Source organism: Crassostrea angulata, chromosome 2 (genome assembly GCF_025612915.1).
Source record: "Crassostrea angulata isolate pt1a10 chromosome 2, ASM2561291v2, whole genome shotgun sequence".
Classification (NCBI taxonomy): Eukaryota; Metazoa; Mollusca; class Bivalvia; order Ostreida; family Ostreidae; genus Magallana; species Magallana angulata.
Genome location: NC_069112.1, coordinates 16,030,532 through 16,174,710, shown reverse-complemented (window position 1 = coordinate 16,174,710; position 144,179 = coordinate 16,030,532). Strand labels below are relative to the sequence as shown.

Sequence of the window (144,179 nt, the reverse complement as noted above, 5' to 3'; positions counted from 1 at the left end):
GGGTATTTTACTATATTTTTATATAGCGGTATTCTTCTAAAGGAGATCAATTTCGTCTAAAAATGGCCACGGCCATCGAACCTACTTCACGATAGACCTATCAATCTTATACCCACCTTTATAAATGATGATCGCATGTGCACTACACAAGACATAATGAGGGTTAGTTTTCCCATTTGATCACTCTTTACTTTAACTAAAACATTGAAATTAAAACTATATATATATCAGAAGAGTAGTCGGAAACCATTTTCATGTAAATGTATAGCATGATACATTGCGTATTAGACAGTATAATGATATATAATTTTAGCCATGTTTGGAAAGAAATTATGGTAAGTGTATGATGAAAAAACTTTTTATGTACGCTTATTACGCACGTTGAAATTTGATAAATATATTAATATAAACTCAAATGAACTTGAACTTATTGATACTTATTCAAAGAAAGACAACAAAAGTGAATAAAAGCATCACCACATGCACACGTATTATGTTGATTGGAGATGCGTTCAGTACACAGCCATTTTCCACTTAAAATAAATATTCACAGGATCCAATATTTCGAGGGAATTTCACCGTATAACACTATGCTGTGCCATCATGGTTTTTTTTCACTGGACCCGATATAAGAAACACATCTAGATAAATGCATGTTTAATGATGTTGTGAAGCAGATGTCAAATAATTTCGCAGAAACTCAATCGAAAATAAATAAGGATATTTTGTTTATCCATAACCAATTTGGAAAATAGAACATAAAATTCATTGGTTTCACTTCTGTTTGTTCTAAATCTATAGAATTCTTTTTTTTTTTTGGAAGAATGTCAATAGACGTCATCAGCACCCTGTGTATACACTCTTTCAAGACGTTTGGTGTTTATCGATCATTACAAGGCACAGTCTATGAATAATCTTGTGACGTTTCAACGGTGAAAAAAAATAGATCGACGGGATGAAAACAACAGCATGCAATCAATCATCACGACGATTGAGCAAAAAAAGTCTTATGTATAACACCTGCAATTAACTGTTCCATAATTCATTTCATGTTTCTTCAAATGGACTGTTTTTTTCGTAGTCTATTTTTTTTTTGTAATAACCCACATAATTCTTTGCAATAATAACACAGATAATTTTTTTCAATAAAAATTCACCCTATAGCATACTATTAAACCGAAGCATATGATTTTTGAATTACATGGAATACCCCACCCCTTCTTTTAATTTCAATTATTTTCAACCAACATTTTTTTTTTGTTCTTTTTTTTAACCATTCTCTTTTATGAAAAATTGCGTTTGAAATCTTACATGGTATGTTTGCCTTTATTTATCTATTTCTGCATAAATTCAATCTTGACATTACCTGCCAATTGGAAAAATCGTTCAATTCATCAGTGCATGTACCACAAATCAGTTTATTTTAATGTATGCACTTACTACCCGAAAGAGTCACATCACCCCTCGAACCTATGTAGGATTGCATGTCTTGGGCAAAAAGCAGAAATTAAAATTTAACATTTTTTTTAACGAATACTTTATATTTAATCATTTAAAAAAATAAGAACGAGGTTTATTAATAAAAATAAAATAAAAAGCAAATTATATCTCACTTATCCCAAATGCACGATGATACATATCATATGAGGCGCTTTTCAAGCCCATGAAAACCATGACCGTGTATACAGCAGGGGGTTTGAATCGACTTTACATGAAATCCTACATGCGTTGATTCAGAATTTTTTTTCTTGCGGGGGGGGGGGGGTGGGGGTGGTGGGTGGGTGGTTGTGGGGGGTGGTCCGAGGGATAATTATGCTCGCTGTGAAGGGTGGTGTCTAAATTAATTAATTCACATTTTCAAATGTTCAAGGGCGGAGGGGTTAGGGAATGGGTGGATCCCTTCCTCTGCCTTGTATGTTGTCGTTGAGCAAATGTTTGATTAAGAGAGAGAGAGAGAGAGAGAGAGAGAGAGAGAGAGTTTAATTTGTTTAGAGTTATCTTTCCTTAGTCGCAGTCATGACTGAATGATATAGGTAGAACAGAGAGAGAGGATTGAATTAGCCGGCAGGGATTTATCAGTATATGTACCTTCTCATGCGTCGAAATGCGGCCCCATTCCAAATCGAAAATAGGTTCAATATTTCCCAATTTAGCAACATTTTCCCCAAAAGGTTAACAGTTCTTATATGTTGATTTCTACCTTAAAATAATTTGAAAAACAACTAAAATGTCCTTCAGTTTTCTCTTAACTCAAACTGTAGTCGTTCTAGATATATTTCATTGGTCAAAATTGACAAAACGACGAAATTCGTTAAATTTCAGCCCCGGTTCATCCTTTTAAAAACAAATATTTTTATGAAGCATCTAAACAAGAATTTATATTCTGAATTTCATAAACCTGTAGGCTTCTCTCATATACTATATATTGACCTTAAGCCAACCAATGCTTCTTCTGTAATGTGATGCCACAATTTTTTATTCATCGTTGATCTTACAAATTAATTAACAGTAATACAGAAATTTTATTCATTTATCGATTGAGCACGAGTCCCATCTGGAATTTATTCAGACCAAATAAAAACCGTATTAGGTAAGTTAACCATGTAATAAATGTATCTTACGAATTGCATTTGTATAAACAATAAATAAATAAAATCCTAAACAGTTTATGTTTTATGATTATGTTTCATGTTTCAGAGTGTATGAACTATACATATACATTGTCTCCGCGCTACTGCTGTTAACCAATAATACCCTTACATATCAGCAGTGGGTTTCAATTATTTCAGACAATGTGTCATAGTTATAAGCTGCATGTTCTTTATTTAACCTGAATCAGGACATTATTGTAGTAGGTGTTATAGTCCATCATATAGTACAGATGGCACATAAACTCAACTGAAATTAAAACACAGTAAATGTTTTACAAATATATTAATATATTTTTTTATAGATTTATATTTTTTTATTGCCATAAATAATTCAGTGTATCAGACAGATAGCAATATTTCAGTTTACAATCTTCACTGAAAGAAATACAACATATACAAACACATACATATAGTCTGTATAATACCAGTAAGTACAGTATACTTCTTGTGTAGTTAGCTAATATCTGAGCCCGGCCAAATATGTAATCTTGTTATGTATACTCCTTTCGCAATGACAGTAACTCCTACAATTATCTGTTAATGACACAATCTGAGATAAAAATATATATTAGAAACTAAATACGTCATTTCAAAATCAAGCATTGATTATACAACTCTGATTTAAACATCTTTTTTTTATTTCAATGCTTGATTTTGAAATGACGTATTTAGTTTCTAATATATATTTTTATCTCAGATTGTGTCATTAACAGATAATTGTAGGAGTTACTGTCATTGCGAAAGGAGTATACATAACTTGTGAAATTCATGACCCCTTTGTCAGGTGTTCAGGCTCTAGGGTGGGGCCAATATTGCCATATAGTAAAAATGTTTTAAATCTTTAAAAAAAAATATTTCTCTACAACACATGTTGGCAAAAAGTTGAATACAAGGTTATGATATCCACAATCTCCGTTACCTAAATTGTGAAAGAGCCAGGTACGTTAGTTATAGCGAACCGGCCCTATTAAATGCTTCAAAAGGGGCATTCAAAATTGTCTTCCGTGATCTGCGCATTGTTTCGGTTTTGTTGAAAACAATTAAAAATAAGTTGGAAGTTTTTACATTTTAAAATTCGTCATGAGAGCATCAACTGTTTCCTTTTGAATGCTAGAATATGCAAGAATTGTAAACATAATACATATTTCAAACATATAGGCCTAAATATTTTTTTAAAAGGTGAAATAAATGAATCTCTAGCTGACACTGACTAAACCTATTAAAAACACTTAATTAATTGTTTCCTAGATATAAATAAATAATGTATGTGAGTTTATTAAGTAAAAGATGACAAATTAAAAATATAATAATTATATATCATGATGTTTAATATTTTTGAAAAAAAATAGACTGGTGTTTTTTTTATTTGTTTGTTTCTTTCAAATGCATGTATAAAGAGAAGCTATCACAGTAGGTTAAAACTAATTGTACTGTAGACATTTATATATAATCCACTATATTTTATTAAGATTAAATAAAAACTAGGTTGTTTATATATCTAATAAAAAAAAATCGGTAATCTTTTAAAACTGTATTGAATTAAATTATTTATAATTAACTTTAACATATTCACACAATCACAAAAAAATACAGCATAATATATTATATATGTGATCACCTCTTTCATCTCATTGTTCATTTCTTTATTTAAATGAGGATATGTTATGACTATGATGAATTCATTAAGAGGTAATTAAATTAAAATCTATAAATTAATTGCACATCAATAAAATTATAATTTTAATACGTGTATTTCAAATGATGTAAATAATATGCTAATTTTAAAACCAAATAAAATATGATTATTTATGATGATCAAGACTGTCAATACAAACACAAGAGAGAGAGAGAGAGAGAGAGAGAGAGAGAGAGAGAGAGAGAGAGAGAGAGAGAGAGAGAGAGAGAGAGAGAGTGGTTATTCAAATCAGATACCAATGATTTTTTGATTTTAAATAAATGCATAATTTTGTTTTCTTTAAAGATATGCCTGGTAGTGGTCCTAAGAATTATCCTTGTACACTCTGCAAGAAGCGGACAAAGCCAGATGAAAGGAGACCAGTGAATAAAGACACCAGGAAAATTCTACGAAAATGTTTTATGATAGACTGTGCAGATGGTGTTTTATGCAGAAAATGTCGACACAAGTGTGGTAATTTAAAACCAACATCATCTCGTACAGAGAAGTCGTGTGTCCCACCCTGTGCAACTCCCATAAAGAGTCCTGTGGGAAAAAGTACTGTTGTGAGCATGAAGAGTCCACCCTGTTACTTTGCCTTTACAAAGCACAGCAAATACACATGCCTACTGTGTATTGTGTAGAAGACCTGGTCCCAAACTTGTTGTGGTTCCTGCACAGACCAGGTTCACCTTTTTCCTAGAGCAGAACATGTTGATATCTTCAGGTACCAATTATTTTTTTCCTTTAAGCTTATAAAATTAAAAAGAGAATTAGCTTTTAAATATCTGTACATATATATACTAGTACATTCATGCTTGTCATGGTACATTTATATACATGTATAAGTTTATAATAAATCAATGTAACAAATGCAAGTTAAATGAGCATTTTGACTCATATTGTAAACTTAATTTTAAACTCTTCATTTTAACAGGTGCTCGTTGTTGTCCAGTCCACATTGTAAATGACACCATCAACACAGAGTCAATAGAAAATCTGGTTCCACCCAAAGATACACGTTTTGTCAACAGGACTACTATCATGGAACTTGTAGAACAACTTAAAGAAGAGGCCCTACAAAGAGGATCCAAGAGAATAGATTTTGATGACCCTTCATCATTGTCAGACAGGGACTATCTCACTTTGACTGGGCTTAGGAAGTTCGACTTTGATGACTTGCTATTGCATGTTCAATCGGCAGACGTAAGACCATCAAAGACAAGAACTGTGAGAACTTGCTTAGCAATTTTTCTGACCAAAATGAAGACAGCAATGGACAATAACATGCTAGGAGTTTTGTTCAACATGTCAAAACCTCAGGTTGGTGAAAAGCTTATTACCCGGTACAATTAAACAGGCAATTGATTATTATATTTGAATGAAGAGAATCAGAAGTGATTCATATGTCAGGTTATATTGGTATGCAAGTTTGTTGGGAGTATATCATGTATTTTTACTAGGTGGAATTCAGGAAATATATACCTCAATATTCATTTTTCTTCACTCAGATAAGGCGAGCTGTATCTTCTAAGAGACAAGTTCTGTCCAACAAGTTTGTCCCAAACCACTTGGGTTTTAAACACATCACCAGAGATGCTGTGATAAGTGAGCACACAAGACCTCTTGCCAAGGAACTTTTTTCTCCCACCTTCAACCAAGCCATATTGGTCCTTGATGGAACATACATATATGTTCAAAAAAGTTCAGTTTTCCTTTCAAAGGCGGTCATACAGTATGCACAAACAAAGGTAAAAAAACTTAAGATAGAATAAGTATTGACTAGTATTGTATCAATTTTGTTTTTAACATATATTAATTAAGTTAGATCAGGGAGAAAACATTTGTGTAATCTCAGCACAAAAATGTTTATACATGTATTACGTGCTACACATTTACTGTTAAACAAATATTACATGTACCAGTTATAAATGATGAGAAGAATATTGGATTTTTTGAATCATGTAATACAATATAATCCTAATTAAGTCATTATCACAAATATTTAGAAGTAGGTATTACTCATGACTTGAAATATTTATTAAACAGACATCTGTTGAAACCAATGATGATTGTCACCACCATGGGGGTACATTGTTTCTGCCATAGGACCATATTTGATGCCAAAATCCTCAACCATATCATTGGTACAGACACTGAAGAAATCAAAACGTGGCTCCAAGAGGATGACATTTTGATAGTGGACAGGGGCTTCAGAGACTCAGCAGGTGTATTAGCTGATCTCGGTATTCAGATGGAGATGCCGTCATTTTTACAAAAAGGGCATAAGCAACACAAAACTGAAGATGCCAATAGTTCTCGGTTGATTACAAAGGTACATTTATATACATGCACATATTAATTGTGTTTGGTCATTGAAAATTATACATTATATACATGCATATATATCTTATGTACATTGTAATGTATTGGTAAATGTATGGAACGATAAAGTTTTTCTTAACCATGATGATTACAGATAAGATGGGTAGTGGAATCCGTAAATGCCAGAATCAAGACATGGCGCTACTTGGCAAGACAGCTCCCGAATTCTCAAATTCCATATGTTGTGGAATATGTACGAATCATTAGTGCTCTCTGCAACAAATACAGGTGCTCATTAAGCATATTTGTAATCTATCTATTTAGTTACAAAACCAACAATATCCTGAACATATAATCTCTAGGTACTACAAAAAATCTTATTGAATTGGAATTTTATTGTAGGCCACCTCTTAGCAGTGGAGATGAAGAGAATGGCTTGCAGACAGCTGCAAAGATGCGTCACCTCTCTACACAGACTAATCTACTGCAGATTGAGGTAGAATCAAATAATTTGCAAAAGAAACGATATGTCTGGAGAAAGATCGATGACGAGAACATTGATATCCCTGACTTTCCCCAATATACAGAAGAGGAAATCCGGGAACTAACTCTTGGAGTTTACCAAGTTAAGTTGGCAAAACATTACACCCAGGAACACATGAGCCAAGAAGGGTATGAACTTTGGGTCGATCATAACCAACCAGGTCTCCTTGCTGTTAAGATCCAAAGCAGGCATACATCAAGCAAATCCTACCTATGCTGGATTAGATTTGAAGAGGGAGCAGTGACTTCGTGGTATTGCTGTTGCAAATCAGGCGCAAGAGTGGTTGGAGCGTGTGCACACATTGCCAGTGTTATATGGTATTTGTCTTTTGCCAGACACTCCCGCGTAAATCTTGAACTAAGCAAGAACTGGTTGGACTCAGTATGTGATGCAGCCATTATTCCTGAGGTTGCTGAGGTTGTTGATGAAAGCGACAGTGAGTCTGAAGCCATGGAGGAATGACATTAAATGTATCTAGTTATATACTGGGGTATTTTTGCAATTCAAGTGTGTTTATTATTTGTTTATTCATGTCCAGATTTGTTCACTTGGTGCTTTTTTAAAACCCTGAAACTTGATGCCACCTTGTTTAAGATGCAAGTATATGTCCTAAAATTCATTTTTACATAATTATGTGAATGAATATACATGTGTATTATGCTCTCATCTGTTATTCACTTTTTGAAACATTTATAAATTATAATTGTGTTAAATTGATGTACATGTATAGAATACATTACTGCTACTCTAAATAGATTCAAACATTTAACTTTAAGTTAACTTAATTTTGTCAGATTAAGGATTAAAAAGCTTGCATCGTAAATACATGTACATGTAGGGCATGTATAAGTTATAATATCTTAATGACGTAGTTTTTTATTATTTCTTTTTTTTAATACAGTTTATTTTGAGGGCTTCACAATATGTCATTTATATCATTGACTTTCACCTGGCATTTATCAAGCAATCCTTCATAACTTGTTATTAATGGCCATATTAGGGTAAATGTGCTTGCATATAGATCTGTTGTTGAATTTCTAGTGCAAAAATGTCAAATCTAATGTAGAGATGGATTATGTGTTTGTTCTTATTATCTTTAATTGTGAATACACCTCTTTACAAACACATATATGTACTATTATTACATGTGGTACTGAATTTTTTGAAAAATCAATGCAGAAAAATGTGCCATGTTAATGAATCCATTGTAAAAACGATGACAGGGTATGTACATAGATATCGCCACTTTGGAGTGCCGTATTTTCAATAGTAGTGATAGCTATATATTAATTTAAATATTTTTAGAACTAGCTTTTCATAGACATTATTTTTGTCAGTTCTTATGATATTTGAAGAAAGGGCCAATTTTCAGTACTAACCTACCTGGCTCTTTATGGCCCCTGGGTCATGGGTTCAGGACATGGGGGGGGGGGCAATATGGCAATATAGTGTTAATGCATATTATGTTTAAATATTTCCTTCTCTATTCTCACACATCTGTATAAAAACAAGACTAATAATTATGTTTACCAGGAAGTCCTCTGTTGAACTTTCGCGGGGGTGTTAAGGAAGCATATGGACAATTTAGCGTCTTATTTTGACTGTTATATTCAAAATCGTGAAATTAAATAAATATTTTGAATAAGATCAAAAACTTAGTATTATCCTTTAAAACAGATGTCCGTGCAATAAAATCGGGTAGTACATTACTGCCACATTGGTGCATTATCACGTGACAACTATAAATAGCTTACGTATATTCCTTAACGTAAAATGTGATAGAACAACACTACCCCGCGGTTTCTAAAATAACATAAACATACCAAGTGAAGGCAAATCATCTCAGTTTAATCAAAACCGCTGCTAGAATTCTATGTTCTTCTTAATTAAATAGTTATTCATCCGGCTCTCGTAAAACCTTCCCAACTTTTATTAAGTTTGCACGGAAAACGGTATGTTCCATCAAAACAACACAAAACATGGGATTCTAGCAGCACTTTTCAAATATAGCATTGATCAAACTAACGATACGTATAAAATTTCAAGTTCAATATATACGGGGTAGTGTTGTTCTAGGCGGATTTTTATATCGTAAACAACGATAGAGGAAAGCCTGGCCGAGAAATAAAAGCAAATTTACATACCTTTTAGCGAATGATTGATAAAACTAACTTCTTTCCCAGTATTCTTATGTTCAATTTTCAATAAATCACACCACAATACTTTATTAGAGTTCTTAGATAAGTTATATTTTGACTCTGTTTACAATGCTTTCCGATCAAATTCACACGACATTCAACTTTTAGTCATGACGTCATCAATGTGTAAATCTACGTAATACAAACTAATTTCTGAAAAAAAAATTGTCTTCAGTATTTTTTATTAGTTTTTGGTCTACGTTTCGTTGCTTAGATATTTGAATATGTACATAATTAGTAAGATTGTGATTTCACGGAATAACATGTAACTCAGATTCCATATGCTTCCTTAACACCCCCGCGTTTAATGTTCTTGTCCCCTCAAGGATAAAAAAAATAAAAAAAATATTAAATTTTGATGCATTTGTATTACAAAGAAAAAATGATTTTAAAAAATGGTAAATCCATTCCTCAACAGCATCGAAACACTAAACACTAATCAATGTAATCAAGCTTATGCAGAATAATCTTACAGTGTTTCGGAATAATCTCTCACACTCCTGCAAATGTTATTGTCATTTAAATTTAGAACAGTCACGTGGTTTTATTTGATCCTTTCAGTTTCGCAGTTAAACTCGTGCCTCGTGGTTATAGTCTATTTCATATTATCTATAGGTACTTGTATTCAAAAATAAAATCCAGACGTTTATTGAATCTAATTTTTATCTCAATAAATTGGAAGATAAAATGGGTTCTAGGAATAAAAATGACAATAGAAACTACATGTATAGGTTTTTTTGCTTTTGCAAAAATTAACGTGCTTAGTAGCGGTGGTCCTTTTAGGATTAATTTTTGGTCCCCGCCTGACTTCGTTATAACATCAGTAGTGAAACAGACTATAATATTTTATGCAGAATAGCTCGATATACTTAGTTTTCATACAAAACAGACACCCATAATTTTTAAAGCATGGCATTGCATGCCAAAAGCCTCAAGAATTTTTTTTAACAATACAATGTTTATACCTTCAACCACTTGTAGAGTGTTTGAAGAAGAACGATAAGTCTGTTCTGAATATTATCGTTTAGTTTGAAAAATCTCTAGATGATGATATGAGACATACTTTCATGTTTTAACATAAATCAAAGTAGGATATGATATGAAAAAATGACCAGTACTTACGTATTTTGAGAATATTATCCGACCACTTATACTTCCGCTCGAAATGTCACAGGAACTGAGCAAATCTCGGCGAAGTCTTTTTAACTTTCCTGCAAGCACCTCTGAATTTACATGTACATTCGCAGGGGTGTCTCACTTTAAACCGAGTTGGTAAAATTATCAATTTAAGGAGACTCGATGGTCAATAAATTACCCATCAGAACAAACAATAATTTTTATATATGATTTGTTTACTAATGAACTATTATTTAGTGAAGAAAAAAAGCCATAGACTTTTAAATTTGGGCATTTTACTATATTTTTGTATAGCGGTATTCTTCTTAAGGAGATCAATTTCGTCTAAAAATGGCCACGGCCATCGAACACTCTTCACGATAGACCTACCAATCTTATTCCCACATTTATAAAAGATGATCGCATGTGCGCTACACAAGACATAATGAGGGTTAGTTTTTCCATTTGATCACTCTTTTCTTTAACTAAAACATTGAAATTAAAAGTATATATATCAGAAGGGTAGTCAGAAACAATTTTCATTTAATTAAATTGCATGATACATTACCTATCAGACAGTATAATGATAGATAATTTTAGCCTTGTTTGGAAAGAAATTATGGTAAGTGTATGATGATAAAACTTTTTATGTACACATATTACGCACGTTGAAATTTGATAAATATATTTATATTAATGAATTTGAAGTTATTGATACTTATTTAAAGAAAGTGTGAATAGAGAACAAAAGTATAGATTATTATGAGAATGTTACAATGAATAAAAGCATCACTACATGCACACGTATTATGTTGATTGGAGATGCGTTCAGTACACAGCCATTTTCCGGGAATAAATATTCACAGTATCCAGTATTTCGAAGGAATTTCTTCGTTAACACTATGCTGCGCCATCAAGGTTTCTTCATTGGCCCCGATATGAGAAACACATCTAGATGAATGCATGTTTAATGATGTTGTGAAGCAGATGATTTCGCAGAAACTCAATGAAAAATAAATAAGGATTTTTTTTTCCATTACCATTTTGGAAAATAGAATATAAAACTCATTGGTTTTTTCTAAATATATAGAATTCTATTTTTTGGAAGAAGTTCAATAGTTATCATCAGCACCCTATGTGTACACTCTTTCAAGACGTTTGGTGTTTATCGATCATTACAAGGCACAGTCAATGAATAATCTTGTGACGGTTCAAAGGTAGAAAAAAATAGATTGACGGGATGAAAACAACAGCACGCAATCAATCATCACGACGATTGAACCAAAAAAAAAAAGTGTTTTGTATAACACCTGCAACTAACTGTTCCATAATTCATTTCATGTTTCTTCAAATGGATTGTATTTTTGTAGTCTATGTTTTAATAACCCACATAATTCTTTGCAATAATAACACAGATTATTCTTTTCAATAAAAATTCACCCTATAGCATACTATAACACCGAAGCATGTAATTTTTTAATTACATGGAATGCCCCACAGCCTTTTTTGATTTTCAATTATTTTGAGCCGACAATTTATTTTTTTTGTTTTTGTTCTTTTTTTTTAACCATTCTCCTTTATGAAAACTTGCATTTGAAATCATACATGGTATGTTTGCCTTTATTTATCTATTTCTGCATAAATAAAATCTTGACATTACCTGCCAATTGGAAAAATCGTTCAATTCAGCAGTGCATATACCACGAATAAGTTTATTTTAATGTATGCACTTACTACCCGAAAGAGTCACATCACCCCTCGAACCTATATAGAATTGTACGTCTTGGACAAAATGCAGAAATTAAAATTTAACATTTTTTAACGAATACTTTATATTTAATCATTTGAAAAATAAGCACGAGGTTTATACATTAAAATGAAATAAAAAGCAAACTTTATCTCACTTATCACAAATGCACGATGAGGCGCTTTTCATGCCCATGAAGACCATGACCATGTATATAGCGAGGGGTTTGAATAGACTTTACATGTAAACGTCCATGCGTTGATTCAGAATTTTTTTTCTTGAAGGGGGGGGGGGGGTGGTACGAGGGATAATTATGCTGGCTGTGAAGGTGGGTGTCTAAATAAATTAATTCACATTTTCAAACTTTCAAGGGCGGAGTGGTAGGAGATGGGTGGATTCCTTCCTCTGCCTCGTATGTTGTCGATGTGCAAGTTTGATAGAGAAAGAGAGAGAGAGATAGAGAGAGAGAGAGAGAGAGAGAGAGAGAGAGAGTTTAATTTGTTTAGAGTTGTCTTGCTTTGGTCGCAGTCGTGACTGAATGATATAGGTAAAACAGAGAGAGGGTTGACATTAACCGGCATGGATTCCTTCTCAGGCATCGAAATGCGGCCCCATTCCCAATCGAAAATAGGTTCAATATTTCCAAATTTAGCAGCATTTTTCCCAAAAGGTTAACAGTGCTTATATGTTGATTTCTATCTTAAAAAAAACTTTGAAAAATAACTAAAATGTCCTTCAGTTTCCTCTAGACTCAAGCTGTAGTCGTTCTATATATATTTTTTATTAGTCAAAATTGACGAGATTCGTTAAATTTTAGCACCGGTTCATCATTTTAAACACAATATTTAATGAAGCATCAAAAAAAGAATTTATATTTTCGTGGTTAAACCGGATGCTATGGGGAAAATTTAGCCTGCGCATGAGCTAACCTGGTTCCTGTGCGTAATGGGTAGCTCAGGGAACCAGGCTAGCCCACGTTTATCTGAATCGGGGTCGGGATTCCGTGCCATTGTGCATAAGTTCAAAGGCGCTGTAATTGATAAAGTTGTCGGTAAACAGTACAGAAACAAAGTATTCCTTTTAAAGAAACGATTGGCATGTGATATGAACTATCAGTATTATGAAATAAGTTAATGTTATGCCGAAACTACAACATGCATCATCTCAAATAATTTGCAATGTTTTGTTGTTTTCTGAATTCACTTTTATAGAAGGCGAGGCTAGAGAACTTCCCGATTAATTTTTTTAAGCATTTAAGTATGATTGAATAATTATGTCACTGTATAAAAGTTTAAATCTCAAGAAAAATGCATCAAAATATGAAATTTTTAATTTACACAAAGCTGTCAATGTATAGTTAACAAAGTAGTGCGAACCGTAATGTGTGTGCAAATAGTATAATTCACCGAATGCCTGATACTATACATGCAAACTTCATTCATAGATATATAATTATTTTAGAAGTATGAATCCTTTAAATTCTGAGATAAAAAGTCAGGGCTATACATACATGTATACGTAATACAACGTACAAATGTAGTGGTTTAAAGCAGAGGGCTAGAGTCGGTGGAATCTCTGATAATCTTAAGGCTTCACGTTTTCGTTGGAAACACATGCAAATAGTCCACATATTGTAGTCCTTTTTTAAAGGACAGCAACTTGTCTGAATTTAATAAACCTGTAGGCTTCTCTCATTTACTAGATATTGACCTTAAACCAAACCAGTGCTTCTTCTGTTTTGTGATGCAACCACTTTTTATTCATCGTTGAACTTACACATTAACAATAATACAGAAATTTTATTCATTTATCGATTGAGCACGAGTCCCATCTGGAATTCATTCAGACCAAATAAAAACCATATTAGGTAAGTTAATCATGTAAAAAATGTATCTTACGAATTGCATTTGTATAAACAATAAATATATATAATCCTAAAGAGTTTGTGTTTTAGGATTATGTTTCATGTTTCAGAGCGTATGAAATATACATATACATTGTCTCCGCGCTACTGCTGTTAACCAATAATACCCTTACACATCAGCAGCTAGTTTCAATTATTTCAGACAATGTGTCATAGTTATATGTTGCATGTTTTTTTTTTAACCTGAATCAGGACAGGATTTTAGTAGGTGTTATGGTCCTTCATATAGTACAGATGACACATGAACTCAACTGAAATTTAAGCACAGTAAATGTTTTACATATAGATATTAATATATTTTTTTTATATAGATTTATATCTTTTTATTGCCATAAATAATTCAGTGTGTCAGACAGATAGCAAATTTTCGGTTTACAATCTTCACTGAAAGAAATACAACGTTAACAAACACATAAATATAGTACAGGATGCTTCTTGTGTAGTTAGCTGATATCTGAGCCCTGCCAAATTTGTAATCTTGTTATATATACTCCTTTCGAAAGGACAGTAACTTCTACAATTATATGTTAATGACAATCTGAGATCAAAATAAATATTAGAAACTAAATACCTCATTTCAAAACCAAGTATTGCAATAAAAAAATATATGTTTAAATCAGAATTGTATAATCAATATTGACTTTGTTTGTAGCGGACCGTCTGTTATGATATGTTCTGTAAATTCGTCGATGAGAGGTACCCATGAATTCCATGAAAATTGAGTCACCACGAAAATTAAAGATTCCACTATAGGATAGGATTAACGCACGATAGAACAGTATACACATACGATACGATAGGATTGATACGCGGTAGAAAAGGATCAACGATGTTCATGATAAAGGCATTATGGCGTTAAACCTGATAATGGCAGAATTTGAGAAAGTGCAAATTATAGATGTTATATTGTTGTTTCTTAACAGGAGAAAAAAGGACATGAAAAACAGCCAATGTTGAGTTTGGATATCATATTGTTGTAATTTGATTTTCGAAAAGGTAATGCAAAAGAAAAATGAACGAACTAAACAGTTCTAAATAACGAATTTTAGAACACGACAATAGTTAGTCTTTTAGGTGTTGTATTCTCGTTATTTAGCAAATTAATTCAACAGACCATGAGCTGTAAATTTCACACGATACAAAAAGCCCGCATTAACAAGCAACAGATATACTTCTCAATTTCACACACGCATGGGTCTTCAGACTAACATATATCATATAATTTGGAGACATTGTCTCTTAACCTGTGAAGGTGGCATAAATCTAATGATGTTAACTCATTCGCCGAACAAACACAAAATTTCATGGTCAAATATAGAAATTAAATATCATTGGAGTCCAGTTTGACTAATTGGATATGTGTAACAAATATTCTACACACCAATGTTTTTGCTTACGGAGCAGTGACGAGTCCAGGATTTGTTGAAAGGGGAGAGGGTAAAATGCCGGCCGGAGGTCTGAAGGCATGACGGTTTTGAATGCATAAAAACACTCGTTTGGGCTATTCAAGATATATCGGTGTTTTTGTCAACAACGCATGTGATTTTGACACAATTTCGTCTAGAATATGTTTTAGGTCATAAAGCTGATATTCTAATGAATCGACATGTTGTTGGAGAGATGATACTTTTTCTAATAGGATATCAGAAATCTGTGACATGAATGATTCATGATCGAGTTATAATCGAGACTGCTATTTGAGTGGCATAATAATCGTTTGTGAGATATCCCAATATAGCGTCTAATGTATGCAAGTCTTTGTTATAACTGATACAACTAGTATCACACAAAGCGCTAAGGTTTCTATTGTTTGCCATTGAAGTATTAGTATCACTTTCACTGAGTTATGACCTTAACCGTTTTGCTTTGTTCTGTCAATTTATTTTTCTCGGCATTTCATTTAATCAAGAAATCACGATTAGAAAAAAAATAAAAAAAAAAATATTCAGGCGGTTAGGGATTACTGATAATTTTAAAGCTAACACTTTTTCCAAAATTGTTTAATTAAAGTTGCCTTTCTTGATTTGATAAGGTAATTCGTCTGGAACTACATTCGTTGTTGGCGTAAAGGATACAAGGTATAGGGTTGTGGCACGCTCAAGACCGTAAGGTAAACAAACAAAGGTTAGGTATGATGTATTCCCGAAGGTCCACCAAAATGCAATTTTAGAGAAATAAAAGTCAACTGATGCAGGATTTCCGATTTTGTTGTACTGGACTCAACGATGGCAACATTACATGTAAAATGATTTAACAGCCAGCCACGTTACAAATGAGTAGGATAAGGACCTGAAGATTGACAATTTTACATATATATGTATATAATGATCTGAACAAAGATGGCGACACTGAGTAAGCTGAGTGAATGATTCACATGTTTTGAAGGTTTGTTCCCGTTTTGCACACATTTGAAAATTAGGTATAGAAAAAATGTGTGCGAAACGGGAATTTGACCAGGTGAAATAATTGCTTAATTGTTAAAGTCTATATCACAGTTCCTGTGAGGGCTATTAACAATAAAATAAATGATACATACCTACTCCCTGTTGATATTTACATTTATTTTATGGTATACTATAAATTGCATAAAAGCACATTTACTTGCATATGCTTGAATTTAATTTGAAACTTCAATCTGGTCATGAACAATTTTTAAATTTATCTAAACAATTTAACTTAAATACACTTAAGGAAGTACATATGCATGTTACAAGATTGAAGAGAAATTATATTTTAATATTCGACTAGATGCTGTCGTTAGACAGTAATACCCGCACCATGTGTTTGCCCCTAAATAACACTGTTTTGTACCAGTTTAATTAAAAATGATGGCTACATGCAAACTCCGGTAATACATTTAAAAATTATAATTTTCATAACTGAAGGATGAGATCCCTGCCCATATTATAATACACATCGTGACATGAGCAGCACTTTATGTGCAATTTGGGGTAGATCTGTTTGCAGTGAATTTTCAGTTAATCAATAATCTTAACATTTTATGTCATAGGAAGTATAATGGTCTATATAATTATTACAAACAAAATTAAAAATTAAATTATGCCCCCTCCCCGTGGCGGTTGCCGGTTTTAGATTTGCTTCTGTGTGCCTTCCAAGAACATCATCGTGTGCACAGATTTAGAGAAGGGGTGGGAGTGAGGGGTCCAGAACCCCCCCCCCCCTCCCCATGAAAATTCGTAAATTACCAAAAATACACCTTGGACCCCAATGCTCTTACAGACATGTAAACGCTCTAACCCATTGTGCTTCAATGTTAGGTAACATTATTTGGGGGGTAAATATTTAATCAATATTCAACATACTTTATTGTTTATCTCAATAGGAAGTATACATGTACATCACAATATGCAGGTGTCGTGCACCACCTTAAAGCTGTTATTTACCTAATAAAATAGTGCAAGTGGATTTGAAGAATAGGCCATAAAAATACATGCATGTCACAAATGACTGATCTTTGTCTGAAGTTACGTACACAACACAGGTTTGCATGTCTCATTAGCGGGTACTAGTTTTACCCAGCTCTTCGATTAGATGGGTTCACGTGTATACATATGTAGCGTGCAACCCTATTGAATATGAAATATGGAAGCGGATAGGTACCCTCAGTTATCTTTCTGAGGACTAGTAGTTAAATATTCAATATATACATATACTGATTATAAAAACAAATCGACTGCCTGTCGTAGAATCAAGTATGTACAGGTATATATGCGCTGGCTCTAATATACAGGTTAGGCTCTTATGGCTCCGGCTCTTATAGCACGGCTCTTATGGGTCCGGCTCTTTTAGCGCGGCTCCTGCTCTTCGTGGCTCCTGCTCTTCGTAGCTCCGGCTCTTACAGCACGGTAATTATTGTTTATAAATTAAATAGAAAAAAAGTATATACACAAAGTCAGGAAAGACTTGTTCAGTCACGTCTAGACTTCGTATATAAAAAAAAAAACCAAACAAAACACAATTTTATTCTAAAGACAGTTACCTAATTATTTTCCAACCTTCCTGTAGCGCAGCTTTAGCGTCGACTGACTTAACGCGCGAAACACTTCCTTATATAACCTTTTCAAACAACGCCACCTGGCGGACAAAAACTAACTAGAAAAATTATTAGAGGCAGAACGACAATTTCCGGATTGTCACATTACCCACGCCTCAAAACCATGCGACCCCGCATGTAAGTAATAATAAAAAAATACCCAAACATTTCTCTAATATCTTTAATAGTTTCAATAACGATAACTTTAACTATTGATTCAGGAGAGCTTCTTGCTTCCTGTACAACAATGTTTTAACAATTGTTTGTTCACTCTGGGCAGAAGTTTTCTCTTTGAATTACTCTTCTTCGATCATGACAATGTGCTCGATCTCCTTGTCTCCTTCCTTCCACTTGGTGATTGTCCACTCAACTCTTCGTACTTTCTTCTCTGTCTGCGTTGCCGAAGTACTGAATAAACTAGAAGGTCTGCAAATCTTCGGGCGTGCGGGAACCCCAGAAGAAGATACAAATGGTTCTTTACGCTTTGGAGCGAAAATTGGTAATGGCACAGTAGGTTTTCTATAGATCCTTCCAATATGTACTTCTTCCTGATCTTTCTCTTTGTGCTGAACTTCTTTCTCACTTTCTGTCTCGGAGACATCACCAATAATGTTGTGAAGATTGCCAGGGTCTGCGTCTTTCCATTCACTGTCCGAATCTTCTTCATCCACATCTGTTTCTTTTCTTTTCTCTTCATCTACAACCACGACGCTTTTCATCGTCTGATCCTGCTTATCTGTAGTGGTAGTGGATATTGCTTTCGGGGAAACTTGCTGGTCCAGCTCAGCATGCCTTTTCTTATGTCTAGTAAGGTTCCCCATCTTGTTCGTGGCAAATTCACAATCTTGTCGATCACAACTATATCTCTTATTGAGCTGCTTTAACCCACATTCTGTAATGTGCTTTGTGATTTCATCCATATCAAAACTCTTAAACTTGCACATTGGACATTTCCGCTCCTTTCTGGGAGTTGTCTTCATTTGTGGCATTGTCTTTCTGGAAAGACATAAAAAAAATCGTCAAATATCAGTTTTCTCAAAGATGTATTTAAACGTGCAAAATAAAATCATACTAACTAAACATATCATTTTGGAAGTTAGACATTTTTTTCTACAATTCAACTACATAATCAGACAGATACTTGGGTCTTCGACGCTCCCTAAACCTATCTGACAATCTCTCACAGTCTTCACTCTTGAGCTCATCGAGCTCTGCAGTATCATTTTGATCATCAGCTGCTATACGTCTCCTCATCCTGAAAGGACTGGGCTCTTTTTGGCCTCATTCGGTCAACGTGAATGACTTGCGGTTTTCCGTATGGACCACAGTTTACCCTATAGCTTACATCTGATAACTTATCTTTCACGCGATATGGCCCTTTCCAAAATTGAGTCAATTTTGGAGATTTTCCGACTGCATATCTAGGGAAGTATACATACACTTCATCTCCTGGTGAAAACGTATTCCAACTTAACTTTGTATCATGGAAACTTTTCTGTCTCAACATGGAGCCAAATGAATTTTCTCTCACAAAGGTATGTGCCATTTCCATCTTCTCTTTGAGATCCCAAACCCATTGTTGTAATGGAATATCTTTGATCTGGGACGGCATTTCAAATGCAATATCCAGAGGTGTCCGAACCTCTCTTCCAAACATTAGATAATTGGGGCTAAATCCAGTGGATTCCTGTTCCACCGATCTATATGCCATTAAGACATATGGTAGTAACTCATCCCAGTCTGACTGATGTTCATCCACCAATGACCTCAGCATGGTTATCAAGGTTTTGTTAAACCTTTCAACAAGTCCGTCACATTGAGGGTGATATGGACTTGTTCTTGTCTTCTTGATATTCAACACTTTGCACATCTCTGTGAATATGTTTCCCTCAAATTGTTTTCCCTGATCAGAATGCAAAGAGCTCGGAATTCCAAATCTTGTCAGAACTTCTCGAACTAACAGTCTAGCAATGGTAACAGTCTCCATATTTGGCATAGCAAAGGCTTCTACCCACTTTGTAAAATAGTCACAAATTACCAGTATGTACCGGTTACCATTCTCGGTTCTTGGTAATTCTCCCACTATGTCCAAAGCAATTCTCTCCATTGGAATACCGGCACCTAAAGTTTTCATAGGAGCTCTTTTGGTTTTTGTTGAACTTTTTGATTTAGTGCATATCTCACAACCTCTTATGTAGTGTCTTACATCTTTCTGTAATCCGGGCCAGTAGTATTGCTGTCTTATCTTACTTAAGGTTTTCCTGACTCCCAAATGACCTGCTGTTTTATGGTCATGAGAGTATTCCAGAATCTGACGTCGCGCTTTAAATGGAACGACTGCTTGGAAACTTGTTCCCTTCTCATCTTTCCATTTTCTATACAGTAATTCATCTTGAACCTGTAGAATATCTCTTTGTGCCCAAAGAGCTTTTGTCATTACCCCTCCATAACTTAGCTCTGTTTGACTGGGTTTTATATTTTCAAGGAGCCATTTCTTTACAAGACATATCTCCTTGTCTTCCTTTTGAAGATCTGCAAGGGAAATGTCATCAACTCCTGTTTCGTTGTGGACGTTATCTGTTTCCTTACTTCTAGTCTCAATACCACATACATGATGTGTTGTTACTGAGAATGATTCTTTTAACTTCTCCATCTCCCAGTTTGGATTGTACTTGCATTTATTACATGGACGGCGACTGAGTGCATCCGCATTTCGATGCTGAGAGCCAGAACGATGTTCTATAGTCATATCATACATGCTTAGAATTTCCAGCCAACGTGCCAACTGACCTTCTGGTTGCTTAAAGTTTAGGAGCCATCTAAGCGAACCATGATCTGTACGAATGAGAAACTTTCTTCCATACAGATAATGTCTAAAATATTTGACAAAGGAAATAACTGCTAATAATTCCTTCTTTGTCACACAGTACTTCCGCTCCGATTTGGATAAAGTTCGGCTCGCATATGCAATAACTTTCTCAGCTCCTCCTTGATTTTGTGAAAGCACAGCACCTATGGCTGAATCACTCGCATCTGTATCCAGAATGAAAGGTGCATTAAAATCTGGAAATGTAAGTATTGGAGCACTTGTCAATGCCAATTTTAACTTGTCAAATGCCACTTGGCATTCATCCGTCCATTTGAACTTGACATCTTTGTTTGTCAATTTATGTAGAGGTTTTGCTATTAAACCAAAATCCTTTACAAATCTCCGGTAATAACTACATAACCCTAGGAAAGCTCTAACCTCTTTGACTGTAGTTGGCTCAATCCATTCCTTAATTGTGTCTATTTTCTTAGGATCAGTTGCAACTCCTGACTGTGAAATGACATGACCTAAATAATCCACTTTATGTCCATACAAAGTACATTTCGTTGGCTTTAACTTAAGACCAGCTGAAAACAACCGATTAAAAACTTTCTGCAGATTTTCGGTCATTTCATCGAAAGTTTTACTGAACACAATTATATCATCTAGATATATCAGGCATGTTTCCCATTGGAGACCACACAAAACTGTCTCCATCAAACGTTCGAAGGTCGCAGGAGCGTTACAAAGCCCGAATGCCATGACCTTGAACTGATAGAGTCCTTTCTTTGTGATAAATGCCGTTTTAGGTCTATCTTTGGGATCAACTTCAACCTGCCAGTATCCAGAGGAAAGATCTAATGTTGAGAACCAACGAGCACCTGAAAGATGATCCAAGGTCTCGTCGATTCTTGGTAATGGATATGCATCCTTGATCGTGGCATCGTTGAGTCTCCTGTAATCAACGCAGAAACGAAAGCTTCCGTCTTTCTTACGAACAAGAATCACACCGGAGGCCCAAGGGCTTGATGACTTTTCTATCACATCTTCCTTTAGCATATCGTCTATTTGTTGATCTATGTGATCTTTCCAGTGCACTGGGGTTCTTCTTAATGACTGGCGTATAGGTATCCGAGAACCTGTGTTAATAGAATGTTTCACAATATTTGTCCTACCAAAATCCTTGTCGTCTTTTGAGAATAACCCAGAATTGCGCAACAGTAGAGATTTTAACGCTTCTTTTTGTTTCGCATTTAGTGTACTGCTAGACCTATTAAACAAATCTTGCAGAGCTGGATTAAGTTGTTTTGCTTTCTCCTTACTGATGTCTGTATGTCCTTCTATCACGTCATCTACCGGAGAAAGATTTGCAACAACAGTGCCACTGTGTATAACTTGTACCTGCGAACTTAAATTCATGAGCCTCACAGGTACAACGTCATTATTAGAAACAAGAATTTTCCCTACTAGTCCCTTTTCCGACTTTAAGAACTCATCATCACCTTCAATTATGCTTGCGCCTTCTGGCAATCTTTCTTTGTCTGGTATGCAAACATTGCAGTTTGTGACAATTTCTGACCTTGGTGGTATGTGAATGGTGTCTGCCATGCTAACTCGAAAACATCCTATGTGGCCCTTCCGTATCATAGAAACAGATTTATCCCTAATCTTCAGGACATGTTTCGTCACATCTACAACACCATCAAACTTGAGCAAAAAGTCCAAACCCAAGATAGCATCCACAGATATGTCTGCAACAGCAACAGTTGAATCGTATATCTGCTTATCAATGGTTATTGGCAAATCCAGCTTTCCATAGACCTTAAGCGGCTCGCTGTTGGCTGATAGCACAGGGTGTCCTACTTTTTCCAAGGAATTCAAAGTAGCAGTTTTACTAGATATTTTATCAAATATTTCTTTTCTCAGCACCGATAGAGTGGCTCCCGTATCAACTAGCATACATATACCCAGACCACAGATAGATGCCTCGATAAACATCCCAGCATCTCCTACAACTCCTACTTTGTTGGAAGAGTTTGATGGATTAACCTTCTGTGTTCGGTCTTGCTTTTCGTTAGAAAACGCTCTTCGAGACGAGTTTTCATTTTTCTTCGAGCGGCACTCTTTCCTAATGTGACCTTTATTTCCACAGTTATGGCATATGGCAGATTTTTTTCAATCCACATTTGAAAATCTCTTCTCCGATTTTCCCTTTAGCTCCTTCAACTCCTTCATAATAATCTCCATTGATTTCTGAAGATCTAATATTGATGCATTTACATCATTCAGCTCTGATGTAACTTTTACGTCTGGAGAATTGTCTTGTCCCATTGCTCTTACTGAAGGAGTTACTGCTCCTAGTCTCTGCTCAGCCTTAAGGAATGCTTCTAGCTCAATGGCATGTCTAACTGCTTCGTTAAGGTTTTTCGGTCTTGCCTGCTTAATCCTTAAACGCATGTCTGATAGGGCAAGAGCATCTATGAAGTGATCTTTAGCCAATGTTTCTTTGACATCTCCCGGTACTGTGGGGTAGGCCAAGTTTACTAGTCGACGTATATGTTGTCCTAGCTCTGGCAATGACTGATGCTTTCTGCCTTCGTTCTCTTAGCTGAGTACGATACAAATCCATCTGATCTGGCGGAGCAAATCTGTCACTTAGAGCAGATACCAGCTCTTTATAATTCATTTCTCTTCCGTCAGACAGATTTCCGAGAACTCCTTGAGCACTGCCTCTCAAAGATACAGAAAGGTACAAACCTTTTTCTGTTTCATCCCATTTACCCAATTTTGCACATGCTTCGAAATGTGACTTGTAATCAAGCCATGATGTTGTTCCGTCGTATGTCGCAGGTTTGATATTTGGAGCATTTTTTCGGCTCGCCGATGGATCAACACAGCTCGTGTCCTGTAAATCAGGAAGACGTGGTTCTCTTCTGGTCGGAGAACGTGTTTTTCTTCTAAATGTTATATTTTTCACTGGTGCCCGGGGTGTATCTATTGGAATCTGCTTATCATCTCTGTGTAGATAGGGGCTCAGATCATAGTCATCCCCTGCAAAAGCGTTGACTGTTTTAGACCCCAATCTGACTGATTTCTTTTTATTTCCACCATTTATACCAGCTCCATCATCTTCTAAGAATTGGGCAGTAGCAATACCTGAATCAGGAGTAATTTGGCTGTGAGGTCTCCTAGTACCAGCAGGGGTAGAATGAGCGCGCTCTTCAATTTCATACGCAGCGATTTGCTGTTCCAGCTCTCTGATTGTTGCGTTTATGTCCTCCAAATCCATGCTCAATCAATCAACACAATTTAAACTACTAGTGATGATCCCACCGCTGCCACCAAAACTTTGTAGCGTGCAACCCTATTGAATATGAAATATGGAAGCGGATAGGTACCCTCAGTTATCTTTCTGAGGACTAGTAGTTAAATATTCAATATATACATATACTGATTATAAAAACAAATCGACTGCCTGTCGTAGAATCAAGTATGTACAGGTATATATGCGCTGGCTCTAATATACAGGTTAGGCTCTTATGGCTCCGGCTCTTATAGCACGGCTCTTATGGGTCCGGCTCTTTCAGCGCGGCTCCTGCTCTTCGTGGCTCCTGCTCTTCGTAGCTCCGGCTCTTACAGCACGGTAATTATTGTTTATAAATTAAATAGAAAAAAAGTATATACACAAAGTCAGGAAAGACTTGTTCAGTCACGTCTAGACTTCGTATATAAAAAAAAAACCAAACAAAACACAATTTTATTCTAAAGACAGTTACCTAATTATTTTCCAACCTTCCTGTAGCGCAGCTTTAGCGTCGACTGACTTAACGCGCGAAACACTTCCTTGCAGGTATCACAACACTATTTTTTCGAAGGTTCACGTCAAAACATGGCTGAGTGAAAATAATTCCCGAATTCCCCTTCGTTTTTAGGAGTTTTCCGCCAGCGACAGGGACTGTACTTTTTTATGAGATAAAAAACAACATGTAAAATGCCTGATTTTCCCACCTTTGTAAAAATACGAGGTCACTTGAATTTTTGATGCCAGTTGTTTAGGCAGGGGTGTGAAAGGGCTCGGACATGATTTTCAAGCACATGTGTAACTTTGATGTAAACAAACTCTCGTGCCTTTGTGGATGGCTGTGTGTTTTCTGCTACTAAATTGGTTAGGAACAATTGTTTTAAAAGTTGTAAAGAGGAATTTTCCCAGAAGTTTGTTTTAAACTTGCTACCCGTATCTAAAGTTGCGTAATTTTGGTAAGAATATATAGAAAAAATTAATAGTGTTGTGCAACCTGAAGGAAAATTGTTATGATGTGTTTTAAGTCATAAAGTGGAGTTTTTTGGCGTTCTATCGATGTGTGTAGATTAGAAATCGCCAACAATGAGCCTTTGTGGCCGGTGTAATGAAGAATAATGACCCCCGTAGAATAATGACCGGGGGTCATTTTTCTACGTAGAATAATGACCCCCCGGTCATTATTCTACGCAGAAAAATGACCCCCCGGTCATTATTCTACGTAGAAAAATGACCCCTTTGCCTGAAGAATAACTGTCATTTTCATAAAAATGAGCACACTCCACATGAAGAAAAGTGACCCCTGTAGAATAATGACCCCCTTGTAGATTAAAGTTTTTCAGTATATTTTTTAATTATTTGTGAAATAGTCTTTACACAATTTTAATTTTTACTGCTGCAGTTTACCGAAAGTAACAAAAATTATAATTCATATTCAAATAAACTTAAAGTGAAAGAAGGGGTAAATCTTGGAAAATAACAATCCTTCCGTTATAACAAGATATTGAGGTATTGCATCGGGGTATGGTTATCATCTTAACAATTACATTTATATATATCTATGGTGTTCCGATAGGGCCACTTCGACACTACTATCCCTCCTTCCCAACTTTGCACTCTGGCCTTCGCATCTTCGCCTTCGCCTTTTTTGATTGCATTCAGCAAGTCTCGGTCGATTACATAGAATTTAATATAGGCACCGTACTCGCCAAGGTTTTCCGATTAATTCATGCTATTATTGGTACGCATGCGCTAGGCCATCGCGTTTACTATGAATGTTTATAAATATTTTAATGTGAACATGTAACATATATGTTTACCAGTGCTGGCTATGCCTAATCATTATATACTCCACATAAAATGTCCGCCACAATGTATACATATGCACTTCCAGACCCCTGTCACTTACCAGCCGTCTGTTTACCGTGGACCAAACACAGTAACATTCTAATTTCATTATGCGACACTCCTCGCTCATGCATGGATCTAGAGGGGGAGAGGGGGTCCGCCCCCCCCCCGGAAAATTCAATATTAATCATTTTACGCAGTAAAACGGGAGAGGGGGTCCGGACTCTATCCCCCTGGATAATTTAATTTTATTAATTTTATAAAAAAAAAATTCCAAAATATGCCTCGGACCCTTTAAACGATGGAAAGCTCCGCAATTATAAAACCGAGACGAGGCATCACCTTTATGAGACCACCTTTATCATCTTGTATGAAAACCATCCTTTATGATCTTGGATATTCATGGATTATGTTTTAACACAATATCGTATATCATTTGTTAAAAAATTGTATGATAAGCATAAGTTCATATGTTAATCAATACAATAATATAAATTAAATTAAAATTGCATCCTATCATACCTACAATATATATCATGTAAAACCATAAAATACCGTAAAAAATTGTGAGATATGATATTGTAACGTATGATATGACATTGTATTGTGTTATACATTATAATTGTATTTGATCAAATAATAGAATATCATAAAACATAATACAATATAGTATTATATGAATCAATATCATATTGCAATAATACATCATAACATTGAAACATATGATATTATATTGTATAATTAAGCATTGAATCATTATTTTTTGAAAGATGTGGTCTCATAACTGCAACGGTGTGTGCATACAAATAGTATAACGCGCGCTAGCACTCATCGTTGCAGTTATAAAAAAATAATGAATCAATGCTTATATTTACGTTTTTTAAACATTTATTTCCTTCCCGCAAATATGATTTGTTTTTAAAAAGCTCTGTCTCATTCAACGAGGTATGCGAAATTAACGGAATTGCCTCTGGAACAGCCGAAATATGCTGACAAAAATAGTGCACAGCTTTTAAAATTCTAATAACACAATTTTATTTTTTAATTTAATGAATTTGCTCTTGGTAAACTAAGAAATTAATCAATTGAATTCATTTAACTGTCAACATATATTTACATCAATGAAATATTTATCAGCGTAAGTATAATAAAAGGTCCTTATCCGGTTTGAAGTCGCGAGAAGAGTCAGTTCCTGTTCTTCGAGAAAAACTAAAGGAATACTAAATGTATTCATACGCACCAAATTTGGTGATTGGGTCTTCTGTGCTGTGCGTAAATAACACTCAAATTAACCAATGCAATTTAATTGAGGGAAAGAAAGTGAATATAAATATTATAGTATGATATTGTATTGTATGATACTGTATCATATTTGATACATAATATGATATTGTATTATATAATACAATATAATTTGATAGAACATTGTATCATATCAAATGATACAATATCATGGGATAAAGTAAAATATTATATAATGCAATGATATTATACACATTGTATCATATGATACAATAAAATGTATTAAAATGTCATAAAATACAATTTCGTGTGATATGATAATATATCATATAAACCAATATCATATCATACAATATCGTATGATACGCTTTTTTATAATATTGTATCATAAAAATTAATACTATACATAACAATATCACGATACAATATCATATCATAAAATATAAAAAAAAATTGATACAATATTTTATCGTATCATATAACGTTTTACAATATAACATGTGGTATTAATATTGCATCCTATTAAACAAAAGTGTTTCAAATCATACAATACTATATCATAGGAATCATGTTACATCATTTAACAACAACCACATCTATCTATCAAACAGGTTTGAGTGAGGTAGGAGATTTCGCTAGCATCCTTTTTAGCGGAGATCAGGCTCTGCATCTAAAGAAACCTCTACGTTTCATTTATAATATAGTTAAATCAACTATGCAAGCTATCATCTATAAAACATGTGACCTGTTCCAAAAAATTAACCTCATCAAGAATCATAAACCTATGGCTCTGATTCAGCATTCAAGCCTGTCAGGTGCATCAGTATCATAAGACACACCATCCATGCAAGTTTGGTGAAGTACGGACCAGCAGTAACTTAGATATTGCTATTAAAGGGCACATACAACAAAAAAACTTTAACCTGCTCCCAAAACCTAAACCTCCTCCAGCATCTGAAAGTTATAGGAACCAGATTCAGTAGGTCCAGATGCATCATGCAAGTAATTTTGGTGAAGAAAGGACAAGTAATAGCTTAGAAACAGGAGCTGCAACTAAAACTTTAACCAGCTCCGGACGCCGACGCCGGGGGTATAGCATATGCTCCCATTGACTTCGTCTCGGTGAGCTAAAAAGGCGAAAGCGCAAAGTTTCGAAGGCGAGAGTGCGAAGTTGCAAAGGCGAAGAAGCAATAGTAGTATCACTTCTTCGCCTTCGCAACTTAGCACTTTCGTCTTCGCATCTTCGCGCTTCGCCGTCGCATCTTCTATATTTTCATATTGTTCATGAATTATACTTGCATTGAGGATTTCCACAGTACAAACTGCTGGGTATACAAGTTCATCACCCAGAATTAATGATGAAACCAAAATTTTGAAAAGTTTACTCCACTGTTAGGCATTATAACCAAGCTGAAATTTGTAGGCACTGACAGCAGCCATTACGCCAGTAGAGGTTAACGGCCAATAAGGAAAATCGTCAAAGTACTGAGAGTACTCGTACAGAAAATATATTTTACTTTATCCTCGGCATACTTTAGTTTAGTTGATATCAAGCTGATTAATGCTTCAATAGTTTGTATGAGCATTGGTAACTTTGGATACAATAAAGATCGTGTGATCAAAATCAAGCGGGATATAAACCCCTAACATGGGTCTTAACCTCTTATCAACGCTTTTAGAAACAATCTTTTCTTATTATAATCGATCAGTGTTTATTATCTATTTAGATTTACTATAGTCAGGTGCTCTTCACAAATTTGCTCCAAAAGAATAAAGTCTATTCATGATCACAAAACAACATTACAACAAATGTTTAGAATATTGATGTTCATGTATTACGTAGAAGAAAACAAAACTAACGCAGAATGATTTTTTAAAAAATCACTTTCCCCAAGAAATGTAAATAAGAAGTATTCATATTCCTACGTTACCTGCCCCTTAGTCTTCTTCCATAAAGATATATACATGTATCATTCTTCGATTGACAATTCATTCACCAATGAATATTGCTTCATTATTATCATTATTATATCATTACAACAATTATTCTTTAATGATTATTGTTCGTTACTTATCACACAATATTCTCATTGTGTATGAATTTTTCTTTATTTGCGTCATTTCCCGCCGTATGTCGACGAGAAAAGTAACGTAACTGTTAACAATAACGTTAGAGTGTTTTGCGTGTGCTTGCTACGAATATGAAAAACTATATACAGCGATTTATTTACAAGTTCGGTGTTTATAACTTCAAAATCAGTTAAACAGAGTGAAAAATTAAGTAATTTCAAAGTCATTTCTTGGATACGGGGTAACCAATTTCTATTCATGTTTACGGGGGGGGGGGGGTCATTTTTTTATGGGGGTCATTTTTCTTCATGTTTAACATGAAGAAAAATAACCCCTGGGTCTTTTTTCTTCAGAAAAATCCAATTATTCTTCAGCTTTTTTTTCTTCAGAAAAATCCAATTATTCTTCAGCTAGGGGGGTCATTATTCTACGTAGAAAAATGACCCCCGGTCATTATTCTACGGGGGTCATTATTCTTCATTACACCGGCACCTCTCTTATTTTGCTGTCAATGGCGCATACAAAATTAACCCAGATTTCCTCTGAAATTTCGTAGAACATCAAACAGCGACCCGATTATAGTGTATCGGACCGTCCAAACTGCCCCAAAATTATACAGCAGCTTATCCAGAAAGTTGGTTTTATCGTCGTAAACCAAAAAAGCTTTTATGTAATGCGAATTTTGTGTAAAATGAGTTATTTAGACGCCTGTACGGTATACAGAATCTATAAAATTATGCCCATAAAACGCCAATATTAAAGTAAAATATGAATTTAGCTATGATTCAACACCCGCATTAGTTTTATTAGAACCTGACAATGCTAATTTATATGAAAATGCACGCCAATTCTTTAAAATTGAATAATATAACGGCAGTTTTTTAACCCCTCCCCCCAAAGGCAGGGTTCGCTAAACTTGTACATGTATATATTCTCGGGTCGTCATGATATAAACAAGTTTGCATTGTCTTGTGAATAGACATGCATATTTGCACAAATTAGAACCAAGAAAATCATTCAAAATTAACACGCCGTGAAATTACATACAGTATAACTTTTACCATATTTTCATAAATCAGAGGCCACCGCGAGCACCATGGTTTTAATAATCGCTCATAACTTTTTGATATAGCTACAGAATTCAGTAAAACTTTCCACATGTGTTCCACAATAAATGTTTTTGTGTTTTCAGATTTTATTTTTGCGAGTGTAAAATAATAGATTACTTGCAGGTATCACAACACTATTTTTTCGAAGGTTCACGTCAAAACATGGCTGAGTGAAAATAATTCCCGAATTCCCCTTCGTTTTTAGGAGTTTTCCGCCAGCGACAGGGACTGTACTTTTTTATGAGATAAAAAACAACATGTAAAATGCCTGATTTTCCCACCTTTGTAAAAATACGAGGTCACTTGAATTTTTGATGCCAGTTGTTTAGGCAGGGGTGTGAAAGGGCTCGGACATGATTTTCAAGCACATGTGTAACTTTGATGTAAACAAACTCTCGTGCCTTTGTGGATGGCTGTGTGTTTTCTGCTACTAAATTGGTTAGGAACAATTGTTTTAAAAGTTGTAAAGAGGAATTTTCCCAGAAGTTTGTTTTAAACTTGCTACCCGTATCTAAAGTTGCGTAATTTTGGTAAGAATATATAGTAAAAATTAATAGTGTTGTGCAACCTATATAACCTTTTCAAACAACGCCACCTGGCGGACAAAAACTAACTAGAAAAATTATTAGAGGCAGAACGACAATTTCCGGATTGTCACACATACATGGGTGTTGCTAAAACGCGGAACGGAAAACGGAACGGAAGGAAAACGGAAAATCTTATCTAATGTTATTTACCTCATAGATTTGTTAAGTATGCTAAAACGATATACTTTATGTACCTTTTTAATTTTTTTTGAAAGATTAGCAATATTAGATTATTTATTCAAGAATATTTATTTCCTCAAAATTAACAGTACATGCATTGACCACTATATTCTGTCCCAAAATATCCTCGATTCACTTTTTGCTGTATATTTATATATACCTCAGGGTTCAAGCGATTCTCTTTTAGAAGCATTAAACATTCTCATTATTCTTTCTTTAAAACGTCCTCTCTAGCTTATCAGCTGGTATAAATACACGGCTAAAAATAAAGAAGTCTACGGGGTTTTGCATTTTAACAGACCCGAATGATAGTGTTGAAAAATTGTGCAAGGTCTTCTGAGTGACTTCCAAATGGAGAAAAGATGTCAACATTTTCCATTATAAATCGTCCAAATGTGCTGCATGAATATTTTGGGATCGACAGACTATAGCCCCAATATATAATCGGAGAATCAAACCAGGCAACGTGTAGAGCTCTCTATTCGGATCATATGTATATAGCTGCTGGAATAAACAACTGCATGCTTTGTAATGCAAACGTAAACAAAATTGCATTGCTAAAAATACTAGTTTCACAAATTACTAGTTTCACAAATTACCGGGTATTTTAATGTTTACTGTATTTTAATTTTTTAATGTCGTCAGTGCTACAGTTTTTTTCTTCCATCTCAATGATACTGTATCGTCTGTATGATAAAAGATCGTCTAGAACACCGAAAATTCAATTTTGATGTAAGTATATACATGTACATCATATTTGAAAATAATATAAAAATACTCAAAACACGCATAAAACGCTTTCACTAACTGCGTACGTTACGCTAATATGCCAGCAATACCATATAAGAGAAATAAGTAAAAAGTTGTAGCTAATTTGCTGGTTTAATCATGTTAATGTTTCACAATTCGTATACATTTGATTTTTCCGTTTCGTACTCAACTAAAGCCGAATGAATACGATGCTATATTATAATTGATAGACATTCATATGAATATTAATAAGATAGCAACATGTTGATAATCATTCATTAGATATAAATAAAAGATACAAAGTAAATCGTTTCTGGCCAGTCTATACCCTTTTTAAGCGATAAAGGTGATGATATTTTCCATTCTGTTCCGTTTTCCGTTCCGCCTTTTAGCAACACCCATACATACATGTCTGTGTTTTCCGTATGCAGAAAAGGATTACGGTAGTTAAGATCAGCTAAAGGAATTCATTATTGTGTTTTAATTGGATTATCATTATGATGTTGACCAATTTAGGTAAGCATAATACATGTAGTAGCAGTAGCACAATATAATAAGATGCCAGCATGGGATTCCTGCCAGCATACATACACATGTATATAAGTTCTACTTTCACTTTCTAAATGTAATCTCCCTTTGACAGCATACTGTATCATCATCTTTTAATATTTAAATAAGCTTATCATCGTTACCTATCCTATCGCATTTGTAAAGTTTCTGTCATTTTAGTTGCAAAAGTTATTTTTTTCATTTGTCAGACTGCATGCACTGTTGAGTTGACCCCATATTGACCCTGTATAAACAATTTCTTATTAAATTTGTGTATTACATATGTAAGTAAGTGTAGACACTTATATTTTTTATATGAGTTATAATAGGAAGGAAGGAGTATTTCTTTCTTAATGTATTATAATGCATCAAATACAATGTAGATCTGTCATGACTTTTAATATGGGACTGTTCTGACCCCACGAAACAGGAACATACAAAATATCTTCTAAAGTCATTATGATGCATCAACTGGTGTAAAGTACATTAATGACCCCCAGGTGTTGTCTTTAAACCCCCCCCCCCCATCCCCCCGCCTTTATGAAATAGGAAATGATATGATACACTGTATATTTTGTTAACTTCTGAGATCTGAGATCCTCATCCCTAAACCGTTTAATTTATTTTTGCTCTTTGTGTCATTGCGCGTAAAGTTGTATTGTAAGATTATGCCCCCTTGGAGACACCCTGACATTTTAGAACTAGAAATAATAATGTATTTTATCTTATTCATATGTTATACAGTAGTGTTTGATCCATGTGGGTAATTCCTAGCCTAATGATGTCACTGCTTTGTTTAGGAGACTTTACAATTGCCCCAAATAGGTGAATACACATGGCAGTGATGCATATAACATTTTGTTTATAAATCTTAAAAATTGAATTAAGCAATTTCCAAAATGTTAATGTGAATCACGAGAGAAAAAGCAATCAAGAAATGATTTAAAATTTGCTACTGTACACATGTAAGAATGTATTAAGAAGACTGAATCTTTATAAGCAGGTTAGATTGGGGGGGGGGGGGGGATGAATGTGGAGTATAAACATTATTAATTTGAATCATTTATTGTTATTAATTAATTTTAACTTGTCAATGAATACTACTTATTGATCCCAAGGTAGAAATATGACCTCTGATCGTATCTCAATAGATCATTTGTCAATTATGCAAGGTGTAATGTAATTTTTTTTAAGAATAACATTTTTTACCAGTTTATAAAAGTTTTTAGACACCCAAATTATATTTTGATTTTAATAGATTATTCGACAAAACACAAACTCATACATGTACATGTATATATACATAGGAAGTATTACAAAACAGATGATTGATCTATATCTGGGTTCTTAAATTGAATCATATATCATGTACATATTATATTATTGTTTATTTGTTCAAGGCATTTAAGATGGTTTATGTAGGTCATGATCCCAAGTGCTCTTCCTGAAATTATGAAATATCATAAAAATCATTGAGATCCCCACCTTAATCCAAAGATATTATTCCTCCTTAGGTCATGCAGGCGCATCAGATCATTATGGCATGTAAGTCATGACCCTAAGGGGTCATCCTGACCCCCTTAGAATCAGAAATTGTCAATTATCTTTAAATTATTGATGTTTGATGATCCTATCTCTATTTAATCTTTATTAATTATTAAGGTTCCTGAATGAAGTTTGGAGACTTATTGTTTTTGTACGGTTCTTAATACATGTATATATTCTTCATCTTCTTTTTCTTCTTTCCCGCTCTGAACTTGTTTCTCAGAGATGGCTGAACATAATTGTACAAAACTCTAGGATATGATAGGCCTGCAAATCTAGTTGTGCACCCTGGTTTGATTTTTCTCATTTTGGGTTAGACAACCACTTTTCGGGGGAGGGGGGGGGGGAGGGGGGTGTCAAAAGGGTGTGGGGTCTAACATTGAACCTTGTAGGAAGAATCATAGACTCTATTGTAAATGGTAACTTGAAAACGGACAAAGATAATAACATAGGGTTTTCATAATCATATATTGGCTGTTACTGGCAATATAAAGGGTTTATTAGATCTGACCCCTGGGGTCATCCCCACCCCCCAGGAATTTGAAATTACCATACATCTCAGAAACTGTTATAATCATGACCCCTAAACCATATATATTCATGTTTCTGATGTCAAGGGGCATCAAATGTTATGTAGGTCATCGGCCCTGTGGGTGGTCCTGACGCCCTCAAACAGCAAGTCCCTTAATATCTTCAAAACAGTTGAGATCCCCACCCTTAAACCATATATACTCTTGTTCCTGCCCCAGCCCCCCCCCCCCCACTTTTTTGTAAATATATTTTCACAAAACCTATCAAATGTAGACCTAATTCATGCATGTTCAACCTTCTGCAGATTGAAGTATATCGAATCAATATTAAGATCATTTCTGTCGGAATTTTTGTGCTCCATGTATTTAGCGACCGATGTGAGAAAAAACCCCAGAAAAGTGACCTGCAATATATACTAAAGCGGTGACGTCATAAGAACTTATCGAATAAATATTAAAATTATTATTTTTGTCGGAAATGTTTGTGTTTCATGTATTAAGCTACTATTTTGAAAAATCAGAAAGTGACCCACAATTATACTAAAGCGGTGATGTGATAAGATGTCAAAGCTGCTACTTCAAAGATTGAAATATTTTTTTAATTAAGGTCTGTTTCCTTTCATAATATTCTTTCTGTTGATGCCAATCAACTAATTATAAACATGCGTTTTACATATTTTGCAACCAAGTTGTAAAAAGAGACACGGAGCCCCCCATCATCTTCACAGCATCTTGTGAAGATGATCAGTGAGGGGAAATCTAAGACTAAAAATATCGTGATCTTTATTTTATGAAATGAAAAAAAAATGCGATAGTTATTAGACCTAAAACACAACAAAATATCTATATTCTCGTAAATTAAAGGTGCTGATAAAACACAGGTAAAAATCCAGGTAAAATCGTTGACTGAAAGCAGACTATAATTGCTATCACAACCCAATTCACACCTATTGTTCTATACCCAATTATCAAATGTGTGCAAAACGGGAACATACCGTTTTGAAAACTTAATTACACTGAATGTTTGATTTACTGAATACATAGACTCATAAATACCTAATGTTGTTTAAGGGATTATAGCATTAAGACACAGCAAACTGTCTTCTTTGTAACTACACATGGTTCCGCTAAGCCAATTGATATAACAACTGTAAATATTTAATTCTGAAAAAATATACCCCCCCCCCCAAAAAAAAAAATGTTAAATTTAAAAAGTCAAGTCCGAAATAAGTGAATAAAGATCAGTGAAATCGGCACTGTGATATTTTTCTCCGGGCAAAACACGTCTTCGGGTATAGAATGGAATATTACATTTTATCTCTTTTTTTATTGGGAAGGGGAGTGCGATATTGGCAATTTATACACAGTTTGGTACGAACATCTAACTATAGATTTTTGGTAGTCGATAAAACCATATGCGCTGTTCATGATTTCCGGAATGTCGTCCATTGATGTAATGTCGAGTTGTTTTTGTTTTTGCAATAGGAGAACTCACTGATTAAAATAATTCCACTTTGACACAGCATTAACAAAATTTTTTTTGTACACTTAAAGTATGCGTTTATTGTACAGTTTTCTCCATTAAGTATGTAATAATTACCGTTAAATTTTGTACTACAGAATATTTATTGTGCGTTTTCTATACTCAATTTTTTTCGGAGCAACAGCGCTAACTCACCAATCGCAACTTCTCATGCCTTTCTTGCAGAGTTCAGAAAAACATCTCGAATGTATTACATCGGCGTTTATGTCAACCCTCAAACTTAAACTTAATTCAACTGATATTATACTTGGGCTTTATAAACATTTCATATTGATGTAAAGTAGTTTTTAACAGTTAAATGAATTAGTTCATAAACTTATTATTATACCAAGGGTTTTATCCACCGAATAACAGAATGAAAAATAAAATTGTTTAATTAGAATTCACTGCTCTGTTTTTGTTAGCTTAACTCGGCTGTTCTAATGCCTCTTCCGTTAATTGCAAATTACTCGTAGAAAACATAAGTGTCGGAACCAAAGGGCTTATTTTAAAACCGTAAAACCTTAAAAAGGATTTAATATTTTTTTTTGTAAGTAAGATTTTTTATTCAGAGTTATAGGCACCCCCCTCCCACCACGGATGAGGATTTTTTAAGATTTGGGGAATTAGGTTTTTTTTTGCTTGTCAAGATATTTGGTGATTAGTCTAGCCCTCTTGTTTCAATTTGCTTCCAATGCCACTGGAATATTCGAAAATTGAATTTTCGAAAAATTGATCATCATTGCGGAAAGAGAATAAATGTAAACAAAAAACGTAAATACATGTATTGAATTATCATTTTTGAATGATGTGGCCTCACAACTACAACAGTATGTGCAAACAAATTTTCATAACGCGCTAGCGCGCGTTATTCAATTTTGATGCATACACCGTTGCAGTTATGAGACCAAGTCCAAGGATCATAAAGCAAACTCAAACTTATTAATAAGTCAAAAATTGTCTTGATGTCTCTTGATTGAAAACATTGACAAAATTTAAATGCTATATTTTAAAGTATCTGGATATAATGTTGTCCATTACAAATTTACAGTTATTTAATGATAAACCATTAATTTGTGACTGGTTGAAATTTTGACTTAAGTCTGAAATTGCTTCATGATCCTGAGGCCTTGGCTTTCAAAAAATAATGATTGAATGCTTTAATATACCACAGAAGCGACAGACAAAGCTGTCTAGTTGACACTTGAATTAATACCATACAATAGCATACACAATTATTTTAACTCGGTTTTAAATGCTTTTATTTTAAAGAATGAATTTTCACATTGCAGATTATAAAGTAGTAAACCTTGACTTTTAATCGCTTTAACTTCGAACTGTTTGGAACTCTTCTGTTTACGGAGACGATTTTTTTTTCGATTCTCATAGCATGCCATATCATTAAGCCATTTAATTTGATATCTCATACCGTGGGAAAACAATTTCATTGCATTGCAATAAAATTTCATAGCATATCATTAAAATCGCATACTAATTAAAAGCATAAAACAAATAAAAGATATCCATTAATTGACTGTAACCAATATTGTTGTTGGACAGAGTTTTTCTGACCAGTGAATTTGTGATTTTTTAATGTAAAGTATTTTTTTCAATAATTATCTATCCATGTATGTGAAAAAATGATGCTTACTATGATTGAAGTTTTAACAAAGCTCAACATATTAAAAAAGGCAATAGGCTTTTTTTTTGGCAGTGATTGATTTAGAAGTATATGCATTTTTAGGTGCTTATTATGTAAAGAATTAAAATCAGGGAAAAGAACATGGCACATAGTTTAATTATCAAACGGCCCTTATCTGGTCAGCACCCGCTTTTGGTATGCAGCTATGTGTTAATAGATCCACACTGCTATATTACAGGTTTGGATGTGTGACCTTCTTCCTTGTATGCTCAATTGTCGTCTGTGTGAATGTCAAGGTCAACCCCTGTCTGTAACAAAGAAAGCCACAAAAAAGGTGTGGAAGATTTTTGTCTTTGATGTATTGCTCTTTTTCATATTTAAAAAAAAAATTGCTTGAAACCTTCAAGCAACATATGTACCAACAATGTAAAAAAAACCCAAAACAACAACATTAAATGCGAAGTGTTTTGTAGTTTAATGACTGCATACTTATTTGTGAAATAGTACTATGTATATACAGTACAATAAATAGCACCGTCAGATAGTTGTAAGGAGGAAAATATCAAACAATATTTTAGCGTGAAGTAATTTGAAGAAATTACGTCCGGACTTGTTAACATGGCAGAAATCCAAAGATGTTAATAATAGTCATAATGATCACCTCATTTGGTGATTAACAAAATTATGTCTTAAAAAAGAGGTTTTACACACCAGCATTTTTGCTTATAGAGTCTCGATATAGTTGTCCTTTAATTCCTGAAAAAAGAAACCATGGAAGGAATTACTGGAAAAACCTGTCCTAAATGACGAACTCAGGAATATGACAGAAGTTAGTCATATAGGTCTAGTGTTCTCGTAATTCAACAAAATCATTCGACCGACCACAAATAGAGATTTCACACGAGAAAAAAAGTCCGCATTAGCAAGCGACAAATAAACATCTCAGGTTCACCAGCCATAAAAAAACCAAGACAAGTTTTTACACACGAGTTTGTGTCAAGTTGCATGGTCCAATTTTTTTTAACTATTAGAGTATCAAATAACTTTCCATAAATATCAATCATCATAGAAAGTAATATACTTTTGCTTTTTTATACCAGCATAAACGGTCTCTTTTTAAACCTTAAATATTCAAAGTCTTTTTAAGGCATACAAAAAAAGACAAAACAAAACTGCATGAAGGGAATGATCAGAAAAAGGAACTGTTGGTTCCGCCCCCAGAATGATTTAAGTTTATTCAACCCGTATATCATGCAGCGATTGTCGAAATAGCAAACTTCAGAAATATGTGAACAAAATGTACACATTTTTATTTTTGATTTTCCAATAATTACATTATTTAATCTATTTATAGTGTTGTCAAAGTTGTGATACAATCATTACATCCTCGTTACTGGGAGCAAATTAAAACATGAGGCGAAATAACTCGGTACCCTTTGTGTCGATTGTTTTGTGAACACATTTTGTACATCATGTAAATTGACCGGAAAAAGCACTGCAATGTCTTTTATTTTGCAAACACTTACATCGTGTATAAGCATTCACAATAATTGGATAAAAATCGGACCAAAACGATTTTAATTTTTTAAGATGATAATCATGCCCATGTCTCCCTGACCTTGTCATTTTTCACAGGATTAATGACCATCTTTTAGTTCTCCTTAAAGATAGCTTAAAGGTAGCCTAAAGACATTTAAGCTATATGTGTTGCCTAAAGGTGGCTTATAAAAGCATAAAGATGGCTTAAAGGCAGCTTAAAGACTATCTGTAAGCCACCTTAAGCAACCTTTAAGGACAACATATATGTCCTTAATGTCCAAACTTCTTTAAGCCACCTTTAAGCTACCTTTATGCAACCTTTAAGCCATTAAAAAATCTTTTAATTCAACAGTATGCTTAATTTACCAACAAAAAGTATTAACTTTATGAAAGAAAGGAATTAAAAACAAAATTTGTTCTAGAAAATAAAATGAAAAAACAAAAACGCCAAATACGAGGATTGAACCCAGGACCCTTCGTTTAGCAGCTTCACTTCACTCCCTCTGTGCCACGGCAACTTACATATTTTAGTCGCTTTTTATATCCTATATATTAGTGGATATTGAATCAATGTGTTGAATGTGTATTTTTTACTTGAAAAGAACTTTCAGTTTGTAACAATCAATTATATCTAATTTATAAATGACATGCATGCATGTATTTAGAAGGGAATACGGAACTTGGTCTTCAGTGAAAAAAAACAATATTATTCCTAAATGGAAACCGTTTGGCTTACTAGTAGGTCTACTTAGTTAATAAATTTAAATCGAGTAGATATAAGTTTATCTAATTCATAGCTAAATGAAATGCAAGAAAGAAGATTAAATCATTTCTTTTAATAAAGGCATTGAAACTATTAGGGTTTTTTTTTTCACAAAGTATGGATGCTATATAGTCGTCCTTTATTTTCTGAAAAGGAATGATATGAGAAAAAAATGAAGAAACAATCATAAATTGCGAACATAAATTGCGAAAAAAATTCGAGCATTATCAAGAGACAAATAAAACCTAATTAACTATTTCATTAGGTTAATAACTATGAAAAGCTTACATTTCAGTCTTCAGGTGGTACAGGACACCTGCATATTGTGATGCACTCCCTATTGAAATAAACAATAAAGAATGAATATAATATTTTCCCCCAAAATAATATTATCTAACAGTGAAGTACGATGGGTTAGAGCGTTAACTACATGTCCGTTATTAAGTAGAGAATCCAAATACTGCTGGGGCTTTTCTTTTTTTTTACTTAATTTTCCAAAAAATTATCACAGTGAACATCACAGTGAAAGATTTTTTGTATTATAACGCACTTTTATTCACATAAATATTGACATGTGTCTTATACAACCTTAAATCAGAAATGATATCTTCTATACTGGCAGTTCTGCATTGAAAACCATTGCGCAATATAATTACATGTATGTCATTCATTTTGCACTGTTTACAATCTTCTTTGCTACGACTACATGTTGTTATCAAAATATTCTGATGTATATTTATTTATCCATGAGAAGTGTGGGAGAGGGGAGGGTTCAGAGCAATACATATAATTTTATTTGCAGGGGGTTGGAGGTTGGGTCCAGAGTGTATTTTTTTTTGTAATTTAAATATTACGGTAATATAAAGGAATTCTTAGGGGGAGGAGGGTCTGGACCCCTCACTCCCACCCCTTTTCTAAATCCATGCACACAATGATGTTGGCACACAGAAGCAAATCTAAAGCTGGCAACTGCCAAGGGGCGGTGGCATGATTTTGTTTTGTTTGTAATGATAATATAGACATTACATGTACTTTCTATGCCATGAAATGTTAAGATTATTGATTAACTTAAAAAAAAAATCAGCATGCAAACAGTTCAATCCCAAATCTTATATATAAGGCTTCTCATGTGTATTATGAGATGGGATCTCATCCTCTATGAAAATTATAATTTTTGAAAATTACCAAAGGTTAAATTGACGTGTTTATTATAACGTCACAAACGGCAAACGCCGTAAACTGCAACGTCACAAGCAACAATCAAATTTTACACTTGTGGCTATTACAGTGGCTCTTCCATTAAAAATAACTTGCTCTTAGGATAAAATAGGAATTTTAAGGTATATTAACTACATTTGTTGACAAGACAAGAAGTAAAAGAAAATGTTAAATAAAGTGTTAATATAAGCATTAAATCATTGTAACAACTGTTAATGATACTTATGATGCTTAATGACATTATTAGCATTAAGAGTTGCATTTGCAACTCCTAATGCTATTTATATCATTTAGCGGCGTTGTTTCATTAACTGTTGTTACAAATTATTATTTTTTTGAAAGATACAGTCTCATAGCTGCAGCGATGTGTGCATACAGATTTTCATATCTAACGCGCGTTACTCAATTTGTATGCAAACCCCTGCAGTTTTGAGACTGTATCTTAAAAAAATAATAACGATTTATTGCTAAAACGACCTTTATTTTTAGCGATGTCAAAGTCGTAATTTGAATAAAGATAAATTGACCGGAAAAACTACTGCAGTATCTTTTATTATGCACATACTTACATTTGAAGCATAATATCTCGTTTAAAAGCGGTAACAAAATTTGATAAAAAAATTTGACCAAGCAGATTTCTTATACTAGTATATTTCTTTCTGACTGATGTTAACTAGACCCATAGCTCCCTGACCGTGTCGTGTTTTGTTCTAAATACCTCTAAAGTAAATGACATTGCATTTTAGAACATTTTGCTATCAATTTCACAATACGGATAATGTAAAATTTCGTCTGTTTTTAATCACGACATTCTAAACATTCAGGTACTGTATTGTTCAACACCTTGGTATTTAGGACATAGGTTTTGAATTTTGACATTCTAAACATTCAGGTACTGTATTGTTCAACACCTTGGTATTTAGGACATAGGTTTTGAATTTCATTTTATAGAAGAGAATGTCGAAAATAGAAGATTTGCATTACATTCCACAGTGATGGTCAATGCATCCACCCAAAAGTGAATAAAGAGAAAGAACAATCGTGTTTTATGAAATAAAAATTAAGAATGAATGTTGTCATCACGATGCTTTGATTCAATCAAAGTACCGAAAAACTGACGGGAGTTGATTTTATCGATGTTTATTTATTTTAAAAACAATGATATGTTATCTTGCATGACAAGTACAGGTCGTTTCTAATCTGTATTTGAATTACGCACATTTTTATAATATGAATTTTTGGACTTTTTCGACACAAGATTGTTATAAAACCCCATATGAATCATGTTTAGTAATATTTAAAGATATAATTAATTTAATCAAACTATTATCAATTATAGAAATATTTCTGGAAAATTTATGGATCCAACCAATATTGAACTCTAGTCTCGTTCATCCAAACGCTCGGCTGTCGCCTTAATCTCCGACAAGCAAGAGAGACAATCGCAACTTCTCGGGCATTTCCGGCAGGCTCGGAAAAACACCTCGAATGTATTAACATTACCGGATTTTAGAATTTTATACAAAATGGAGTCGCTTCCCATTACAATAAGTATCGGCTAAAAAGCCTTATAAGTCGCTTCTGTGTTATTTTTAAGGGTAAAGCATTTACTTTAATGAAGTCTAGCTTACATCTCAACAGATCGTAAATGTGTTGTATTTATATCAAGTTTCATAAAAAGGGGGGAGGGGTTGTCATGGACGCCTATGTAATACATTCGAGCTGTTTTTCCGGGCCTGCTCATAAGGCCCGAGAAGTTGCGATTGGCAAGAGAGACTCTCTGCTTGTCGGAGATTTACGGAGTCAGCCGAGCGTCGAGTTGAACGAGACTATATTGAACTCTGGCGTAAGAATGCATACGACTACAAAACATATCTAAATTGTTCGTACCATTTAAAATCTGACTATTTTCAAAGTATTATAAAATAAGTTTCTTTGAAAAACAATGTTTTAGCATACATTATATCGAATTTATAAGTCATTTTCAAGAACTAAGTCTTGTCAGCTGCGATGATTTGTGCTTTGGTCCAAACACTGTTTCACTGTCGGTTTGTCAAAGTAACTGCTTAGGAGAGTTGATTAAAATCAACTCCCAAAAAGGAAAAGGACTGGAAGAGATAGCGTCTTCTTTAAAGCAAGCATACACAAAATAGTTTACAAACCAAAAATGTAAGTAAAAAATATACTCATATTTTATCTAAACGTGTGCGTAATATGAAGGAAAACATTCCTGATTAGACAAAAGGGATGCAGAAAAAAGCTATCTGCTAAATGCGTATATTTTATTTAATATATAAACTGAAAGGGATGAGAAAATGGGAAGGTTAGAGGTGTCTTAAACGATCGAAAATTACAGTTCAGATTCCCTTAGTGCGTGTATTTACTATGGAATGTAAAAAATAGTCCGACACCATGCGGCACTCTGATTGGTTGATGGCTCATTAAATATGCATAATATAAAACTAGTATGCATACATGAAACTCTATTGAATGTAAATAACATTGACTCTTTTTTTTTAACACGTTAGACTTTTTTTTAACACAAGACTGAAGAAGAAATAGTTTAGCTTGCTTTATCTATACTCTTACCAAGATATCTTCGATTCACAATTTGATTTATTACTCGATATTTATAAATACTTCATGGTTCAAATAAAGTTTATTCAAAAATATGAAAAATTCCAAAGATTTCTTTGTTGAAACGCCCCCTTAGCTTATCAGATGTCAATACACAGCTAAAAAATGTGATGTATACAGGAATTTGTATTTGCAGTAAGCCGGGATGATTACATAGAAAAATTGCGCCAGGTATTCTGAGTGACTTCCGAATGGACAAAAAATATTAACATTCCCCATTATAAATCTCCGTAGGTACTAGTAATTTTTTTTCTTTAATGTGAATTTTTACGAGGGACAACTGTGTGTGGATGAAGTTATCTTAAAGGTTTCCCTTTCATTTATTTCAATTGCACTTCTTTCACAGGTATGTGTATTTTTATCCAAAATCGTCCAAAAGTGCATCATAAATATCTTGGGACAGACTATATTTCATTTTAATTATGCTGGGATTGAATTACATTTTATTAAAGGCAAACCGACTGGTTTGATCTTAAAATATTTTAAAGAATACAACCTTTGCAAGCTATCATACATGTACAATGCTAAAGCTAAACACATGAAGGCTTAAGTGTAGTAGAGACACAGCCTAAAGGGGTTGGAGAATTAAGACACGCCAATTATTATATTTTGATCATCTGTGCATTTCATGAAGGTATTTGACATCAAAACGACCAATAAACAATAAATGTTTACACGAGTCCATCTTAACGTGCCAAACATACATAAGTGTTCTAATCTTTGAATGAAACCTATTGGAATTTTTGTATTACAAAACGTGTACACACTCCTTGCTTGTATTGTATTACTTTCTGGTTAGGGAGAGGTGGTGGGTGGGGCTGGGTTTTGATCGCTAAGGATGATGTCCAATGTATAAAACGGTTACTTATTTAAAACTATTAAGTTGGAATTTTCTAAAGCAAATCCGGACAGTGCATTTTAATAAAAAGTAAAGCATTAAGAAATAAACAGCTGTTTGGTAAAAACTTAATGTAAAATATCGTCATTTATTGCAAAGCAAAGATCCGTCCCTGCTCTTTCAATAATGACGAATGACATCATATGCTTTTCAAACAGCCAATAAGATTCTAAGTTTTAAAGTTTACAAATGATTGGCTGAAAGAATTTGCATAAAATGTGCATCATTGTATGATCGAACAAAATAGAGTTTCAACAGAGCAGAGAAATAAAACACTACATGTAAGTTAGTAATCTAATTTTTGAAAATAATATTATGATTTACTATTCATTATTTTCTTTTGGTTTTACCTTTTAGTTAGCAATTGAGATTGAGATTAACGCGTCAGAGATTTTACAATGGGCTTTAAAGAGCTTGTTTCGTTTTCTGATCTTTGAATTAAAACTTTGATATATTAATAATTCTACCAAAAAGCACAAAAAGCAAGTCCGAAAAATGAAAAAAAAGATGATATTCTTCTCTCACAGACTTAAATGACACATTGTCGTGATCAAAGATTACATTTTAAGTCTTGTTTAATTAATAAATAAAGAAGGCATTCTAAATCACAGACTGTCTAGAAAAAAATCCTCAAATTTCAAGCGCATTAATTCTACCACGGGTCACTTACACAGTTATAACGACAAAAAAGAGGCATCATGGTGCATACTTTATCTCATAAAAAATATATAATTACCTACTACCTAATAATGCAAAAGGTACACATTGCCGCCATTTTGAATTTCTATTAAAAACAGTGACATAAATGTCAGTTTTCTTAAAGGGGCATGATAATGGCTTTCTGAAATATCTAATTTTCCTAAAATTTAATAGATGTTGTAAACACTTTTCAATAAAACTAATTTGAATGCCATTCGTGATCTTTCAATTGAAATAACAATCTGGCATATATCTTTTAAATTTGTATTTTTTTAATAATGCCATAATTATGTTAAGATAAAGATTGTTGGAAACAATATATTGTATGAAACTATTTTTATTGTCATACAATGGCGACTGTTTAAAAGTGTTCATTAACGTTCTTAAATGTTCTTATAAAAAGAAGCAAGTAATAAACGAAGTAACCAAAATTTGTATATAAACAAACTGTGAGAATTTAATAAAAAATTCAACAAAGTACATAACACTCTGTCTTGTACTCCTATAGAGTATTTCTAAATACCAGCCGAAATAAAGGTCAGTTGTTGAGTTCATCGCAGGACACATATCATAAATACATGTGTTTTTATGAAAAATAATGCTCTGTTTTGTCATAGGTTGCTTATATTTCTGTCTTTGCTAGTTTGTTATGAACATAAAAACATTCAAAATCAATACGTCTTTTAATACATTGTTATTAAGTATATCATTTATAGTTGGTCTCGACGTTAAAATGCAATTTGATATTCTAATTAAGTAGCATTGTCTAGTCTTGTTTAACTATTTGACACGTAAAATCACGTAACAAGACAAATCACAAAAAGTGTGGAAGATATTTTTGGAATATTGTTCTTTTTCATAACCATTATACTTCCTCACATAAAGCGTTTCGTGGCTTGATAATTGCATAAAATTACGTATTTGAAAAATGATACTATGTCTATACATATGTCTTTTCACTAGGTGTTACTGTACTGTAAGGTTCAAGTAATTGTTAGAAAAAAATAGAAAACAATATTTTAGTTTGTAGTAATTTGGAGATATTGCCTTTTGATCTGTTAACATGGCATAAATCTAACAATATTACAAAAAAGTCAACTTGATCAGCTCATTTGCCGAGCAAACTAACAATTATTTGTTAAAACGAAGAAATTAAAAAAAAATGTGCAATTTGAATAATTGACTATGCGTTTTACACACAGGCGCTTTTGTTTACAAAGTATGGATGCTATAAAGTCGTCGTTTTATTTCTAAAACAGAGAGAGAGAGAGAGAGAGAGAGAGAGAGAGAGAGAGTCCTAAGCACGAAAGGACTTAATGATTTAGGTCTCGTGTTCTCGTTATTCAACAAAATCACTCAACCGACCACAAACTGTAGATTTCACACGAGAAAAAAGTCCGCATCATCAAGCGACAATTAAACATCCCAGTTTCACAAAGAAAGATGTCTTCAGGAGAACATATATCATATAACAGGCATCAACATTTTTATATCAAACATATATACAAAGTAGTGATTGTTGAGAAAAATATCAAAAAAATGAATTAATCAGTATCAGACGTATCAAACATGTACAGAAAATAGTAGTGTTAATGTTCCTACTTACAATGACGATGATTTCTTTCTTCATTAAAAAGCCTAAAAATATTGCATTTTGTCGCGTATAAATCATATTTAGGGTTTTTATTAATTGATGGAATTGGAAAAAATGGGAAAATTACTTCCTTCAAAAAGGCGATGTGTCTAACAAATGGTATCTCACATTAATTCACCGCTAAAACTTTAATTAAAAAAAATAGTTAAGAGAAAGGGAGTCATTCCACTTCAATTCTTTGCTTTTGTGTCTTTGAAATATTGTTTTTAACAAATCAGTTTAAAAAAATAAAATAAAAAACACACACTTTTCTCCGGCCGGTAGCGAACTCAAGACTTTCGGTTTCGAAGACAAGATCAATACCTCTGCCTGCTAAGCCTCAGATAATAGTGTGGCATTATTTTGTAATGTAGTAAATGTAAATGATGAATAGATCACATTACGATCCCTGGGATCCCTGTAGGCATCTGTTTCTAATTCTATAAGGTGTGCGGGGAAGAAAATACAGATAATCTAATTCAATAAATGCGTATTTTATTCTCTTTGTAACGTTTAAGTTAGTTAAATTGTATACTTGGTTTGCATGTCATAATACACTCACAATGCACCAACGTCAAAACAAATTGATCAGCTTGACGTTACGTTTGAGTTTTGAATAGATTAATATCATTTTTAAAAGTAAAACGTACTCAATTTGTACAGTAAATGACAGAAAATTGAATTATAAGTAATGAACTGAATGTCTACCCAAGTTATACTCGTATAACCTTAGTTCGAACATTTTATGCTGTTTATGGAACCAAGTTATACTCGTATAACTTGGGAAGACATTTAGTTCATTTCTTAATTCACTGTGATAGAATATCTAAAATAGTTTTAGGATCGTCGCTAGCATGCTAGCATGCGGAAAAAGAGAGTCATGAAAAAAAGAAATTAAAGTCTTATGGAATCGGGGTAATAAATATTTACGGGATCAGTGTTCATATATTCTTTAGATAATAGCCTAGATATAAATTAAAAAAAATATACACAAGTTATAATATTATGCAACAGAAGATTCTATTAACAACCAATACACATCGCACTGTAAATGTCTCTTCATAAAAAGCTACATAATTTGACAGTTGGTTTGACTGCTTCTCTTAACTTTAACAATAATTATTTAAATCTCGAAATAGTCTTCACAAAAAGCACAGAAGTGAAAGAAGAAATATCACACTTTAGTTTAGATCCAATATTTTCTGCATATATTGTCATTCAATACAATCTATTTTGCGGTTCTGAAGACATTTAAAGGAAACAACATTGACTCTAAGTAGGGCTGTTTTCTTTTAATTCACACAAGACTGAACAAGAGATATTTTAACTGGTTTTATCCATTTTGTATTAAGGTATTGTATTACATTTTATGATTAAGGGCAAGCAGACTGATTTGATCTTTAATGTATACGTTTACTCAGAATGAAAAAAAAAATCCACTGATGATAGTGAAAAGCCATCTTTTGTGTGTTAAAGACTAACCATTGTATTGGTATTTTCCACTTTCAAAAAAAGTAGATCAATGACCTACTTGCTTAGATAATGGCAGTTGACTATTTTTTGAAAATTTAAGAAAAGTCCATAAAAATTTTACACTTTTAAATGAAACTAATTCGAATGTCATTTTCTGTTATTTTTAATAATCTCATAATTATGTTAAGATAAAGGTTGTTGAAAACAACATATTATATAAAAGTTATTTTTAATGTCATACAATGACGACTGTTTAAAAGTGTTCATTAACGTTCTTTAATGTTCTTATGATAAGAAGCTAGTAATAAATGAAGTAACCAAAAATGATGGTTTATAAATAAACAAACTGTGAGAATTTAGTAAAAAGAATTCAATACAGTACATAACACTCTGTCCAATGCAATTCATTTTAAGTCACGATTTGAGGTAATAGTTTATTTTTCTGTTTTTGTTGTTCAGAAAGCTTCAATGGAGTATTTTTAAATACCAGTCGAAATTTAAATGTCAGTTGTTGAGTTCAACGCAGGACACATATCTCAAATACATGTGTTTTTAGGATGAATGAATGAAAATGAATCCGTTTTTTAACTCACTGAGCTGAAAGCTCAAGTGAGCTATTCTGATCACATTTTGTCCGTCTGTCTGTCTGTCTGTCTGTAAACTTTTCACATTTTGAACTTCTTCTCTAAAACCACTCAACCAAATTCAACCAAATTTGGTTCAAAGCATTTTTATGGATAGATGAATATAAATTGCAGAAATGTAAGAAAAATTTTCATTGAAAGCAGAGAAAACCTCAAAACTGTAAAAAAAAAAAAAAGGGGGGGGGGTGCATTTTAAAAAATCTTCTTCTCAAGAACTACTGAGGCAAAGTCAACGTGATTTAGCATGAATAATCCTTATGGGAAGGAAAATATAAATTGCAAATTTTATGGGCTAATTCTGTTTCAAATCTGAGTTATTACGAAAATAATAAGAAAGAAAAGGCGTGTTTCAAGCAATTTATAGCATCCATGAGTCTTGGAAAATGGGTAGGCATGACCGGGCCAGGGCAAAACAAAAGATTGACAGTTATTAATCTGCCAATCTCATTAAAATTTCAAGATATTTACTGACCAGTATATTTGTATTCGCTGTAAATATTGCTGCAAAATAATGCGTAATTGGAATTGACGATTGCCGATCTGCCCCGGCTTTTATTTTGCCCCGGCCTGGGTTTGCTTACCCATTTTACCAAGACTCGTATTCCATAATTCTAAAACGAGGTTCTTTGTTTAAAGCAGCTATGACACTATATGATAAACGGATCGATCGACAATGATGAATTTGTTTGTGCAACAGCTCGTGTACGAAGGGAATCTTTGAAACATGCAAAATACATTGGTTCCGATTTTGTGAGGTAAATTGAGGCTAAATATTTCAATGCATTGACAGTTTTCACATATGACGGTGGTGTTAGCTTGTTGTGATTTTCGTTTCGTTTTCATTTATGCTTTGCGTTAACCTGGGAACTGTCGCTTGTATTTCCGGATTTTTACGTATAAAATCAAACAGAAACTTCGGTAAATCAAACAGTTTACTGTTTACCTGCGCAAATTAAGCAACATCTGATGTATTAAGAAAAAATTAAAATGCAATTTAATCAGGCTATCGGTAATTTGGTATCATATTTTGCGTTATGGTAAAATAATGCAATATGTTTTATTGTGATGCTCGGTATTTTCTCGAGTTTATTAAGTTTAGATAGAGTTTAATATTGCTGACGGAAATATGTAGGTATATACATGTATATGATTCATTTTGAAAAATAAATTGTGTTCTTTATATGCTATAGTGCATGTTTCTTGTGTTTAATTGTTTACAATTTCTTTTTACTTACCATATTTGAGTGTTAAGCTTCGAATTATAAGCAAGATACAGAGATTTGCTCACAATTCTATGTTTGTACACAATTTTTTTTTTAAATGCCGAATAGAAAAATTTTAATACCAAGTTAAAAATCTTAAGCTGAATGTAATAAACTCATGTGAACAAAATATGACTCAAACCTAGCTAAATTTTGAGCTCATTTTGCTTATAATTCTACAATTGACGCTGAAATTTTGGTTGATCATTAGAAATTCTATATGAATTAGAGTAATATGTTAAATACTTGTACACACAAAAAATTAAAGAATGATATGCTGTATATAACTACTCTCTGGGGCCACGTCTTTATATAATGAATAATGGGGGATAAAAGAATTATCGCTATTCCTAAGAAAATATTACCGCGGAAAATTATCCTGGTTTGTAGCCATTTGTTATTTTTGAATAAAAATGAAAATAATGGGTGGGCCATAGTAAATTAGAGTGATTTGCCTGTCAATATGGTAACATTGATTTTTATAGCTCTTTAACATATCACGTGACAACATTTTTCATGCCAGTGTATTCATCAATCAAGTGCGAGTAACGTTATAAAAGTCACGAGTTTACGCGAAGTAAACAACAGTCATTTAACTAAAATGGAGAAGACAAATTAAATTGTTGAATATTTTTAATTTGAGAAATTGAGCGCATTGAGGTGCAATTTTCTTTTTCACATATATACATGTAGGATTTTTTTGATAAAATACAATAACTATTATATTCAAAAATAAAAATAAAATAACTAGTAAGTAGTTGAGGAAGAAAATGTACCTATATGCTCTCATATATTTTGATCGCTTTATTAAGTGGGGGAGGGGGGGGGGGGGCAGAACGAACATACAGGGAATTAGAAGTTATATAACAATGCACCCCTACCAAATATTTAGTTCTATATCTTGCATAGGATTTTCTTATTCTGTGTAAAAACAGTATTTCATGAAAGTACAATGTCAAAGATTACGTGTATGCAAAAAAAGTGTAAAATTCGAATACTTTACAATATTTATTTTTTTTGTTATTCTACCGAGAGCCATATGGCACAATATCTTTTGAACGCCAATTGATGCTCAGGTGAGCGATGTGGTACCATTGGCCTCTTGTAAATACATTGATATTAAGTATATCATTTAGAGTTTGTCTCGACGTTTAATTGTTAATTGATGTTCTAATTAAATAGCATTGTCTAGTCTTGTATAACTATTTGACATGTAAAATCACATAACAAGACAAATTACAAAAAGCGTAGAAGATATGTTTCGAATATTGTTCTTTTTCATAACCATAATAAAGTGTTATGTCTACACAGTACAATAGGTGTACGGTCAGGTAATTGTTAGGAAAAAATAAACAAACAATATATATGTTTGAAGTTATTTTGACCTGTTAATATGGCATAAATCTAATAATTTTACGCAATAGTCAACTTGATCAGCTCATTTGTTGACGAGCAAACAAAAAATGATATGTTAAAAATATAAATAAAAAAACAATGTCCAGTTAGAATAATTGACTATGCATTGCACACACCAGCGTTTTTGTTTACAAAGTATGGATGATATATAGTCGTCCTTCTATTTCTGAAAGGGAACGAGAACAAAATGACTGAAAAAAAATTCTAAATGACGAACTCAAGAACACGAGGGAGTTATTTATTTAGGTCTCATGTTCTTGTTATTTAACAAAATCATTTAACCGATCAAAAACCACAGATTTTAGAAAAGAAAAATGTTAATAAATCCGCAATTAATAAAAACACTTTCCTCCCATCGATTGCGAACCCGAACACTTCTAAGTCTGCTAAGATCAAGAAAAGAATTAATGAGATACAACCTGTTATTCTTAAAATCAAAGTACTAAAGTTCTGAAAGCCGGGCTATTTTGATGTGTCATAATGGATATTGGTATTAACTAAATTTTGAAAGCGGCCTTTATCAAAAATGTGTCTGTCTAGTAGAAAAACATTCATTTAAAAAAATGTCACTAAATAACTGTTAATGTTTTTCTACCCCTTCGAAAACAATATTGAATGTTTAAACAGACATTATAAAAAGCAATTCCCCATTTCTTCAATGTGCAGCTGAATACCAATGCTTGACAAAGTAGTTAAAGCTGACAAGAATTCATAAATACGCATTGTTTCCCTTTTATCTCCGACAACCGCCATATTAGTTGTCGATTTCTATTGTTCTGCTCATCTCTACACATCCCTTATATTAGGCTGAGAGCACTATTCATGCTTCTAGGCATTCGGAAATTTCATACACTTGAACGCGTTTCCTTGGACGAAAAGACATGTAGAAACGCGCTTTGAAGAAAATAAAATGACAACTACTGCACTGTCAAGATATATAAAATACACGACGAAACAAGACAGACTAAAATCCAGGCGCAGATACTTATTAAAGTCCCTGATAATTGTGTACCGTTTTCCTGTGTATGTTATAACATCGCACATGCGCAAACAACACACTGTGGCAGATTGAGGAATGTCAATGATCGCATGGATTTTAGAAACGATGCGTTTTTGTAGGAACGGATGGCAACGATGTTATCATTTATCAACTGTGTTCGATGTTGTGCCGTGGGGTTTTCAAAAAGACGCAGACGTTATTCACTCTGTATGAACGACACACGTCTTCGCTTATATCAACAAGTATAAACGAATTCTTCATATCTTTTATCGAATTTGACTGTATTATCTTGGAATAATACTTTGTGCTTTATATCTTTCATATAAGATGGGGGTAGAAGTATATGTACGGACACAAAATTCAAGATGGCATGAGTATATATATATATATATATATATATATATATATATATATATATATATATATATATATATATATATATATATATATATATATATATATATTTTGCTTGTCAAGATTTCTGATGATTAGTCTAGTCCCCCACTTTCAAAGTTGCTTCCAACGCCACTGGAATAAGACAGAATTTTTGAAAAATTGATCATCATTGCGGAAAGAGAATAAATGTTCAAAAACCTAAATAAAAGATTGAATTATTATTTTTTAAAAGGTCTCATAACTGTAACAGTTTGTGCAAAAAAATTGTCATAACGCGCTAGCGCACGTTACTCAATTTTTATGCACACAAAGTTGCAGTTATGAGACCACGAGTTTCAAAGAATAATAATCTAATGCTTAAATATACCACAGAAGCGACACTTAGAGCTGTCTAGCCGACAATTAAATTAATGGGAAGCGACTCCATTTTGTATTCCGTAAATCATCACTCTTAATCTGTCTCGCCAGCATGTTGCACTCTCTTAGATGACCAGTCAGTTCGTTTATATTTTTATTCCTACGTTGAAAGCATCGAAAGCTTATACCATAGCATACAATTTTAGAGATTCTCAATCGCCATATCATACCATATAATACCATACAATAGCATACACATTTTTTTAAACTCGGTTTAAAATGCTTTTACTTTTAAGAATAAATATTCACATTGTAGATTAGTGGTGAACTGTGGCTTCCTATCACATTAACGTAAAAGTGTTTGGAACTCTTCTGTGTACGGATACTTTTTTTCAAATCTCATTGCATTGCATACCATATCATTAAGTCATTCAATATAATTTCTCATACCACGGCATGCAACTTTCATAGCATTGCAATAGACTTTCATAGGATATTATTAAAATCGCATACTATAGGAAAAAATATAAAAGATATGCATGAATTGGCTGTAACCCACATTGTTTTTGAACAGAGTTATTCTGACCAGTGAATTTGTGGTTTTGTAATGTACAGTATTTTTTAAAATAGTTTTCTATCCATGTTATGAAGAAATGATGCTTACTATGATTAAAGTTTCAACAAAGCTCAACATATTTTTTAAAAAAGCAATATGGTTTTTTTTGGCAGTGATTGATTTAGAAGTACATGCATTTTTAGGTGCTTATTACATAAAAAATTAAAATCAGGGAAAGGAACAATGCACATAGTTTAAATATCAAATGACCTTTATCCGATCAGCACCTGCTACTGTATGCAGCTATGTGTTAATAGATCCACGCTGCTACGTTATAAGTTTGGAAGCGTGGCCTTCTTCCTTGTATGCTCAATTGCCGTCTGTGTGAAAGTTCCAAGGTCAACCCCGGTCTGTAACAAACAAAGCCACAAAAAAGGTGTTAAAGATTTTGCTTTGATATATTGCTCTTTTTCACATATATTGATATTAAAAAAAACGTTTGCTTGAAACCTTCAAGTCACATATGTACCAACAATGTAAAAACCCCCCAAAAAACCCCACCCAAAAAAACACCCACAACAACAACAATAAAATCAAAGTATTTTGTAGTTTAATGACTGCATACTTATTTGTGAAATAGTACTATGTATATACAGTACAATAAATAGCACCGTCAGATAATTGTAAGGAGAAAAATATCAAACAATACTTTAGCGTGGAGTAATTTGGAGATATTGTATAAAGTTGTTAATAATAGTCATTATGATCCCTTCATATGGTGATCATACAAAAAATGTGATAAAAAAAGAAGTTCTACACACCAGCATATTTGCTTATAGAGTCTCCATATAGTTGTCATTTTATTTCTCAAAAAAGAAAATATTGCATCGTGACTTGTTTACATGGCAGAAATCTAAAGATGTTAATAATAGTTATTATGATAACTTCGTATGGTGATCATACAAAAAATATGTGATAAAAAAGAAGTTCTACACACCAGCAGTTTTGCTTCTCGATAAAGTTGTCCTATTATTTCTATAAAAAGAAAACCAGGAAGAAATGACTGGAAAACCTGTCCTAATTGACGAACTTATGAAATTGACAGAACTTAGTCATATAGGTCCTGTGTTTTCGTAATTCAACAAAATCATTCGACCGAGCACAAATGTAGATTTCACACGAGAAAAAAGTCCGCATCATCAAGCTACAAACAAACATCTCAGTTTCACTCACAAAGATGTCTTCAGGATAACCTATATCATATAACAGGCATTGAAATCTTAAACCTCAAGAAGACGCTAGACGGTAGAGATTGTTGAACTTTTTTAAGCAAAAATAGGCCACTTCATGGACATCACAATATGAACGAATATAATGAACACTACCATTTTTCATTATCAGAAAAAAACTCACAAAAATAGTGTTCTTTGCTCCCTTTTGTTTCGTTGTTTGTTTGGCCATTTTGTAAAATCGACAGGATCTGAATTTTCTTTTTAATTTGATGGGTCTAACCAATTGACAAAGATTATGTGAAAGCAAACTTATAAATCAAACTTATGCTGTAAATCATGTTGTCATTATAACACACGGCATGAGTATACCTTGAAAGTTGTATTTCTAACATTATATTTTGGATTATGTATGGCATATGCGAGCAGTACCTGTAACAAAATCAATCGTACATCAATTAGAGGCACAGAAAATAAAATATCCTGAACTTATTAATAACCTTCAATTTCACCTAAATCTTCAGCCAGAAAGACAAAATTATTTCATAAGAAATTTTATTTAAAAGACTTACATTGTAGACATTTTGGTCAAGTGATACTGTTATGCATTCTATTGCATTAGTATTATTAAAATCCATTAACTGCATTATTTGGTCAGGTAATGTGATGGAAACAAATCAGTAATAGTTAAAAAGAAATTGGGTTTACAAGAGCACTAACATGTGAAGTTCATATATGATATAATCCATGTAGTAATACTATTTAGATGTTGATGTGTATTAGTAAATTATGGTATTATTTTTAGGTTTAATATGGATAGATAGATGGGTAGAATTACAGATAGATAAATATATTATTTAAAGTTATTTACATATATGTATTCGTGTTTATACTTAGTTTTTGTTATTTTACTGGACAAAAATAAAGCAATTGTCATTTGAATGACTGTTTTTTCTTGATTTAAATACAGTCATATATTATAATTGGAAATTAGTATTTTCAAACAAAGCCAGAAAAAAACCAAGACAAGTATTTACACACTAGATTGTGTCAAGTTGCATGGTACATGTTTTTATCTATTACAGTATCAAATAATTTACCATACAAATCAATCATCATAGAAAGTTATAGACTCTCGCCTATTCATACCAGCATAGTCGGTCTCTTTTCAAACTTTAAATATTCTCAGTCTTTTTAAGACATACAAAAACCCCCAAAACAAAACTGCATCAAGGGAATGATAAGAAAAAGGAACTGTTGGTCCGTCTCCAGAATGATATAAGTTTATTCAACCCGTATATCATGCAGCGATTGTCGAAAAAGCAAACTTCAGAAATATGTGAACAAAATGTACACATGTTAATTTTTGATTTTCCAATTATTACATTATCACCTTTATTTATAGTGTTGTCAAATAGTAGTGTCTTTTCGTTATTGGGAGCAAATTTTAACATGAGGCGAAATAACTCGGTACCCTTTGTGTCGATTGTTTTGTGAACAAATTTTGTACATCATGTAAATTGACCGGAAAAATACTGCAATGTCTTTAATTTTGCAAACACTTACATCGTGTAAAAGCATTCACGAAAATTGGTAAAAAATCGGACCAAACAGATTTCAAATATTTAAGATGATAACCATGACCATGTCTCACTGACCTTGTCATTTTTCACAGGATGAATGACCATTTTTACGTACTCCTTAAAGATAACTTAAAGGTAGCTTTAAGACAATCTTTAAGCCACCTTTAAGCTATATGTGTTGCCTAAAGGTGGCTTATGAAAGCGTAAAGATGGCTAAAAGGCAGCTTAAGGACTATCTTTAATCCACATTCAAGCAACCTTTAAGGACACTTTATAGGTCCTTAATGTTAAAACTTCTTTAAGCTACCTTTAAGCTACCTTTAAGCAACCCTAAAGCCATTAAAAAATCTTTTAATTTAATATCATGCTTAATTTATCAACAAAATGTATTAACTTTATGATTGAAAAGGAACTAAAAACGGTTTTTGTTCTAGAAAATAAAATGAAAAAAATTAAACGCCTAACACGAGGATTGAACCCGGGAACCCTCGTTTAGCAGCTTTACCTCACCCCCTCTGCGCCACGGCAACTTACATATTTCAGTCGGTTTTATATCCTATATATTAGTGGATAATGAATTAATGTGTTGAATGTGTATTTTTTACTTGGAAAGAACTTTCAGTTTGTAACAATCAATTATATCTAATTTATGAATTACATGCATGCATGTATTTAGCAGGGAATACGAAACTTGGTCTTCAGTGAAAAAAAAAATATATTATTCCTAAATGGAAACCGTTTAGCTAACTTGTAGGTCTACTTAGTAAATAAACTTAAATCGAGTAGATATACGTTTATCTAATTCATGGCAAAATGAAATGCAAGGAAGAAGATGAAATCATTCCTTTTATTTAAGGCATTGAAACTTTTAAGGTATTAGTTCTACGCAATTTATTTTTTACAAAGTATGGATGCTATATAGTCGTCCTTTATTTTCTGAAAAGGAAAGATATTAGAAAAAATAAATAAACAATCATAAATTGCGAACCTAAAACCGCGTCTAGGTCTGGTGTTCCCGTTTTTCTCGTTATTCAACAAAATCACTCAACCGACTAAAAACTGTAAGTTTCACACGAAAAAAAAAATCGAGCATTATCAAGAGACAAATAAAACCTAATTAACTATTTCATTAGGTTAATAACTATAAAAGCTTACATTTCAGTCTTAATGTGGTACAGGACACCTGCATATTGAGGTGCACTCCCTATAAACAATAAAGAATGAATATAATATTTTCCCCCAAAATAATATTATCTAACAGTGAAGAACGATGGGTTAGAGCGTTAACTACATGTCCGTAATTAAGTAAAGAATCCAAATACTGCTAGGGCTTTTCTATTTTTTACTTAATTTTCCAAAAATATAAAAACCTTTTTTCCCTCAAATACATGTATTGTACACCTTAAATCAAAAATGATATCTTCTATCCTGGCAGTTCTGCATTGAAAACCATTGCGCAATATAATTAAGGTTTTCCGCTGGGAGCGGAAAACCTTACTATTATTCTGAAAAAATTTCAAATTTCTTATTATTTTTTTTCTTTTAGACGCCAACTTTGATCCTTAATATCTCGCTCGTTTGTTCACCGATTGTTTTGAAATTTTCAGGACTGATAACATGCCGCGTGATGTTGTCGTTGCATATTTTAGTTGAGGAAAAACCTTATTCAGTTTTGAGTTATTCCCCTTTTAGTAAATCTTAACGACTTCTTTTGTCCAGGGGGTTAAGCTTTAATGATGACTGGCAGAGTCTCAAAGATGGGCTGGTTTGGAAGCTAATACATTGAATTTGTGCGAGATATATTTTGTTTATTATTTAAATGCAAATAAAAGGGGTGGTATAGATGTTGAAACGAAGTTAAGAAAAAAAATCAATTTTCCGTGTTAGTTTTCTACCTGATAAAAATTTGTTATAACATGTATTTTAAAAGTTATTGGTCTTACCCAGACCTTTCATTCGGTATACCGAAAAGGGGGCTGGCCCTTATAATAAGGGAGTTAGAGGCGTCCAAAGTTTCTTGTCAATAACTTGAAAAGGAATAAAAAATTTTAATGCATTATTGAAGCAAAGTTGTAAAGAAATTAATTTTGATTCCTTCTATAGTATTCAATTTAATATTTTCGTAATTTATAGTCAGTATTTGCAGAAACAATTGTTGTCAGTTCGGCCCATTTTTTGTGGGAGTGCGCACGTTTATGAGGTTATGAAAGGGCTTCTTATAATGCACTAACTGATACATGTAGCGCGCAAAAATAATTCCATATTAAATTCCCAAAAGTTTTTATTCATATGTACATTTTCATTTCATAATGATGAACCTCTTTGACCTTATTTTTGTTGTTTGTTTTATAACTGTGCCCCTGTCTATATTTAGATGCATTACGAGACTCAGGTAACCGATCGATAGGAGAGTCGCTAGCTGTATTCAGGCCGTCGCCTAGACAACAGTGCATGTGCTTGTAGAGCTGGACGTACACGTTTAACGCCCCACTGTGTTATTGTAACAAAGACATTTTGAATTGTTTCAGTACTGGGAGATGTGTTAATAAAATGGTTCCAATGCATGGTAATTAAACTCAACTTTTCTACAATACGTATACACGGTCGTCTTATAAAGCACAATGTGTATTACTGACATGACAAATGTACGCTGGCAATTTCAACGAACGCGGGATTGCTCCCGATAGAACAATTCTTTTAAAGCAAAAAAAAAATAAATACTGATTTGCGATGGATATAATATAATTATCATCGTGGAGATGATTAAAAAGTGAACTTATTATTCGTATACGATAATATTTGAATCCAAAGCCGCTAGTTTTAAGTTACTGTTATTAGGGATATTAATTATGACTTGCCCCGCGTTTCAGGTTTTTTACTTGCAAAACATCTACAAACGAATATACCAAACAACCTTCAACAGCAACTTATAAATCATTTATTCCATACACAATTCTAAAGAGGTAATTAAATAAATTATAAATGCTTTATACTTGTATTCGATATCTTTCATGGAAAAAAGTGGCATGGAAAAAATGCTGTTCAATGTTCATCAAATACGTTGTAGCCTTAGCAATCGAAAATAATTAACAAACTGTATATTAATAGATAAACATAATATCAACAAAGATTCAGACCCGCAATGTGTTTTTTTTACAAGTTCTATAAAATGTAGACTCAATGACTGAATTCTTTACCGTTTACCGTCTGGGTTATTTTGAATCACGTGTGTACGTTATGTGTAGCCATATAGATGAACACTTTAAGTGTTTAAATTTTAAAAGAAATTGTGTACATGCAGAGCATTGCAATGCTAGGACAATAAAATTCCAACAATGTATATGGTTAGGCCGGTCAGACTGATACTGGTTCTGCTTGTTCTACAAATAGCGAATGTAAGACGTATTTGGGTGTTATTTTTTAAACAAATATAAGTATTGCTTTCTTAATAGCTTGCATTACTCAACAAAGTATTTTATTGGAATCATTCTTAGTTACCTTAGCTGCGTATATGTACCGCTCGGTCTGTATCCCGGAAAAATTGACTACCATCCGAAATTATTTCATACAAGGTCTACAGACTTGCAGCTAACATTACCTTTAAAAATACATTTTAGAATTTGCCGCTGTTTATAAATTCATTAAAAAGACGCGCAGAATCAAGTGGTAATATGTCGTTTGATATGGGATTTATGACGTCTATTTATATTGTTTTCATTAAAATTATTTCATTATTTCAAGCTTGTGGGTGGAATGAAATCAGTTTCACATGTTATATGACATAAAGATGTCCTCTCCCACTCTTTCTCGAAGCAACTATTTTTTTAAAATTTACATAAAAAATTGAATTATCATGGAGTTGCCCCCCCCACCCCCCATTTTGGTAGCATGTAAAAAAATGGTATGAAAATCATGAATTAATGAGTGAAATTATGAAAATTTTGGAAAATTCAATTTTTTTTTTATTTTTTTGCTTGTCAAGATTTGTTGGATGAGTTGCCCCCCCCCCCCACACACTTTCAAAAACGATGCTACGTGCCTGGAAATTACTCATTTCTTTATTCCCCTCTTTAATAAACAAAACAAACTAACAAACATAACCGATCCAGATAAATATAATAACATGTATCAAAAATAAACTTCAAAAACAAACTACACATTCATCCTTCACCCTCAATATTGCCTTTTCGATATTTGTCATCGTTGTAGACCCGTGTAACAATCTGTTAAGTAGGTGCTTGCACGACAAAGAACCCCTTGCTGATCTACATTTTCATTAACGCATACATAGAAAAATATATTTTGATTTATTTTTGAATTTCTTTTGATGTAAAAAAAAAGAGAAGAAATTGGTTCTCAGTCTATCTTTATGCCTGTTTGTTAGCGGTTAATCCAAGTTCATTTTAAATATCCTTCTGTAATTTAAAAAATGCGATGTAAATTTTTTTTCATGCAATATTTCGGATAAAGCATGCAATGAAGAGTTGTTTCTTGAAATTTTATTAGACCATAGAATTGTAAAATGCTAACACTGAAAATTGTGCCCGATTTCTTTCTTTTTTTTTAAGGTAAAACTTTAATGATTTGAAAAATGATTCTTTGAGACAAACAAATTGACATAATCAATAAGAGTTTGACAATCTCTAACTGCAGGTCTGAAGCTTTTAGTCAGAAAAATAATCGGATGGACGACCGATCGTCCATCCGAATTTCTTGAAAATTGCCATTATTTTCGTACGCGGACGCAATAATCACCGAGACTAAATGGTTCGTATCTTAAGTTTTAAGTTTTAACTGCTTTGAAAGGTAATATTGCTTTTCTGATAATTATGAACATGAATAATTAAATAATAATGGTTAAAATTACAGTAAAATTACCGTCTGACTTTTCAACCCCCACCCCGGAAAATTATTCTGATCCGCGCATCTTCCCCCTCCTCGAAATACAAAATTATTCTTCAAAACCCCTTGTAAAATTTCCAGGATCTCCGCATATATACTAAGAGATTCATTGGCGCTTGCGTTCGATAAAAATGCGTGTAAAACGTTTGCTAATGGTCTTTTTACCTTTGTACCGGGCATAACCACAGTCCCACTCTGTGAATAAAATGCGGTGAATCAAACTAGAGACAACATGTTAAGATCTGTATTTGCTTATAAACATGTAGTACCATCGTGCAAAATGCACTGTTCAATTATATTTTTTTTTGTGACTTTACTTGTAAAATTCAACATATGTTTCGTAATTTTTTCTCAGTTTATTTCTTACAAAGTTACTTTTTTATATAGTGATTGACACTTTTCAGACTTTATATGTGATTTCAAAGAGACAGAGTGTCATGTCTCATGGACTGTTAATCTCTTAAAACAACATTGTGCAATTATCTGATTTTCATTTCTTGGACATCAAAGACTCATTGAGTTTATTTAATTATTTTGTGATCTGTGAACCTTTCACTCAGCTTACTTATATCATTACCTGTCAATATATACTCATTGTTAAGATTCTTATAAATAGTTATGTACTATTATCAATGCGCAGTCTGGAATACGGCGGCCAGCCCCGGCCACGTTCGACTCTCCCAGAGTCTTGAGTCCGGAGGCCACCTTCTGGCCATATCCGACTTGTTTGTAACATGTCTGTCTGTTAAATTGTTATAATGTTGCCATCGTTGAGTCTCGTCCAATAATGTGGAATCCTGCATCAATTGCCTGTTTATTTCTCTGGAACTGTATACTGGTGGACCTTCGGGAATACGGTAAACCTACCCTTCATTTAAGCTTACGGCCCATAGCGCGCCACAACCTTATACCTTATACACTGTACGCCAACATTCCCTCACCCGGTTTGTACTGCACACGACCGATGCAGTTCCAGACGAATTCTCTATCACCGTAAAATCTACGCAGTCACAGAAATATAATACTTTGTTTCTCAGTGTTTACACATCTAATATTGAACTATGGTCAGCTATCAATTTTTTTGTAATACGCCACAAGTATGACGCAGCTACGACGGAAAACCTAATCGTTGCTTGCATGTTACATGTATGTCATTTATTTTGCACTGTTTACAATCTTCTTTGCTACGACTACATGTTATTATCAAAATATTCTGATGTATATTTATTTGTCCATAAGAAGTGTGGGGGAGAGGGGAGGGTTCAGAGTAATACATGTAATTTTATTTGCGGGGGGGGGGGGGTTGGGCCCAAAGTGTATTGTTTTTGTAATTTTAATATTACGGTAATATAAAGGAATTCCAAGGGAAGAGGAGGGTCTGGACCCCTCACTCCCACACATATTGACACACAGAAGCAAATCTAAAGCCAGCAACTGCCGAGGGGAGGGGGCATAATTTTGTTTTGTTTGTAATAATAATATAGACCATACTTTCTATGCCATGAAATGTTCAGATTATTGATTAGCTTAAAAAATAATTAACATGCAAACAGTTCAACCCCAAATCTTACATATAAGGCTTCTCATGTTTATTATGAGATGGGATCTCATCCTCTATGAAAATTATAATTTTTACAAATTACCGAAAATTACATGTAGCCTTCGTTTTGTTTTGTTTTTTTTTACTAAAACTGGTACTGTAACAAAACGGTGTTATTTAGAGGCATGATTTTAACAAACTAATGAATGCTAATTATTCATGACCTAATTAATGTGTTTATTCTATTGGCTGTTAAATATAATTATGATCATCAAAAGAGAGGTAAATAAATGGTCTTATATAAATGTTGTTCATTAAAGACTATTCAATGAGAATAAAATATTTACGACCATGTCGAAAGTTCTTTTGTAAAACGCAGTCCAGGAATCATTTACTAGATCTTGACCTAAATTAACACATGCATGGTACTCAAAGGTTAAAATGACATGTTTATTATAACGTCACAAAAGGCAAACGCCGTAAACTGCAACGTCACAAGCAACAATCAAATTTTACGCTTGTGGCTGTTACAGTGGCTCTTTCATTTAAAACAACTTGCCCTTAGGATAAAATAGGAATTTTGAGGTATATAAACTACATTTGTTGACAAAACAAGAAGTAAAAGAAAATCTTAAATAAAATGTAAATATAAGTATTAAATAATTGTAACAACTGTTAATGATACTTATGATGCTTAATAATATTAATAGCATTAAGAGTTGCATTTGCAACGCTTAATGCTATTTATATCATTTAACTTAAAAATGATAAAGATTCTGTAATGCATTATAGAAGCAAAGTTGTTGAACGTAACAATGTCTGACAGGAAAAATTATTGCCACGCCCATTCATTACGTAATGGGGATTTTTAGGGGTCAAAGTACTTAAACTTTTATGCAATATATCTAGAGAAGGTGACATATTTTGTTAAGCATTCTAAAAGAGAAAATGTCTGTATTGATGATATTAATCGAATCCACTGATTAGAACACCAATATATGTCCCAATTAAGGATCTAAAGGGCTGGCCCCTTAGATATTGAATCATTTGTTTCTAAAATATGAACAAAAATTTAAGATAGGTGTAAGAACAAAAAAATGTTAGTATTTGTGAGACCTTTTGAATGAACTAAAAAAAAGAGGCTGGTCCTTGATTTAGGGGCCAAGACGCTCGTAAAATCTCTTACACATAACTTAAAAACGATCAAGATTTTGTTATACATTATAGAAGCAAAGTTGTTGATCGTAACAATATCAGTTTGTAAAACTCATTGCCACACCTTTTAATGACGTAATTAGGGATTTTAGGGAACTACAATCTTAAACCTTTCATGTGTTGTATGTGAAAAAGCAAAACACATTGTAAAGCATTGTAAAGGATATTGACAATCGTAAACATTATCTAAAATATTATATTTCATCAATTGAAAGTTTCATAAATAATGTTAGATACATGCATTCATTTGCATGACATATTTGGTCTACATGTATATTGTCATACACATTTTCCTTTGTTTCAATTAAAACATTACATGTGCATTTATTGATGTGGATTTGATATTTTTGAAACAAAAAAGACAATGAACACACAAATACACAACCAGGGGACTTACTTGGAACATCAAACCTACACATCACCAACATCACCCATGATCAGTGATGATGAATCGACAATGGAACTTAATGTAAATACATACATGCAATGTTAAAGTCGAATCTACACTTTGCAAAAGTTGTTTCCCTTTGCGGGGTCAACCCAAAGGTTAAAAAGGGAAAAACCAAACTTTTTGTTTTCTTTATGCTACCAAATATTTGGTCTTCCTGTGATAAAATCTTTTTGAGTTGAGTATATTCCTTCAATGTGTGGGTTGCCCCATCTTGGGGCATTCAAAATACCCAACGGAAACAGAATTGAATTGTCAAGTGACAAAGTTACAAACCTCTAAACTTCAAAGGCAACTGTGAGAAACCTATTGGCCTTTCTCCAAAGATGGCGGCCAAGGGACATAACTTTTGTAAAGTGTGGATTGGTGTATTGTAGTGCATTTTATACATTCATACATTACATTATATTTATTTTCATTTTCTTTCAGTGTCCATGATATAATCATCTCCCTTCAATGTACTTGTACATGCATATATGCTAAAAGGAATTCACCTGCATTAATTTTAAAAAAACAATACATCGTAATGAAAATGTATCATGATCATCTGATAGGAATGTAACACGTTAGTGAATGTGTAAACAATATTTCCGTTTAACGCTTTTAGTATCAGATATTTGATCATCATTTTCATAATTAGGAAAAATGATAACTGAATTAATTACTTACCGGCATATTGTAGTGATAGCACAACGCTTCATCGTCACAAAATGTAATGTATGTTGCGGCTGAAAACTTGTTTCGACCGCCAAAATAACACCAGAAGGGTGAGGACTAATCGCCGGAATGGCGACGCAATAAACGTGGTGACATGTATAAAAAGGTCGATAACTTATGTTAAGTATACGCTATCACCATTCGGTTTTCAGTTTTGTAATCTGTGGATATAGGGCTATCGATATATGTAAAAACACCTAATATCTCAAAAATATTTTTTCACTCGGAAACGATTTTTTTTTATCACAACGACCAGGCCTCTAAAATGTAAAAAAAAAAAAAAAGATTGAGTATGCAAAACCTTGACCGGAATGGAATTCTTTTGTCAAAACAAGAACGCTGTAATCGTGGAGTTATCTCCATATAATCACCTGTATCATAAAAACCATTGATTTTATTTCCATTCGGTCAAGATTCTTTTCATCCTTAGGTATACACCTTTCAGATAATATATAGTTTTATATATCAAACTGGATTTAAATGCTCAAAACCTTGACCGGAATGAAAATATTACACTCAAAATTTACAAATTTTATTAGATGCACTCAGGTATCGCTCAGGTAAAGAAGCCGTACTACAAGAAGGTGTGAACAACAAAAGTAATAAAAACATAGAGAGTTTATTAAAACAACAAAGAACTATATATGATAAGAGATGAATTTGGCCCCCATAATTCGCCATTTTTTAAGTGTTTTGGGTACACTAAAATGTTATCCAATTTGTTAGAAGAGTTGATAAAAAATATATTTTTCATCTATTTATTTGATTCATTTGCACTCACTGGCAGTAAATGACGTCAGAAGTGACGCCATTTCTATAATTCAATCAAAATCAGCCAAAAATTGACATTTTTCTTATCTTTTTACGAATGGGAAATATAAAGCGCATGCTTGAACAAGGACAATTTTTTTGTCACTTATTAGTCTTGGCTAGATATATCTCTGATTAAAATATTTTATTTGTTCAAGAATGCGCTCTATGTTTTCGGAAGGAAAAACTGCTTGAAAACAAGCTGTTTTACGCTAAAAATGCAAAAATGGCGGGACAAGGTTGTCTTTACAATTTTATATTTCTAAATTGTGGGCACTTAAACCTAAATGAATATTACGTAAACACATCACATACATATCTGTACTAAGAAAACAAAGAATGATAGTAAAATGATGATGTTCATTTTAGGGGGCCATAATAGGCCCTTATCATATACATGTATAGTCCTTTTAATAGAACAACACAAATTTAATCACGACAATGGTCAATACATAGCCAATATGTACAATCATTATTTACATCTGCATATTTTGAATGTTTCCAAACATTACAAAGCGTTTTACCTAATTTAAAATCACAGCCTACCATTTTATCCACCCAATCTGGAAATCCACAAGAACAACAGCAATGAATTGTTAAAAACTTATGTTTTAAAACTCTAATGTCAGGAGATTGTGATGATTTTTTGCGGAAATTGCGTAAATAAACCATTTTCTAAACATTCTACAAGATGGTTTCTCATACTTTCTGATTTAAAAGAGGTTTTAGTTTGAAATGAATTATCGGGATTAAAACAAAATTTTACAAGGTTAGCAATTGCAAATAATCCACAATCATAGCCATTTTCTTGTTGTTGAGAATCTAAAATCTTAATAGGAATAGAAGTCTTATTACGCCAATAAATAGGAGAGAGTTGAATTTCAAGAGATGAAGTGTTTACTGTTTGGTTCTTGCTCTTGCTAAGGCGATCTAAAATACAAATTTCGTTATTGTTATTTGAAAAGATGTTACCCAATGACTTCTACCCGTATGATGTATCTGAACTAAAGGTGATTGAGCATGTTCAAATTTTTTATCGCATGTCCATGATTTAGTTGTTCGTCAAATAGTGGTGCAAGATTTGTTAACTGTAACCCATGTATATGTTCAAACTGCTTTTTGATTATATATAATGAATAATTCACAATATCGGAACATAACCACCCTTTTGGATCTAAAATATTTTTCTTGTGCGAAACTTTAAGACGGAAACCCATTTTTCGACTTGAATAACTTTATCAGAACCCTCTTTACATTCTAATTTATTTTTTTAAACAGGAATGTCATCGCAAACATCCTCTTGTTCTAACGCGGCGGCGGCGGAATCCGGAGCTGGTATAACGTCCTTTTCGCGATCATTCAGTCGCAGTTTTTTCCTACCGGATTTTTTATCGTTACGTTTCAAATCATCATCCGATCCTACATGTAATTATCATGGCTTACACGGACAAGCTTAATCAGTTTTTACATATAATCATATATATAGTTTTGATACATTCTAATTCACTTTGATGTAAACAATTAAATCATCATCACGGCTTACATGGACAAGAAGCTTTTAATTCAATTTTAACTTTAATACTGTTATACTTACTGTGATAAAAGCATCGTTGATATTTATTTTTAATAAATAATATATTTACCTTTTAAATAAAAAAATAAATAACCAATAACAATTTCCTTATCTTAATTTCGCGCAAATATTGTTTCTTTTTAAAATGATGTTTAAAAAAGCAGATGTAAGATTATCTACGTATACGAGTTCATGTAGTACATATATGTTTTTATTACATGTGTTGTTCACACCTTCCTGTAGTACGGCTTCTTTACCTGAGCGATACTTGAGCGCATTTATAAAATTTGTAAATTTTGAGTGTAAAATTTTCATTCTGGTCAAGGTTTTGAGCATTTAAATCTAGTTTAATATATAAAACTATATATTATCTGAAAGGTGTATACCTAAGGATGAAAAAATATCTTGACCGAATGGAAATATAATCGATAGTTTTTATGATACAGGTGAATATTTAGAGATGACTCCACGATTACAGCATTCTTTTTTTACAAACAATTTCCATTCCGGTCAAGGTTTTGCATACTAAATCTAAAGATATCGATTTAATTTTTTTTTTTTTACATTTTATAGGCCTGGTCGCTGTGATCATAAAAATCGTTTCCGAATGAAAAAAATATTAAAAACTTTTTGAGATATTAGGTGTTTTATGAAGTCGACTTCGTCATTCCGGCAGCTAATTTTTGCGATCATAGCTCATTCCGGTCAAGGTTTTATATATCAAACATGTACCTATCAAATGAGTCTTAACATATATCGATAGCCCTCTATCAACAGATTAAAAACTGAAAACCGAATGGTGATAGCGTATACCTAACACAAGTTATTGACCTTTTTATACATGTCACTACGTCTATTCCGTCGCCATTCCGGCGAATACACCTGCCCCACCGGAAGTAAGCTAGGCAGCCTAAAAGAAAAACCTATCAAAACGCTTACTGCTTTAATTATAAAATTAATCTACAGTTAAAATCATACTGTTATATTAGCGGGCTGATTTCTTATTCGTTTTATTGATTTTATGTTTAAGGAATAAACAACACACTCCGGAATTCGCTACAAAAGGATTTCAGACAATTCCGGAATAATCTCGTTCAATATTTCCCCGATCGATTTTTTTGTCATTATTTTCAAAATGAACACATGAGCAGAGGAGAGAACCACGTTCATATTTTTATCATCAGTAAATGATATTTGACTTTTTTTTTTACTCAAAGTATGATCGCGGTTCTTGCTTCCGCTCACATCGAATTTTCAGTATTTTGTGACGTATAACAGTTTTTTCTGACAAAATCTCATTCAAGAAAATAGAGTAGCAATCCAAATTGAACCAAATGGGACAAAAACTTTCAAATTTTCACTATGATGGAAAAGTTTAGGTATTGTACATGCATTATTAGACGCATCAACTCTTAGTTCATTGTTTTGATTTTTCAAGGTTTAGGGGGCAGATCTTATACGATACCCTATCTTGTCCTTATTAATAAAATTATCGTAGGTAGGCCTCTAACCCCTTTAGTCACAAATTTATCCCGTGGATGCTCCTCCCCCTTTTCCATAAAATGTTCTGGATTTTTAATTGTCTATTCGTGTCTTATCCCGCGTTAAGGATATGTTGTTGCCACTATAAAAATGAATGATAATGTCTTTTATATCGCCTTTTAACAGCAAAGCACGTAATCTCACTTGCGTAGCCGAGGGAAAGGGATCAAGAAGAACAAATAATATCAGGACTTGCTTTGTTCGAATAAGGTTTGTAATTTTTCATTGTTTCAAGACATTGTACGTTAACGATGAAAAGTTGTAGCGTACGTTATTTTACAGTATTCCTTTGAAGTGTTTAAGCAGTGACTTTAATAATTTTTCTATTAATCGACGCATCAAAGGAAACTTCATAAATGCGCGTACCGCATTGATGAAAACGCTCGATAAGGGATTTACATAACGATACAAGATTATTAACTTTCGGTTTAGAAGATGATTTAAACAGTTCAATACTGTAATACAAAAGTGAAATGCATACATATTTAAACAATTTTCGGCCTGTTTTTTTAAAAGTCCATTATATAAAAATTCAATCAATTACGTCATCATCTTGTTATCAGGTACCCTTCATGAGATTACATAGACAATCTAAATTGAGACTACCTATAAGAAGAATTACAGTTAACGCAACTTTGGTTAAAAATCACTTAAGTTCATTAAGAAAAGTAGTAGTCAATATATATTTTTCAAATTTAGTTTTGACATGTTCCCTCAACTACAAAGTTTGCAGTCCGAAATCCGCTTTCTGTGTCTGAGATTCCGAAAATGCCAAGGATCCGATTCTTTAATCCTAAAATTCACCAAAGGATAGTTCACTGGCGCATTGGTTATCTTTGGTATATCAAAAAGCAACATTTGAACCTGCCCCCCCCCTCCCCCCCCCCCTCCCCCACCCTCCTGAAAAAATACAAACTCCAATTTATTAAATTTACTAATAAAGTTATCGTAGGTAGGTTTCTAGCCCCTTTAGTCACATTTATCCCGTGGAAACTCCTACCTCTTTTTACAAATTGTTCTGGATTTTGAACTATCTGTTGGTGTCTTATCATGCGTTAAGGCTATGTTGTTGCCACTATAAAAATGAATGATAATGATTTTTTTATCGCCTTTTAACAGCAAATCACGTAATCTCACTCGCGTAGCCGAGGAAGAGGAACCAAGAAGCACAAATAATATCAGGACTTGCTTTGTTCGAATAAGGTTTGTAATTTTTCATTGTTTCAAGACATTGTAGGTTAAACGATGAAAGTTGTAGCGTACGTTATTTTACAACATTCCTTTTAAGTGTTACCTATCCTCTTAAAATACAATTGTTAAAGTTAGAGCACTATGTTTTTAACCCTGCAAACGTATTCAAAGTTTTATTTTTACTTCAGAATTGGCGAAAGAATAAACTCGCTTAAAACTTAATGAATTACATCCAAATTTTGGAGAGAGAGAGAGAGAGAGAGAGAGAGAGAGAGAGAGAGAGAGAGAGAGAGATGAAATGTGCTGATAACAAACAATTTTCAAAATCAAAAGTCCAAAGGAAAAAAAACAGAGCAGGAGCAAAGCAAATTAAACCCAACACATGTAATGGATCGCGCTGGAGTTGTGGAGTTGTAAGGGGCGCTGATTCTGGTATGTTAATCAAAGTTACAGAAATCATAAAAAATAAATTTATATCATAAACGATAGAATTAGTGATATACTTAGGACTTAAAAATGAGTTTTTCCTGTATAAAAAGGTACTCAATTACAACAGTTACATGTATATAATACATGTTGTTGAACAGAGCATGTGTTTAAATAAAAACAAAATGACTGGAAACTGCCTTTGTGTTGCGCCTTTTCAATGATGTGGTAATATAGAAGATGCATTTATTTTTAAAGAATTAATGCTGATTTAACTGATTTGAGGAATCCTAGTGAACACACTTTTATTCTACTCTTGCCCTTTTAGAGGACCCCATAATTGCCTAAAATGATTCGATGTTTGTTTTGGAGAATAGGCGTTCGGGGAAAAATCCTCTTCAGCTTTCTTTTATTTATAGTAAATCACTGATAAGTACCGTTACTTTTATTATTGATGTAGCTATTTTCATTTTTTTATTGCATTTTGTTTAGCCTTCATAGCAAATGCTATTGTTTATATTGGGCACGCAAATATTTTCAAGATCCGTATAGATGATTACCAAAAAACAAAAACAAAAACAACAAAAAAAACCCCAGAACATCTAGAGCTTTTCATTTTAATATTTTAGTCGACCTTTGATAAGTTGAACTAGCTATAAAATTGTGAAATTAGCATGTTTGCTCGATCGATCATTTTGATTTCTCTTTAATGTTTTGAAGGTGAATATATTTCATCAAGAAGTTCTGATAAACATATTTTAAACAGTGAATTCCTGTAGTTTCTTTTGTGGTATTTATAAAAGTTAAAAAAAAAAAGAATAATCTGACTATTCTAATTTTGACACGATTAACCCGTTAAAGGAATCGTGATTAACCGATTCTGTAATTAATCGATTACCATCCCTGTGTAATTCCTATAACTATTTTTTCTATAATAACTATGATGCATGTGATCACCAGAAATCAGATGATCAACGTCTCCCCTTAGTTGAAACATACTTATTTTCATCTAGTGTTATCTGCACCATCGTATACTTAAACTTATGATGAAATTTTTTGTAGAGATATCGATTTAATATTGAGAAACACATATTTGAAGATAAAGACACAGTACAGTCTTTTATAATATACATATAATTTACGGTTCTAAAAAATCATTGTGTTATGTAAATAGGAAAACATTGATAAAGTCTGCAAAACATAAAGTTTTAATTCTTCCAGAAGGAACTCACAGTTGTCTTTTTTGTGGTTAATATAGATGATAGAACCATATTTGAGACATTGCAGTCAGTAATTTATGTGAATATGTCTGTTAAGGAGGAAACTTAATTATCATACTTCACATGTTAAGACTGAAATTAAAATAACTTTTTATGTTGATTAGAATATGCTTTTTTCAAAATTATAAATTTAAACAAAATCCACCACTTTTTTTGGGCGCCAAAGTCACCCAAAGCCAATATTTAAAAATAGACAAGACAAGACAATTTGATTAAATGGCCCTATTAAGATCTTTTCTCCGAGTTTGTTAGACAAGAAATATCCAAAGAAAGAAATTTTCTTTATAAACTTACTAAGGTGGTAATAATATATTCAATTTTCAATTGCTTTATTGCAAAAGACAAACGTCTTATAGCACTTATAATGGTGAACAATACAAAAATATTGGCAGATATGGACAGTCAGTCTTTACAAATTTAGTCACGTGCGTACAAACTCATATGTTTACAGAATAATTTGTATTTGGAGAATGACATACAGGTTACTGAAAAGTACACTAAAAAATAACACTCAAAAATCACACACACACACACACACACACACACACACATACATGCATTACCGACCATTCGAGGACTATGACACCCCACCTTCCTCCGAGGACCATACTTTTTAATTGAGCTATTGTTTCAAGATTCGGTACTTTAATAGGATATGGCTCTAGTTACACGATGGGAGGTTGCAGTATGCAGTATTTAGGTAATTCAAGCATGGTATTTTCACTATGCTTTAGAGGACGTTCCGGTTTCGTGAGAGTACGTTGTGTTAACTTGAGAGGACGGTGTGTTAACTTGAGAGGACGCTGTGTTAGCCTTGAGAGGACGTTGTGTTAACTTGAGAGGACGGTGTGTTAGCTTTGAGAGGACGGTGTGTTAGCCTTGAGAGGACGTTGTGTTAACTTGGGAGGACGGTGTGTTAGCCATGAGAGGACGGTGTGTTAGCCATGAGAGGACGGTGTGTGTTTTAACCATGAGAGGACGTTGTATTTATCTCCTACAAAGCAATCAAAGTTTTTACTTTTGATCAATCTTACTATGAACTGTAAAAACGTGCGACATGTGTTCGCAATGATTTATTTTTCATGCACAATCGGGAGGTGGTATCAAAATGCGTAGGTAATATCCTGAAGTAGAAGGCACTTTTATTATTTCCTGAGAATTTTTTTTTTATAAAAATTGAATATACCTTAAAATGAACTAAACATATGAATGTAACCAATCATGGAAAACATAAGCTATGAAGGACAACAGGTCTGGAAATAAACTTAATAAATTTCTAAACTTTAAACAGAAAATATTCTTAAAATTACTTGTTTTAGGGGTTATTTTCCTATCAAAAAACAGTGTCGACAACAGTCGTCAATTTCAATTTTTTTTAATAAAATCTTTGCAATGCATGTAGTCTATATTGTTTGATAAGAAATTCCTCTGAAATTGGTGTATTTTGCAATTAGGATGCATGTCATATGCTAAATGTCATATGCAAAAAAAGCTTACATCATGAGATTTAACAATTCAGTGTATTTGATTTTAGAAAAGGAAAACCTCCAACTTACTAGAAACTGATATGCTAAATGGAGTGGTGTTTTTTTGTATGTTACTAGTACTTGTTGTATTCATGACTACATGCCAATGTATAATAGTGGATAGTTAATAGATATTCCCCTAAAAAAACTCGATAGAGAAGTATTTCTCTCTGAAAACTGGCCCCAAAAAAGTAATCCCCGGAATAAATTGCGCAAGAATTGTATTTTCCTTAAGTAAATCCAAACAAATGAATTTTTTTTTAAACTTTCCAAAAAAAAAAAGACAAAAGATATTCATATCCTATGAACAAAGAGGATGTTGCAGAAAATACTGCTAAATTAATCGAGAGTATGGTGTTCCAATAGAGCCACTTTAAAACTTCGTTGTGTTAGCCGTGAGATGACAATTTGCAGTAACCTTTAGACGTTTTATCACATACTTTATATTCTGCTTAAACGATAAAATAGCTACTATTTTCACAATACTTTTAGTACATCATTTTTAAACGCATGACGTTAAAATCAGAAAGTAAAATTGGTAAGTAAAATATGGTAATAACGAACGGTGTTCAAAATCAAATGTCCAAAGGAAAAAATACAAAACAGGAGCAGAGCAAACAAAAATCTCTACAAAAATTAAAGAGAGGATCAGGTGGTGATAACGAACAGTGTTCATATTCAGAAGTCCAAAGGAAAATTACAAAACAGGAGCAGAGCGAAAACGGGCCTCTATAAGAAATTAAGAGATATGATCAGTTGCCATGGAGGAGTAAGCATCCTCTGCTGACCGGTTACACCCGCCGTGTGCTCTTTGTGGTAATCGGGAAAACGGAAAAACCCGTAGACAATTCGGTGATTAATAATGGTCTTACAATACGTATTTTAAAAAACCCTCAGTCAGCATTCGAACTAGCGGAAGTATTTTATCAAATTGTTTGTAAGAAGCTTGCCTCGTTTTAAAAATTGTTCATAAGTAGAGCATGCCCTTGCGTATTGAATCAAATGAGAGACAACAATTCCATATGCTTTTTTTCTTTCTATCTCTCGTATATAACTCTTTTGCAAATTATCATATATTTATTTTTTGCACCAATACCATATATATGTGAAATTTTAAAAAAGCTTCAATAAAATGTTTCAAACAAGCAAGTAAGCAAAATCCATATGCAGGTGATAAAGGTATATTGCTACGTAACTAAGGTAAGTTAACGATAGAATAATTGATGCATCATGTTTCGAATTCTCATAGAGAATTGTTGTTATGTTATTATTAACGTCTTTATCTGGTAAAATATTTAAATATGAAATAGATGACTCAGACTGAATCCGGCAAAGTATAAATTGATCTGACAACCTAGTGTCTGGCTAGAGAAAGAGAATAAAGAGACAGACGGACAAAAAGGTTTCATGCAAAGCAACTTGAAATCGTAATTCTTCCCCGTTATCTTTTCTCTGACAGCCCAGATACAATATATTAATCACGTACATTGTCGACTTACACTGCGACACAACAATGTTACTGCCACTGCCAAATTATTTCTTGATTCAACCTATTGATATGTTGTTAGCTTTTATTAAAGATTGATGAATATAAATTCACAAGTACAAGATAAATTACTACAACTGAAATAAATGATGAGTGACAACAAATGAATATACATGCATGTATCTCTGATTCACAAAAAATGGGTGTATCTTATTCAAGATATTTAAATGATACGTATATAAGGTCAGATAATAAAAATAATACAAGAGAACGTGATAAAACGTATTAACTAGACCGCATATTTAGATGGGGATAGGAGTGGTATGACACCCCTTCCCCCGCTTTTTAAAAGAGAGAGAGAGAGAGAGAGAGAGAGAGAGAGAGAGGGGAGACCTTTCGATGCAATATTTAGCTACAGTGGCCAATGTTTCATCTTTTATCTTTCATGGTTCTTTTTGTCCTTAATTGAATTACAGCTTTTAATAGATGAATATTAAAATAATAACTTTCCTCCCTAACTACTAGTTACAATAAAAAATGTTTAATTTTCAATAATAAAAACAACAAGAGCAAAGCTCGTTGCTCGTTGGTAATGGAAGACCCTAATAAGCGTGCGCTATTTAAGAATTTGAAGGAAAAAATGGGACTATTCGTATAGAATCAAAATAAAATCAATGTAATCTTATCAAATACATACAGTACCGATCAGACCCAACCTTACAAAAAGTAAACCCCAACTAAACCCTGGGTTTACTTTCTGGGTTTACTCTGGGTTTACTAGAGTGGAACCAGAGTAAACCCAGAGTAAACCCCAAGTAAACCCAGAGTGGACACAGAGAGTAAACCCCGATCAGAAGAATACCCCGAAAGCAGACGCTACATGTGTATTCGGAATATACAAGGGACAGGAATTACAGGCAGTAGGATGATAAGATAAAATACAGGTCTGCTTCACACTTAAGTGCGTATAGTTGACTCCAAAAGCAATTTTCGAGTAAACCCAAAGTAAACCCCGAGTAAACCCAAAGTAAACCCCGAGTGCACCCAAATTTTCAAAAAGTAAACCCAAAGAAAGTAAACCCGGGTTAAGTTGGGGTTTACTCTGGTGTTAGGTTGGGTCTGATCGGTACTGTATATAAGTCAGTGTAAAAAAGTACATGTACAATGTACATGTATTCTAGTTCATTGTTGTATCAATTAAAAATGTTTTTACACCGAAGAATTCAGACACGTAGCAGAAGGGAAGGGGGGGGGGGGGGTATGGGGAACTGCCCCCCCCCCCCCTCCCACTTTTTCTCGCAGCAGACACATTTCTTAAGTTACATATATAAAATTGAATTAAAGTGGTGGGCCCCCCACCCCCATTTTTTGGGGTAGCATATAGAAATAAAAGAGAATATAAGGACATTAAGAGTGTAAATGAAGGTAAAGGAATACAAAGTACCGCCCCCCCCCCCCAAAAAAAAAATAAAATAAAATAAAAAACCAAAAAAACTACGCAACCCCCCCCCCCCCCTCCCTCCAACGAATTAAGATTATCAAGATTTTGAGATTCGAGAATTTGCTTCTTTCTTTTTCTTGTCAAGGTTTTTTTGATGAGGAGAAATCTTAGTATAGATTATTCTTATGATAGCTTTGGTTTTTGCAAAGTTTGACATGATGGACTTAACTTTTTCCTAAGATATTTCTAAGCGTATAAACTTTCTTAAGAATAATCTTAGCCTGCCTGACGGTCTTTTTTACAATTGACGACTACATTTGTAATTTGTGTGCAATTCTTTTTCTGCGATCGTGGGGGCAATATAAGAGTGTGTCATCTTAGGCATTTACTCAATATAAGGTATGAGAATATTTACAATTATTTTACGAAGAAGCTCTCGTAAACATTAAAGAAAGACAAGGATGATGTCTTGTGGACGATTGCTCGAACACCGTCAATTGTACATACGATGATCAATAACCATTGGTATGGAAATCACAGGGCTTCCTAAACCTAAGGTGGTATGGGACATCGGTCGATATTAATGTGGATTAAAGTACATTATGATTGAAATACTTTTACCGGTTTAGAATTTTTATATTTTAGAATACCTAACCAAAAATACCTTTAAAAATATTTTGAAAGGTAAAAATTGTAAAACCCACAGTGGGATTCGAACTCATGACTTATAGAATCATAGTAAACCCTCTAACTCACTGCGCTACGCTCTTAGATGACAAAATTGGTAAAGAAACTACTTATATAACTGCACTAAATTTTATTGTTTATTTCGATAAACAATACGTCACAACATGGAAGTGTCCCATACCACCTTAATTGAAAATGCCAAAGTGTCTTTAACATAGTACTGTACTCTTCCGGCACGGTCATCGCAGACCGATAAGGTAAAAGCAAAGAAATTATATTCACAGTACGAATAACGGCTTACGAATCTTATATTAGAATGTGTATTAATTACAGGTATAAATAAACAAATCTGTCGAATGTCGAATAGCCAGCACTAGTATTACATGCGCGGTTCCGGGGGGGGGGGGGGGGGGGGGGGTCGCCCACCCCCCCACCCCAACCCGATCTTGAACCGCAAAGGCAAAGACTTCAGTGCGAAGTTGCGAAGGAGAAGGAGCGATAGTAGTATTGCTCCTTTGCCTTTGCAACTTCGCACTCTCGCCTTCGCATCTTCTCGCTTCGCCGTCGCATCTTCGCACTTTCGCGCCTTCGCCTTCGTACTTTCTCTTTCGACTCTTCGCACTCTACCATTTCGTCCCAGAGGCAAAAGTGTGAGGGTCGAAGTGGCCCCATCGGAACATCATAAAAAAAACCCACCTATTTAAACAAGCCGATAAAAAAACGTACGGTGTCGTGAGAAAAAAGGAACCATTCAATTTACTAGTTAAGATTCCAATTGAATTTAAACTGTTTGACAAAACAAGCTTACTTGTCTTATAATACGGATGCGAAGTGTGAAGCTATAAAATGAAAGTCTACAAATTAAAGTACGCATCCATTTAATATTTTTGAAACATATATTTCAACTTAAAAGCTTCACGTCGTCATTGATGGTCAATGGAGAAACTGGTCGCTAACCTCTTTAAATTAATGTATTTAATAGAATGGTTTCGTTTTGGAGATGCGAAGGCGAAAATGCGAGGGTGCGAAGGCGAATAACCGAACTATTATAAGCGTATTATCGCTCTTTCGCATCTTCGCAATTTCGCCTTCGCCTTTCAAGTTTGTGGAGCCCTCAATCGTGCGGATCCAGATTTTTTTTCTAGAAGAGTGTTGGGGGGGGGGGGGGGCGAATGATGATTGTATTTGCCGCGGTTAGGAGGGGGGTCCGAGGCATATTCTTAGTAATTTTAATTTGCGAAATTAATAATATTGAAATTTCCAGAGCAAGGAATTCGATTGTCGTAAAATGAAATTCAATGTTACTGTGTTTGAACCACAGTATTGATTTAAGGTAAGAAGACAGCTGATAAGTGATAGAAATCTTGAAATCATTACCTTTTATAAGGAGAATATAATGATTAGACGTAGCCAACACTGGTAAACAAAAAAAAACCCGCATTACCCAGTAAAATATTAATGAACATCCATTGAAAGCACGTGTGCTTATTATGATAATATGCATGCGTACCAATAACAAATTCATCGGCAAGCCTCGGGTGAGTACGGTATCCATACCATCACTGATGGTCCATCAGTGATGGTATGGATACCGTACTCACCCGAGGCTTGCCGATGAATTTGTTATTGGTACGCATGAGTGATGGTCAATGGAAAAACTGGTCGTTGACCTTTTTATATTAATGAATTTACTAGAATGGTTCGTTTTTGGGATTAACTAAAGACGGCTTAAGAAAATTTAATTGTAAATGTACATATACTATATAAACACGTGTGCACACTGTAGTTCGTATACTACAGTTAACCTGTGGTTGTACTTGATCTGTACACATGCAGTCAGAGGACCCTGTGTTTGTACTTGAGCTGTACACATGCAGTCCGAGAACCCTGTGTTTGTACTTGAGCTGTACACATGCAGTCCGAGGACCATGCATGTGTTTGTACTTGAGCTTTACACATGCAGTTTGTGTTTGTACTTGAATTGTATACATGCAGTCAGAGGACCCTGTGTTTGTACTTGAGCTGTATACACATGCAACCAGAAAAGAACTCGATGTTGAATGTATATACCATTTAGATAAGTATTCAAAGCTAATCTAATTTTATTTAAAATTGGTAAGTAGATAAAAACAACAATAAAAACGCGTTTTGGTACAAATTTACACATATTGCAAAAAATAACACTACCAACTACCACCAACCACCAAAATATTTAAATAAATCTCATTTTATATAAATGCTGATTTCCTGGTGATCATGATAATTTGGTTAATTCCATATCAGGTTTTTTTTTTTAAGCCCAAAAAACGGTATTCGATGTGGCTACTTTGATCTTCGCATTTTCGCCTACAGGGCGTAGATCTATGCGAGAGTGCGAAGTTGTGAAGGCGAAAGTGCGAAGTTGCAAAGGCGAAGGAGTGAAGGTACGAAGATGCGACGGCGAAGCGCGAAGATGCGAAGGCGAAAGTGCGAGCTTGCAAACGCAAAGAAGCGAACTACTTTCGCTCCTTCGCACTTTCAAGTTTGTGGAGCTCTCTATCCTGCAGATCCAGATTTTGTTGTAGGAGAAGGTGGGGGTCCCGAATGATTACTCTATTTGCCGCAGGGGGGGGGGGGGGGGTCCGAGGCATATTCTTGGTTATTTTACTTTGTGAAATTATTAATATTGAAATTTCCAGAGGGGTGTTGGGGGGGGGGGTTTCCCCATCAAAATCCGTGCATGAACAAGGAATTCGAATGTCGTATACTAAAATTCAATGCTACTGTGTTTGAACCACTGTATTGATTTAAGGTAAGCAGACAGCTGATAAGTGACAGGAATCTGGAAGTGCATATGTACACATTATGGCGAGCATTACCTATTATGTAGAGTACATAATGATTAGACGTAGCCAACACTGGTAAACACAAAAAAAAATCCAATGCCCCAATAAAATATTAATGAACATCCATAGTAAGCACATGTGCTTACTATGATACTATGCATGCGTACCAATATCAAATGTATCGGCAAACTTCGGGCGAGTACGGTATCCACGCCGTCATTGATGGTCAATGGCATATGGAGAAACTGGTCGCTAACCTCTTTATAAATGTATTTACTAGAATGCACACATCTGTAAACATGCAGTCAGAGGACCCTGTGTTTGTACTTGAGCTGTACACATGCAGTCCGAGGACCCTGTGTTTGTACTTGAGCTGTACACATGCAGTCCGAGGACCATGCATGTGTTTGTACTTGAGCTTTACACATGCAGTTTGTGTTTGTACTTGAATTGTATACATGCAGTCAGAGGACCCTGTGTTTGTACTTGAGCTGTATACACATGCAACCAGAAAAGAACTCGATGTTGAATGTATAAAACCATTAAGATGGGTATTCAAAATCAATCTAATTTTATTTAAAATTGGTAAGTAGATAAAAACAACAATAAAAAAGCATTTTGGTACAAATTTATACATATTGCAGTAATAACACTACCAACTTCCACCAACCACCAAAATATTTAAATAAATCTCATTTTATATAAATGCTGATTTCCTGGTGTTCATGATAATTTGGTTAATTCCATATCAGGTTCTTTTTTCAAAGCCCCAAAAACGGTATTCGATGTGGCTACTTTGACCTTTGCATTTTCGCCTACAGGGCGTAGATCTATGCGAGAGTGCGAAGTTAAGAAGGCGAAAGTGCGAAGTTGCAAAGGCGAAGGAGTGAAGGTACGAAGATGCGACGGCGAAGCGCGAAGATGCGAAGTATGTGGAGCTCTCTATCCTGCAGATCCAGATTTTGTTGTAGGAGAGGGTGGGGGGTCCCGAATGATTTCTGTATTTGCCGCAGGGGGGGGGTGTCCGAGGCATCTTCTTGGTTATTTTACTTTGTGAAATTATTAATATTGAAATTTCCAGAGGGGTGTTGCGGGAGGGAGGGGGGTCTTCCCCATCAAAATCCGTGCATGAACAAGGAATTCGAATGTTGTATACTAAAATTGAATGTTACTGTGTTTGAACCACTGTATTGATTTAAGGTAAGCAGACAGCTGATAAGTGACAGGAATCTGGAAGTGCATATGTACACATTATGGCGAGCATTACCTATTATGTAGAGTACATAATGATTAGACGTAGCCAACACTGGTAAACACAAAAAAAATCCAATGCCCCAATAAAATATTAATGAACATCCATAGTAAGCACATGTGCTTACTATGATACTATGCATGCGTACCAATATCAAATGTATCGGCAAACTTCGGGCGAGTACGGTATCCACGCCGTCATTGATGGTCAATGGAGAAACTGGTCGCTAACCTCTTTATAAATGTATTTACTAGAATGGTTTCATTGTTGGGCTTAACTAAGCCCTGTCACACCAGGCTGCGTCCCCACGGCGTTGTGAAATTCATGGAATCGCCGTATAATCGCAAGGAAAATTCAGAAAAAATGTACAGTTTTAATTGAAAATTTTACAACTGGAAAAGTCACGGCGTCCTGACGGCGACTTAGGCGGTCTTACGGAGCTCCCACGGCGTATAACTGCGTTTCCACGGAGTTCTACTTGGCGATTAACTGCGCTCTCGCTGAGTCTCCGCCGAGCGCTCATGACGTGGTAGGAGTTTTTACCGCGCGTCCACGGTGTGCTCTGTGCGCTGACTGCGCTCACAAGACGTTCTTTACTTCTTGGTAGGTTAATATTAATTTGTACAATTGTATGGGAAACAAATAAGAATTTACAACTAGTATATAAATGATTTAAAAATTGTTTTGATTTTATGATAAGGTACATTGTAATTGAAACATAGTTACTTCTAAACAATTTGTGAAGGACTAGGATTAAACTCTTAGTAGTCAGGTCTACAAAAAAGATCCGTTATTAGTTGTTAGAAAACATTGAAAAGATGTGAAAATATCAGAACCAAATGGCGTGAATTCCATCTACGTCCATCGATTGGTCTTGGAATATTAGCAAATGCTGCTTTTTACATAGTCATCTACATCCAGTTTGATAATTATTACATCGCTTGCTATTGTACAACAACCATTTTTCGAGTTTTCGTGGTCCTGATGACAACGCACTAGAAACGCCGTGGGAGCCCAGGATAAACGCAGAAAAAACGTCACGAGAGCGCTATGAACCAGCAACAGCTCTTTGGGGTCGCTGAGTGAACGCAGCCAAATGGAAAACAACTTGTTCAAACGCTTTAGATGCGCAGTGAGAGCGCATTGAGAGCGCGATAGAGACGCAGTGAGATCCCAAAGGACTCCGTGAGGTCTTAGTGCAAGAGCAATTAACTTATCACTGCGTCTACACTGCGATTAGCTGCGTTCCTTGAGCGCACCGACGGAGCTCTCGTGGCGCTGTTGGAGATCTTACGGCGCTGTCACGGCGACCTCACTACGCTTTTACGGCATGTTTAGAACGCCGAGCCACGGCGCGTATTTTGTGCATGTTCAAAGTGCGCGCCGTCGCATGGCGTTCTTAAATGATCAAGGCGATCCCACCGCGACGGACGAAGATGTAGTTATGTTGTTACAGCGCTGAAGAAGACTCTACTGCGTTTACCTTGGCGTTTTACATTATTTAAGGACGCAGCGGGATCGCCGTGAGAACGCAGCTCCGGTGTGAAGACGGCTCAAGAAAATAAAATTGTAAATGTACATGTACTAAAAAAATACTTGTGCACAGTGTAGTTCGTATACTACAGTTAATCTGTGGTGATCAGTACACATGCAATCCGAGGACCCAGTGTTTGTACTTGATTTGTACACATGAAGTCCGAGGACTTTGTGTTTGTACTTGAATTGTATACATGCAGTCAGAGGACCCTGTGGTTGTATTTGATCTGTATATGTATATGCATTCAGAGACCCTGTATTTGTACAATTACAATTTTCAGACCTACTGTGGTTTCATCAATATTCTTTGAATACCGATTTTCGTGGATTTCGTTGTTAAGTTGCTCCACAAAATTAAATGTTCATTGAAGTGCAATTTCTATTAACATTTTGTATTGATAGGTTCATTGGCTACGAATTTACGTATCCTTGAAACTGTGATTTTTACTATATCCACGAAAATTTATACCATTGAATATTAATGAAACCACAGCATATATTTACATTTTCCAGTGTCTTTGCTTGTGATAACACTACGTACCGATTTTGTACTATATAACCCATAATACAAATGACGCCAAATTGAGGCACCAGCGGGGTTTGCTTATTTATATTTATACAATGTATATTTAATCGTACGATGGCATAAAACTATATAAATATAAGTAATAAGGAATCATTCTTTTAATATTATGAGGTGATAATTTCGGTCGGGGCGTGATCAAATCTATCATAAAGCCCGTCGGGCTTTATTGGATTTGATCACGCCCCGACCAAAATTATCACCTCATAATACTCAAAGAATGATTCCAAGTTTAATAATATTCCTTATATAATTTCGAGAAAAAAAACTCCTAACTATTCGTAAGAAAATCAAAGGTGGAATAACACATCATAACAAAATGGCTGACCTCTGAACGAAAGGATATTTCGTTTTATTAAAAGGATTTTATCGACGGCAACATGTAAGTTATCCAATAGCCGAATAGATAAAATGTCGGACTTAAGATGAAGATAAGTGTTAAATGTCCGTACATCACGAGTTCGAATCCTGCTGGGGCTTTTGTTGTTAACTTGCATGTACTTTCTAAATTTTTTAGATATTCAATTTGTATCCATAAACTGTAAATATTTCGCTTATTTGACATATGTACAGTTTATTTATCATTATATCTTTCATAATCAAATAATTCACTGTTTATTTGAATGACTTTTTCCATGTGGGATATTAGACCTTTTCTATGCTAAATTTTCTCATATTGGCAATCTTACATACTCGTTGAAAGTTTTCAATGCGTTCGTTAATGCTAAAATTCGTAGTTATCGCACAACCATTGTATATTTTCAAATATACATGCATGGTCTGGCAGATCGAGATTACAAATGAAAATTCGCTATAATACAAATACAATAATGAAATTACAGGCGTCGTTTAGATGAGTTATTGAATGGGCTTTCTTCAGCTATTACATGTACAGTATCATATTCGTACATGTACAGTACATGTACCTATTTCAACTCTACATTTAACTTCGGGTGTCCACGTTTTCTTTCGGGGGGTAGGGAGAAGGGGTACAACATACGTATGTTTAATATTCACAGGTTCACTGAATATTTAACACTGAGAAAACTTTAGATCAGCTTGTCCTGTGGTTGTAAATATATGTACATTTTCAGTAAGGGGGAACCTGTTGTTGTACTTAATATGTATACATTCAGTCAAAGGACTCTGTCTTTCTACTTGATCTGTAAACATACAGTCAGAGGACCCTGTTGTTGTACTTGACCAGTCTGTACATTTGCTGTCAGAGGACCCTGTGTTTGTACTTGAGCTGTACACATGCTGTCAGAGGACCCTGTGTTTGTACTTGAGCTGTACACATGCTGTCAGAGGACCCTGTGTTTGTACTTGAGTTATATAAATGCAGTCAAAGGACCCTGTGCTTGTACTTGATCTGTAAACACATGCAATCAGAAGAGGACTCGATGTTTGCATATACATGCCATTTAGATGAATATTCAAATTACAATTTATAATTAAGAAGGCTTAATAGTCAGCAAATTACCAATCGCATATACATGTACCTTAAAAGTTGGATATAATTATATTAGACAGAAGCCATGATGACTTTACATTGTTTATACAGTACCGATCAGACCCAACCTAACAGAAAATAAACCCCAACTAAACCCTGGGTTTACTAGAGTGGACCCAGAGTAAACCCAAGGAAACCCAGAGAGTAAACCCGGTCAGAGGTATACCTCTGAAAGCAGACGCTAAATGTGTATTCGAAATATACATAGGGCAGGAATTACAGACAGTAGGATAGTAAGACAAAAGACAGGTCTGCTTCACACTTCAGTGCGTAGTTGACCTCAAAAGCAATTTCCAAGTAAACCCAAAGTAACCCCAGAGTGGACCCAAATTTTCCAAAAGAAAACCCAGAGTAAACCCCAAAAGTTAACCCGGTGTTAGGTTGGGTCTGATCGATACTATAGAGCTCCTTCTAAAGAAGATTAATAGAGTCCAAAAATGGCCATGACCATCGAACCCTCTTAAATGTTCTCCCACAATCCAACCCCTTAAGGCTATTTTTTATTAGTTGTTTTTCAAGACCTTTTTTTGGTCTGTAGATCAAAAAACATATACATTAAAGACACATTTTCATTGATACAATTTATACATATTGTAGTATTTTTTTAAATTTTGGTCAGTCGTTCTTGGAAAACAACTAATAAAAAAGTGGCCCAATATACAATGAAAATGAACCTTGTTATTAAATTACATGCTTTTATTCTCTGTAACAAATTCATTCTTAAACAAAATTTAAATGATTTCAAATAAATATATTTCAGACATGTTCATTTTTAGAAGCTAAATTAATTATGATAATTTCTATGTACATGTAGTACTGTGGAATCATTTTTATTTGTGGGGGTCAATGTCCTTTGGTTACCAAACTGTTCCTAGTTCATGGGGAGGTAATTTCTTCAGTAGCAAGTTCTATTTTATCAATAAATACTAAATATTTGCTTGTGTATACATTCAAGGGGATGTAAATTTGTGTGCAAGGGTTACTCACAAAAGCCATGAACATTGGTCCCCCACAACCACGATGATTCCACAATATAATATGTACTGACTACATACAAAAATAAACATTCACATGCAATTTTAAATTCAGCTTCGATAAAATTTCCCAAAATTAAATTAAGTTATATGTATGGACTGAAAACTTATCATTCCAATTTATCAAGCATGCAGTTATTATAAATTGCACGAAAGTGTTCAACTTCAAGTTGCATCTAGTATGGGCCATGGTGATTCTTTTCCATTTGTATTCCATTCTTATCTTTGGTATTATGTCCAACTCTTTTCTTGAGATTTCCTAAAAAGAAATATTACAAACATTTAAACATAGTATCTTTACATCAACTTTAAAACAATAACTACTAACAAATACATGTAACTATTAAAAAATAAAATTCTAGTTTTAGTCAATGTACAAATAAAAGGCCTTGTAGGGGTAAACAAAGAAGAAGAGTATTTAAGATTTGTACATGCAACTGAACTCAGGTTTTCAGTGTAATTTTGAGATTGGCTAAACATTGAGTATAATTGACACATTTTCTTACATGTAATTATATGTAAATACATGTAAGATCGATGTATGTATACATACATGTAGTTGTATCCCAAACAGCAGAATTGTAGATGGTGAGATTATAAATTCAGGGATTCGGAAACTAACACAAAATAGGAAACCTGACAGATGTTATCTTTTTAATGAATTTACTGTAGATTCCTACATGTAATTAAACACAAGGAATTGATATTCGCGTAAAATGACACGAGAAGCACCCAAAGCGGATTTTAAAACCTCACTATTATTTTCTGAGAGTTTTGAACTATAAGAAATTAGGATAGAAGTTATTTTGCACTAGCTATTAAATACACAACTGCAAGATCATGGAATTACATGTAAGTACTTGCATAAAATAAGAGGGGTTTGCACTAATAAGGAATCAACGGTATATATTTGAAAATACCACTAGATACAAGGTTTATTTTGAAATATTAACCGACTAAAAAAATTTTCCGATACAAGTTTTTACCAGTATACAAAATATCAGTTCTAGAATCAAATTAAGAACAATATAAAAGAAAGAATATAGAATGGTATTATATTGTACATGTATGTAATTGTATCATATTTGATACACAATACTAGCTTTATGTATAATTTGATACAATATTGTATGATATCATGATATATACAATATCATATTGTATCATATTACTTTTTACAATATAATAAATAATATAATATTGTATCATATAAAACAATAGTGTATCATATCATACAATACTATATCATAGGAATCATGCTATATCATTTAACAGAAAACACATCCATCAAGCAGTTTGAGCGAGGTAAGAGCTTTTTTAAGCATCTTTGATAATGGAGATCAGGCTCTGAAGTTACCTCTGTGATTCATTTATATTATAGCTAAATCAACTATGCAAGCTATAACATGTATCTATAACTAAAACATGTGACCTGTTCCAAAAAATAAACTTCATCTCACATCTAAAACCTATGGCTCAGATTCAGCATTCAAACCTGTCAGGTGAATCAGCATCATAAGACACATCATCGATACAAATTTGGTGAAGTTAGGACCAGTAATAATTACAAAGATATATTTTTCAGCATCCTTGATAATAGAGATAAGGCTGCTTCCTCTGCGATACATTTATATCAATAGTTAAATCAACTATGCAAGCTATTATCTATAAAACATGTGATCTGTTCCAAAAACTAAACCTCATCCTGCATCTGAAACCTATATATATGGCTCAGATTCAGCATTTAAGGCTGTCAGGTGCATCAGTATCATAAGACCCATCATCCATATGATTTAAGTTTGGTGAAGTTAGGAGCAGTAATAACTAAGATAAAATCATCAGAGGGCACCTGATCCAAAAACTTTAACCAGCTATTAAAAATTAATCTCCTCCAGCATCCAAAACTAAGGCTCAGATTCAGCATTCAAGCCAGTCAGATGCATCAGTATTACATGTATAAGACACACCATCCATGCAAGTTTCAATTGGTGAAGTTAGAACCAGTAGTAACTTAGAAATGGCTATCAAAGAGCACCTGCACCAAAGACTTACACCTGCTCTACAAACCTTAACCTCATCCAGCATCTGAAACCTTAGTAATGGCTCAGATTCAGCATTCAAGCCTGTCTGGTGCATCAATGTAGCTCAGTGGTTAAACATTTTAAAGTACATGTATCTGCAGGCTTGTGAACTGCAGATTGTGACTTTTGTTCATATTTACTGAATTAGGTGATCAAAATTTTTAAATCATAATTTTTTATCAATTTTTCATCAAGTATATTACATATTTTTTTGCCCATTTGTCAATCTTAGACTAATATCAGGGGTAGAAACTTCTTAAATATACAACTTGCAAATAATTGCGTGTACCAAAAATGAACCTGTATGAATTTGCTACGTACTTTTTAGATTAAATCTTAATAAATTAATGTAACGTTACCAATTAAGCAAGCTAGCTACGGTAGCTACCTTGATCAATTTAACTAAAATGGCATATTAAACACGTTAAAATATATATATAAAATACGTACCTCATAAGTTGATGTCTAATCCAATATCAGTCGCATGTTGCCATATTATTGATAAATTGTTTCACACTATTGATGAATCTTGACACTGTATGATTCTTAAATCTGTATCAAATTTGCATCCTAATCAATGCATCTTTGTGTATATATATATTCAACTTTTTGAACACGTCTGAATATCATCCACACTTTTAACTGGTGAAATGGCTTTTTAGTTCTTTTATTGGAATCATTTTCTTGATCCTTCAGCATGTCATTTTTTTAGTCAGTTTCCTTAATTTAAAAAATCCACATCAACAAGAAAAGGTTGGTTACAAGGATTCCATGATACTCTGTCAATTATACTTCTTCCATCATCAGGTCATGATGAAATTCACCTCCCATCACACAGCTATAGATATGGTCCTATCGTCATATCCCCCAGAAAACAAATAGACTGGTCTGCTTATGTTCCTAAAAAATAAATTGAAAAGTGTTTTTTTTTAATACTCGGTATCTAAATAATAAAATTACAATATTACTTTATATGAATGATCTCCAACAAAAAGCAATATGTATAGGCAGTACTGTGAGTATGCCCTGGATCAAGTGATTATATATTCATGTGTCATGCATCACAAGAATAAACATATGCTACTCAATAACTGTAAACTAGTTTCTTTGCTATCTGCCCATTGTGAAAAGTCATAGAAACCATTCACTGGCAGCATTTGATTTCCCTCATTTTTAATCTCAGAACACCTCTGTTGTAAACCCAGTTGCTATGTTAAATTCAAAGTCTGATGATTGACTCTAATTTGTTTACCATCAAGAAAATCTGCATCACCGACAAATAAAGTTTTCTTTGGTACAATGTATAACAAGATATCTACAGTATTTACCGACTATATTCAGACAATAGCGAGTTAATATTGTCCCCCTTGACAGAAATTATTTCCCATGGCTTCACCTCAGGATATGGATATGGATATAGTTACTGTCTCAAGAGACAATAAACTTTTTTTCCTTAATTTTCATTGCAAGTAAATGCAGTCACACTTCGTTATCTCTAACTAGATGGGACTGTTTAAAAACTTTGAGATATCCGAGTATTCGAGATATCGAGGGTAACACACTTAAAAAAATAAGTGGTTGTGATTTACAAATCACTTCGACATATCCATAATTGTATTTGAGATATCAGTGTTCGAGATATCGAAGTTCAACTGTAGGTATATTTTATCTAAACGATTTATTGCTTTCTTTGGTGCTTCATTCTGGCTATGAAGGTATCTAGCGTTGCAGAAAAAAAAATACATGCTAAGGCAAGTTGTGTTTTTTATCAGCAATGCTAGGCTGTGTTATAACTTTCACACAGTACCTGCAACATATTTTTTTACAATCTTATCTTGTCTTATCCTATCCTGTACAGTTTATCAATCCTACTGTATCGTTCGTATATATAACCTTCTATCGTGCGTTAATCCTATCCTATCGTGTGTTAATCTTATCAGGTTTATATATTGTTCAATTCTGACAGTTTTTCCATTTATCCGATCATGTTAAACCTTTGGTACCATTTTACATGCAAGTACTTTACTTTAAGTTACAAGTCGTTCAGTGCGCCCTATATGATAAGTTATCAAACAATTAATATACAATATACAATCCAGCCTTATATCATACTAATTTCTAAATTCTTTAGACTAAAATTAAATAAAATATTACATGTAAATCACATTTTAAGCAATGGAAATGAAAGATTAATGTTAGCAATCAAAGTTCTTAGGAACAAGGTAACATATTTACCTATAGGTTGAATATATTAAATCGTACGCAGTGTATAACTGATCAGTAAGCATTAACTTGTATGTAATACAATTCGATCGTTATTTGATGCATTCTTTTTACAAAAAGAAGGTATTTATAAACGATTTTATACTTATTTAAAACAAGAGTTTCATTTTAAGGTTCTAAGATCGTCAGCCTCAAAGTATTTTTTTCATATCATAACAATGATATTTTTCTATCAACCTTTATAAATGAAATAAAATGAATTTTTAGATGGTGTCCATGCATTTTACAAAGTTATTGCAAATTTGCCTAGTATGATGGATATAATAAAATAAAGAAAAAAGTTGAGCTAAAAAAAAAGTACTGGTGCATCAGTGGCTCTAACTCTTTACCAAACATGCATGTACATGTATATAAGTGGGAGTGCTCCGTGGATCCACTACGCCATGAAGCATTTAGTTGTGTGACTAATGGTTATACTAGCCCACTAGTTGAATACTAATTAACATTGTGTGTAAAAAAAGTCAGATTTATGGTACAAATAAAAGAAATCCGGATAATTAAGAGTTATCGAACATATTGCTGAGGATCGGAGGTTGTTTACTTGAATAAACCTGCTATTTTCCATGTGATTTGATGTCGAAATGAGATATGTTTGCGGTGATTGGCTGGGGTGTTTGGTAAAGAAAACAATGTTACCAATATTGATAAATTATTGATCATTTAAGCTCATATTTTTCCTTAATAAATTTTAACTTGTTATGTTTGTATATTCTATAAATGACGCAGCTAGGATTAACAACTCAATAAATGTAAATAAAATTCTGTACAGTAATTATAAGGTATATTGTAAAGAGAATTTGAAGCAATTATGAACATCATTAATTTTATCTTTTCCTATCATGAATCAATCCAATCGTATCATGCGAGTATATACTGTTCTACCGTGCGTTATAATCCTATTCAGAATCTATTATGCGTGAATACTATCCGTCTGTTAATCTTGTAAAAAATAACGTTGCGGGTATTGTATCCACATGACTCAGCACCAAAGAAAACATTTAATTGTTTAGAAATAGCATCCAAACTGAGATCATCTGATTTGATATCGGACATGATATACTGTTTAAATCACATGAACGTCTTATATAATTACGTACCTTTTTTGTAATCATTTTATATTTATTTTAATGATTCCTTTACAATATCTGCACAAAATACAGTGTTAGATGAAAAATGAGTAACACAGAAAAATGAAAATACCAAATGCTAGTTATAACTATGGAATTTTTATAATAACAAATAGAATTTAAAGACCTTTATGACTATCAGTAGTATAAATTGGATAATTTAATCCTGAAACAAGGTTACCTTTTTAAATAGCTAAGAAAGTCAGCCAGCAGAATTTTTATTTTTTAGGTCCAAAGAGAATACACAATCTATTAAAATACAATTAAGATAAATAGTTTCCAGAACAATAATAATATGCGGGTTCACTTTTAGTTTGCACCTTTATTTTTATATGGCTGTACATGTAGGTGAGGAGATAAGCGTGTAGTGGTGAAAATGCAATGTATGACTGCGCACCTACTTAATGCTTAAAGTTGTCACATTGCAAACATAGCTCTATGAATTTCATGGTCTCGTCGCAAACCACTACCAATATATTTACTTTCCAATCTCACTAAGAGGTCGGGAAATATACGGTACACGGAGTCTGGACTGTGGCTGCAGACAATTCCCATTGGCAGTCTTCCGATGCGCAATTTGACCTAGAAACTGACCAGTTTCATAACTTCTTCGAATTTCTCTAACACGAACTGTCTATATAATTCCTTCCCAGAATACCAATTTACGCAAGCGCAATTGAAGTTTCATCCTAACTTAATTAGTCAGCCCGCGGGCTGACTAATAATAACAATTGGGTCATTGACTAAGATAATTTAAATATCTCTCTCTTCTCTCTCTCTCTGCTGCTACCCTCTCAAACAGGCTCTATATAATGTTCATTTATCATTTTATAGGGATCAAGTCATTTGCCATTATAAAAATCTTTAGTTACAGTTGTATCATATAAACCTTTCAGCTAGGTACAATTAGTTCGCCAATTTATTTGTTACCAATGAAACAAGATTTTATATAAAAAGGTTGAAATAAGGAATGCTATATAGGTATATAAATGTATATATGTCAGAAGTGTTAAGTATGGACAACATCATTAGACAATGTTGCTTTAGAATATGTTTACTTTCTTTAATTAAACAAATGATATTGGAATTTCATTTTTTCTGCATTGGATACTCGAGTGACCAGTTGAGTGTGTTACCAGTAAATACAGCTTTAATAGCTCATAAGTTTGTTTTAAAAAAGAAACTTTATATGTTTTGGGCTGCTCATTCATCTTTGTGGAATTTATTAGGTAATATACATTCAACATGATTCAAATATAAATTTTGTATTTTCATTCAATTACTGAATAATTATTTTTTTTAAAACAATGATAATACCAGTTATGTAAAAAATTAATATGTGATGGAAGATATCAAAGATGACGTAAATTGCTAGTAAACAGAAATCCACGGACCTGGACCTGGCCAGATCACGCTCAGACGATCACTGCAATCAAACTTCATGGGTGCGATTGCTTCAAACTTGATTGACAAGCGGCATTATTTTGAAGTTTGTACAGGTAAAAAAGGGAGCGTTTGTAAAATGTTCGGCCTTTAAGTGACCAGCCGACTGAGTCTAGTGAACAGCTGACATAATTAATCATTGACTCTTGCCAAGAAGGAAAATCTGACAGTATTTTAAAACAAGTACTGGCGTGCGACCAGTTCTCGTCGAGTACCATTTCTCGCCAGTACATTGTGACGTCATTTTTCGTCTATAATTTTATGTGTTGATAAAATGACGTCACAATGTACTGGCGAGAAATCGTACTTGGCGAGAACTGGTCACACGCCAGTATATGTTGAAATTGCCTCACCCATGTTCAACAGCTGTTCAACATGTTCAAAGCATAAAAAATCATGTTTTATACACAGATATCTTCTATCAAATATGATTTGGGTCTAAAATATTAAGCCTTGAGGTTGAGATATGCTAACCTGTTAATGGATAAAGTTAAATCATGATTGGAAAATGTTTAAATTCATTCTGTTTACCGGTATTTCTTAATTTCACATTTACCAAAACCTGCAATTACATTACTCATAGATCATGCATGTGTAGAAGTTCGTCTTGCACAGTTCAACATGGAATATATTATATCAACTGTTATTCCCTAGTAAAAAAAATGCAGGAACTTGAACAGCTGATTAACATATATCATAGTTATTCTCTTTTGAGAGGTGGACAGGCATAGCCTACATCCACGTGGATGTAGGCTATGCCAGTCCACTTCTCAAAAGAGAATAATATCATAGTATCAAGTATGTGTAACAGCTGAATATTGTAATCTGACCGAGTCTGACCTACTTACGTTGCGAATGTAAAGATGGCACCCGTCCTCCATCCCTAAATAATACACGAAAGTTCTTCATGATTTTCACTTTTAAAATAACCAGAATCCACAGTAAGCTGTAACTTGTGATTCTATGGTCAACTGAGAGTTTTCTCTCCCGCTGGACAGTGGCGGCGTTTCTGACGAAAAAAAAATTAATTCGTACTAGGGATGTTTCCGATATGTAAACAAACATGGGGATTGATATAATAATCAACTCGCCATTATTTCACAATATAAATCTTGACATTTACATAGATGTAAATCTTTTACTTAATAGCATTATGTTAAAACGAATGTTTGTTAAAAGATTCGCGAAAATTCGGGCTGACAAACTATCGAGCCATGCACGGACCCCGCATTTTTCCACAATCAGGGGTGTAAGAGAATTTTTTTTTTGTGCAGTGGGAGTAAAAGAGTAAAATTCAATTAAAATGAAGAAATTTCCAGAGGTAGAGGGGGGACCCCTGATTCACTGTAGATCCGCGACGCACATGAATGATAGCCACAGTTTACAACTACAATAGGCTAAATTTTAAAAAAATAAATGAATATAAATATATCTACATGTATTAAAAAAATATTGTGAAATTAGTTTGTGAAATTAGTAAATTAAACGGTTCCGTTTTCTAAACATTCCCATGATGCATTTTGGTTTGCGTTTTCATTTGCCCAAAAAGAAATTATTTTTTTTACTTTGAATATTTCTAACTTTGAAAGGAGACCGATTCTGCTGGTGTAAATAGGAGAAAGTGCATAACTTTCCAAGATAATTGGTTTGTACGGAAAATTATTTGATACTGTAAAAACCAAAAAATTGGACAAAGCAGCTTTAAGGATTCTATATGACCAATATTTCTTTGAGATGCAATAGAATTCATGATACTAACTAAAGTTTAAAAAAGCACATGTTTTTCACCATAATTGATAAATTCTATAGTTTCTGAAAACAAATAAATATTAATGCCTTTATATTAATTATTTATGATATTAAAATAAATGAACATGTTTGTATATTCTTTTCTGGTATAATATCAGTCACAGTATGATAGTGTTTTATTATTTATTCATTCAGGGGGGAGGGGCAGGAGGGTAGATGTCAGAACTTTTGTTAAATAATCCAGTTAATATTCTGTTTCTAACTCTGTTTTATCTTTGCTGTTTCGTTTTAACACAAATTAACAGTTATCAGGGTTTGATACATTAGAATTTGTTTAAAAAATAATTACATTTTGAACTCGGCGTTTAATATGTAACCGAAATCATGGCTTGATATATGTTTATATAACTAGGATTTGTGAGCTCTCTATCACTTTATAATCCGACGAATGAATCAATTTTTTGCTGGCTATGACAACTCCTCAAAGAAGTATTCTAAACATCAAAATATGAAAATATTTGGCTAATGTAATGACCATGCCCTTCAAACAGCACATTTTCTCTCGTTTTGTAACTGAAATTATGGATTTAGTGTTTTGTAATTAAAAAAATAAAGAAATACTTTGTATGGTATATACTAATCTAATCGAATAAAGAATTTGAACTGGATAAAAAGATTTTAAACGATAGACTAAGCACAATGAAACTATAGATCAATATAATCATAGAGAGTATACATGTAGGTTTCAAAACATTTCATTTGGATTTGTTTACGTTCGCGGGGGTGTTAAGGAAGCATATGGGCAATTTAGCGTCTTATTTTGACTGTTATATTCAAAATCGTGAAATTTAATAATTATTTTAAATAAGATCAAACACTTAGTATTATCCTTATAATAGATGTCAGTGCAATAAAATCGGGTTGTACATAACTGCCACATTGGTGCATTATCACGTGACAACTATAGATAGCTTACGTATATTCCTTAACATAAAATGAGATAGAACAACACTACCCCGCGGTATTAAAAATAAAATAAACATAACAAGTGAAAGCAAAACATCTTAGTTTAATCAAAACCCCTGCTAGAATTTTATGTTCTTCCTTATTAAAAAGTTATTTATCCGGTTCTCGAAAAACCTTCCCAACTTTTTTATAGTTTGCACAGAAAACGGCAAATTGCATCAAAACAACACACAACACACAACATGGGATTCTAGCAGCTATTTTCAATTTAAGCATTGATCAAACTAACGATACGTATAAAATTTCAAGTTCAATATATACGGGGTAGTGTTGTTCTAGTCGGATTTTTATATCGTAAACAACGACAGAGGAAAGCCTGGCCGAGAAATAAAAGCAAATTTACATACCTTTTAGCGAATGATTGATAAAACTAACATCTCCCCAAGTATTCTTATGTTCAATTCTCAATAAATCACACCACAATACTTTATTAGAGTTCTTAGATTAGCTATATTTTGAATATGTTTTCCGATCAAATTCACACGACATTCAACTTTTAGTCATGACGTCATCAATGTGTAAATCTACGTAATACAAACTATTTTCTGGAAAAAAATTGTCTTCAGTATTTTTTATTTGTTTTTGATCTCCGTTTCGTTGCTTAGATATTTGAATATGTACATAATAACTAAGATTTGTGATTTCACGGAATTACATGTAACTCAGATTCCATATGCTTCCTTAACACCTTCGCGTTTGAATTACAACTAAACATGTATAAGAATATTCTAACTATTGTTAATTATCACTTTCGCTTCTTAAACCATTGATAAAACAATCTGTATTTAATAAAATATTGTAAATACTTACTACGACCTCCAGAGATCTTGATTGATCATCACTTCCGCCGCCGAGATGCGCGCGCATCGAAAACAACAAGTGTGTGTTATGGCGTCCGATAAAACTGTGTGACCGGGAAACGCACATTCACATTTTACCGACCTTCCTGAGGACTTTCACCAAATTTCACCACATGATATATTTCGTCATTTTGAGTTGATTGGGACAGAATCTTTCCGAGGACCCGAAAAAAGTCCTCGGGAGAAATTTACGTCCTCGGAGTAAAGGTGTTTTTATACACTCGCGTCCTCGGAGCATCGGTGAAACCAACACACACACACACACACACACACACACACACACACACACACATGTTTATAAACTTTGAACGTAATGCAAAATACATTGGACATACACGTATAAAATGATATTTGTCTTCAATGTCTGTAATTCAAGTTTTACTTGTAAAGCAGAGGTTGTCTGGGTTTTTTTAACACAGGAAAGAGACGCATTTTTCGAGTCATCCTCTAGATGTTAACTGGTATCTTTTGCTTACAATTTTATTTGCGTAAAAATATTCTGGAAAACCTTGTTGTCATATTAACAAAATATAGACTGTCATCGCATATGCTTTTGGTAGAGCAAGGCCGTTATAATGGAACTGTCAGATCGTTGCGTATCTGCAATTATTGTAATTTAGGTAAAGTCGAGGATGAATTCCATTTTATACTTATCTGTCCTATTTATTAATGTCTACGTTCAATGTTTAAGTTAGTTCAACTCCTTGCCATTCATAATCGCAAACAATTGTGCCATCTCGCAATGTATCTGCGTGAGGCTGGTAAAAATGGGAATGTCGGACTATTCGTACATCCAACTAATGTATTACCATTATAATTATTATTTACATTTGTTATTTATTGATGCATAGTATCTCTCCTCCTATGAATGTGCATTTATGAATACTATTTTTGTAGAATATTGTATAATACAAGCAGTGACGTGTGCTTTGCTTAAATATAGTGAATAGATATATTTATTATTATGTACATAGGTTACAACTGTTTATAATTCATGTGGATTCTAGCAAATAAACAATACAATACAATCACAAATAGAACAAAAGACCCATGGGGCCACATCGCTCACCTCAGCAACAATGGCTTTATATGGGTGTTAAAAGGATATTGTGCCATATGGCCCCTCGGTAGAAAAACAAATAAGAATACCACAATGTAAACTGTATCCAATTTATATAATTAAATATAATTGCGAAGGCCATTGGTTTTCACTATCACTAAGCACAGTTGAATTGCTAATAATTTGAATCTTAGACTTTAATATGATATGAAGAGGCGCATGAACAGAGTACATAGTAAAATTTGCTACAATAAACTGATCAAGCTTTGAAAATACATCAGGGGTAGTTATATCATAATGCACAACGTTCATGCCCCTTGGGCCAATAAATGTATAATCTTCATTCATACTCAAATTAAAAATACTTCAAAATGTTTAATCCACTACTATTACATAAAGATAATAACATGTTACCCAAATCATTGACGATCACGTCAGGATTAATTCTACTTTGAAGACGTGCGTCTAAAACATTAAATAAAGCTTCACTAAAATATCTCAAAACATTATTATGTATTATATCTTGCATTATAAAATCATTTGCATTCGCAGTTCTTGCATTAGTTTCACCAATCAACACAACTTTTTTAAAAGTCAGATATTTAACAATTTGGTTTTCTAGCTCACTGAATATATCACAATCATAAGCTTGGTAAAAAGTTGAACTGCTTGGTGGTATATACAAACATGCTAAACACAAATCTTCAGAACCTTTTGATAGACATTTATCAAGCTTACGTCATAATATAGTGTCATACATATTTTCAAGAAAAGATACATATAATGCCTAATTTTTTCACGAATTAAAATAACACAACCACCTCCTTGTTTTGATTTTGAACGCACATTCTTTGACAAACAAAGCTTTGACATCCTTCCACGTCAATAGAGAAATTATTTTCTATCCAATACATTATAGAATGTAGTACAGGAATTTTTTATCACTAAATTTACTAGCAAAACCCCCGTTTATGTTCCAGCTGATTATCTTCACGAAATCTCCCTCCAATTGCCCCTAAACTTCACCTCTGCCATATCCTGCGCCCTCTGATGGCAGGGGATAGTTTCGAAGGAAAGGCCCGGTCAAAATTTTAAAATAAAGGGAGAACCCGAGGTTTGGCTGGTTATCTGAGGTGTATAAATTGCTTGAATATTTATTGCTTACATGTTTTGGATGGAGGAGCTCATGACAATGTCATTGATATATGACACTTTAATGCTGGTAGCACTTTTCATCAGATATTGAATGAAAATACGAAACTGTGGCCGACATTTTCACTTTCGGTTTTGTGCTTGAAAAGTAGGATGGGTTCAGAACACGAAATGTCACTCGGAAAGAAGGTGATTGACCCCCCTCCCCCCCCCCCCCCCCCATCATTTGGTTATTAATTACATGGGTATACATTAAGCTACCAATCCTTCCAATCCTATGGTAGATTATGGCAGTTGCTCGGGACTGGGGGTGGTGCTGGACCCGTGGAAATGTTAAAAAGGGCAATTTTTCAGATAATTTTGAGACCGGTCATGGCTATTTTATATAATATTATATGTAAATAGTCCTTTTTTTATTCTGAATTTTTTTAAAATTCTCAGGAGTCGAGACCATGTGTCCCTTGCATGCAAACCAATTTTGGCAAATTTAAAAATCCACTGAAAAATTAACTCACATATCTGAGCACTATCTGCCTCACATTTGCTCGACCAAAAAAACTATCCCCTGTCATCGTAGACTCATCATCCTCGGGGTCATCTCTGCCAGCCTCGGTGTTCATGGTGTCTCCTGTCTCTCCCATGTATAGCTTGCCATCAATGCATATTTTGTCACTTTTCAATTCAGCCCTTCTCTTTTCCCTCAATGGTTTTCTCACGGGCATCAAAGCCTTTCGTTTCTCGACGATTTCTTTAGAAAATTGTTCCCGTATATTGTACTTCTTGTTTTTGAGCTTGTATTCAGATGTCCTGAAACTTTTCCTTACCCTGAAGTAGAAGAATTTCACAACCATAGTCTTTGTTTTGTTATTCTGGAATCGTCCGACCCCATGAGCAAGCTCGATATTATCTTTAATGCCAACACTGTTTAGTTCTGCTTCACATGTACAGAACTCGTTGATCAGGTTCACACAGTTCTCCTCTCCACTGCCGTGGTATTCTGCGAGTCCGAAAAAAAGCAAATTGCCCCTCATACTTCTAACCTCCAGATCCATAAATTGGCCTTGTAATTGTTTATTCACTATCTTTCGTTCCCTAATTTCCTTAACTATTTTCTCAACGTCTCCTCTTAGGCTTGTCTGAAATTTCCCCATCGTGCTACCCAAGTTACCGGTAACATTCTCGAGATTTCCAACTCTAGTCAATTTTCGACATTTTGGCGTCAAGTTCACCGATTCGAATCGTTAATTGATCTACCCATGCTGGTTGCGCAGTGTTCGAATGTGCGGGCGGTGATGTATTTTTGAACGTGCTGATGTCGACTTGCCCGCCAATGGCTCTCCTCCCTGTTTCGGCTGTTGAACCATCCAAAGATAAATCGTCTCTTGTTGTCCTTATTGTCCTTCGATATTATGGGACATACACAAAGAGCTTTGTATCACACAGACACAGATACATCACATAAATTAAGAAATAGATCTCCTCTCAAAAACTCTGAACGTCCACTCCTAACGCATGCGCACTCTATCACTCTATAAGGTCAAACTATTTCATAACAGTTGGGAGAAAAGTATTTATATGTATTACAAATTTTCAAAATAAATGAATTAGAATTTCCTCAGCCTTGATTAAAAATATTCCACACAAATTTGCAAAATGTCAATGTTTTGAACATCTTTAATTATTATCGTCATATAATAATAATTTCTTTTCTAAGTTGTACATGTAGTTCTGTAGATTAATATGAAACGAAAGCTATGGCACAGGGAAAACAATTGACCATTGGATAAAAGGAGATTTTTAACTTTATACTGAAATTTATTTTCTCAGTTTTAAATTCGCTTTTTCAAACGAGAGTTACAACGCACATGAACATTTTTTTTTCAAAGTACATTGAAATGGTTGAATTAACGCACTTTGATTAAAAAGTTCAAAGTCTATTTGAAGTTGTTAAGACCCTCAAATATTATAGTTAAATGTGTTAACCTAGTTTAGCACTACGAGACATTCAAAAGAGAATCGATGAGATTTTTTACTTTCATAAATAGCAATTTCGCAATGAAAAGGCTTGTCGATAAGATCATTTTAAAATATGATTAATTACTTCTGAAGAAAAATAGTTTAAGAGTTACTTTAAATTGAGATATGTATATCAAAATATCGAATGAACTGCAGCAATTAGTCGTCAGCCATCCTTCCTTATAATTTATCTTTTTACTTTGTGAATATTTATTTTTGAAAAGCAAGTATAATCCTACGATGAATATTAAGGGACACAATAGCTAACCTATATACGGCGTTCAAAGATTAATGAACAAATATAATGACAAAGCATATCAAAAACAATGGTAAAACATTTTTTTTTTAAATGAATACAAGAAAATTTCAGGCTTAAATTCTTATTTGTGAGTTGATATCATTATGTTTTAACGATTGTACATGTAACTAACTTACTTTATATAGTATTACCTAAATACATTTTTTGGTTTAAATTTTAGAAAGAGATTCATGCCTAGAAACTTGCAGATATATAAGTTTATGGAATTCATATGATGTTTATACATAAACTTAGACTTGGTTATTACTTTTATAGTCACTAAATGTATCCAACTTTATACTGAATCATAACTAAAAATAATTCAAACGTTAGATATGTGTTTGATTTCTTCAAATCATCAATTCCCATTCCTAATTTAAGCAATAATTTCAGAAAAACTATCATTTCTGTTTGAGGCCCCATATTTCCAAAATATGACATAGGTTACACATACGCTTAAAAATAAATGAACATCTTAGGTCCCTATCTTTATATCCATGATGTTTTTGTATAATTGACATTATTAGTATTTTAACATTCTTAAGTGTCTTGTTATCAAAAAATGTTGATGTACACTCTTGATGCACTTTGAAAAATTGTATAGTGCGAGGACTTGGTCCCAAATTTAACGCAATTAGAAAACATTTTCAAGGTGCGTTGATTTTGTCCAAAATTGAAAGCACTTTAAAATTTATTTTCAAAGTGTGTAATTTTTTTTCAAAGTGCCAATTACTTTTAAGGTACTAGTATACGTTTACTCAGAATGAAAACAAATCTACTGATAATAATGTAAAACCATCTAGTGTGTGTTATAGACATTTCATGTTAGTGTTATTTTTAACTTTCTAAAAAGTAGGTCAATAACCTACTTTTGAGTTAATGGCCAATGAATATTTTTGAAAAATTATGAAAAATCCATAAAACTTTTACACTATGACTGCGCTTTTCTTATTTGTGAAAATAATACAAATTGCTTAAATCTTTTAAAAATGAAAAAAAAGTTTATGAATGGCAGTGACACTTAATAGACACAAAGCATTTAGTTTTCATTCAATTGTTATAAATATTCCAAACAGAATTCCCTCTATCAGTTTTTTTAAATCCCTACCCATTTTTGATTCAATTTAACGAAAAACTGAATGATAATACTAGCAATACAAAAACATTTATAGCATTAAACGAAGTGTATTGACCCTACTCTACAGGCATAATACTTATATGAGGTCAATGATCAAAAGTTTGAGATATGGTGTCTTTTATCGTTTTAAGCATTTTTCAATATTTTTGTAGTGAGTGCCATTCTATTTTCTAAATGAAAACGTGGAATAAAACCAACAGAAATTATGCAAAATTATGTTGACTAACAAATAAAATCACAACTTTCAATATTACAGCACTATCAAATATAATTCAGTGAAAAACAAAATCTGAAACTTTTAGACCGAATTTCCTCTGTTTTGTTTAAAGTCCAACTTTGTTTGAGCCTAATTTCATAATATAATAATAATATCGAATGTTACGTCAATAATAATTCATTTCATAGATACGTTTTGTGTTTAGAACAAATTTTACTCATGACATTGAACTTTATAACAATCCGAATATGAGAATTTAAACCCTGAGTAAGCATGTAACGTCCTTAAATGAATAAAATTGTCCATTAAATAAAGGAGGATCTTTAACCCGAATGTCCTCTACTTCTATAAGAGAAGGTATTTTACCCTAGCAACATCTCTATTTTCTGAACATCTTTTATTATATACACCATATAATAAGAGTTAGTTTCTTAGATATCTATGAGTCAAAGGCTATAGCAAAAGGAAAATAAAATTGATCATTTGATCATTTGATAACAGAGGATATTTAACTCGGATTTCTACTATCTTTATTCAGAAAAATGACCACTACTTTGCAAAACAGTAATGTTTTCAACATCTCTTTAACTGTTAAACTGTATTGGAAATTTCCTTATTTAGTAATAGTTCTACACAGTTATACGAGTCAAGTAATGTTCTAAATGAAAATATAATGAAAATTCTAAAGGTTCTGTGTGACATGCACACATTATATCCTGAAAGTGTGATACAGTTTTAGCATACAATCATGAAATATATTTTTTTGCAGAGATGTTGATGATTCGTGGCACGCAACAAGATGGCTCTATCAAAGTATGAATCAACCCGGGAAACCACAAACCTTGCGCGCGTAGGTCGCATTATTCTGGGTCCATGCACTGATATACTACTGGATATTCTTAAGAAAGAAATATCACCCTCAGCCCTGTCCCGCAAGCTGAAAACGTTTATTGGTAAAACACCAAAACACAAAAAGTGCCCGATCAGTTTACAGCAGGCACAACTCGTATATGGCGGAAAGTACCAAGACTTCGATATCACATTGCTCTACGTTCTTTTCCGTAACGTGTGCTCAATCCCACCACACGCAAATCAATGGGGAAATGATCCTAGCACAGGAGATAGGAGTCTGTCAGCAAACATAGAACGAATTCGTATTATTCGAAACCAATTTTATGGACATCCTAAGAAAATTTCTCTTTCTGACACAGTTTTCAAAAAAACATGGAACAATATTTTTCAAATTATTAAAGAACTAGAGGGATACCTGTCAAATGGAACCACATATCAGGACGCTGTAAAAGAAATAAAAATATGTTCTATGCAAGATGCTATTGTTCAGCGTGAAGGTAATATACCTTTTGTTTTAAAAAAATCAATGATTATATAATTTTTTTTTAAAACTTTCAAACATATAGTCTCAAATTGGAATTCAAAATGCTTACATAGACTTGCAGATAAATAATTATAAAACAAGCGTTTACAAACCATGCTTTGTTTTGACCCCCCCCCCCCAATAAAAAAAAGCCCCCAAAACGCTCAGCTATGTTAAGAAAGGTATCAGAATTCTACCATGTGAGAGTTAGAAAAATTTGCATAAGCATTAATTAACAAAGATATACCGAAATGAATATGACTAATTATTGGATTAGATTATTTCAAGAAAGGTGTACTGAAATAAAAACATCAACTATTATTTATATATCGCGAAATCATTAAATTCCTAAGTCGTCTGATGACGTGTCGAGGTTGACTACATCACATCGGCGCTTGCAGCTGTGATAAGTATAAACATTTGGACTTAAGGAGTCTCGGGGGAGAATGTTTCAAACATACGATTTCCTTTAATTTTTTTATAGTGAAATGCCAACTTATGAGAAAACTATGTGCAAAATATAAAGTAAATTGACCGGATAGTTTATCTGTTTGCTGCGATCAAATTTTGGTCGTATGTCCGATTCATCACCGACATTCTATATAGGATTATATAGGAAAATGAGGGTTTTCATTTTCAATTTCATTTTTAAAAAATTACAAACATACGATTTTCTTTTAATTTTCAGCGATGAAAGGTTAACGTATAAGTAAACATTTTGCCAAATTAAAACGAAATTGACCGGATGGTTTTTATGCTATCCGCCCTCATAGTTTGATCCTATGAACGTGCCGTGCCAGCCATTTTACGTAATATAGAAATGTATATAAAAAAAAAAAGGATGTTTACGAATAAAATTCAATTTTTTGTAGTAGAAGAAAAATACCTTTCCACTCACACAGAACGTAAAAGGATCGCGTATATGTTTTTATTTTGCAAATTATAGTTTTGATTTTAATTATTGACGCTGCAATAGAAAGTGCACGACGTTTATTTTTGTCGATTGTTACGTCAGAGTATCAACTGACGTCATCGTAAGACGTTGATTCCGACGACAATAACGTCGATTTTGAAGAAGCGGCGAGATGATTAAAATACTTATGACATTATTCTAACGATTCCATTTACTAAATATAATTTTTTGATAAGTCGTTTTTTTTAACATAAAAACGTTACATGATAATCCGTATATTTGAACATTTTACTTAACATTTGCGTTTTACAACAGTAATGCGCAATACCCTGCGCAGAGAGCGCAAAATTTTAAACCCGCTACCGAACTTAAGTGATATATCTGGGAATTTAACTCATTTACAACCAATGTGGACGGAAATCGGGATAGGATTTAACTGAACAAGGTAGGATTTATATGTACTTTCCCTAGATATTGTTTTATATAATTCAGTACTATGGAATAAAAGAAAAACGAAACGAAATTCCTCGGCTTCGATTTTGCTTACTTGTTAATTTACATTAGTTTTTCATGTATTATTGTCTTTAAACATCAGTTTGGTGACTCGATCAGACAAAGTAAATGTTCTGCGTTTTGCTAATTTTGATCATAAAGAGTGTTGAGGCTCATTGAAGCTTTTTACTAGTCTCATATCGCGATAATATTATAGCTCGCATTTCCTCATGTTCAAGAAAATGTAAACAATGGAAAGTCCAAACACTGTATGCGCTAGCACTACAAAGGTTACTGTGAGGATCTGGATGGAATATAGACAAGACTGTATTGTTGTTTATGTAAATCGAAATGTATTATTTCATTTAGCCTTATATTATGAAGATTACATGATTAGACAAAATTAAAGTGTTGTTCAAACAGAATTTTCCACACATTTTAAAGAATAAACATTTGATAATGTCTGTTGTGATATTAATGAAATTAAAATTACTATTAATATATTAGTGTGCACAATGAGTTATTTTCAATTTTTATGTTATGTTTAGAACAATAGTTGCTAATTATCATATGACATATCATTCATTTTCAGGATTATTTAAGCAGTAAATGGTCCACTGGAGACACTTTTTCGGGGTGTTGATAAAAAGTAGGTACTCTATAAATATTTCTTTAACTCACCAACTTCATGTATATTTGGTTGTTGTTTTTTTTTTTAAATCATATTACTATATATTCTAACCTATCATAATATTTTTCATTTATACATATTGAAATAAAATTTGAAATTAATAAATATTCATCATTTCAGGCATTGGTTTTTTTATCAACTGCACTGCCTCTTAATTTAAAAAAGACAGACGAAAAGAACATGTACTGTGCAAGAAGATTGGTCAATTTCCATAAATTCCACTTCATGACTGAATAAACCTGAAAATCAGAAAACACTAGTCTTGTTGAGCAGTTAGTCACAAAAGAGCAATCTCTATAGTATTTGTCAACTTGATTATTATAAAAAATTCTTGATAAAAATAGATTTTTTTGCTTTATTTATTAGAAAAATACTAATTATAACTTCAAGTAAACCTGATCATATATTAAAAGTATTTCTTATTTATTTACCAGCAAGATAACATAAACCATTATGAAACATTAATGTGTAAATTACAAACTCAACACTTAACCATGTTAAACCCCCCACCCTTTCTCCCCGCCCTTATAGAGGCAAAAGATGAATTATTTTTTCCAATTTCAACAATTTGGTAATGATGACTGGTGTGAACAGAAACAACATTCTAACATTATTTTAGTGATATCGCAGCTTTTGATTTTTTTATGAATGAAAATTGAAATCATGATCTTAGTCAGTGTTGCGTTTGAATTTCACGCAAATGACGCCGAAAAAAATAGGCGGTAAAATGCAGTAGTGCAAGGGCATACACTTGATCAAATATATTGAAAATTAACATGTTTTACCATTATATCCCCATTATATCAAAAAGTGCTGGGAGCTGTTCTAAATCACTACGCATTTTATATAAATAAGCGTTAATTGTGGGAATTCCTTGCAAAATGCTGTTCATACACTGTTTACGTTGAATTTAATAATTGTTTTTTTCTTGGATATTTCAAGCAACTAGCACTTTTCGACATATTTGATGTTCATTTTACAAGTTAGAAACAAAAATATTTATATTTGTTTATATTAAGCCCTTGCACTTTGCAATTTTCCGTGTTATTCCTCATTCATCTATTTTTAGCAGTATCACGTGACAGGGTGTTCTCAAAATTTGCCCATGCTATAACGAATTATCTAATTTGTATATCGATAAAATATCACTTTGTGTAACAATATTTTGGAACTGAATATCAATATTATTCAAAGGCTAACATTTTATGTGATAAATATCGCTATTTTTTTATGGACACCCTTAACATAGCTGAGCGTTATGTACCTAAAAATGTTTTTATTTTGTACTTAATATTATTGCTGAAGAGCAAATAAAGGAATTGCGAAAATGTTTGCAATGAAAATAATCGATTTGTAATTTGATTATGGATATTTACTTTGTAAATGATATTAAGACTCTGATGCTTCTTGATGTGACTGGGACATACGCACAAACACAACATATGAAGTTAGAAAATGGTGTATTATTAGAAAAGGACACCTGGCCTTTTTTTCTCTTTTCTTACATGTCTGCCGTTGGAAACGGAAGACCCTCTTGTTATTCTACGGTTTCTTTTTTCTTTATTATTGGACCCTATTGTTACCTTTTCTTTATTTGTGTCTTCAATTTTCAACGGAAGACCTTAGTGGTTTTCTAAAGATTCTTCTTCTCTATTATCATTCTTTTTCTGACTTTTTTTTAGAGCGTTATATCTCAAAAACCAATCAATCGATTTGCAGCAAATTTTCAGGACTGAGTAGCCATGGTCATTACTCGGGATTTTAAAATTTTGAGCTGATGACGACACTTCCGGTTTTAAATTTTGGGGATTTTGTGATTTTTTACTGGTGATATTGTCCACAGAACTCTTGCGAAAATTATCGTATTAGAAAAGCGGAACTTTCAGGAATCGAAGATAAATGAGTCTAGATAATGGGATAAAGTAGAATACAGGCAATGCGTTAAAGTTCGCCTGGGCTCGAACATTGGCACTAATTTTTTTCACGAAATCTTCGCACAATTTATGTAATATCGTTTGACGTATAAATATTTTGTTAATACATGTGTAATGCAAACGAAGTGTCAATTAACACGGACTTTTTATATCAAGAAAAAGGGGCTGGCCCCTCAAATTAGGGGCCAAGATGGCTCTAAAGTCTTTTTGCAATAACTCTTTACTTAACAAACATTTGTTATTAATTATAGAAGCACACATGTGTGCTATATGCTGTATATCAAAACACATCGAAACTGAAGTTATATGTTACGTAATTAAGGGTTTCAAGGGACCAGAAGTCCAAAACTTTTATCATTAATATATAGAATAGAAGAATTTTTTTTGAGAAGCGTTGTTTAGAAAAATGTTTAGAATAATGTTCTTAACAATATGATACCTAAAAAAAATTGTGTCGGTGGTCCCGGTAAGGAGTTTTAGGGTCAGACCCTAAAACACAGTTGTTCAGATATCTTTAGAACGGTCAACAATTCCTTAACACTTGTTGAACAAAATGTGTGTTTGTACTTACGATACATTTTATTTGGTATCAAAGAAAAGGGAGGACTGGCCCTTCAAGTTCGGGGCCAAGAGGGCTCTAAAGTTTTCTTATAATAACTCTTTACTGAGAAATAATTTGTTATTGATCGAAGAAACAAAAATGCTCATTGTACAGCTGTTTATCCATACAATACCTTAGTTTAATCATACATAATACGTAATTAGGGTCTCAAGGGTCCAGAGGTCCAAATATCTTATCATTAATATCTAGAAAAGGAGAAGTATTTCGGAAAGCATTGTAAAACAAAAGTTGCTCAAAATAATGCTCTTAGCAATACAATACCTTAATCCAAGCGGACATGTCAACTTTGAAACAACGTTGTTTCAGCGTCAGACATCAACGTTGAAAAAAGGTTGCATATGAAAGTGAAAAAAAAAATTAATGTTGTTTCAACGTTAAAATTCAAGATTCAACGTAGAAAAAGTGTTAACATCTGGTTGAAAATCGATATGTAGATTTGACGTTGAGAAAAAGTTAAAATTAAGTGACGTTTTTGTTAATTTATTCTTATACACATATTTTGAATTATGTTGTGCTGTTTAATGTGTTTTGACACTTTATTAAAAGAAGATGTGATCCAAATGTAAAAACGTTGCTCTTCATTTAAATCCTAGTAATATACGAGTACATCCTTTCTTAAACAGCTTTTGTATTAAGTCCTTGTTAACATGTTGAACTTTGTATTTCATAATGTTTTCCATAACGCTGTTGGGAAATGAACACAAAGAACCACGCGTACATTCCGCAAATGGTAGTTATGCTTGTTTTCCATATAAAAAAAGGAGGTAAACACAAAAACGTAGAATTCACAATAATCAGGTCATCATTCGCACTCTGCAGACTGTTCTAAAAATAACTCCCACAATATTCAAATTTAAAATATAAAATAGTCACAACAGTTCAAAAGCTTAGAAATACTGCATTTTACTGTACATAAAAACCGTGTATGACTGCACGAGGTGTACCTAAGAATTGAATTTCTTTGTTCACCAATAGCGTCTTTAGTGTGAAGCTGACATAAAGCAGCCTCGTAAATTGCAAAACTCCCAAGATCGCCAGTGCTTGCAGTTGTGCTGGGTCTGCACATACCCTTATCATTGGCCTAGTTAAAATGCAATTAGCCATTTGCTGTACGCACAGCTCAATCTCAATTTTCTTGTATCAAAACAATCTTTTATTTTAAAATGTAATGGAAAAAAAAATATCTAACATTTCACAAAAAGAAAATCTTTGATATTAAAATAGAAAAAACAACAACATAATAATTTACTTCGAAATCAAATAAGATGAAAATACATTCAAATTAATATAAATATTTGTAAAACACATTATTTCTTACTTCCACAATTTACAAAATATAAGTTAAAGCTAAATTCTAAAATGATAAAAAATTGAAAATATGAGGTCAGTTTCATTTCAGAAACCTCAACGTTGAATCAACGTTAGACAATGGTTGATCAACGTTGCAACTTGAATTCAACCTTTCCTCAACGTTGAAACAACGTTGCATGCCCACTGGGATCTTTTTTGTTGGTGGCCCCAGTAAGGGGTTTAAGCGTCGGACTCTAAAACACACTTGTTCAGGTATCTCGAGAACGGTTAACAATTCGTGAACACTTGTTGAACAAAATATGTTTTTTTTTTATAAAACCTTTTGTTTGATATCAAGAAAACCCTTTAAATAAGGGGCCAGGACGGTTGAAAATCTTTTTGTTTTAACTTATTCCTGAGCAATAATTTGTTATTAATCATAAGTAAGAAAACATAACTTTTAAAATGAAATTAGACTGAAAACCTTTCGAAAATCGGACGTTGCATTACGGAGATATTGAGGTTTAAAAATTGATATTCCCGGAAATTTTGATTCCGCATTCTTGGCTCAGAAAACATTTTTATGTAAAATTTTGAATAACTCGTACCAAAAATAAGTCGACAATTGTAAATCGTACTTAAAAACATTTGAACTTTCATTTGCTAAGCCGTTCTTGGTTTTTGTTAATTTGTACTCAGAATCAATCGAATGTAAACTAGTACCAAGAATTATTTAATGCTTTTTTGATTGTATGCATTTAATAAATCAAGTTTTATGTTCAGGTAAATGACTTGGTATTCTTACTGCTCAATTTAATTTGATATGATTACAATCAAATTTAAAATTGTTGTACAGTAGGTCCCTTGTGTTACGTAAACCCTGGACTCTTTTTTTAATAGTTGTTGAGATCCTCTCATTAAACCATATTTTTTCTTTCTACTAAAGTCAAGATGTACTCTAGGTTTTTTCTGCCGTACAAGTGCCCCGGATTCTTATTTTTTAACAGTGTTTTATCTTATCGATTTCATGAAGAAATAGTGAAGTTTAAGACTTTCATTCCCGCCCAATACAAGAAAATTTTAGGCGCCTACAATATCCGACAAAAACAACATGTTAGGGGTTTGGATCAACTGTTAAAAATACAACGTCGCCTAATGATATAAATACCATTATACATTATAATTGCAACGCTTAATGCAATGAATTATTGCGTTAACCGTTGACATTTCCAGCTGTTAATGATATAATGCTGCTTTATGAAATTTTTTGTATCATAAGGCATTATAAATGCACCGAAGCTCTAATGCTTAATGAACAAACAAATATCTACAAGGCGACCGCTAATGATAAACACTTTTTATTACTTGCATTGCAGTTGCACCCTTTAAGGTGGCTCTATACACCACTTTTTGATGACGCAGTACGCTAAAAAGTAAATCTGGAAGCGTGTACTTCCGGTCCCGGCTGATTTGAACTGAGGCAAATTGTATGGGGACCGCTATTTTGAAATATTAGCGAAATGAATAGATTTAATTTGATAATTGGAACATTATAAACATGTAGGGTAGTATGGGACATCTTGATGGTGTGTCGTATTATTTATTGAAATAAACAATAAAATGAAGTATAATTTTATAAATAGTTTTCTTCCATTAAACATTGTCATTTTACGACGTAGCGCAGTGGGTTAGAGATTGCACTACCGATCTGTAAGTCATGAGTTCGAATCCCGCTGAGGATTTAAAAATGTTAACTTTTTCAAATTGTTCTTAACGTTTTGGTAAAATATTGTGAAAGAAAATTCTAAACCGGTGAAACTTTTTCATTATAATGTACATCAATCCATATTAATATCAACAGATGTCCCATACAACCTTAAGGAGATGGGAGGATGGCTTTGAATTTCTCCCAGTTTGGCATATATAAATCCTATAAAAGATAAATTTCCCCTTTATTTATTTGACTTGGTTTTGCATTAGGGAGAATATATTTAGTTATATAGGTCTATAATGAAATGTGCATGTATTTTTCATTCCAAAACAATATTCAGGAAATCTTCAATTGAAAAGTCCCCAAGGTGTATGGGCCTTGGGACTTAGGAACAATAATTCTCACATGAGGAACTTTCATACCAAGTAAAATTTAATAAAAATGGTATGATTTGCATTCAAATATTTATGTAAGAGTAAGGAGATATGAAAATATATATGTTTTGGGGAAATACTAAAAGATTTGCAACATTTAAATTTTTCAATGTTATGAAGTGTTATATTTTTTGAAAGTGTCTTAAATAATTAGGTCTTTCAACCTTCCAGGTGAAAGACCTTTTGTATTTTTGTGTTGTTTTTAAGGTTTTCCGCTGGGAGCGGAAAACCTTACTATTATTCTGAAAAATTTTCAAATTTCTTATTATTTTTTTTTTCTTCTAGACGCCAACTTTGATCCTTAATATCTCGCTCGTTTGTTCATCGATTGTTTTGAAATTTTCAGGACTGATAAAATGCCGTGTGATGTTGTCGTTGCATATTTTAGTTGAGGAAAATCCCTATCCGGTTTTGAGTTATTCCCCTTTTAGTAAAATTTAACGACTTCTTTTGTCCGGGGGGGTTTAGCTTTAACGATGACTGGCAGAGTCTCAAAGATGGGCTGGTTTGGAAGCTAATGCATTAAATTTGTGCGAGATATATTTTATTTATTATTTAAATGCAAATAAAAGGGGTGGTATAGATGTTGAAACAAAGGTAAGAAAAAAAATCAAAAAAAAATTGCGTTTTTTCCGTGTTAGTTTTCTATCTGATAAAAATTTGTTATAACATGTATTTTAAAAGTTCTTGGTCTTACCCAGACCTTTCATTCGGTATACCGAAAAAGGAGCTGGCCCCTATAATTAGGGAGTTAGAGGCGTCCAAAGTTTCTTGTTAATAACTTAAAAAGGAATAAAAATTTCTAATGCATTATTGAAGCAAAGTTGTAAAGAAATTAATTTTGAATCCTTCCATGGTATTCAATTTAATGTTTTCATAATTTATAGTCAGTATTTGCAGAAACAATTGTTGTCAGTTCGGTCCATTTTTGTGGGGGTGCGCACGTTTATGAGGTTATGAAAGGGCTTCTTGTAATGCACTAACTGATACATGTAGCGCGCAAAAATAATTCCACATAAAATTCCCAAATGTTTTTATTCATATGTACATTTTCAATTCATAAAGATGAACCTCTTTGACCTTATTTTTGTTGTTTGTTTCATTACTGTGCCCCTGTCTATATTTAGATGCATTGCGAGACTCAGGTAACCGATCGATAGGCGAGTCGCTAGCTGTATTCAGGCCGTCGCCTAGACGACAGACTGGTGCATGTGCTTGTAGAGCTGGACGTGCGCGTTTAACGCCCCACTGTGTTACTGTAACAGAGACATTTTGAATTGTTTCAGTACTGGGAGATGTGTTAACAAAATGGTTCCAATGCATGGTAATTAAACTCAACTTTTCTACAATACGTATACACGGCCGTCTTATAAAGCACAATGTGTATTACTGGCATGACAAATGTACGCTAGCAATTTAAACGAACGCGGGATTGCTCCCGATAAAAGCAAAAAAAAATACTGATTTGCGATGGATATAATATAATTATCATCGTGGAGATGATTTTAAAAAGTGAACTTAATATTCGTATACGATAATATTTGAATCAAAAGCCGCTAGTTTTAAGTTACGGTTGTTAGGGATATTAATTATGACTTGCCCCGCGCTTCACGTTTTTTACTTGCAAAACATCTACAAACGAAAATATCAAACAACCTTCAGCAGCAACTTATAAATTATTTATTCCATACACAATTCTAAAGAGGTAATTAAATAAATTTTATAAATGCTTTAAATACTTGTACTCGCTATATCTTCCATGGAAAAAAGTGGCATGGAAAAAATGTTGTTCAATGTTCATCAAATACGCTGTAGCCTTAGCAATCGAAAATAATTAACAAACTGTATATTGATAGATTGACATATTAACAAACATTCAGACCCGCAATGTGTTTTTGTTACAAGTTCTATAAAATGTAGACTCAATGACTGAATTCTTTACCGTTTTCCGTCTGGGTTATTTTGAATCACGTGTGTACGTTATGTGTAGCCATATAGATGAACTCTTTAAGTGTTTAATTTTCAAAAGAAATTGTGTACATGCACAGCAATGCAATGCTAGGACAATTAAATTTCAATAATGTATATGGTGAGGCCGGTCGGACTGATACTGGTTCTGCTTGTTCTAGAAATAGCGAATGTAATGCGAAGTATTGGGGTGTTATATTTTAAACAAATATAAGTATTGCTTTCTTAAAAGCTTTCATTACTCAACAAAGTATTTTATTGGAAGCATTCTTAGTTACCTTAGCTGAATATATGTACCGCTCGGTCTGTATCCCGGAAAAATTGACTACCATCCGAAATTTTTCATACAAGGTCTACAGACTTGCAGCTAACATTACCTTTAAAAATACATTTTAGAATTTGCCGCTGTTTATAAATTCATTAAAAAGACGCGCAGAATCAAGTGGTAATATGTCGTTTGATTTGGGATTTATGACGTCTATTTATATTGTTTTCATTAAAATTATTTTATTATTTCAAGCTTGTGGGTGGAATGAAATCAGTTTCGCATGTTATATCACATAAACATGTCCTCTCCCCACTTTTTCTTGCAGCAACTATTTTTTTAGAATTTACATAAAAAAATGGAATTATCATGGAGTTGCCCCCCCTACCCCCGTTTTTGGTAGCATATAAAAAAATGGTATGAAAATCATGAAATTATGAGTGAAATTTTGGAAAATTCAAAATTCTTCTTTTTTCTCTTTCTTTTTTTGCTTGTCAAGATTTGTTGGATGAGTTTGCCACCCCCCTTTTAAAAACGATGCTACGTGCCTGGAAATTACTCATTTCTTAATTCCCCTTTTTAATAAACAAAACAAACAAACAGACATAACCGATCCAGATAAATATAATTACATGTATCAAAAATAAACTTAAAAAACTTAAAAAACAAACTACACATTCATCCTTCACCCACAATATTGCATTTTCGATATTTGTCATCGTTGTAGACCCGTGTAACAATCTGTTAAGTAGGTGCTGATCTACATATTCATTAACGCATACAAAGAAAAAATATATTTTGATTTATTTTTGAATTTCTTTTGATGTAAAAAAAAAGAGAAGGTGGTTCTCAGTCTCTCTTTATGCTTGTATGTTAGCGTTTAATCCAAGTTCATTTTGAATATCCTTTTGTAATTTAAAAAATGCGATGTAAATTTTTTTTTCATGCAATATTTCGGATAAAGCAATGAAGAGTTGTTTCTTGAAATTTTATTAGACCATAAAATTGTAAAATGCTAACATTGAAAATTGTGCCCCATTTCTTTCTTTTTTTTAAGGTGAAACTTTATTGATTTTAAAAATGATTCTTTGAGATAAACAAATTGACATAATCAATAAGAGTTTGACAATATCTAACTGCAGGTCTGTAGCTTTTAGTCTGAAAAAGAATCGGATGGACGACCTAGGACATAGATCGTCCATCCGAATTTCTTGAAAATTGCCATTTCTTTCGTACGCGGACGCAATACTCACCGAGACTAAATGGTTCGTATCTAAAGTTTTAAGTTTTAACTGCTTTGAAAGGTAATATTGGTTTTCTGATAATTATGAACATGAATAATTAAATAAAAATGGTTAAAATTACAGTAAAATTATCGACATCGGTCTTCTCCATGCGCATATCTAGAAGTGGAATGGTTCCAGACCCCCCCCCCCCCCCCCAGCGAAATTTCGTTCAATTACGTGTACAATATAAACTTACCAAATATGCATCGGACATCCCTTGGCAAACTCAAATAACCGTCTGACTTTTCAACCCCCACCCCGGAAAAAAATTATTTTTGGTCTGCGCATTTTCCCCCTCCTCGAAATACAAAATTATTCTTCAAAACCCCCTGTAAAATTTCCAGGATCTCCGCATATATACTAAGAGATTCATTTGCGCTTGCTTTCGATAAAAATGCGTTTAAAACGTTTGTCAATGGTCTTTTTACCTTCGTACCGGACATAACCACAGTCCCACTATGTGAATAAAATGCGGCGAATCAAACTAGAGACAACGTGTTAAGATTTGTATTTGCTTATAAACATGTAGTATCATCGTGCAAAATGCACTGTACAATTATATTTTTTTTTGGACTTTACTTGTAAAATTCAACATCTGTTTCGTAATTTTTCTCACAGTTTATTTCTTACAAAGTTACTATTTATTTAGTGATTGACACTTTTCAGACTTTATATGTGATTTTAAAGAGACAAAGTGTCATGTATCAAGGACTGTTAATATTGTGCAATTATCAGATTTTCATTTCTTGGACATCAAAGACTCATTGAGTTTATTTAATTATTTTATATCTGTGAACCTTTCACTCAGCTTACTTATATCATTACCTGTCAATTTATACTCATTGTTAAGATTCTTATAAATAGTTATGTACAATTGTCAATGCGCAGTCTGGAATACGGCGGCCAGCCCCGGCCACGTCCGACTCTCCCAGAGTCTTGAGTCCGGAGGCCACTACTGGCCATATCCGACTTGTTTGTAACATGTCTGTCTGTTAAATTGTTATAATGTTGCCATCGTTGAGTCTCGTCCAATTTATGTGGAATCCTGCATCAATGGCCTGTTTATTTCTCTGGAACTGTATACTGGTGGACCTTCGGGAATACGGCAAACCTACCCTTCGTTTAAGCTTACGGCCCACAGCGCGCCACAACCTTATACCTTATACACTTTACGCCAACATTCCCTCACCCGGTTCGTACTGCACACGACCGATGCAGATCCAGACGAATTCTCTAGCATGGAATATAATAATTTGTTTCTCAATGTTTATACATCTAATATTGTACTATGGTTAGCTATCAATTTTTTGTAATACGTCACAAGTATGACGCAGCTACGACGGAAAACCTAATCGTTGCTTGCAACGAGCTCGTCTCTAGTTTTTCTTCTTTTTTTTCCCCCAGGGACAGCCTTTTTGTTTCAAGAGATATTGAAATAATTTTTTCTTTATGTTATTGACATTAACAGTTTTGGTACCAAATGACCCTTTGCTTGATACCTCCAAGAACTTTCAAAGTTATTGCCCTTGTGTAAATAAAGCTTGATATCGTTACTCCTCTGAAACCATAAGCGATAGAGACTTGGAACTTTTACCAATGCCTTCGTTAAACTTAGGGAATTCTTCAATCTATTTATACCTAAAGGATATGAGCCCCCTTTCTAGTAGTTATTGCCCCTGAAAGTTTTTAAATTTCTAAAAAATCACTTCCAATTCTTTTATTATTTGTCATAGAGACCTCGGACCACTTGGAATAAAAGCGTCAACCTTGGCCAAACAAAATGACATGAAGGTCAAAGGTCAAGGTCATTTGGAAATCCTTTAATTATGAGTTTTTATATCTTATTTGTTTAGGGTGGTAGAGAAAAACTTTTTTAATGGATGTAATAGGACTTCTTAAGACAATTCAAAATATAACCCTTTAGCTCTTATTTTGAAACAATTATAAAGTTATTGCCCCTATAGTACAAAATGCTTAATATCGCTACTTCTCATAGACCGGTGGAGATAGAGACTTTAAACTTTTACCAATGTTTTCAGTAAACTTAGAGGGTTCTTCAATTCATACCGAAAGGGCCCGAGGCCTTCTTCTAGCAGTTCTCGCCCCTGAAAGTTTCTCAAGTTTGTTGAAAACACCTACAACTTTTGAACCTTACTTCGTAGGCCCATCAAACCACTTCAAATTGAAATGTTGACATTTACCAGACCTAAGGGTCAAAAGTCAAGGTCAAACAAAAAATTTGCATATTCTAGGTTTTTTTTATTTTTTTTAATGAAGTAACGCAGAGAAAATGTTTTATTATTCATATTGAAACGAAACATAATATAATCAAAATAATGATGTGGAAAGACCTCTAATTGTTCGAGAACAATTAGTCTACTTTTTTTTCATTCCTGTCAATTTTTACGAGGGAAAAATGATAATTTGTGAATGAAGTTATCTTTGAAACTTTCCCTTTCATCGATTTCGATTGCACTTCTTTCACATGTAGGTGTATTTTTATTAGAAATCGACCAAATGTGCATAATAAATATCTTGGGACAGCCTATAGTATTTATTATAAGAGAACGTCATTGGGCTTGGAAACATCAAAGCTCCTACTTTGGTTGTTAAAAATGTCATATAATGTTGGTATCCTTTGTATTTGAGTTCCGGGGCCTTTAAAACATTCACTATTTATCATAAGGGGATTTTAAATATCGGGCCTGGGGTTTGAAACTTCATGCGGTTTCCTTGTCTACCTTTAAACCTTCAGATTCATTTTTAACATTTAATTTCGTTGTTCAAAATTTGAATAGGTAAATGATAACCAATATTTGTGATTTCAAGGAATAACGTGTAACTCAGATTTTATATGTTTCCTTAACACCCCGCGAGTTGATACGTTGAGGCCTAGGATAATAGAACTGGTCAGTTAATACACCTAAGATATCAGAATATGATGACCAAAAATGTAGAATTCTTTTTATATATTGTTTAACGTATTGTCAAATCTTGGATTATAGAGGTTTTGAATTCGTTCTTCGCGTTGTTTTTTGAGTTTTTGAGTTTCTCTACCTGCTTAAATCTGCTTATTTTGTCGTTTGGCTAACCAAAATGAATTTTATGATCAGTGAAATGGTAGACAGATTTTACGTTTTATGTCTTTCTTTTGTCTTATTGTCGTTGCTTGTTTCGGTGTTTGATTTTACCCCGATTGCAGCTAATGAGTATATCACTGCAAGCCTTTGAATAAAAAGAATCCAAAGAAACAGATTTATGTGACTTAATGACCGAGATGAAAGACAGTGCTGAATTACTGGACTTAGTTTAACAGGCGACACATAAAGATTTCAGTGGGGTTTTGTTATATGATAATTGAAATGATTGAAATGCTTTATCTGTAAAAAACAAAATTAATATATACAACCATTTATTTTTTTCAGAACCTCAGCTTGATCAAAACATTTTTGAGCAGTGGCAGGAAGAAAACAAAAATTTTGTCGTAACAAACGCATGTAAAGAAGTAGAAAAACTTACCAGAAATCAGAATTTGGTGATTGTAACAGGTCATTCAGGTGCAGGAAAGTCTGCCATTATTCAACACATTGCTTTGAAATATAGGAGTCAAGGTTGGATGGTGAAACTTGTAAATGAGGTAAAGGAAATTTCATATTTGTATTCGTCAGCAATACAAAACAAATCCATTTTTGTCCTTAATGATCCAATTGGCAAACAGTATTTTGATGAAATTGCATACAATTCTTGGGAATCACATGAGGAGACATTGAAAATTTGTTTGAAGAAAGTGAAAGTTCTTCTGTCATGCAGGAAATATATTTTGTGTGATGAAAGAGTAACATGCCTTTTAATGGATAAAGCAAACTCTGTAGACATTAATAATGTCAATCTAAGACTCAATAATGGTGAAAAACTGAAAATTTGGAACATTCACTCGAACAACTATAAATTATTAAAGAAAGAGTTTGCTGAAATTTTTGAAATTGAAGAATACTTTCCCCTATTATGCAAACTATATTTCACCAATGCCCGAAAAATAAATGATGGATTCCTAAAATTTTTCAAAGAGCCAATCTTAGTTGTTGAAAAAGAAATAAGAAGTTTCAGAACATCATGTAAAGAAAAATACTGTGCTCTAGTTCTTCTTGCTTTTTTGAACGATGGTCTTAGCATCAACGATTTATCGGAAAACGAGAATTCGAGAGAAAAATTTAAACTAGCATTGAAACTGTGTGGAATGCAGGACAGCACAGCACCGTATATTATTGGGGACACTCTTAAAACACTGCAGGGTTTTTTTGTTAAGATGATTGGCGATACCTATCATTTTTATCACGACTTTGTGATGGAAGTTACCACTCTTGTTTTTGGAACAGATTATCCAACAGTTGCAATAAAGTACGCCGATGTCAGTTTTTTCAGAAAAAGAGTAAAATTAATAGATAATAACTCCCAAAACGATAGATTTACAATATATTTAAGTGACAAACACATTGCCGATCTTGGACAAAGACTCTTTACTGATCTTTTGGGAGAGCATTTCATACATGTTGTTCTCAATCCTTGTTTGAAAGACACGAGGATGATACAAGTTTTAATAAAAGAATTTGAGGATCAACCAGGAAAACTTCCATTATTATTGGAAAAGAAAGAACTCCCAGAGGAACAAGAACCCAATGTAGCTAAAAAGTTATATTTTACGAGACTTTCGTTTTTAAAACTAAAAAAAGGGATATCACCTCTTTGTGCACTGATTGTATATTGCCATACACAACTTTCGGAACATTGTTTAAAGGTTTTTAAAGGCATGCAGACTGATATTATTGATGACTTTCTCTTTTCTTCAGTTTGTTGCAATGGCTCTTTAGATTTGTTCGATTTTCTTTTGAAAAACACGTCAAAAGAATATTTGACAGAAAAATGGGAAAACTTTAGTCCTATTCATATCGCATCAATGTTCCATAATTTTGAAATACTCGATGAACTCATTAGGTTGGGGTTTAATGTGAATTTATTGACTGCACAAATGAACTTGACTCCTTTGCTGCTAGCTGCTGGGAATAATTCAACTACCAACAACGAGACTGAGGACCAGAGTTCCAGTAAAGCAAGACGAAATAAAACCGTTCAAATTTTGCTGAGTAATGGAGCAGATATCAATTTATGCACTGAGAGTGGAGTCAGCCCTCTCTATATAGCTTGCTATAATGGGCATATAAGTACAGTACGACTTTTATTGAGTCATGCAGCAGAAATTGATTTATGTGATGATAACGGAGCAAAACCGTTTCATATAGCATGTCAAAACGGACATTATAGGATTGCACACCTTTTACTTAGAAAGGGAGCAAACATTAATTCGTGTATGACAAATGGTGCCAGTTCTCTCTATTTAGCGTGTGAAAACGGATATGATGGCGTCGTACAATTTTTAATATGCAAAGGAGCAGACGTCAATTTATGTAAACACAATGGATTTACACCTCTTCACATAGCCAGCGAAAACAACCATGACAGTACTATTGTAATATTACTGAGTAAAGGAGCAGACATCAATTTTCAAACGAAATCTGTAGCAAATTCTCTTTATATATGCTGTAAAAATGGATACGAAAGTACTGTTCAACTTTTACTAAAGAATGGAGCAGATGTTAATTTATGCGATACGAGCGGAGCAAGTCCTTTTTATATTGCTTGTCAAACCGGAAATGAAACCATTGTGCAACTTTTATTACACAACGGAGCCGACATTAATTTATGTTTAAAAGACGGATCTAGTCCTCTGCACATAGCGTGCATTAAAGGAAATGATAGCATTGTAAAACTCTTACAACGTAATGGAGCAGACATTAATTCATGTAAAAATAATGGAATTACACCTCTGTATGTAGCCAGTGAAAACAGACATGAAAGCACAGTGAAACTATTACTTAGTCAAGGGGCAGACATTAATTTGTGTGATAAAAACGGAATCAGTCCTCTCTATGTAGCTTGTGAAAGAGGACACGATAGCACTGTTCAAGTTTTACTTAGTAAAGGGGCAGACATTAATCTATATGGAAAAAGCGGAGCAAGTCCTCTTTATGTAACTTGTCATATCGGACATGAGAGCACAGTGAAACTATTACTTAGTCAAGGGGCAGACATTAATTTGTGTGATAAAAACGGAATCAGTCCTCTCTATGTAGCTTGTGAAAGAGGACACGATAGCACTGTACAAGTTTTACTTAGTAAAGGGGCAGACATTAATCTATATGGAAAAAGCGGAGCAAGTCCTCTCTATGCAACTTGTCAAAACGGACATGATAACATTGTACAACTTTTAATCAGTGAAGGGGCAGACATTAATGTGTGTGATGAAAACGGAATCAGTCCTCTCTATGTAGCTTGTCAAAACGGACATGATAGCACAGTGAAACTATTACTAAATCAAGGGGCAGACATTAATTTATGTAAGGAACACGGAGTCAGTCCTCTCTATGTTACTTGTCAAAACGGATATGAATGCATTGTACAACTTTTACTCAGTGAAGGGTCAGAAATAAATCTATGTAAGGAAAGCGGTGCCAGTCCTCTTTATGTTGCTTGTCAAAATAGACACGATAGCACTGTACAAGTTTTACTCAGTAAAGGGGCAGACATAAATCTATGTACTGAAAACGGAATCAGTCCTCTCTATGTAACTTGTCAAAACGGACATTATAGCATTGTACAACTTTTAATCAGTGAAGGGGCAGACATAAGTTTATGTGATGACAACGGAATCAGTCCTCTCTATGTAAGTTGTCAAAACGGACATGATAGCATTGTACAACTTTTAATTAGTGAAGGGGCAGACATTAATTTGTGTGATGAAAACGGAATCAGTCCTCTCTTTATTGCTTGTCTAGAAGGACATGATAGCATTGTACAAGTTTTACTCGGTAAGGGAGCAGACGTTAATTTATGTGAAGAAAATGGAGCGAGTCCTCTCTTTATTGCCTGTCTAAACGGAAATGATAGCAATGCACTACTTTTTTTGAGCAATGGAGCAAACATTAATTCATGTACAAAGAACGGATTCAACCCTCTCTGTATAGCTTGTGAAAGCGGACACGATAGCACTGTACAACTTTTACTCAGTAAAGGGGCAGACATTAATTTGTGTAATGAATGCGGAATCAGTCCTCTTTCTGCGACTTGTCAAAACGGACATGATAGCACAGTGAAACTTTTACTAAGTCAAGGGGCAGACATTAATTTATGTGATGAAAACGGAATCAGTCCTCTCTATGTAACTTGTCAAAACGGACATGATTATATTGTACAACTTTTAATCAGTGAAGGGGCAGACATAAATTTATGTGATGAAAACGGAATCAGTCCTCTCTATGCAACTTGTCAAAACGGACATGATAGCACAGTGAAACTATTACTAAGTCAAGGCGCAGACATTAATTTGTGTGATGCAAACGGAATCAGTCCTCTCTATGCAACTTGTCAAAACGGACATGATAGCAAAGTGAAACTATTACTAAGTCAAGGGGCAGACATTACTTTGTGTGATGAAAACGGAATCAGTCCTCGCTATGTAACTTGTCAAAACGGACATGATAACATTGTACAACTTTTAATAAGTGAAGGGGCAGACATTAATTTGTGTGATGAAAACGGAAGCAGTCCTCTCCATGTAGCTTGTCAAAATGGAGATGATAGCACAGTGAAACTATTACTCAGTAAAGGGGCAGACATTGATTTATGTGAAGAAAATGGAGTTAGTCCTCTCTATATTGCTTGTTATTACGGACATATTAGCACAGTGAAACTATTACTCAGTCAAGGAGCATGCATTGATTTATATAATAAACACGGAGTCAGTCCTCTTTATGTAGCTTGTCAAAACGGATATGAAAGCATTGTACAAATTTTACTCAGTAAAGGGGCAGACATAAATCTATGTACTGAAAACGGAATCAGTCCTCTCTATGCAACTTGTCAAAACGGACACAATAGAACTGTACACGTTTTACTCAGTAAAGGGGCAGACATTAATTTGTCTGATGAAAACGGACTCAGTCCTCTCTATGTAGCTTGTCATAGCGGACATATAAGAATAGTGGAATTATTACTTAGTCAAGGGGCAGATTTCAATATATGTTCAAAAAGTGGAGTCAGTCCTCTCTTTTTTGCTTGTCATAACGGACTTAATAGTACTGTACAACTTCTACTCAGTAAAGGGGCAGACATTGATTTATGTAATGAAAATGGAGACAGTCCTCTCTATATTGCTTGTTATAATGGGTATATTAGCACAGTGAAACTATTACTCAGACAAGGCGCAGGCATTGATTTATGTAATAAACACGGAGTCAGTCCTCTCTATATAACCTGTGAAAGCGGACACGATAGCATTGTACAAGTTTTACTCAGTAAAGGGGCAGACATAAATTTGTGTGATGAAAATGGAATCAGTCCTCTCTTTATTGCTTGTTATAACGGACATATTTACACAGTGAAACTATTACTCAGTCAAGGAGCAAGGATTAATTTATGTAATGAACACGGAGTCACTCCTCTTTATGTAGCTTGTCAAAACGGATATGAAAGCATTGTACAACTTTTACTGGGTAAAGGGGCAGACTTAAATCTTTGTAAGGAAAGCGGTGCCAGTCCTCTTTATGTAGCTTGTCAAAACGGACATGATAGCATTGTACAAGTTTTACTCAGTAAAGGGGCACACATAAATCTATGTAAGGAAAGCGGTGCTAGTCCTCTTTATGTAGCTTGTCAAAATGGACACGATAGCACTGTACAAGTTTTACTCAGTAAAGGGGCAGACATAAATTTTCAAATGAATACGGATTCAGTCCTCACTATGTAGCTTGTCAAAACTTACATGATAGCACAGTGGAATTATTACTTAGTCAAGGGGCAGATTTCAATATAAGAACAAAATGTGGAGTCAGTCCTCTCTATTTTGCTTGTCATAATGGACTTAATAGCACTTTACAAGTTTTACTCAGTATAGGGGCAGACATTGATTTATGTGATGAAAATGGAGACAGTCCTCTCTGTGTATAGCATGTGAAAGCGGACACGATAGCATTGTACAAGTTTTACTAGGTAAAGGGGCAGACACTAATTTATGTGAAAAAACGGAGCCAGTCCTCTTTATGTAACTTGTCAAAATGGACATGATAACATTGTACAACTTTTACTAAGTAAAGGGCAGACATAAATTTATGTGATGATAACGGATACAGTCCTCTTTATGTAGCTTGTTCCAACAAGCTTTACAGCATAGAAGGCATTGTACTCAATAAAAGGGCAGATATTAATCTTTGTGAAGAAACTGGAAGTAGCCCTCTCTTTACAGCTTGTCAAAACGGGTATGATAGCATTGTACAACTTTTACTCAGCAAAGAGTGAAAAATAGTGAAAAAAACTGGAAGTAGCCCTCTCTTTATAGCTTGTCAAAACGGGTATGATAGCATTGTAAAACTTTTACTCCGTAGAGGGGCAGAAATTGATTTATGTGAAGAAAATGGAGCCAGTCATCTCTATGTAGCTTGTCAAAACGGACATGATAGCATTGTACAACTATCACTTAGCAAAGGGGCAAATATTAATTATTGTAAAAAAGCGGATCAAGCCCCTTATGTACAGCTTGTAAAAATGGACACGATAACATTCTGGAACTTTTACTCAGTAGTGGGGCAAACATTAACTTATGCAAGGAAAACTGAGACAGTCCGTTCGATGTACCTTGTCAAAACGGATTTGAAAGCACTGTATAACATTTACTTACTTATGGGACAGACATTAATCTATATAAAAAAGCGGAGCCAATCCTCTACTATGAAGTTTGTCAAAACGGACATGAAAACACTGTTAAACTTTTACTAATTAAATCGGTACACCTTATGTTGTTTGTCAAGGCAGATATAATAGGATTTTGTAAATTTTACTCGTTAAATTGTCATAATTAAGTTTAAGTGAGGACATCGGATAAACGGTTTTTTTTCTTCTGAAGCTTGTCACTGTACAATGTTTTATCATTAAAGGGACATACATTACGCGGATAGAATTAGGAAGCCTATGGACAACACTACCCCGCGACTTCCGTAAAACAATAAACATATCAAGTAAAGTAAAATCATCACAGTTTTAGAAAAGCTACTGCTAGAATCCTATACTCTCTTCCAACGATTAGTTATTCGTCAAGTTCTCCAAACACATTTCTAACCTTTATATAGTTTGCTCTAAAAACGGATGCTGCATCAAAGCAACACATAACATGGGATTCTAGCAGCACTTTTCAAGTTCAACATTGCTCAAACTATTGATACGTGTTTAATTTGAACTTCCAAATATATGGGGAAGTGCTGTTCCAGTCGAATGTATTTATCGTATACTACGTCAGAGGAAAGCCCGGCCGAGAAATAAAAGCACAGTCACACACCTTTTAGAGATAGTTTGATAAAGTTGACAATTGTACCAGTATTCCTTGGTTCAATTCTCAACAAATACTTTATTAGAGTTCCAAGAGTTTTTAAAATTTGAATATGTTTACAGTGCTTTCCGATTACATTAACACGACAATCTACTTTCAGTCATGAAGTCATCAATGCGTTGATCTACGTAATACATTCTTATTTTTAAAGACAAAAATTACCTGATATTTGGTCTACACTTAATGTTTTAATAATTGAATAGGTATTTAATAAATAAGATTCATTATTTCACGGAATTACATGTATCTTTGATTACATATGCTTCCTGAAAACCCCTACGTAATTTTCTGGAAAAAAACCAAGATCGAGTCCTCTTTATGTAGCTTGTAAAGTCAGACATGCTATCATTGTTCTGATATAACATCGATATCATTTCACCATTGTTAAACATCATACTTATGAAGACATTTGCATATTTTGAAGTTTAGACATTTCAGAATTAAGCTATCCATAATTTACGACGATATCGATATCAACGATATCATATCGATATCATTTTGCATATTTACACACCTGAAGCTATTATGTCATCTCTCATTTGTTTTTGGCATTTCTTTATTTTTTATTGATATTGACAATATTGTATCACTTTATATCATATTATACCCGAAAATACCATCATTTACACGTTATTAGGCATTGCTGCTGTTTTTATATTGGTGTCGATATCGACGATATTTACGATATCGTATCTATTTCGATTTTCCTATATTCACAACTGAGGTGTCCAAACTTACCGGCGATATCGACGAAATCGTATCAATATCGAATCGCATAAGTGCATTACTTAATCAATTATAGTGGATATTTGTACAAAACTTATCAATACTTTTTGTTGATATCGTCGATATCGACGATAACGATATCATCTTGCAATAGTTAAATAAGGTCATTTAGATTTTTATTTTGCATTAATGTTGTCTTACCTTGGTGTCTATATTGATTTGCCTATTTTATAAGTAAAACTGTCTACACATAACGTCGATATCGGTTTGCATATGTGTATGATGTATTGAATTACTTCTGAAATGTGGACCAGGCTTATCTATAATTTTCTCGATATCGGTTAGTTTTGCAACTTACCATTTATAGACATCGTTGTTGGTCTTGAATTTTATAGATGTTGATATTGATATCCTCATTTTGTATACTATATCGTCGATATCAACAGCATAATTGATTTTGGACACATTTATTGTGCAAGTTTGTTTTCAATTTGAAAATCTAAAACTAATTGTCTTTTTACATCTGATTGAATTATATTTCGGTTGTTAGTTAGTGGTGCACAGGGAAAAGTGGCTCGCATGACTTTCATGCGTGTTCCTTTTTGTTAGAAAATCAGTCGGAAATCGTGCGAAAATCAACCGAAAATTTTCTCATGCGAAAATCATCGCTTGATATTTGCATGAATTATTTTTCGCATGGTTTTCATGCGATGTGATATTAATGTCAAATTCATATATAATATATGGCGAAATTAACATAAAATTGCATGTTTTTTAATATTAAAATTCAATAATAACTAACCACTCCATACCACTGTTAAAATATTCTTTCATTTATATGTTGCCCTATTCGTGGGTTTTTTTTTTTCAAAGAAGTCAATTTTGACATGAACTTAATAAAACAATTTCTGCAAGTGTTAGACTTAATGCAGGTGTCATAGCATTTATTCCTTCGTGTACATATTTTGTATATATTTTGACTTATTATTTTTTTTGTATATATTTTGACTTATTATTTTTTTTGGTATATATTTTGACTTATTATTTTTCCTGTATATATTTCTTGTATTTTTCATTAATAACTAATAATATTTTAATTATATTATGTTTTGTTCATTTTAATTTTTTTAAGTAGATAAATTCTTCTGTATTTTTGTTTCAAACAGATATAAATAAACTGAATATTGTTATATTAAGGTCTTTACTAAATGATAAGTTAACGTTACGTTATGTATCTAAATCTTTAAATAAATTGATATAAATTGTAACATTTGACAGCTAAGTACTATAATTACAAAATTCACAATCTCTGACATCTTACCTGGCACCTTTAGCGTGTTAATTACATAATTTGAACAATGGTTATAACCGGTAATTATACTGATTGTTATTTGTTCGTTTCATTTTATCCACGCGCATAGGCTCTGACAATCAGCTGACTGAAAGAGTCAACCCAGATCAAAGTCACAATTAGTACGGACAGCGTCTTTTGTCATTGTGAAAATCTACAGGCGTGCGCATTGTGGACGTTTGGCACCTTGGCGGACTTTCCAATATCTGCACTTTCAACGGTGCACGCGGACTTAGCACTATTGTTTATATATTCATTATATATGATATGTTTGATTTTATTAGTGAATTCATACAATTTTAACACCTTCTCAGACCACACACTACTACACATTGAATTAAATAAAATGTACTACACTGCTTAACCCTTGTTATGCGTCTAACTTTCATAGAATCCAAAATGTTTTCAGATAGGATTCTTCAAATGTATTTTTTTCAATTCTATGGAGGGCACTTGTAACTTTAAGGATTTCGGAAAAAGTTACAACCCAAAGTGACTTAGATCAATGTATGTTAAAATTCACGAGCATATTGAATAAGGATATTAGCAATTTTTTTCATGTAAATTTTAAAACTAGTAACCAGCCCAAACCAGCTGATTTACGCTCAAAGTATTCCACTTGCCTGTCTACGAGCGATAAACCCAGCTTCAATAAAAATCTAAAGTCCTTTTATAGGGATTCTATTTTAGCTTTACCTACATTGGGATTCTATTTTAGCTTTACATGCATTCGATATTTGCAAAAATTATCAAAACCACTTGAATTTAGTTAGTAAGAAACGCACATACAAGAATTTGGAGACGAAATTAAAGAGGTCGTACAAGCAAATTGAAGGTAACAGGTGAAACATTTTCAAGAAAAACAACTATAGGCAAATTTTTGATCGATGAAAAAAGGAAAAAAATAGGCATGTTATATAGATGCCTTTATCTTATGAGGAAATTGCTGTGTTCTTTTGGCTCGGGCTCGATATTTAATCGGGCTCGGTATACAAATCCTTTTCAAAATCAACCAGGGCTGAAAGGTAGCAAAAACTTTAGCTCGTTCAATTTTTCAAAAAATTATTACAATCTTTTTAACTTAAAGTTTTAATATTGTCAAAATAAATCACATCAGGTATTTTGATAAAGTATTTTTAGCATTGATGTTAATATTAAGCGGTAATTTGCTTCGGATTTTAATGGATTGAGTTGTACACAATTTATTTTCAATAAAACCCCCCTTTTGCTAAATTCTTGAAATTAGATACATTAAATCATGCGGTAGAAAATACTTGAACCATTTTCTTTAAATTGCTTTCATGCATTCGATATATCACGAGGAAAACTAAAAGCGAACAAGGATAAAGGAGCCACGTGCTCCGGCGCCGGTGTAATGAAGAATAATGACCCCCGTAAAATAATGACCGGGGTTCATTTTTCTACGTAGAATAATGACCCCCCTAGCTGAAGAATAATTGGATTTTTCTGAAGAAAAATGACCCCCATAAAAAAATGACCCCCCCCCCGTAAACATGAATAGAAATTGGTTACCCCGTATCCAAGAAATGACTTTGAAATTACTTAATTTTTCACTCTGTTCAACTGATTTTGAAGTTATAAACACCGAACTAAATAAATCGCTGTATATAGTTTTTCATATCCGTAGCAAGCACACGCAAAACACTCTGACATTGCCACAAATTGATTGTTAACAGTTACGTTACTTCTCTCGTCGACAAACGGCGGGAAATGAGGCAAATAAAGAAAAATTCACACACAATGAGGATATTGTGTGATAATTAACGAACAACAATCATGAAAGAATAATTGTTGTAATGATATAAGCAATATTCATTGGTGAATGAATTGTCAATCTTAGAATGATACATGTATACATCTTTACGGAAAAGTAACGTATGAATATGAATACTTCTTATTTACATTTCTTGGGAAAGGTGATTTTTAAAATTATACTGCGTTAGCGTTGTTTTTTTCTACGTAATACATGAACATCAATATTCTAAACATTTCTTGTAATGTTGTTTTGTGATCATGAATAGACTTTATTCTTTTGGAGCAAATTTGTGAAGAGTACCAGACTATAGTAAATCTAAATACATAATAAATACTGATCAATTATAATAAGATAAGAGTGTTTCTAAAAGCGTTGATAAGAGGTTAGGGCCCATGTTAGGGGTTTATATCCCGCTTGATTTTGATCACACGATCTTTATTGTATCCAAAGTTACCAATGCTCATACAAACTATTGAAGTATTAATCATATTGATAATAACTTAACTAAAGTATGCCGAGGATAAAGTAAAATATATTTTCTGTACGAGTACTCTCAGTACTTTGACGATTTTCCTTATTGGCCGTTAACCTCTACTGGCGTAATGGCTGCTGCCAGTGCCTACTAACTTCAGCTTGGTTATAATGCCTAACAGTTGAGTAAACTTTTCATAGTTTTGGTTTCATCATTAATTATGGGTAATGAACTTGTATACCCAGCAGTTTGTATTGTGGAAATCCTCAATGCAAGTATAATTCATAAACAATATGAAAAATATAGCAGATGCAACGGCAAAGCGCGAAGATGCAAAGAAGTGACTACCATTGCTTCTTCGCCTTTGCAACTTCGCAATTTCGCCTTCGAATCTTCGCGCTTTCGCCTTTTTAGCTCACCGAGACGAAGTCAATGGGAGCATATGCTATACCCTCGGCGTCGGCGTCCAGAGCTGGTTAACGTTTTAGTTGCAGCTCCTGTATCTAAGCTATTACTTGTCCTCTCTTCACCAAAATTACATGAATGATGCATCTGGACCTACTGAATCTGGTTCCTAACTTTCAGATGCTAGAGGAGGTTTAGGAGCTGGTTAACGTTTTTGTTGCAGGTGCCCTCTAATGATTATATCTTAGTTACTACTGGTCCTAACTTCATTAAACTTGTATGGATGGTGCGTCTTATGATACTAATGCACCTAACAGGCTTGAATGCTGAATCAGAGCCATAGGTTTATGATTCTTGATGAGGTTTAGTTTTTTGGAACAGGTCCCGTGTTTTATAGATGATAGCTTGCATAGTTGATTTAACTTTATTGTAAATGAAACTTAGAGGTTGCTTTAGATGCAGAGCCTGATCTCCATTATCAAGGATGCTAGAGAAATCTCCTACCTCACTTAAACCTGCTTGATAGATAGATGTGGTTGTTGTTAAATGATGTAACATGATTCTTATGATATAGTATTGTATTACTTGAAATACTATTGTTTAATAGGATGCAATATAATACCATTTGTTATATTGTAAAACGTTATATGATACAATAAAATATTGTATCAATTTTTTTTATATTTTATGATATGATATTGTATCGTGATATTGTTATGTATAGTATTGATTTTATGATACAATATTATAAAATATCGTATCATACGATATTGTATTATATGATATTGGTTTATATGATATAATACAATATACTATAATATTTACATTCACTTTCTTTCCCTCTATTAAATTGCATTGGTTGATTTGAGTGATATAAACGCATAACACAGAAGACCCAATCACCAAATCTGGTGTGTATGAATACATTTAGTATTCATTCAGTATTTCTCAAAGAACAGGAACGACCTGTTATTATACTTACGTTGATAAATATTTCATTGATGGAAATATATTTTGACAGTTAAATGAATTCAGTTTATTAATTTCTTAGTTTACCAAGAGCAAATCCATTAAATAACAGAAAGGAAAATAAAACTGTGTTTTTAGAATTTGAAACGCTGTGCATATTTCGGCTGTTCCAGTGGCCATTCCGTTAATTTTGCATAACTCGTTGTATAAGACAGAGCTTTTTAAAAACAAAGCATATTTGTGGTAAGGAAATACATGTAATATAAGCATTGATTCATTATTTTTTGAAAGATGAGGTCTTATAACTGCAACGATGAGTGCAAACAAATTTTCATAATGCGCTAGCGCGCGTTATACAATTTGTATGCACACACCGTTGCAGTTATGAGACCACATCTTTCAAAAAATAATGATTCGATGCTTAATTCTACAATATAATATCATATGTTTCAATGTTGTGATGTATCATTGCAATATGATATTGTTTCATATAATACTATATTGTATTATGTTTTATGATATTCTATTATTTGATCAAATACAATTATAATGTATAACACAATACAATGTCATAACATACGTTACAATATCATATCTCACAATTTTTACGGTATTTTATGGTATTATATGATAGATATTGTAAGTATGATAGGATACAATTTTAATTTTATATTTTTGTATTGATTAACATATGAACATTTGATTATCATACAATTTTTTAACAGATGATATACGCTATTGTGTCAAAACAGAATCCATGAATATCCAAGATCATAAAGGATGGTTTTCATATAATATGATAAAGATGGTCTCATAAAGGTGATGCCTCATAAAGGTGATGCCTCGTTTCGGTGAGCTTTGTAATCTGTGATTACTTATGTTTTATATTTGCGGAGCTCTCCATCGTTTAAAGGGTTCCGAGGCATATTTTGGAAATTTATTTTATAAAATTAATAAAATTAAATTATCCAGGAGGATAGGGTCCGAACTACCTCTCCCGTTTTACTGCATAAAAAATTGTTAATATTGAATTTTCCGGGGGTGGACCCCCTCTCCCCCTCTTGATCCATGCATGAGCAAGGAGTGTCGCATAATGAAATTAGAATGTTACTGTGTTTGGTCCACGGTAAACAGACGGCTGGTAAGTGACAGGAGTCTAGAAGTGCATATGTGCACAATGTGGCGGACATTAAATTATGTGTGGAGTAGTTAATGATTAGGCATAGCCAGCACTGGTAAACATATGTTACATGTACACATTAAAATATTTATAAACATTCATAGTAAGCGCGATGGCCTAGCGCATGCGTACCAATAATAGCATGGATTAATTGGAGAACCTTGGCGAGTACGGTGCCTGTATTAAACGGTGCCTGTATTAAATTCTATGTAATCGACCGAGACTTGCTGAATGCAATCAAAAAAGGCGAAGGCGAAAGTACGAAGATGCGAAGGCCAGAGTGCAAAGTTGGGGAGGAGCGATAATAGTATCGCTCCTTCGCTTTCGCACTTTAGGCATCACATCTTCGCGCTTCGTCGTCGCATCTTCGCACTTTTGCTCCTTCGCCTTTGCACTATCGCCCTTGCAACTTAGGTCGAAGTGGCCCTATCGGAACACCATAGATAAATGTTAATGTAATTGTTAAGATGACAACCATACCCCGATGCAATACCTCAATATCTTGTTATAACGGAAGGATTTTTATTTTCTAAGATATACCCCTTCTTTCACTTTAAGTTTCTTTGAATATGAATTATAATTTCTGTTACTTTCTGTAAACTGCAGCAGTAAAACTTACAATAGAGTAAAGACTATTTCACAAAACATAAAAAAAAATAAACTAAAAAAAACTTTAATCTACAAGGGGGTCATTATTCTACAGGGGTCACTTTTCTTCATGTCGAGTGTGCTCATTTTAATGAAAATGACACTTATTCTTCAGGCAAAGGGGTCATTTTTCTACGTAGAATAATGACCGGGGGTCATTTTTCTACGGGGGTCATTATTCTTCATTACACAGGCTCAAGGACGAGAAAGAGAAGAGCGGAGAGTCAACTAGATTTCCAACAGCCTACCTTCAGTGCCATACAGGTCACACAACTGCCTCCGACTGCTGTCGAGGAGCACCAGCAGACAGCAACTAGCACAGGGATTGAAAACCCGACAACTACTGCAAGCACATGGCAAGGTACGCCTGAAATGCCCCAATTGATGGCAAGCACTATGTACCAAATAGCAATTAATGTTTCTCAAAATATTAAGGCCAAAATTATTAGTTCAGCTTATGTAGACCTTGCTTTGCTGTTGAGAAATACAAATGTAATTCCTACAGAAATCAATGAAAAGGGGGAACTGATGACGAGAGAAACAAGTAAACCATCGGTCAAAATTGACAGTATTGAAAAATGGACAGATGCATTCATTATATATAGCACTGTATTTATTCATCATCCCACATTGATTCAGTTCAAGGTTTATTCAAATATTTGCATGATGTTAGATTAGGGGAGGTTAGAGTAGGGGGTCTGGGTTTTAAAAGCTACGATGAACAATTCCGCCTACGGCGTAGTATGGATCCCTCAATTCCATGGGGAAAGGTAGACAGAGAACTTTGGCTTATTTACATGTCTCCATCTAGCTCATTGCAAATTGCTTCCACTGTTTCCCAGCAGTCTACCAACATATATTTTGATTACAATTACAAGGAAAATGTATTCGTCCAGTTTGTGTTTATCACCATTCATGCATCAAGTGCCACGGTAACCACCCAGTATCCCAATGCCCGCTTGTACTATCCTACCCTCAGTCTCAAACTCGGGTCAATTACATAAGGTTAAACAACCAGGCAATACCTAAGTTAGTAAACCATCAAGCATTTGCCCCCATTCGTTTTCGTCCCCGACCATCACAGCCTCTGGTCCCAAGGGGCAACACCCCAAGGCATAACTGGCCCACCAGTACCTATTATAATCAGCACTGGAATTCATTTAAAATACAATGGGCTTAGAATACATAACATGTCCAAAAATTTAAGATCAGCCTCTGAACATTATGAACAATAAATGGATAAAGTAGGAAAAGAAATAAGTATGGGTAGAATCATGGGCCCTTTTCAAGAAAGGCCAATATCTAATCTCCATATTTCACCTGTAGGAGTAGTACCTAAAGCTGATGGGGGGTGGCGTATGATTATGCACCTTTCCTATCCTAAATATGAAAGTATTAATTATTTTATTGACCCAGAAGTGTGTTCCGTGGATTATTCTTCATTCGACAGTGTTGTGGAAATGATATCTTCCCTAGGAAAGGCGGCATTACAGGGAAAGGTAGATGTGAAAAGTGCATTTAGGTTAAACCCTGTTCATCCAAGTGACTTCGAATTAATAGGTTTTTCAATTGACTCCTTATATTATGTAGACAAGTGTTTGCCAATGGGGTGTTCAATAAGCTGTAAGATATGGGAAACATTTGCTAATTTTTTTGCAATGGCTTACTCAAAAACGCTCAGGGTTAGAAACATTAGATCACTATTTGGATGACTTTATATTTGCAGGAAAGATAGGGACTAACAACTGTGAAAAACTTATGACAGAATTTGATAATATTTGTACAAAGCTTAATATCCCATTAGCAGAGGACAAAACTTTGGGTCCTGTTTCTGTGCTTACATATTTAGGGTTAGAAATTGACACAGTCAATATGCACATAAAAATTCCTAAACCAAAGGTAGAAATTTAGAAACAGTATGTGCTGGCCAGGAAATCAGTTTTATTGAAAGAATTGGAATCATTAGAAGGAATGTTCAATTTCTTCGGCAAAGCAATCAGGTCAAGTAGGGCATTTAATCGCAGATTCTATGATGCAATGAGTGGGGCTTCTGAGGCTCATCATCATATTAGGTTATTGACAGAGTTGACGGATGATTTACACATGTGGGCTATATTTTTGGAGAAATTTAATGGCATTTCATATTTTCCATCCAGAGAATGGATAATTAAGCTGGGATGTTTAAGAATTGTTTACTGATAGTACAGATAACGCAGAGCTTGGATGTGGTGCATATTTTCAAGGGAGATGGGCATTCTTTTCTGACATAATTAGAAATATAACATTCCTGGAACTAGTACCCTTGGTTTTAGCTATTAGGTCATGGGGTCAGGATTTGGAATGCAAAAAAGTTATGTTTTTCATAGACAATATTGCATTAGTAAGCATTGTTAACAAACAAACTTCCAAGTCTAAGAGGGTAATGAAGTTAGTGAGGGAACTTATTCTTATGCTTATGCAGTACAATTGTATTTTCAAAGCTAAACATATAGAAAGTAGCAATAATTGTATCGCCGATTCTATTTCACGCAAGCAATGGGGAAAATTCAGACAGTTAGCACCAGAGGCAAAGGAGCAGGCAGGGCCAATTCCACAATTGGTTTTGAATGCAAGTCTAGGGACCTAGATGATGTTACAAGAAATTTTCTGGTTGTTAAGATGTTAGAGGGAATGAAAAGATTATCAATGAAGAAGGACACAAGACTCCCAGTTACCCATTCTATTCTGTGCAAAATTGTTCAAGTGTTACCTTCAGTTTTTACTAACTTGTACTAGTCTCATCTTTTTCAAGCTGCATATATGTTAGCGTTTTTTAAGAGTTGGGGAATTAGCAATTTCCAAAGGCAATAGTCCAGCTACTATCATTAATGTATCGGACATCATTTTTTCCCTAGATAAGTTCATGTTTTTAACCATCAGGCAATCAAAGAACAACCAATATGGCAGAGGGGTAACTATTTGCATTAAACAATCGTCCAGTTTTCACTGTCCAATAAGGTATATGTTAGCTTTTTTGTCCATAAGGACTCGGATTAACGGTTCAGTATTCTGTCATTCTGATGGTAGCCCACTCACTAGATGTCAGTTCTCAGCAGTGTTAAATAAAGCCACTAATGCTCTAGGACTACATAGTCATCGATACAAAGCACATTCTTTTCGGATAGGGGCTGCCACTGCTGCATATCAGCAAGGTTGCCATTCAGATTCTATTTGAGAGGCAGGCAGATGGAAATCACAAATTTATAAATCCTACATTCGTTGCCCTATTAAACAAGTTTGCTGTTAAACTTTCTGCTTTCAGCTTCTGCAGTATGGTGTGTGGGGTATTCCATTATTAAACATGCCTTTATAGCAGCCATGCTTAGAACAGGAGGGATTAACTTGGGGTTGGAAAGATTGGGAATAAAACTATGGTGGCAAGGGTATGCTGAATTTAAGTTCACTGACCTAAAGAAAAAGGTTATGTATCTACTAGGTTTGAGGAAGCCCCTGACTTTCTTGATATTCATTGTGTGGGGGGGGGGATGATTTAGGTGACCCTGACTGGCCCCTCGCTGAATTGATAGAACATATGTCCGAGAGCATAACAGCCAGCCTAGCTGAGTTAGTTTGGTCTCAAATATTGCCACGCAAGTCTTATATATATTCTTCAGACCTTGAAGCTATGGAGAGGAATCATAAACGCTTCAATAGGGCAACAGCATGTCAAATACAGGACTTAGGGGGGCATATATTAAGCACCCAGATAATATTAGGAACATCAACCAGTTTTTGGGCAATGACAATATGCATCTCAATCCTTTGGGTAACAAAAAATTCTTGAGTGACATTCGGGGGGGGGGGGGGGGGCTTGAATATTTCCGAAAAGGGCTTGGGACAGTATTTCAAGACGAACGCCAATAAAGGGTTATTTCACAATCAAATAATGCAACTTAATACTAAATAGGGTATCCCTAAACATTATAATCATAAATTTAAATGGGCTTTTGGTCGTGGGTCTGATTTGGGGTCAACCCGAAATAGCAAAAAATATTTGTGTTGCTCATGTTGATTGTACAGTATGATGCAATAAGTATTCGTACGAAATGGCGGCGTGTTTACATTCGCGACGGAATTAGGTCACTCTTCAAACTTCAGTTTTCATGTTTAAAAATATTTTTAATAGCTAAAACTTACCTAATACTTTGTAAGATGACTTTTCAGTCGAATAACACTTTCTAATCGCCGAGAAATTGTCTGATATATGCTTTTTATATATTCAGACGTGATCGCAGTCCAGATGTGCTGGATTTCATGGAACACGCCTTCTTTGTTTTCTATTCTCCCAACTTTTCCCTGAAGTTTTCTTTTAACCAAAAGTCAAATATTTTCAAAGATGTTGATGTCGGGGCTATGTGCCGGCCAGTTCATTGTTCTTATGCCATTTCTGTGCAAATAATCTTGGGTAGAACGCGCACTATACACCGGGGCATTGTCGTTTTGGAAAATACAGTTTCCAGTCGGAAAATGATGGGCTAAAACGGACCATAAATTGTCGTCTAGTATCTGCTGATATTGATATGCATTAATGTTACCGTCTACTGCAGAAATAGTGCCGACTCCATGCATGTGAGACATCCCCAGACCATCACTTCGTAACATGGCTTGGTTTTCCGCGCCCTCACCAAATCGGGTCTCCAGCCCTCGCCTCTCTTTCTCCACACATATACACGAGAATCTTGCCCCACCACTATCTTAGATTCGTCTAAGAAGATCACTTTCTCCCAGTAATTCTCATCTGCAGTACAGTCAGTTTTCACTTTTCACGGCACCAAGTAAAAAGCTTTCAGTCGATTCACATCTTTAACAACTACTTACTTCTTTGAAACCGATCTTCTGTAAGCCTACCCTGTTGTATGTTATTAAATGAAACTGCAAAGTACATTTTGATATTGGTCTTTCCCTATTCTCATTTTTATGTAATGTCTTGTAAATTGTCTCTTCTGTTAACTTTTACTAACCGCTCTAACTTTCTATAGTCCCTTGCTGTCACGGAGAGGGTCCTTCCTCTTCGGGGGGTGATTTCTATCGAGCCCCGATGTTCAATACGCTTTTTTAAGTTCCCAACAGTAGATCTTAGTATATGCAACGCATTTGACACATAATCAATGGTTTTACCTGCTTCAAATAATTTCTGAGCCATTTCTTTTACATCATTGCTTAGTTCTTTTCCTCTGCGAACCATTTTACTTTCGATGTCTAAGATTTGTTTACAATTTATGCAGACGAAATAAATCATGTGACGTATAAAACGTCATCATTGAGAGAATACTATAAATAACTACCGAAATCCCAATTCTAATTATAACCCATTTTATCCCCCTTGCAATGTAACGATGCGAAGAGTGATGTAAACACGCCGCCATTTTGTACGAATACTTATTGCATCATACTGTACTTGCTGCTTTGTTGTTGCGTCTGCCCTGCTTGGCGACCCATGCTGCTTTTATTGTCACGACCAAAAACGCCAAACAATAAAAATCTAAATACACTATTACTTGTGTTTGGTAATTTCTTCTATATAGATAAGTATAAAATGTTCCTTTATTCAAAAAATATCACCCATGTAGATTGAAATTTTGATACCAATTGTTAACAGGCAGCTGGTGTGAGTGTTTGAGCTCACCTGAGCTGGAAGCTCAAGAAAGCTATTTTGATCACATTTTGACTATCGTCCGTCCGTCTCTGTCCATCCTTCCGTCTGTCTGTCCATCTGACTAAACTTTTCCCATTTTCAACATTTTCTCAAGAAATTTCAACCAAACTTAGCACAAAGCATTCTTAGTTGTGAAAATTAAGGATCACGCCCTTTTGAAAAGGGAGATAATTAGGAAGTACTGAACATTTTCAAGACATTTTTAATAAATCTTCTTCTCACGAACCATTAGGCCGGGAAAGCATGTGGAAGCATCCTCAGGTAGTGTAGATTTAAAGTTGTGAAAATGGATTTTTATTTTAACAGGCCTGCTCTACACGTATTCTACAACATTGTCCAGATATTTTTTATTATGACTCCATTAGTCTGATTTAACATGCCTATTGTTCCTCAGGTGAGCGTTGTGGCCCATGGGCCTCTTGTTTATGAATTAGATAAGGATATCGACGTAGAAATTAGAACAGCGATTAGTAATTTGATGCGGAGAAAATCCCATGAGGAAGATTGTATATTATACGAATATTATATAAAATTTCAGAAGCACTTGCTGCCTTTGTTAAACATTTTTTTTTTAAACAAGTTTGCTATGTCTTGTGAATAGACATGCATATTTGCACAAATTAGAACCAAGAAAATCATTCAAAATTAACACGCTGTGAAATTACATACAGTATAACTTTTAACATATTTTCATAAATCAGAGGCCACCGCGAGCACCATGGTTTTAATAATCGCTCATAACTTTTTGATATAGCTACATAATTCAGTAAAACTTTCCACATGTGTTCCACAATAAATGTTTTTGTGTTTTCAGATTTTATTTTTGCGAGTGTAAAATAATACATTACTTGCAGGTATCACAACACTATTTTTTCGAAGGTTCACGTCAAAACATGGCTGAGTGAAAATAATTCCCGAATTCCCCTTCGTTTTTAGGAGTTTTCCGCCAGCGACAGGGACTACTTTTTTATGAGATAAAAACGTGTAAAATGCCTGATTTTCCCGCCTTTGTAAAATTACGAGGTCACTTGATTTTTTGATGCCAGTTGTTTAGGCAGGGATGTGAAAGGGCTCGGACATGATTTTCAAGCACATGTGTAACCTTGATGTAAACAAACTCTCGTGCCTTTGTGGATGACTGTGTGTGTTTTGCTACTTAATTGGTTAGGAAAAATTGTTTTAAAAGTTGTAAAGAGGAATTTTCCCAGAAGTTTGTTTTAAACTTGCTACCCGTATCTAAAGTTGCGTAATTTTGGTAAGAATATTTAGTAAATATTAATAGTGTTGTGCAACCTGAATAGTCGTTAAGACAAATTAATTTGTCGAAATATTAGATACGATGTCAATACCAAATTTTATACTAAGTGTTATACCAATACCAGATATTCATAGGTTGGAAAATTTAATCATTCTTTTCACAAAACAATGTATTCTGCAAACTAAAATGAAAACATCAAGGCTAAATGTAGAAAACATTAAGAAATCTATAACCAGAAGACTGTTTATTGAAAAACCCTTGCTTGTGAAAAACTGTAATTATCATTTGTTTGATATTTATTGGAAAGATATATTTCAACGTTTGGAACATTCATCACCATCTATATTCTCTCCGTAATGTCCCTGTTTCTTATTATTTTTTCTTTTGTTTTTTTTGCTCTGTATCTTTGAATTTTTCCTTTCCTTTTTCTAAAAAGAAAACTATTGTTCACATATATTTATATACCACAACTTGTTCAAATTATATTGTAACTATTCTGAGAAGTAATACATATATGTACATGTATACTTTATATCAAAATATTGATTATATCTATCAAACAAATACTATAAATTTAATGTATATGTATACATTGCAACATAGTGTTATACTAATCCTTTTTTGACAAATCGAACCTTTTGTTATTATGAGTTTTGCTATGTATTGAATTTCTAAAATAATTAACTATAAGTATTATATTGTAAAACAAAAATGATAGTTTCATTATTGATGGTACATACATTTTCCGAAGATATTGATTCAAAGTTGAACTATATTGATCGCCGAAAAATTAACGTCATATATATCGAAAAGCAAAGAGAATTCAATGTGTTAATATTGTCGATTTTTTTTTGTTAAAGGACTTTTTTTAAGGAATAAAGACTTATTGATAATTATCAGGTGATAAAATACGGTCAATTGAGATCGAGTCCAAGAGAGTCCAAAGGGATTCATATAACAGTCAGAATCACAACTTTGATTTTTTAAACGGGCGAATCGATCATAAAATAAGTCGTGCTTAATTGGATTCGATATGTATGAAAACTTGGTCCCAGAATATTCATAGTTTTAACATCTTTGAAAAGTCTGTAATTTTCCGAAGTACGTTGCAACAATGTCCAAAAAAGCTATTATCTGTTTGATGAAAGTACATGTTTCTTCCATTTTAGATGATTTCCTTTAGGATATTAACAAACACAAAATATTACCATTTTATCTATATGCTATGTTTTCATTCAGATGCTTTTTTCTGAAACTTGTCAATGACACTTTTTGAACATACAGAAGTCGAAGATTGGCAGAGAAAAAAAGAACACATTGATATACTTTCGAAGTCGATGCCTAGTATGACATATCACTTCGCACTTAGATATACAGATGACAAAACACCCGTTCGAACAGGTTATCGTCATGGTGAGAATATATAAAGAGGCAGATATACTTTTAAAAAGTGTTGTGAGATTTCAAAGTACACGTATTTTGAGTAAAAGGAAAGTCTCTGCAGTTGACATTTAAAACGGGAAACAATGTAAAAAAACAAATCATATAAGAATTTTGTGGTAACATGTATGCAAAAAATGAAAATTTTGTCGGCATTTTAATTGATTATGTCAGACTGGTACTTTAAAACAAGAACTCTCTTGAATTATTTTGTACTACGTACCCAAATGTTTAAGATAAATTGATAGGAAGAGCAGCAAAATATTTTTGAAGCATAGAACGATGTGTTTAAGCAAGCGTTCTCCAAGCATACACATTGAAGTAACAAAGGGAAAGAAAACGTGTTACTATATATTTTGTTATTTTGTTAAGAATAGAATAAAACGCAACGATACTGCTAATAGATCCAGAAAATCAGCTTAATTTTTCAGACGGCGTTCGAAGCTTTTCAAGAATGACGACAGTCAAATATATCAATATGTTTTACAAATGATTTAACTTCCTTAAATTCATCAACACATATTTTAAACTAAGTAATTATTTATGTGAAAAATGCAATATTGTATTTAAAAAGGTATTTTAACAGAACATTTCAGTTTCAATAAGGATACTGTATGTGTTCAAAAGCTTTTACTGTATACTAAAAAAGATACCACTTTCCATGTCCCTTCTTAAATCTTTAACAGGCTTGCAGTTAGAATCGGCGATCTTGAGGAAAAGATTAATTTTCTCGAAACCCGAGTAGACAATCTCGAACAATACAGCCGGAAAAACTGCTTGAAATTTTCTGGAATTCCTGAGCAACACATGAAAATACCAGTTCAGAGCCAATCAGTTTAGTTTTTATAAAAATTGTACAGAATTCAATTAGATGTTCCTACAATGTCAAACACGTGTGCTATTGTATTTGTCGTGTATCACATATGTGCTTACTTCTTTACTTTTTCGTTTAGGAGGTACATGTGTTTATACAAAATACTTCTTTCTTGTACATACCTGTTTACTTGCATATGCTTAAGATATTGCATGTGATCTCTTATCTCTTGTTCATTTAATTTATTTTTCATTGTTTTGGTACTGATGTGACAGTCCTACTTTCACTTGTTTTGAAGACATGCAATACCTTCCACCCACTTTACGACAATTGTAAAATATTTTTTGATCTGTTTTTATGTTTTTCCATACTCTCAATGTTTTTCATTATTTTGCACTTTTTTGCTTATTTTAGTTATATTCATAACAGCTACCGTCAACAGTCTTTGGTTTATTTGGAATTAGTTCAAGCACATTATGTACATGTTCTTCAAATATTTCCTTGTTGTGGCGATAATGTCATTAATGAATCAAAGCCTCTAGATAACGGGTAACAGTGTTGAACAATATCGAGCCGCAATAGGTAATCATTACTCTGCGTGTAGGCAGGTTACTCGTTCAGAAATTTTCGTTATTTTTTAAATTACAGCATTATTTGTCGTTCATTAATATGTTAATGAGAATGTGTAATTTGAATAGCTTTCATAGAGTTTATGGCATCGCTACATACATCATTTTTCATAAACCTTTTTGCTTTAGTTCTAATATTATCGGGTA

The 144,179-nt window shown here is 33.6% G+C and overlaps 3 protein-coding genes and 2 long non-coding RNA genes across 5 annotated transcripts; 3 read left to right on the top strand and 2 right to left on the bottom strand.

Moving 5' to 3' along the window:
* The first annotated feature begins 4,634 nt into the window (after positions 1-4,634).
* LOC128173959 (uncharacterized) lies at positions 4,635-7,657 on the top strand. The gene is made up of 7 exons (XM_052839615.1): positions 4,635-4,884; positions 5,264-5,532; positions 5,838-6,061; positions 6,376-6,661; positions 6,806-6,939; positions 7,054-7,323; positions 7,531-7,657. Exons 1-7 carry the CDS (start codon positions 4,635-4,637, stop codon positions 7,655-7,657), a joined length of 1,560 nt encoding a protein of 519 aa, XP_052695575.1.
* A 10,873-nt stretch (positions 7,658-18,530) lies between these two features.
* On the bottom strand, positions 18,531-19,223 carry LOC128173958 (uncharacterized). The gene has a single exon (XM_052839614.1). It carries the CDS (start codon positions 19,221-19,223, stop codon positions 18,531-18,533), a length of 693 nt encoding a protein of 230 aa, XP_052695574.1.
* A 50,864-nt stretch (positions 19,224-70,087) lies between these two features.
* LOC128171683 (uncharacterized) lies at positions 70,088-71,436 on the top strand. The gene is made up of 3 exons (XR_008242129.1): positions 70,088-70,175; positions 71,085-71,168; positions 71,345-71,436. It is a non-coding gene; the product is annotated as an uncharacterized LOC128171683 (long non-coding RNA).
* A 62-nt stretch (positions 71,437-71,498) lies between these two features.
* Positions 71,499-125,284, top strand: LOC128171301 (uncharacterized). Its single transcript, XM_052837072.1, has 3 exons — positions 71,499-71,588; positions 103,965-104,544; positions 119,602-125,284. Exons 2-3 carry the CDS (start codon positions 103,995-103,997, stop codon positions 125,034-125,036), a joined length of 5,985 nt encoding a protein of 1,994 aa, XP_052693032.1. The 5' UTR covers positions 71,499-71,588; positions 103,965-103,994; the 3' UTR covers positions 125,037-125,284.
* Positions 86,396-94,699, bottom strand: LOC128171305 (uncharacterized). Its single transcript, XR_008242059.1, has 3 exons — positions 94,528-94,699; positions 89,277-89,726; positions 86,396-87,004 (listed from the first exon to the last, which is right to left on the bottom strand). It is a non-coding gene; the product is annotated as an uncharacterized LOC128171305 (long non-coding RNA).
* Positions 125,285-144,179: the final 18,895 nt, after the last annotated feature.

What these genes read in the sequence shown, in the direction of transcription:
- LOC128173959 (XM_052839615.1), top strand. Translation starts at nt 4,635, where the DNA reads ATGCCTGGTAGTGGTCCTAAGAATTATCCTTGTACACTCTGCAAGAAG. An exon ending in TGCATGTTCAATCGGCAGAC is followed by an intron (nt 5,533 to 5,837) that starts GTAAGACCATCA and finishes TTCTTCACTCAG; the next exon opens with ATAAGGCGAGCTGTATCTTC. An exon ending in CTTTCAAAGGCGGTCATACA is followed by an intron (nt 6,062 to 6,375) that starts GTATGCACAAAC and finishes TTTATTAAACAG; the next exon opens with ACATCTGTTGAAACCAATGA.
- LOC128173958 (XM_052839614.1), bottom strand. Translation starts at nt 19,223, where the DNA reads ATGCCACAAATGAAGACAACTCCCAGAAAGGAGCGGAAATGTCCAATG.
- LOC128171301 (XM_052837072.1), top strand. Translation starts at nt 103,995, where the DNA reads ATGGCTCTATCAAAGTATGAATCAACCCGGGAAACCACAAACCTTGCG. An exon ending in TGCTATTGTTCAGCGTGAAG is followed by an intron (nt 104,545 to 119,601) that starts GTAATATACCTT and finishes TATTTTTTTCAG; the next exon opens with AACCTCAGCTTGATCAAAAC.